The following is a 111,594-nucleotide window of genomic DNA, read 5'->3' as shown; positions in this document are numbered from 1 at the left end:
AAAAGCAAAGGGAAAGTGCAGCATCTTAGTTCATCAAGCACTTTTGCCATCTGATCCTGGCAACCATACTGTGGAAAGCAGTAATAAAAGAAAGACACATGCAGATCTGCATCAACCCAAAGGAAATTGTCCCTGCCTAATGAGGGTTGATTTGGCTTTATGTGCCTCATCACAATAACAGTCACCAAATACACCAAGGCAGCTGCTAGTGTCAAAGCTGAGGTTGGATAGTTACAAGAGAATATGAAGCATCATTTGTTTTCCCTGAGCAAATGAGAACGCCATATATTATATACCAACATTGTAGGCAGCGGATGTTCTTCCTTCGCTTAGTGGTTTTTAATTCTCAGGGAGTGTTTACATGAAAGATAAGCGTACATTGCTTGATTTATTTGTCTGTAGGAGTATTCAAGAGGTGATGCACAGTTACTTCTGTACAGTGTAGGAGTCAATGATCCTGCTCTCCCCACCCCCTTGGAAGATAATGTTTTCTGACACAATGTGAACACATCCCAGATTCTTAGCTGCGCTTCCTAGAGTGGAAGCCACTATATTCTGCGCTGTAGATCCAAATGCCTGGGTTAGAGGGCTATATGGCTACAAAGTTCTGGTGAATTTACTCTTTGGAAATAAGACTGTTTCTTTGCTTTAAAAACTAAATTGCTCCTCACTTTCAAACATCTCTCAGAACCACTGATGACACCCACATTACAAAACTCTCCCACGTGACTTCACCACCACAGAAAGGATATGAGTGGCTTCTTGTTTAGAAGGCCCCATGCGCTGTGATTCAATCTCCCCAAAATGTGAAGCTCACAAATCAAACATAAGGTGATATTATGGCAGTGAAGTTTTTTTAATTAAAAACAAGGTAAGATGTTCCAGTATCCCGGTGCATTTCAGTTGGTTATCAGTGAGAAGAGCACAATAATTCAAGAGTGTTAAGGAGTTGGAATCCATAAACTATTTGGAAATGTTTGATTCTGGCTGTCTTTGAGTGGGACCCAGCCTAAATGAAACACTTTCAGGTACCATTGATTTAAATGAGCGATGGGAAAAGAAATGCTTTCCTGTGATTGGATTACATCCTTAAGGCATTTGTGCAACTGAATTGTGTCTGGTTATGTGAACATGGCCAGAGATGTGATCATGGGAGAAACACGTGGATACAGAAAGTTGCACTTTTCTGATCATTGAAGATCTGCAAGGGCCATACTGTCTAGGGCTACTGAGGGGCGGAGTCCAACAAGAGCTGGAGGGTTTCTCATTCTTGATATAAAACAATTAACAGAATTAATTCATTGCCACAGGACATCATAATTGTATTCAATGCTGTTTCCCAAGGACATGTTCTACGGGAAGCTGGCTTCCAGCACCAGGCCAGTTGGCAGGCCAACACTGTGTTACAAAGACAATGACATGAAGGCTGCCAACATGAACCCCGCCATGTGGGAATTCCTTGTAGATGACCCCAGTGCCTGGAGACAGGCAGTCAAGTCATGTATCCATAGCAGTGACCAGAGCAGAAATGGCCGCTAAGAGGAGCACAGAGAGAAGAAACACCATAGTGTATTTGCAGCAGCACAACTAGATGCCTTCACATGCCCCAGCTGCAACAAAACATGTCTCTCCCACATCTATATCTATAGCCACAGCAGGCGCTGCAACCGTCCAACAGTTTGACCTCACCCCCCAAAGGCACACTCCTCCATTGTCTCTCAAGACAGATGGATGCCAGCATCTAATGCTGTGCCACCAGAGTACTGCTGGTGCAATGAGGCTGTCATTCACTCTGCTTACCCTGCGCAAACCCCAAAAATTTGCTCTGGAGAGCACCCCAACCCTCCAAAAGGTTGGGAGACTGAAAGAAAAAGGAGAAAAAGGGAAAGTTCCATTGCACACAGAGAAATCCCTTGCACCAATAGAGCTACAGTGGTGGATGCAGCCCATCAGTAGTTTTTTGAAAAACGATGAGACAAATTCACAGGGATGTTGTTTACCAGCAACTATTAACTAAGGTGGCTCAAAGTGGAACATCCAGACTTCCGGGTTGGCGCCCCCGGCAATGGCGGAGCTCCTCTGATCGGGAGGAACTTGCTCCGTGGAAAGTTGGGTCTGAACCGCCACGGCGAAGGCGGAGACCCATTGAAATCACAGGCGGAAGAAGCTTGTGAACCTGGGATTCGGCTGACACCTTTTGCGCCTCCCCTACTCGCGGGGAAACCCTGTTTTGGGGATCCAGAGCGACGTGGGGTGAGCGGCGCGGTGCTTTGAATCGACCGCTTCTTTCACGGAGTGAAGCTGCATTGCTGTTGCCGGAGAGCGCTGACTTTTTCTTGTGGACAATTGGATTTTAAACAACAACCCTTGAGTGAAACGGAAAACTGGATCTTTAAATATCTTAATTTGGCATCGAACGGGGAAGGTTCAAAACAGGAAGTCTGCCTTCCCCTTTTGTAAATAGACTGAAGCAAAGAGCTTACAAGTTAAGGTCTCGGAAAGCCTTATGTAAAGGATTAAACTTCAATCGATTGAAATTATTAGACCCCCCTTGGAAGCAGGAGAAGAGGGGGGAAATTTTGGACTGTGTTTCCTGCAGGAGAGAGTGATTAAAATTAAATTACCACTGCTCTGAACCTGGGAACGGGCTCCCAGTGATTGACGTTTCGGGAGAGTTCATTGACAGTGAAGAAAACGGATGTTGACAGTCAGTTAAATAAGAGAAATATATTGTTTCCATTGTCTGCTTCTGCGTTTAAAAGGGAGGGAAAGTATCTGAAAATTGAAACTATCTTTACTTTTTGATCTGTGTTGGAAAAGATTGATACAAGTGGGGACTGTTCCCCTCTAGAGGGAGCTTTTGAAACTGTTACAAGAGTGGAGCTGGGAAATCTCCAGCTGCTTGATAAGAACTGTGAGAACTAGAGATTGACCTTGGATATTCAAGAATGTCGACAGGAGAAGCCTTATGGACTGCATTTTCTAAGATAAGCCACTTGTTGGAACAGCTTCATAAAAAGATGGATGCTATGACTACTAAAATTGACATTTTGGAACCAAAAGTGAGCACCAATACAGAAATTATTAGGATTTGGCACAGGAATCTATTTCAACAGGACAAATTGCTGAAAAGGAGAAGGAGAAAGTTGCTGTTGTTGAACCTAAAGTAATACAAGGGGGAGCCTTAGCTTTGCAGAGGCAAATTGAGGACTACAAGTTGAGGCCCTTTATGATTGAGACTAGAAAAAGTCAGATTTTGAAGATCGGAGCCTGGCCTGGACTAGAAAAGGAAAGTTGGAAAGATCCCTCTATGCAGGGATTAACTGACTTTTGGAATATGGACTTGGGTCAGGAGGAGATTGGAGTTCTGGGGGCCTTTGGATTTGGAGGAATTTTGAAACATGCCCGGAAATACTTTATGGATCCTAGTTTTAATTATGGAAATCTGGCTGACCTGTTGAGAAGGAATAAAAGTATCGTTGGATTGGAGTTTCCCTGAGATCTGCTCTTCAGCATCAAAGAATATGAAGAAGACTGGCAGAAGGGACGTGGAAAAGAGTTAAGAGCCTCGGACATAAGATCTCCAGGTTGATGGACTGTATGGAGTTGACGGAAGTGGCTGGTAGAGTCCGAGACTGGGGAGAGGAGATGGTGGAAGAAGATTGGAAATTTAAAGTCTATATATAGAAATATTGTAAAATTAATGAGTGATAGAAAAATGTTGGAAGGTAATTTTATGGCTTTAGCTGAAATGCTATAAGGAGTTAAGTTTAAATAAGTATACTAATTTTAATGGAAATAAGATTAAAAATATTTTAAGACATTTTTATGATAGAAAATAGAGAAAGATGGAAAGGAATTGCTGAAACAATTAATGGAAGTGGAATACAAAGAGGGAGGTGAGAGGAGGTCAATGATACAAGGGAATGAAAGATAGAATATGGAAAAGGTATGATGTATGTTTTTAAATTGTTTTTGTTTTATTTGGTTTAGTTTATTGTGTTAGTTTAATGTGTTAAGGTTGTGTTTTGTATTGTTTATGTATTGTATTTTTTTTCTCTTTTTTGTTCTTTTTTTCTTTTGTCTTCTTTCTTCCTTTACTTTTTTGTAAGCTTTAAAAGTAATAAATATTATTATTTTTTAAAAAAACAAAGTGGAACATCCATGTGCAGAAGCAGTGCACCTTAGAATTACTAAAGCCTAGGGGACCGGGGGGGAAATGGTTCTCCCCATAATGTCCTTTTTATGAGCATTCTGAGATGCACTATTGTTGAAGGTAGAGCAGTGAACCAAATGTATCTTTGATCTGATCCAACAAGGCAATTCTTACATTTTTATGTTCTCCAAATGAATGAGCAGCTAGTTCATGTGGCATGCCTCCAACAAAACAAACAAACAAACAAACAAACAAACAGGGAGGGAGGGAGGAAGCTACCTAGGAGTAAAAGTAGTTACAGAATGCATTGCAGTCATCAAAAATCCTCATTCTTCTCTTCATCTGAAAACATGAGCAGAAATGCTTATCTTTCTTGCAAATCAGACATAAATAAGACCGAGAAATTGCTCTTAGAGCACACCGGGGAGTCTAAAAAGGAAGCACGTGAACCTGCTTGGAAAATGGGATGGGAAAGCATCAACACAAAACAAGATGAATCTTTTCCCATGTTGCTACTGCTAGAGACTGAGCATGGGAGTCCCAGTACAACTTGTAAGGGATGAAAATCAGGAGGGAAAATGCCACACACCAGTCCACATTTGTTGTGGCCTAATTCTAATGTAAAGACTGAAATCAGTTTCTTTCTCATTTTTTGGACTTTCTAGTTTTTAGACTCTTATAGCAATTTAAGCATGCCATTTCAGAAAAGAAAAGGTCAAGACACTTGCCTAGTCTGATTAACCCAGAAATCAAAATCCCTATCACAGGGTGGGGAACCTGTGGCCCCTTTCCATCAATATTGCCAGTGGTCAGGAAGGGTTGATGTTCCTTGTCAAAGTCGACAACTTCCTTGATAACTTCCTCGTCAAGGTTGCCTGGAAATAACTAAGAACTCCATCCAAGCTTGAATTAATCACGAGGATAAATTTATATGAGGGACAATGTGCTATAAATGTGCTCAAGCATTCCGGAACAAATTCCATTTCAAAAGAAAGTGTGCCATACACACAAACCTTAAAATCAACCCCCTTGTAGCCACTTCTCAGGAGCATCTGAGGAACGACTCCTTGTTTATCTCTTTTTCTGGAGAAGTCTGCATTGATTATGACAATGATATGACATTGTGTGAGCAGAGAAAACCTCTCATGACCTTTTGGAGAGGCTCCCTTTGCTTTGTTAACATTCATCATATTACAGATGTCTGACTTTGCGAATCCATATTGGATGACATCTGCCTACAAAACCCCAGGAAACCTGTTGTTTGCAACACTGCGGGGAAGTATCAGTACACCACCTCCTCATAAATATTTTTGAGCTCGCATGAGTCACAGGAGAAGCGAGCTCGTTTTTGTAAATAGCTCCAGCGCTGTGGCAACTCTCCTCCATTCATGTGCACTATAACTAGCAGCCTCCAAGGTTATTACTATTTCCATTAAGTTAGATATCCATGTGGAACTAAATTACCTGAGATACCTGTAGGTACAGGACGGAAAGCAGGAGAAAGATGAAACTCCCCAAGGGCACATAGAAATAAAGAAGTTATTGGCCAAGGTGGTTTGAATTAAAATTCTTCTTCAGGAGAAATGCAAAAAAGAGCAATGAACACTGGGATGCCACAAAAGGTGCTTTAAACCAGCACAGGCTTCTGTCAATGGAAGGAGTGGGGAGACCATTTTTTGCAAATTCCCCTTTTCACCTGCAGCCATCCCCCCCCCCCCGGTGCCTCCCATGCTATTCCAAAGGGGGCCCCCAACCCTCTGGAGCAGATGTTGAGAGGGGTGTGAGCAAGGATTTTTTAAGCCAGAATTCGCCAGAACTCAGTTCTTGCACCTAGTGGGCTCCATGCCATTCTAAGAGAATGAGAGAGGTGTTTATGGTGAGTTCCGGCACCTCTTTTTCTAGAAATATAGTTCTGGGTATGTGGGAAAGGGAGCACCAAGGCGAATTTCCTTCCAGGCTTTCCCGTACTGACTCCTCCACTGGATTAAAGAGCCTCCTGGTGAATGGAAGGAAGCACAATTGAATAAGACCTTTGTACAAAGTATAATAACGTACTTTGTGCAGAGTATTTATACCTCACAATATAAGGGTAAAGTGAATGTCAATAAAAAAGATAGAAGATGATAAAGCTCTTACATAACAATTGTAACACAGATGTTAAAAACATATAAATGCTCCTCAATACAAATAGGAGTGGAACAAAATGAAGGTCAGAACTGCCAGATGCCAAAAGCCTTGAAAAGCAGCCCCCAATGTTCTCTAGGGAGTTTTGTCAGCAAATGGATTTGAGGTCCAGCTGCAAGTACCACCTTTAGGCATCAAGCAGCGTACACATCACACTTGCACAGAACTGCAAAGGAAAAATCAATCATTTAATTACATTTCCAGGTCTCTACCAAATGGGGAAAGTATGTAATCACGAAAAATGGATGTAAATCTGAGAGAAATCAAAAAGTGTTAGGGGGAGAAACCAAAACAGTTATCAGACACACCTGTAAAAGCTAACGATCCCCGCACCAGCAGAAAAATAACTATCCAGAAAAAGGGAATGAGGAAATCAATAACAATAAATAACAGAAGCAGTGCAAATCTTCTTACTGTAGGTACTAAGCTATGTACAGTAAGTATACAGTCCTTTTTTGCAGCAGGAATGTAGCCTATTTTACAAAGGAAAGAGCCATGCAGATTGCCTTGCCCACCTTTTGCCTCTTATCCCTTGCCTAACGCTGGCATATTATTATTATTATTATTATTATTATTATTATTATTATTATTATTATTATTATTAGACTCTGGAAGGTGACACATAAGGATATGCAGTCCTTGAGTTGCAAAGGATTCCAGTATTAGATAAATATGTTGATAAATGAAACATTGTGGCCCGATGCATGTGAATAAACAGGTTTTCTTTTGATGGTAGGGTCTTCATAATTGACATTATTATTATTATTATACATTTTAAAATGTCATGCTGACCTAAAATGTTTTAGTTTTAGATGTGACTGTAAGAAAATCATGCTCTGACGTTCACTTCTAAACTGGAAATCTTTTGGACGGTGATTTATTTTTTTTAAGGGATCATTAGATGCCTTCTTCCCTATCCATGAAATCTTCTTTTGTCACCAAGCATTGCATTATGTCACATTTTGTTATATGGCACCACATCATAAGGCTTTGCATTCCCTTGTTGTAACATGTGTCAAAAATAGCAAGGGTACTTTTTAAAAGACCATTATGTCTGCCTTCCAAAGTTCGGGCAACTGTGGAGTAAGAATAGAAAGCACACATGCACAAAAGAATAATTAACCATTTGAATTGTAATAGTAAAACATAAAATGTATAAATATATTATAGTGGATAGAACATTTTGGTAAATACTAAAACTTAAAATTGTTAACTATTCCCAATTAATTCCTGTGGAAGTTAGCATTCACTAATTTCTTATTTCTTCAGTTGGACATGCATGAGTGAAAGTTGCCACTCTTATTTAGGTAAAAATGTCCAGCATTCACTAGTGTATCTCCGAATTTTTCAACATTCAAATGGTCTGGGATTGTCAATATTCATATTCACCACATTTTAGACATTCCCTGTTGATAGATAATATAACTGGTGTTCTTTTTCTCCTGATCTCCATCATGCAGCAGTATATGTTGACGTTTACCACAATAGCCTTGTGACTCAAAGATTTATGACATTCTCAGAATCTCACATTCTAAAAAAGTATCTACATAGATAGTCTCCCTCTCCCTTTAAACATTGCTTGAAATCCACTCACCCTATAAGACATAGGGCAGTATTGAGTCCTACTCACAGTAGACCCATTAAAATTAATGGACATTACTAATTTGGTTTCAGTGGGCCTACTCTGAGTAGGACTTGGCTGAATATCACTTTTTGGGTTTAAACCACTAGTCTTCATCCCCCACAGAAATTCCACCTAAATACGTATTGTTTGCACACAATCCCCCACAATTTTACCCCTTTTCCCATCTCCCACCTCCCACCAGCAGATCTGCCTCAGTATCCTGAAGACTGAGAAGATGAATAAAAAGAACAGTAAACAACTTCTATTGAATAATGAAACTTTTTAAATACTTTTCTAATTTTGAGGCTCAGCCTGTTACATTTTTTAGCAGGTAATAAAGTGTTGTAATATTTGTAGGGCAGCATAAACAATCTCATGCATCATGAGAAGAAATTGGTTCAGTCCACATTTTAATGCAAACTTAACTGATTCATAGTTCCCAAAATAATATGCAAACCAAAATGCAGTTGCCCTTCTGAATTAACACTTATTGGAAATTTGCAATGCAGTTCTCCAGCTGAAAAAAAAGTTTATAAGAGTGCATTTTTGAGGGCAGTCTGTGTATAACAATGCATATATTGATGAAAGTGACACATAAAACCACATACCATTAGGTAAAATTACTTGTAAAAATATGTATATTAGGCAAAACTGCATACAAAAATATGCATCTCAGGAGAAAAGCAATGTGAAATGCTGATGAATTTTCATGAGGTCTGAAAAAAAGATCTCAAGGTGATGTGGAAATGTGACAACTGAATACTGAAAAATGAGAAAATAAGAGAAACCAAAATTGACATTTCTGTCCATTTCTAATCATTACCATGCTGTCCCAAACATTAAATCCTTCCTGGCATGCTATTCCTTTGCTTCATGCTTGTCTGCCTTCTTCTCCTAAAGTGGTTATTATTATTATTTTTTCCTGAAGTGTGGCTGGAAGGATATTGTGTCCTTGAAAATCCTGCCAGCTGGTTGGGGTTTTTCTTTCTTTCTTTCTTTCTTTCTTTCTTTCTTTCTTTCTTTCCTTCCTTCCTTCCTTCCTTCCTTCCTTCCTTCCTTCCTTCCTTCCTTCCTTCCTTCTGATGTTTTTAGCCGTGTGACACATTGTGCCTGCTTAAGTCACTGCACAATCTGACAGATGTGACTAGGCAGAGCTATCATAGCAATGACTAGCTAGCCTGGGAATATAAAGAGCAAACAACAATGCCACTTCTGGCTGAAACTCAATAGAGCTGGACTGCAGAGTTGAAAATTATAAAGACCTCAAGCCCTCTCTTTCAGGCCATCATTGTCTCATTAAGCTTATGCTAGTTTCTTTCGTGCAGCGGGTTACATGAAATGGGAGAGGATGTTGGGAATTCCATTCCTCCCTTGCTGCAGATGTGTGGGGAACATTGGGGAACATTGCTAGGATTTTTGCCTCACAAATTCTGGATTTCCCCTGCCTGAACCTCCTCACTGCCCACGGAGGGCAGCAAAGAGCTACCACCAATAACTTGTGATCTAGCCAGAAACCAGCAGAGAAAGGGTCTTGATCCCATGGCTGCTACTCTGCTTGGTTTTCTATGAATGGGAAAGTTATAGAAACAGAATCATAATTCCCTGTCCAATGAGATATCCATACAATTCACTTTGAAATGTGTGTAAGAGTAGAGACAATAAATTTTAGGACTAATCCACCTCCCATCATGTATCTACTGATCCATTGTTGTCGTATTAAATTGGGTTCAGTAATTCATTTTAAAAGAGGGAGACCATTCTCCTGAAACCACTTAGTCGTGACTTGTGGCACTGAAATGAAAATAATCACTGAACATTGCTAAATGGGACCTATCAGGATTCAGTGATTTAAAGATTCTGTCCATGTCTGAAATTAAGGTGGTTGTGTGTCTGTCTTTATAGCGAAGCTGAACATTCATATGACATCTTGACATACCAGTTTCCCATATCAACTATCTTTTTCTCCTAATATTAGTTCCATTCTTCTTCCACCATCATCTAACAATGATGTTAAGTAGCTGCATTCTGTCCATATAAAGTCAAGAATAAATTATTCACACATCAGGAATGAATTCTTCACAAATTTGTGGATAGAATAATTCAACCACCCTGGTAAATTGCTCAAAGAGCAGAGTATGAAAGGAATTCACTGTTATGCTCTTCAGATCATTCAGCTAGCACAAGCATTTCTGCTTGTCAGATGAAATGGTACCCCCGCTCCTCCCCACATGCACTGTTCTGGGAATTCTTTCAAATTTGGGGGAGGGGGGAGGAGACTGGGGAAAACCCCATTGTGCTAGTGGAAGTCCTGGAGCATGATGGATTAGCTAAATCCATCCCTACAAATCTTAATAAACAAATTAATAAACCATACTAGATAGGAATTTTATGGAGACAAATTGTGATAGTGTCACAATAATATGCTCACTCTTGTGTTTTTCATTGTTCTTGTAAACACTGGGCTGGGCCCATTCAAATCAACAGATCTTAGATGTATCAGAGTGTATACTGGAGTGAAAGCATTATCTATCATTTAATTACTTCCTATCCAGCCTAAAAATCTCCAAAAGCAGGGGAGGAAGAAACTGAGCAATTACAATTGGAAGATATGGCCTCAGGAGCAACTGCTTCTATTTTAGAGAAAATTTATGAAAAATTGGAATCTCTGGATAAGAGAGTGGAATCTCTGGATAAGAAAGCTGATGAGCAAACAGCTAAAATTGATCAAAACACAGAATGTCTAAATAGACTAACTGGACAAGTATCACAGAACGTACAAGCAATTGGAGAATTGACGGGGGCCACAGCAGAAAATCGGAAACTGGCTGAGGATACTAGTCAAAGACTTGGAATTTTGGAACAAGAGGTAAGACCACTCTGTAAACAAGTAGATGAACACCAGACCTATCTTTCTATGATAGAACTGCGGAATCAGGAGAGTAATTTAAGGATAAGGTCGATACCAGAAGTGGAAGAAGGCAACTTAGCTGAGTTTTTGACTAAAGAATTTTCCAAGTTTTGGAACTTAGAGGAAAAGGACTTTAAAATCGTATCAGCTTTTAGGCTTGGAAGACTTATAAAGAAAGAGAAACCCAGAGACTGTTTGATAACATTGAGATCAAAGGTGGAAAGGGATAAGATTTTGGGCCTACATTACGGAAAGTCACTGGACATTTCGGACAAAAGAATTGAAATTTACAAGGATATTCCTAAACAACTGCTGGACCTTAGATCTGGCTACCTCGAATTGGTTAGACTGTTGAGGAGCAATTCAATTATCTTCAGGTGGGAGTTCCCCCAAGGACTATCCTTTACTTTTAGAGGGAAGAAGGTCAAAATCAGAACATTGGAAGACAGAGATAAATTTTTGACTGCATACGGAGAGGACCTTCAAAAAGGAATTGAATCACCCTCTGGGCCTGGAGCACCAGCGGTACCTGCACCCTTGGAACCGGAAGATCCAGCGAATAAGATACCACCCCCAGGAAAATAACCAGATTTATTCAGGATGTCTCTGCAACTTTTGAGTTGGAATATAAATGGCTGTAACATCCCGGAAAAAAGGAGGAAAATTTTTCATATATTAAAAAAGGAACAATTGGATATTATTTGCCTACAAGAAACACATGTGATTAGGCTCCACAGAAAAGTGTTAATAAACAAAAGACTTGGCCAGGAATTTATATCTTCGGATAGAGTAAAGAAGAGAGGGGTGGTGATATATGCAAAAGAGAGCCTGTCACCTAAACTTTTATTTAAAGATGAACATGGAAGAATTTTAGCAATTGAGATACAACATCAAGGAGAGAAGATCTTGATATTAGGAATTTATAGATGACCTAGTTTTGACCCTGCAGGAGCCAGAATCTAGTACGAAAAGAGTATTACAATTGATTCAAGACTTTGGTCGGGTGGCGGGATTTAAATTAAACAAACAGAAAACCAAGGTATTGGAAAAAATTTTGACAGATACAGAGTCAGAACGGTTTCAGAGAGAGACAGAATTAAATGTGGTTAAAAAAGTAAAGTACCTAGGGGTAAACATAACAGCAAAAAATCTGAGTCTTTTTAAGGACAATTATGAAAAATGTTGGTCAGAAATTAAGAGAGACTTAGATAGTTGGACAAAATTGAAACTTTCTTTGTTAGGCCGAATTGCTGCTATCAAGATGAATGTATTGCCAAAAATGTTGTTTTTGTTTCAAACACTACAGATTGTGGACAAGACGGAGTGCTTCTGGAAGTGGCAGAGAGACATTTCTAAGTTTGTCTGGCAGGGCAAAAAGCCCAGAATTAAGTTTAAGATATTAACTGATGCGAAAGAAAGAGGGGGCTTTGCCCTGCCAGTTGTACTATGAGGCTGCAGCTTTCTGCTGGCTAAAAGATTGGCTACTTCTCGAAGACACTGATGTATTGGATCTGGAAGGTTTTAACAATGCTTTTGGTTGGCATGCATATTTATGGTATGACAAGGTTAAGATCAATAAGGCCTTTAAGAACCATATTGTCAGAAAAGCAGTGTTTAATGTCTGGACAAAATATAAAGACTTATTGGAAAATAAAACTCCAAGGTGGCTTTCACCGCTGGAAGCTAAGGCCCCAAAAAGACCCAATATGGAGGCCAAATGGCCAAAATATTGGGAAATATTAGAAAAAGATGGAGACAATTGGAAATTGCAGAGTTTGGAGAAAATGAAGGATAAAGTGTGAGACTGGTTACACTACGCTCAGATTAAAGAAGTTTTTAAAAATGACAAAAAGTTAGGGTTCCAGGTGGAGAAATCGAAATTGGAAACCGAACTGTTAGAACCTAAGACTAAGGTACTTTCAAGAATGTATAACTTGCTGTTAAAATGGAATACACAAGATGAAATGGTTAAATCGGCTATGATAAAGTGGGCACAGGACATAGGGCATAATATCATGTTTGAGGATTGGGAAAGGTTGTGGACCAACGGGCTGAACTTCACTGCATGTAATGCTTTGAAGGAAAATGTAATGAAAATGATATATAGATGGTACATGACCCCAGTTAAACTTGCCAAAATATACCATTTGTCTGATAACAAATGTTGGAAATGTAAAGAAAATGATGGAACATTCTTCCACCTCTGGTGGACTTGCCCTAGAGTGAAGGCCTTCTGGGAAATGATATATAATGAGCTGAAAAAGGTATTTAAGTATACCTTCACTAAGAAACCAGAGGCCTTCCTTTTGGGTATTGTCGACCAGAAGGTGTTAAAGAAGGACCAAACATTTTTTATGTATGCAACAACGGCAGCAAGGATACTCATCGCTAAGTACTGGAAAACTCAAGATCTACCCACACTGGAAGAGTGGCAGATGCAACTGATAGACTATATGGAACTAGCCGAGATGACCGGCAGAATCCGAGACCTGGGAGAAGAGAAGGTTGAAGAAGATTGGAAGAAATTTAAGATTTATTTAAAAAAGCATTGTAATTTGGTTGAATGTTAAGATGGAGGCTAGATCATAAACAATTGACCACCACTAAATTAGATGCAATTAGGATGATAAGTGAGATTGAGGAAAAATCATAAACCTTTGGGAGAACTATTAGATTATATTCTAAATGAACGGGACATAAGAATGTAAACAAGATGATAAATTGCGGGCAAGAATTGACAATGATGCAAGTGGGAGCGGAAGACGTGAGGGAGTCCAAAGAAGTTAAGAAATTATGTTATGATATATGTTACATTGTTTATTATATTAGCATTTATGTTTAAAAAATCTTAATAAAAATTTATTTTTTAAAAAAAATAAAAATCTCCAAAAGCATTCACATTAAAAAAATAATAATACAGTTACTGATGGGATTATCTTTAAGGCTCTGACTTTGTGCAAATAGCACTTAACTTCTGGATATACATTTTAAAAGAATATTTTGTGGAACTAAAACATTTCAAAGAATCATTTCAACACTGCTGTTGGCAAGAAATTAAATTCTATATTCATCAGATCATCATGCTAATTGCATCATTAAGAAGGGAACAGAGAACAATGAGTAGCATTTTTAACACAGCACTCTTCCAAAGAATGCCTACGGGCAGATGTATATGGATTCCTCTTGGATATAGATGGTTTGCCATATTTTTCCTAGTAGGGCTTCTGTGACCTGTTTGATGGGTAGTAAGTCAGCAGGACTAGTTTCTACTGGTATGGAGATAAAGAGATTGGAGAAAGTTTGATCCATTGTATTCTTGCTAGCTGTTGTAGCAAATGCATTAGTGCCAAAATTCAAAATATGCTGAACTGTGGATTCCCATGAATATAAGGAGATCTGGAGAGTGTTCTATAGGAAATACAGTGGTGCCTCGCAAGACGAAATTAATCTGTTCTGCGAGTCTCTTCGTCTTGCGGTTTCTTCGTCTTGTGAAGCACGGCTATTAGCGGCTTAGCGGCTTTAAGAAAAAGGAAACAAACTCGCAAGAACTCACAAGACGTTTCATCTTGCGAAGCAAACCCATAGGGAAATTCGTCTTGTGGAACGACTCAAAAAACGGAAAACTCTTTCGTCTAGCGAGTTTTTCGTCTTGCAAGGCATTCGTCTTGCGGGGCACCACTGTACACTGTTTGACATGGGAAATGTAAAATTCTAAATCCAGATGTTAGAAAAGCACCTCAATTAACACAAAAATCCAGTGCTGGTTCTAGCAACGAGAGACAAATGTGTGTCTCAGTGCTACTGCCCTGATGTGACTTTTTGTGGTATTGTATAGTTTGATGCAATGTGTGACATGACTTTACTGTGTAGCTCAGTATCAGTGATGAAGTAGAGCAGCAAAATGCAGAGTCTGATGATGTTATATTTGGTGTGGAAAACCCCCCAACATTTTTAGAAAATGGGGAAAGAGACATGAAGTAGCAGGTCATATTTATACATCTCTTATTTCATACAAACATGTTCAAACGCAATCATTTCAAGTATCATCTTTACCTTACTACTTCACAAATTCCTTTGAGGCTTAGAATAACATTCAGTGTGGTGATTCAAAAGCTTTTTGAGCTTCTCCTTCATAACAGTCCTCCTTAATGGATTCCAAAAACAGCATTGAATAATCAATTAATGATGAGAGTTTACTTCTGGGAGTATGGCCTAAAGTTTCCTGAATAACTATTATCTGCAGCCATCAAGAACTCAATTAAAACAGACTTCCTTTTATGCATTTTAGTGCCCGGTGGATGGGGTGGAAAGGCATTCCACAGGGCCAGTTATGCCCTGAACCACAATTTGCCCTGATCAGATGTGATCCCTCCCCTCAGTCAATAGGAAAGAGAAATGATATCTTACCTTGGGGCAAGGCAGAAGCTAACACCAGCAAGTGCTGCTTAGCTGAACAGTGGATGTGTCAGAATGGGCAAATCTGGGACCTCAAAATGGAAGCATGTCCAATCTCTGCTTGTGGAGGTAAACTGGGAACAAGTTCTGAGCTCAAGAACTGTCCACCATATGATACTATCTCATTTGTTCCCTGTTCCTTTTATTCTGTCAAGTCACAAGCTAGACCTACTGAAATTTCCTCCTCTACACAGCTCTTAAAGGCACAAGAGCCTTCACCCCTTTTTTCTAAGTGGCCGTTCTAGCTTTGGTGGGATATACATTTTTCCTTGTTTCAATAAGCAGGTACAAAAAGGGGAAAGAGTAAAAGATTTTGCCCCTTTATTACAAATTGCAACATCCTAGTTCTGGATTCACAATGAACATTAGCCTTTTCTTTTCTTTTCTTTTCTTTTCTTTTCTTTTCTTTTCTTTTCTTTTCTTAAAACCCCCTTCTCTCAGCAATAAACCAGCAATTAGTGGAGGGAGAATTGTAGGAATGTCATCACCCTACTTGGGCAGGACCTGACAATGGAGACTTGTGGTCCAGAGGTAGAACCAGAGCACAGGTGTGGTGGCAGAGGCCAGCACTGGATTGGTTTAGGAACAGATCTAGTATTTTTCTGTGGGTCTCAGAGCAAATCCCAGACAAAACTTGTCTGTTTCACTTAAGATACATATGTAAAATAATAACAAACCACTGGGGTAAGAGGAAACTAGAATTACCTCTTGCTTTTCTAGCAACTGTGCAGGTTTTGCACTTTGCACAAGGTCTCATACTTTAAAGCTTAAGAGAAATCAGGATCTAATTAATGCAGCTCACTTAAATCTGAGACTGTATACATAGTTGGTCACAGGTGTTGGGAATTGTAGCTCTGTGAGGGACAAACTGCAATTCCCATGATTCTTGCAGGGGAGGATAGAATATGCTTTAAATGTATGGTGTTTTGCATTGCAGTGGCATTTTGGATTGCTGGCTACAGTCTTTGGTTTGGGAAACAAAATAAGCCACAGTGAAGCCTCTGACTAAAAAATAAATAAAGTTAAAAAGCATTCCTAGTGTTTCATGTGTTTAAATACTTCTCAGCACCATGATTTGATAAGCATTAAAATCACTTGAATGTGGGAACGTTTTCTGTGTAGCAGTGGTTAGGACACAGAGTGCAAGCATTTACCAGCTCTGTCAAAAGCCACTCGCAGAACATGGAGCCAGAAGAGCAGAGAGCAATGGGTTTTTGCAATCAGTGCACATTTCATCCTTTGTGTAACTGCTAGGTGGTTTGTTGTGCAAAAGGTTAACAGGTTTTTTTCAACCTAAGCTTTCACTGAACCATTAATGGCAACAGTGCTTTTGCTTTAGCCTTCAGAAGAATGTGTGCTGCATTTCAGCAGCATGTGAAGTGTGCCTAAACTTGCTGCAGCACATCACAAGCCATCATTTATTCATTCATTCATTCCATTCATTCATTCATTCATTCATTCATTCATTTATTGCATTGCACTTCTATTCCGCCTTTTCTCCAAGCAGCTCAAGGTGGTGTACATGATTCTCTTCCTCCTCATGTAATCCCCACAACAATGCTTTGAGGTAGGTTAAGCTGAGAGGTGGTGACTGGCCCAAAGTCACCCAGTGAGCTTCATGACCGAGTAAGGATTTGAACTCCGGTCTCACCGGTCCTAGTCTGACACTAGAGTCTGACACTCTCATCACCAGACCACACTGGCTCTTAGCCTCATGAAGTGATTTGAAGCAGCCTTTTTCGGTAGCAGATTCCGGAAAGAACACCCTTCTCCATCCTCTAAGTCCTGTTTATTATTTTGATGCCACTAACAGCAACTTCCCCTGAGGAGTGATTCCCGTAACAACAGTTATGCTTCAGTTTCTGTGGGAGTTACTTCCAAAATTGGCCTTAAGATCATAGCCTAGGCCAGTGTTTCTCAACCTTGGGTCCTCAGCTATGATTGGACTACAACTCCAATCATTCCTAGCTAGAAGGACCATTGGTTAGGGATGATGGGAGTTGTAGTCCAACAACAGCTGGGGACCCAAGGTTAAGAAACCCTGGCCTAGGCTACAATGCCCATCTTGATTTGGGTGCTACGCTGGGCCTAGCTAGTACAAACAACAGGGGCCAACTGACATGTGGTTTTATGTCTTGGCTACATAATACTCTTCTTCTTTTCCAGATAATTAAAGAGGGAGGATGTGTTTACCCGATTCTAATGTTCATGGGTATATGCATTATTGCTTAATTAATGGTGTTAAGTGTCTGTACAGATGAAATTGCTCCCCCAGTACAAAGTAAACAGGGCTTTTAGAGTGTAGTAAATTAGGAAATTGAAAACACTCAAGCAGAATGAGTGAAGGGTTTTAGGGGCTGCTGTGAAGAAAATTCAACCGTGAAATAGATTCATCCTTACTGGAGATGTGTGAGAAAAAAACGTGTTCTGTTGTGAACATGCTTGTTAAGGGGTGGCCTTCTATTCTACCTGGCAACAAGGGGGGCTCTCAGTCACTAGGCACTGTAGCATTCTTGCTGTCTCAAGTGCTCCCATATGAATAAGGTATCATGAACTACTCGGTTCTGTAACAAGTCACACACACACCTCGAGATAATTCAGACATTCAGTACCCAGAATACTAACATGCCGAGATTCATCAATTAGAAAACAGCAGGTGTTTGTCCCATTAGATGCTAACAGATGCAAAGATATGAGCTTTTTACTGCTCCCATAAAATGAAACAAGCTCAGTCAAAAGGGAAGGAACTCTATAGAAAATCAGTCCATTAAGTTTGTCTTCACTTATTAAGGATGATTTCTGAGGACAGTCTGGGGATAACTCCTTTAACTCAGATCAAAGAGGCAATTTGATCCTTTAAATTTATCTTTTTATTTAAAAAAAAAAAAACAATTTATGTCCAGCCAAGCATATATGCAATGCAATAACAACATATTTCTGCTGCTTAAGAGATGTAAAATGTGACAGATAATATCCTAGCCCCCCAGGCAGAAAAGAGAGTCACAGGTGTCTGAAATCTTTTTGTCAGACCAAAAGAATGATAATTTGAAGTGTTTTTTTGGGGGGGAGGGGAGAGGCATGGGAAGGGTGCTCTCAGCTAGACCATCTCTCTAAGTTCACCCACCTCTCCCTGGCATAGCTGAGGCTTCCTGTATTCATGCCTCTCCTTCCAAGATCAATCCAAGAGAGATGATGGCAAGAGGGCAGAAGTTTCCACCCCTTCTCACTGCTGCCCACTCACTCAGAAGGATTAGGTGAATATGTTGCAAGTGTAAGAAAGGGCGGCAGCAGACTCCATGGATTCTTTGGGTACCCCCACAAGGGCATGGCCCTGATCATGGGCAGCTTGACAATGCAGGAACCTGACACTACACATATACCAAGGTCCAGCTCACCAAGCATCTCGCTTCCCATAGCAGCCAGCCTGGTGCTTCTGGGAAGCCCACAAGAAACACCTGGAGGCATTAACCCTTCCCCCTTGCAAGTGGTATTCAGCAGCTTCTGAAAATGGAAGGCCCTTACAGCCATTATGAGTAGTGGTCCCATTCTCCAAGCATCTGTCCAATTCCCTTCTATGTCCCTCTAAGCTTGTAGCAACTCTCGATTCTATGCAGTTGTATCCAACACTGGCCTTCTTCCTTTTCCTCTCTCTTGCATCCTTTTTCATGTCGCATCTGAAGTCTGGAATTGCTTTCCCTACTTGACCTACTAAGCCAAATTACTTGCATCCTTTGATATCGGCCAGATGAACGTTTTCCATGAGACTTCCCGTTGAATCTGTTACTTAACATTCTACCGCCCTGTCCTTGCTCCTCCTTCACTGAGCTCTGCTAGGTCCTGTTAGCTTTGTCTTCTCAATTTTAACTTCAGTTGTCTTCCTTTGAGGAAGAATTGTGTCCCATCTCCATTCCTCCTAACATATCTTTGGTGCTAAATTAAGGTTTGAATCACTATTGCAGTATTCCCAGTGGGTCCAGTAGGTCTGCTTGAGGGCAGAGGCAGAAATAAGTGAGTCATACTATATATCCATTAAGAAATATGGTGCCCCCATAGCTCTGAATTATCTAAACCAGGGGCAGAGAACCTTCTTTAGTCTGAAGGCTGCATTCCCTTCTGGAGACCACATGTTAGTGCTGGGCAGGCCCAGGGACAAAAGTGGGCAAAGCAATGAATGCCAATTTTACATTTTTACAATAGGGTAGTTTCTATACTCACACACTCCTCTGTATCCTCCATCTTGACAAGCAAGAGAAGGCAAAAAATGATCACAATGTGGAGTAGGGTCAGTGGAAGGTATGGCTTGGAGAGACCTCTGAGAGCCAAGGATCCAGAGGGTCACATTTGGACCCTGGGCCTGAGGTTCCCCCATCCCTAGTTGACAACCAATGCTTTACAAGCTGTTTCACAAAGAGCATTGCAACAAAAATGTGCATGCAGGACTAATGCAATCCTAGCTGTGAATGGCTAAAGAAAAATCACATCAATCACACCATTCAGGTTAAGCCAGGCCTGCTAGCCTGCATTTTGTGGCAGTTATGTTTTTATTGTAAAGCAGTAATTTTCTCACCGAGAACACAGCAGGAATTAGATCTAAAACTCTCTGGGTGATTTCTTGGTATTTCTTAAGGCAGCACCTGAATACAGGCAATTTTCTGTGGCTTCCTCAGTGGGACCAAGTCTATCACTTAGCAACGTTTGCTAAGGAGCGGGTTTGCAAAGGTAGCTGTAGTTTCTCCCTCTCCTCCTAGGAATGACATCATTCACTTGTGGGAAATGTAACAAGCTAGCCTGTCATTGCCAGGTTTACAAGCAAGGCTTAAAAACCACTCAAGCTAGCAAACTGCTAGCTAGCTAGAGTCAGACTGCTAGCATAAATTATCTGTTTATGTGACTAAACACATACTTCTGAGAGACGAAATGGTGGTTTTAAACAATGGCAGAGGTTTGAGTAAGTAAGGGATAGAGAATCACCAAGATGAAAATGGTGGTTTTAAACGGCAGAGGTTTGAATAAAGTGGAAATGGTGATTCACTGAGAGGAAAAAAAGTGGTGATTTTAAATAAAGGTAGAGGTTTAAGTAGGGTCAGCAGGAGATGACATGGCTGGGGGCAGAGTGGCAGTTTAAAACAAGTACAGTGGTACCTTGGGTTACATACTGTCAGGGAACTGACATCGGAGCCAGAGGTGGAGGCAAGGCTCTCAAGCGATGCTGGAGAGGGGCCCGGCAGGGAGAGAGGGAGCTCATTGGCTGGGGAAGGAAATCAGCGTAACACCAGGGATAGAGGAGGGCAGATGGGAGAATCGGCGAGGGGGCTCCAAGACTCTTCGCTGGAGACCAGCGGGGAGAGCACGGGTCCTCCGCTACCCACACCCACCCTGCGCAGAAGACTAACACGCAGGGAAAGTAGGCGTAAACTTGGCGTCAAAGAACTTCTTTGCTGGAAGAAGTTCAAGAAACGCCCACTGACAGATTCTGCTAGCGACTGAACAGCCACGGAGTGAAGGGCTGTCCAGCCAGGACAGGTTTAACCAGGCTACCTAGCCAGGAGTGGCGGCAACCTACGCACGAGCAACCCCTTATAATCATTACACATACGCTTCAGGTTACATACGCTTCAAGTTACAGACTCCACTAACCCAGAAATAGTACCTCAGGTTAAGAACTTTGCTTCAGGATGAGAACAGAAATCGTGCTCCGGCGGCACAGCGGCAGCAGGAGGCCCCATTAGCTAACGTGGTGCTTCAGGTTAAGAATAGTTTCATGTTAAGAATTGACCTCTGGAACGAATTAAGTACTTAACCCAAGGTACCACTGTACAGCAAAAAGGGATTTTGGAAAAACTCTGTGTTATGTTAGCTTTTTGGTGTTGGCTGCAGTGTTGTACTAATCATTGCTATTTCTCTTTGTTAAAAACGGTTCGTTCTTTTAAAAATTAACAGTGAGGCAAAAGTGGGTGGAGAAATAAATGCAAATTTTAGTGTTGTACACTAGGCTAGTTTCTATATGCACTTGTACACCACTCTCCATTGTCCATCCAGGGAAACAAGAAGCATAATCAGATATCAGGGACAAATTCCAGCCAGGCAAAAACACTTGAGGTGTAAAGGCAAGGGCCAGAGAATGGTGTGGCCTGGAAATAAGGTGTGTGGCCTGAGAAGGGTGCTGAGAGCCAGATAGGCCTGGAGGGCTGCATTAAGCCCTTGGGCCTCTACTTCCCCAACCCTGCTTTAGACCTTGGACATAATGGCCTTACACCCATTCTTTAGATGACTTTGTGTGTTACTTCAGCTGTGAAACATACAACTGCCACTTCACTTCCACACTCAACACCATCTCATGCTTTACACATGCTTCAACATTTCTGATACATTAGAGCAAAAAGCAAGAAAACAAAATAAGGTTTTCTACCCTGATTGGGGGGGGCGGGGAATTATCCAAGTATGGGAAGTTCTGCTTTTAAATTCATTTGAATCATAGTACCATCACAATTACAGGAATAATGTGGCATTATTAATGTAACCAATGTTTTAGCAACATATTTTTACATGCCACTTCAATCTCCAAGTAGTGTGAGATTGCCAGGATACCAGGTACACTTACCAGGGTCTGAGTTTCTTTTTGGACAATGATGCACAGTGCAGACTGCAGTGTCTTTATGATATATGGTTTCTTTATATATATACATATACAACCTGAGTACAGAGCATTCACATTCCAAGAGGGTCCTGCTCCTTCCCTTGCTGCAGCCTCAGATTCCAAGAAACCCCAAATTTCATGTCTGACCCTCTCTGCAGCATAAAACAGACCACCCACCTCGTGTTCTGCCCCACCCTCCAGCTTCCAAAACCGACACATTTTATTGTCTGCTTACCTCAATGCCCAGCGCAATTCTATCTATCTGTCTCCTCAGGCAGGGGCTTCCCCCATTTGCTGCCCTGACCAGAAAGTATCTGTTAATGGCCTTCTTAATCGGACATCACCCATTTCTTTGTACTCTTTTAATGATCCATTTACTACAGGCGATTACTTCTACAGGAAGTCAGCCTGGCTTATACTTTAAGATGATTTACATCTTTAACATTCTAAGTTGAAAGTTGGGCACCCTGGAATTCGAGGAGGGGTCCAGGCACCCCCAAATTTATAACAATATTGTTGTAGAAAACAATCACAGAACTAGTTTGGACCCAAGTCTCATTGTAAATAACCAGCTGATGGGTGGGAATGTTGAATGGTGGGTGGAAATGTTGAACGGTATTGTCACAGAAAGGAATCAGTAAAGCTAAAAGATCAATGTTAGGTGGACTTTTAAAATATTCTGCATCTGTCACTTTCTGAGCTTCGTACTACTAAGATGGTGTGCTTTGTTGACACTGCTTTGAAGCTTCCGACAAAAATCTCCTCCTTTGCCTTGACTCCTCTCAACCTTTCCTATGATCTGCTCACCTGCATCTATCTTTTACACTAAAATCCAGCAGCCAGCAGTGCCACCTTGATGCAAGATGTCTATCTTTTATGAGATCTCTCATCTCTGTGATAAACAACTAGTAGTATATTTTCTACCTAGAAGAGGAGAAGGGGGGGGGGAGAACCACTCCTATTACGAGGCTTAGAGGCAGCTAAAACAATCGTTACAATTAATAAAAATGTGTATTTTTCCAGCTCATTAAGAAATCTTGCTTCCATCATGTTAAACAGAATGTTTTCAAAAGCTCCATCTAATTGAGAGGCCTGCAAGAGAGCAATTAAAAACAATTACCACTCTCCAAAGCGTCAAAAGAATCAAGCAACTAGTCTCTCACATCCTAGGGAGGGTTAGACTAATTCCTTGTATGGGACATATGGAAAACTACTTTGGAACCTTATACTCAGAGATTTGTGAATTCATTGGAACTCACTTCCAGGTAAAAAGCCTACACAGAAATATAGTTTTTCATGATACTTAGCAAGAAAAAATAAGAAAAAATATGGGAGCAGCTCCAATGCCTAGAATTGCTAAGACTGAGTTCCATTTCAAATTAGTCATTAATGAGGAATTCTAGAAAAGATGTTTTTGAATGATTAAGGAAAGAAATTTGGCCACAACAATTATTGGGCTAATGGAAAGCCTGAAGTGGAAATAATGCATGAAAATAGAATAACCAGCTTTCTCAGGTGTTCAGAATTCTGTTCAATGATTCTCTCCCTATCCACCTTATGCTTTTGTGTCTGGCTTTATCTAATTCAGTTGTTTAAAGTGACTTACAAATCTCATAAATATATAAAATCAGAATAAAAAATAAAGGATTCCAGAAAACAACAACAACAAAACAAAACAAAAAGTGCACCCAGTGAATTTTTAAAACCAACCAAATAGCATCTGTAAAATGTATAATGGACCCTTTTTTTAGCCCTTCATTGCTTTCTAAAAACCAGCAAACTGAGGCTGAGATGGAAATTACAAAAGGACACAGACCTAAAATGAAAGCAGTTGTTCTGACCCTGAATAGATCTGACTTATGGATTCTGCATGAATGGGCTGCAAGAAGGATCTGTCAATTTTGGTTCTCTCCATTCCACATTTTCCCAGGCTTAAATTGAGTTCACCAAATTCTCATAGAAACTCATCAGCATTTTAGTGTGAATTTCTCATGATAAATACATTTTTATACGCATGTCTTTATTTCAATTACACCATTTTAAAGCAATTTCCCTTAATTTAATGCATTTTCACCTACACATTATTGCTGTCCGGAAGTGCTATAGGGCAACAAGACAAAAATTAACCAGAACATGTGTGGTATAAAAGGCTAAGGCATTTCAGCAGGAGGGTATGAGATATGCATTGCTTGTAAATAAAACAGTGTGACACCCCAAAACCTTTGCAAGTGCAAACAGTATTAAAAGCGGAGATGGGTATGACCATTCCAACAGCATCATGAGCACAAATAATCAGGAATGTACAATAAAAGAATGCCTGGAGGAGAGCTTAAGCTGAGAAAAAAGCAACTTGCCTGCCAGACTTGCCAAGTGAGTTGACTCCAGAACTGGATTCTGGTTTCAAGTCCAGCATTTTCTACACTGTTTCACACTGGCTGTTATGTCAGAAGTCTCCTCTAATCAAAGGCCAGCCGTGTTGATTGAAGCTATATAATAATTGGACCTCTTAAAAACAAACAAAAAACAGGCAGAGGAGAACAGAGACTGATTAAATTGAAATGACAAGGGAAATTCTAATTTGGCAAAGACTGAATACCTGAGACTGAATCTTAGCCAAGATACCTACAGCTTCAGGGAGGAAGCCAAATCTGTCATCAACATTTACACAACATTTGGAAGGGAGAGAGGGACAGAATATTGTGACCAACAATACTTCATGCCTCTGTTTTCTCCCTCTGAGCATAGTTCTGAGGGGGTAATTTTTGGAGGGGTCCTTGAAAAATATGGTTTAAGGGGCTGGATTCAACTAACTTGGTGCACTAATAGATGTCACCACAAGGACTTCTGCCAGTGCAGTGGGACTCCCCCCCCCCCCATGCAGAACAATCCTATTAGCATGATGCTGGATCCCACCCAGGACTTTTTTTCAGGCAGAACACTTGGGAACAGCATTCTAGCACTTCTCAGGTAGCTCCCGGAAGTGTGGAGAAAGACCTGACCAGCTTCAGCAAAGCCCTGCTGCACCTCTGGCTCATGAGGCGATCCTCCCCAGAACCTGAAGGGGACATCTTCTAGAGGTTCTACAGAGGGTTCCCCCATGAGCTGCAGGTGTAACAGGGCTTTGCCAAGGCTCTTCAACGTCCCAGATAATGGCAGATGTGCAGGAAAGCAGTGCCTCAGCTGAGCAAGTCACTGTGCTGCTCCAGCTCATGTGAGACAGGGAGGTGTGTGAGCTGATGCAATGAAGGCCTCTGGCTGGTGAGGAGACATGCCCACCCTTACCCCCCTGGAGCTCTGGAGAAGGTCTGCATTCTGGCACCTTTTCTTCTTGAAAAAAGAAAAAAGCGCTGATTCTACCCGTTGTCCTAAATGCTGAATATTTTAAGTCCGGCTTCCTGAAATTGGGCTCCCCAGATGTTCAAGTATAGCTCCCATCACCCCTAGCCTGGGATCCATAATCCATTAATGGCTGGGTACTTGAGGTTGGTTTACACTCCCTAATAAAGCTGAAACTCAATAAATGATCTTTAATTGATGGTTGCTTCGCCTCTGAATTGTGTTTTCAAAGTTAGGTTCAGATTGGAATGAGTCATCTGTTGGCATCTGGTTGCAAAAGGAGCATTGGAAGTAATGCTAAATTCTATTACATATAGGGAATAGAAGTCAGTTGTGACGCTGCCGTTTCTCCTGGAATCTAATGCTGTGAAGACCCAGTCCTGGAGGCTGCACTTACATGATGGGGGAGATCAATGAACAATATCTCTTTCATACCGTTCAAAGTGAGGAGCTGTGATGGCTTAAGGGTTTTTGTGGTGGTCCCGGCCTTTTGGGCAGTTGGAGGCTATGCTTCTGCATTTTAAAAAGTGTTAGTTAGAAAGGAGGGTTTGGATCTCTGGACTCTGGCAGCGGGGAACAGCTTTTAAAATCATTCCCCCTTGATGTTTCTCCAGTAACACCCGCCAAGCTACTGTTTACCCTGCAGACTGAAATATACTGGTAAGAACAGTGTGATACCTGTGTTTTGTCCTGTGGTGCAACTAGTAGCTGTGGAAAGAGGTTGGGAAACTGTGACCTTCCATTTGTTGCTGGAACACAGTTCCCCTCATCCTTGACCATTGGCCATGTTGGTTCCCCAACCTTTTCAGAGACCCCTGGAAAAGCCAAGTCAAACTAGGATCCAGCTGAGGATTTTGGATAATGCTAATATGAACTAATTCTAGTGAGTAAGATGCTCACAAGGTGATTATTCTAAAGCACAGGTTGTTTTAAAGAGAACATTGTATTCACTTCCCAGAAAATATACTTTAGTACATGCATCTCTCCCCCCCCCCATTACTATTCATATGATACTTCAAGGTTGACTACTCTGTTGCGTCTCTGCTTATAGTGACTGCAGTGGAAGCTGGTTGCTGCTGGTTGCTGCTGTTTTTACTGAAGAGGGTGGAATGATTTCAGCTCTGACCTTGAGAAACATGTTTGCATGACTTTTATTTATTTATCCTACAAAGATATCCTCTGATTTCTCCCCTCTCCCTAAAACCTTGCTAATCTTTAATCTATTTATTGTTTAAACAGGGCAGTTGGTAGGTCTGAAGCTGTGCAGAATGAATGAATAAATAAATCATATCCCAAGATGATGTCAGCATAAGAGATGCTAGTATTAATTCATCGTACGCTTTCCCCTGCTACTGTCGAGGCTTGTGTGCCAGAGCAATCCTTGGATCCCTCTGCTTTAATGAGAAGGACTGCTGACATTTCATTGGCCCAATTCTAGAAGGAAAGCCAGTTTCATTGTGGCGTTGAGCAGCAGTCTACAACTTCCATTATGAATCCTAAAACCTCTAACATACAGCATGTTTGGTATTGCTATTTCATCCATAAAATAAAGGCTAGTAACATGCTTAGAAGCATGCAGGCACAAGCCACTTCTACATTAAGAGCACCAAAGGAGAGAATGATGACTACTAATGGCTCTTTTGATATTTTTCATATTATTTTCATATTTATACATTATATATTAATGGAGAGTCTGCATACTGATGGACTTGCAATTAGCTCCACACAGACACACTAGTGCTTCAACCATCTTTTTGTTCTCCACCTAAATTGCATCACAAGTGACCTTGTAAATCCTAGTTTAAAAAGCATACTGCATTGCAGTACTGGGGTAGGATTCATGAAAGAAAGCCACTGTCCATCTAGAGCTTGCTGCATTTTTCTTTAAGTGAGTGCCAATGTATTAATGGGGTGTTTGAAACATGATGCTACTCTTCCGGAAATAGCTTTTGCCTACCCTTGATATATGCATCTTTATCATTTAGCCCTCTCACAGATGATGGCTGAATGCTAGTCATATTTTTTTAAGGCTATACTGTACACTTCTATATTACAGTGGTACCTCGGGTTAAGAACTTAATTCGTTCCAGAGGTCTCTTCTTAACATAAAACGGTTCTTAACCTGAGGCGTGCTTTCACCAAAGCATCTGTAACCCGAAGCATCTGTAACCCGAGGTACCACTGTACAGTTCCATACCCTTCCCAATTTTCCAGGGGCAGTACCGAAACGATGCAAGTTATCCCAGCTTCTAATTTGATCCTGGAATGTCCCTATTTCCCTCGCCAGTGCTGCTGCTGCTAGGCTGATAGAGGAGGAGGAGCCAGTGGCTGCAGGGGAGCATCTTGTTGCCTCTCCATGGCCACTGCTGCTGGATTCCTCCCATGAGCAGCTCATGGCAGCTGCTGGGGAGTGGGAGCAAGGAAGAGGAGAGGCTGCCATCACCGAGGCCCAGCCCCATGTGACACACTGGCTCTGAGGTGTACGAAGATGACAGGGTTCCCTGGGCAAGAAGAAAGGGGTGGGGGCAGAGTGGAGCACAAGCAGTCTTGATATTTTATTTTATTTTATTTTATTTTATTTTATTTTATTTTATTTTATTTTATTTTATTATTTTATTTTATTTTATTTTATTTTATTTTATTTATTTTATTTTATTTTATTTTATTTTATTTTAACTATCAATTCTTTATTGATTAAAAGATTTGCATGTCTATACAAACATTATGTATTATCTCTTAACAGGTAAAAAAGAAAAGAAAAAAATTATATAGAATAGAAAATTTATAAAGAAATAAAGAAGTAACAAAGATAAGAAACAAAGAAATCAAATCTTAAAAAAAGAGAGACAAAGTTATTTACAAAGTAAAAGGAGTCTTGATTTTTTAAATTTAAAAAATGCTTTGTGCATCTGCCTCTAATCTTACCCCTTTCTAAAATTTATTTATTGGTGTGTGTTTTTCATTCTACCAAAGAATAGAATAAAATTGGGGTTAAGGGGTTTTCTCATGATGGTAAAGTGTGTGTGTGCCATGCCCCATTGGTGTGGTGATGGTGGAACTTGCCCTTCTTCTGATAGGAAATGTCCTGCGGGGGGTGGATTGGGGTGTCGAGGAGGGTTAGTTGGGGGTGAGAAATGTCCATGTTTTCACCTGAATCCAATCCACCGCAAGTCAGGAATCTTTTACCATCATGGGGCTTGAACCCCTGACCCTGACTTAAAGAGTCTCATGCTCTACTGACTCATATATTCTACAACATGCAAGGATCAGGTGGGCATGATGCTAAAGTTGACTGAATAAGCATCAGCACCTATAATTTCACTCAAACTTTATTTCAATTTAAAACCACCAATGGGATAAAATGACTCACCATAAATAAATGTAGAACAATATAAATTCCATTGTGATTAACTTGAGTGTATTTCCACTGATCCATCAGGTTATAATGAACTGCACACATTGTTCCAAGTAAGCTCACAAAAAATATAAGTTTTTGTATTTTAAAATGAAGCACAGGAACCAGTGATATTGTGAAGGCAAAGAATTTGAATATTGTTGCATGCCACCGCAATCTCTGAGCGGTGGAAGATTCCAGACATTCCAGACATTTACCTAGGGCACATGCTTCCTTTGGAATGAGGTACAGAGGAGACTGTGATGTCTTTATGATATATGGTTTATTTACACATATATACAACCTGAGCCTACAATGAGGGAGGTCACAGCATAAACACCCAAGAAGGTCTTGCTTCTCCCATAGCCAAAGCCTTGGATTCTGACAGAAATCAGGCATGGCTCTGACTCCCAGCTGCTCAGCCTGCAGCCTGCCAGCTTCCAGCTTCTAGCTCACACAACTCAGCTCTCAACTCTGGCCTTTGTCTTCCTAACTACCAGCGAGTTGAGGGAGTGGGGCTCACCCATTTGCCGTCTGGCACTTGTTAAACCCATACTTAGACCATTACTTCACCAGAAAACTAGCCTGGCTATTTCAGGAATTTGAATCCTTGCTGGATCCAGGAATTCGAAGGGTCTCGGCATACAGCTCCCCCCCACTCCAACTCATAACCATATAGGTTGTTTTACTTGTCAGATGGAAGTTACTTGGTTTCCATCCACTATGCATGGACCAGAATCTCCAGTCTTGTCATAGCAGTTTGTTGCTTGTCAAGCAATATGACAAGTACTTTTGCTTGGTTCGTAAACAGTTAAGAACAATGAGAAAAGTGTTTTGCATTCTACATCATTCTTATTTTTAATCCATACATACATGCTACAAATGCTTAACTGGAGGGGACAAATGCTGTTGCTCAGCAACAAAGAATTGGCAAGAGCTCAGAGCAAGCTCCACATTACTAACAGATAATGACTCGTGCAGCTCAACAATCAATAGCACTTGATTTAAAGGCAATGTCCAGTATATCATACTTCCCAAATAATAACACACAGTTGTATTAGTGGTCAACATATTCAAGACATCAGCCTTGCTAAGTACTCTTATGTTGCCCTATATTCTGCCCAAACCAACCCAGTTGCTGTGAATGATTTTCTAATTTGTATGGATTTATTAAAAAAACAATGAATAGTCTTGTTGGCCCCTTGAACACTAACAAATGCATTGTGCTGTAAGATTTCATGGGCCAGAACCATCGTCATTAGATATTTGAACTGAGTACCTAAGTACAGTGGTACCTCGGGTTAAGAACTTAGTAATTCGTTCCAGAGGTCCTTTCTTAACCTGAAACTGTTCTTAACCTGAGGTACCACTTTAGCTAATGGGGCCTCCCGCTGCCACCGTGCCGCTGCCACACGGTTTCTGTTCTCATCCTGAAGCAAAGTTCTTAACCCGAGGTACTATTTTGGGGTTAGCGGAGTCTGTAACCTGAAGCGTCTGTAACCCGAGGTACCACTGTATAATCTGAGTACAGAGAGGAGGAAGATGATTCCCCCCTCAAGAAAAGCACAATGTAGAGTCAGTTGTTAGAACAGAGATAAAACTAGGTGTGTCACAATATTGACTAGTGGTCATTGTTCTTGTCTAGACTGAAAATAGCCAACAGTAAAGCTGAAGAGAGACAGATACTCTCCCTAATGCAGGGAAAGGCAACACGGTGCCCTCTAGATACTACAGCTCCCATCAGCCCTAGCCAGCATGGCCCGACAATGATGGGATATGTCATCCACAACATCTGGAGGGCACCGGGTTGGCTACCCTTGTTCTAATGAGCTAGTTGTTCCCATGATTTGTCAAGGCCAAGTTACACATTACCAGTGCTTTTTTTCTGGGGGGACGCAGGGGTATGCATACCCCTAAACATTTTGTGAATCTAAGCTTGGCCTCATTGAGGGGCAGTATTTCAATGGGAGTAGGAAAATGAGAGTACCCCTAAACATTTTTTAAGAAAAAAAAGCACTGCACATTACTAACTGCTAATGAACTCAGATTTGGCAGAGTCATGCTAGAGCACGAGTTGGGCATATTGGACCCTGTCAGAGGTGTCATCTTGTCCTCAGGATTGGGGGGGCAGGCAGTGCATTTTGCACACGTGTGGTATCATGTGCATAGTGCGCAGGTGACGTTGTGTCGTTGGGAGGAGGCCGAGTGGGGAGCCCAGTGCTGTGGCTTCTTCTCCCATGGCTCAGGAGCCAGCAATTGAATCATGCTGTGCTCAGCCTCCTCCACTCCCTCCACCCCAGGGGGCCTGGCCTCATGCCAGCAAATACTGAGTGGGGCGGAAGCCCCCTCTGCCCTAGGAGTTGGTGCACCTGGGCCTAGGGCTGAATGCAGCCCTCCAGGACTCTGATTCTGATCCTTGCAACTCTTCCCAGACCACATTCCTCACCAGCTATGCTTCAGACCCTCCTTGAGTTCTTTTGCTTGGCTAGAATGTGTCCTTGAACTAAAGTAATGTCTCTTCCTTGCCTGGATAGACATACGTGTGCAGGGTGTGTAGAAACCTATGGGTTTTACATGGCTGGAATGCAGCCTATTGTACAGAGTCACATCCTTTGCCCTGCCCACTTTTGCCTTTGGCCCTGGGTCTTCATGAGCCCTTTCATGAGGAAACTCAGCCCTTCAGCTGAAAAATGTTGCACTAGGTTGCCAACCTTTTTGATCCACAAGCTAAGGATGAAATGGTCTGCAGGAGGCCAGTTTTTAAAAACTACTGTAGCCCCAAGTGGACAATGCGTGGTTTCATCTGAAAGTCAGCTGGTTCCAACAGGATTGTGTGAGGAGATTGTCAATAAACTCTGTTCATTCTAGCCATTATGATGGCATCACACATTCCTGGTCTCATGAGGCACATCAACTGCTGTTCTTTTCTGATTTCCTTCCATACAAGACTGTGACCTCACTTTCACTCACCCAGTCTTTCGGCTCTGATTGAGAAAGCTCCGTGTAACCTGTACACTCCCTGGCTGGAACCATTTGTTTATTCCCAGGTTGTAGATTGCAGTAGGATCAGATATTTGGTGACTGCCAGCATTTGTTTTGGTCACCTCTTGGGGAAACAGCTTGTCTGAATCCTCCTTTGGTCCTCTGCCACTAACTCTCCCTGGCACAGATCCTTGGTCCCAGCTCTGTTTGCAACATTACTTTCTGTGGGAAGAAAAGAGAGAGGGGATTTGCATGCAGATGATCTTCAGATCAATCCCTGATATCTCCAGTTTTAAAGAAGGAAGAAGGATCAAGCAGAGGTCCTGGGAGCTGTAGTTTGCTAAGGGTGCTGTATCCCAGGGACCTCATCCTACAAAAACAAAAAAGGAGCCATCATTCTGAGGCACTTCCTTGCTATAATTACTTTACAAGCTCTTATCCTCGTCAGCTTGTGATTATGTCTCTCTGTGTTGATTCCACAATCGCCATTTCAACTGGCACCATTATCTGACATGAGCAAAATTGGAGGCACACAGGGTCAGTATAGTTAGATTTATCTTGCATGCATCAGATAGTGAGGGAATATCTGATGCAACAACAATCAATGGGAGTTGGACATTCTGTCCAATGCAATGTGGGTTTGCATTGCTTCCAGCCCAGCAACATATCTGAAGGGGAGGACAAGTAAGGAGAGTGCTGTTGTCCTAATGTCCTGCTTGCAGCCTGTAGGCCTCTGTTTCACCATTGTGAGAACAGGATATTGGACTATATGGGCCTTTGGCATGATCCAGTAGGGTTCGTCTTATGTTAATCATACTAATTGACCATTGTTCATGGCCTTTAGATTCTCAGTTAGAATTCCCTCTGGTATGTACACCTGCACCACAACTGATTAATTTATAAACCTTCCTACGTACCTGCCTATCAGAGAAGGAGAAAGTTATATGCCCAAGGACTGCAGTAGCAAATCCCTGTATGAATCCTATCCACTGAACAATTGCCATTATATTTCTTTTGTCAAGCTCTCTATAATTTTCTTACATTCTTTTTGCTAATCTTAAAAAAAAAACTCTTATCCAAAGACATCACAACCAGCAGAACTTTAAGAAAATTGCAGAAATGATCTTCCTCCCTAGCAACAGAGAATACAATAGTGCAACCCCAATAGCTCTTTATTTCACTTAGTCTGTCGTTTTCTTTTGATAAGACTCCCCACCCCCACCCCCCCTTGGAGGAAGTTCATATACACTAGAGAGTTCAAAATACAAATTATGACTCTAAAAGTCTGTTCCTAAATAGGAGCAATAGTTCTTGTAGGTAAAACACTGCCTGTTTTTATTTAACAATTAATTTACCTGATTTGTTCAACTGATTAAAGCCTTTGGATAAAACTGTTCCTAGTTGCTTGTCATATTTCTTTCAGTATCTCCATCATTGTTCCAAAATTCATTGCTATGACCTTCCTCTTTATACTTAGTGTGTTAGATTCAAATGCTCCTTTCTGTTCATGGAAGAAAACCTTTAGATCTTACCCACTGCTTCTTGCTCTTAAGACTATGGGTTGTGTCCAATTGGTGCCCTAACACAAGCCTTTAAAATCCAGAGGAATGCATCCACTAATGGGAGGGGGAGGGGAGGGGAATTCCTATTTTCCCTCCGCTCTTCAGCCTCCCTGAAAATACATTCTGGAGGATCTGCTGCCTCTCTAGAACAGATCAAAGGGGAGGCACTGAGGCCTATGTGAAGAGGGGAATGGGGGGAGGGGAAATCACCTCTCTCTTGTATTAGCAGACTCTTTCTGCTGGTAGAAGGACCAATACATTCACCTCTACGAACCTGTTTTATTTTATTTTAAAATCACTTAATTTATAGTTATTTTCACAGTTATATCTGCTTGCAGGAAGTGTTGTGTATTATTTATGAGTCGTTTATTTTTGTATTAGCTTCTTCTTCTTCTTCTCCAAAGAGCTCAAAGCAGTGTTCATGGTAGTCCCCATTGAGCTTCATGGATGAGTGGGGATTTGAACCCTGGTCTCCCAGGTTCTAGTCTGACACTCTAACCACTATACCACCTGCTTCGAAAGGAGGTTTTTTTGCTACAAAACTCTGAACTAGAAAAGCAATCGGATTAACTTTTCCCTCAAAGTCATATCCGCAAAGTGCTCTATGGTATACATTTCTGTTTTTTGTCAAATGGCCCAGAAGTAGGTTGGACCATGAACAACTCTTTCCTCATTGCTACGCAGATTACAGTGGTACCTCGGGTTAAGTACTTAATTTGTTCCAGAGGCCCGTACTTAACCTGAAACTGTTCTTAACCTGAGGTACCACTTTAGCTAATGGGGCCTCCTCCTGCTGCTGCTGTGCCGCCGGAGCACAATTTCTGTTCTCATCCTGAAGCAAAGTTCTTAACCTGAAGCACTATTTCTGGGTTAGCGGAGTCTATAACCTGAAGCGTATGTAACCTGAAGAGTATGTAACCCGAGGTACCACTGTATTATGTTCTCACTCAGAAACAAGGCTCCATGTTTGCTTGCAGCAGAAGTGATAAACCTTTTCCTTACTCCCCAGTCAGAGGGAAGGTGACTTCTGAAGGTGAGGTTTGGTGGGTTGTTTTTTTGGCCACCACAGGTTTATGAAATTCCCAAACCAGTAGAAGAGCGTTCTGCTTGCAGTCAGTTGAAGATGGAACCATTACAAACCAGTGATTACAAATGAATCATCTGGAGTCCTCTTGTTCTGAAGGCTAAGATGTTCATATCTTCTTCAGGGTAATGGTTTAGGGTTTGCTGCATCACATCAGTGCCACCAATATTTCTTCCCATTTGTTGTTGAGTACTCTGAAAATGTACACTTTCCCACAGCTCTTTCAGAATAAGTACCATCATTCTGAATAATGTCTGAAAATTCTGCTTGAGCGGACATCAAATATAACAAGGAAAGAAACGTAGTCATTATGTTGGACAGTGTATCATTCTGCTCCTCAGGAGGGGCCAAACTTTGCCTGAACGTCATTCCATATATACTGAAAATAATGAAATCACTTTTCTACAGAGCTGGTAAGGTTTGGTTGGAAAAGGAGATTCTCTATTAAAAGACAACCATGCTATTATACCATTAGTTACTGCTGCTTCTATTTTGGGAAATATGCCGATATGATAGCAGTGTGTCAGCAGGGGCATTCTCACTGAGAAATGGTCGTTTTATTTGCAGGTTGGAATATTAAAACGAGACAAGAACAGTTTGTCACTTCGTGGGTTCACGCTTTATTTCTGACACAACATCAGTGTGGAAAAAAATAAAATAAAAATAATTTTCGATCAAAGAGGGAAATGAACTCAAAAGTGCAAACGGGCAGATAAAACATTGTTCCTGTCCATAATCACTTTTATGGAACTTTTATTTTGCTGTCACACATAAAAAATGATTAAATAACTAATTTTTCAATTAGCAGTGGAAAATACTAGTAAATCATTCTGGGGTGGGGAAGATAGGCTACATTTCGGACAAATGAACTCAAATTCAGCAGAGGATCATGGCAGAAATAGAGGGGTGTGTTTTTTCTGATTCCTCTTCCCCCTTGAAGCTCAGTTCTCTTTGAATATCTGCTCCAGGTGCCAATAAAAATGAAGGCTATAATCCCAACCTCATTTACCGGGGAGTAAGCTATATTAAATTCAATAGGACTCACTTCTCAGTAGGCATGATTAGGGATTACACTGTAGGCCATTACTCAGATGTTTAGTCCTACTGAGTTCAACGGGATTTATGCCTGGGCAACTGTGTACAGGATTGCTGCCTCAAGGACCTAAAACTGAAATTTCTGATTGATAAATGCTTTCCTGAGCAATGCTTTAAAATGTATTTCTTTCCCCTAAGATTGTAAGCTCTTGAAATCACACCAGGTCTTCAAATAGCACCAGATCTTTTTAACTATGATTTTATCTGTTCTATTGAGCGATCATGCACCCATGTATTCTTGATGCTGAATTTCAGCTCCATGCCGCCACCCAGTGGGGTTTCAATGATAAGGGAGAAAAACCAAAAGCTTCTGAAAAGCAATTATGCTGCATTTAAAGCAGGAACAAGCAAGCTGAAATAGTTTCACTTCCTCCCTAAAACAGGACAGGCACATTTTAAAGTTTTATTGCAGTAGACAATCTTTGCAAGGAGCTATTGTAACTGTGAAAATCTATTTAAATAAATTAGTAAATTGTTGCTTGTTGCAGCTAGGTAAAGGTAAAGGGACCCCTGACCATTAGGACCAGTTGTGGCCGACTCTGGGGTTGCAATGCTCATCTCGCTTTATTGGCCCAGGGAGCCAGCATACAGCTTCCGGGTCATGTGGCCAGCAAGACTAAGTTGCTTCTGGCAAACCAGAGAAGCACAGAAATGCCGTTTACCTTCCTGCCAGAGCGGGACCTATTTATCTACTTGCACTTTGACGTGCTTTCGAACTGCTAGGTTGGCAGGAGCAGGAACCGAGCAACGGGAGCTCACCCCGTCGTGGGGATTTGAACCACCGACTTTCTGATCGGCAAGTCCTAGGCTCTGTGGTTTAACCCACAGCACCACCTGTGTACCTATTACTCAGAAGTAAATCCCGCTGAATTGCATAAGAGTTGTGTGCCTAACTAAGGGTGCAAAGAATTGCAGCCTCTTCCTGCTCACCCACCATAGGCAGGTATGTTGGGACCACCAATGTCCACACCATCCCCTTTAAAGCACATTTAACCCACATTTCAAGCACATCGTTTTGCAGCTAGGGATGGACAAATCTGGGAATTTCTCTTTCTCCATTTCTCATTTTTCCTGTTTCACTTTTTTTAAAAAAAGTCCTGATGCATTTTAGTATGCAATTTTTCCTAATATAAACTTTTGAAAAAGTAACTTTCCCTTAGCCCCCAGTGGGACAAGGGGTCAGTGAGTCTGCCTGTTAGTCAGAAGATTTTTGGTTTGAGCTCATCCATGGATGGCTATGGGCAGGATTCCTGCACTGCAGGGCATGGGCATAGTCAGGAGTTATGTTAGGGCAGGTGGGACTTTTGTTGGGGGTGGGCAGAACCAAGTTATCTGCGACTCGATTGGTCAGTTAGGTAGTTTTATTTGTTTAGTTGGTGGGGGCAGCTGCTCCCCTGGCTGTGCCCGTGTTGCAGAGGTTGAATTAAATGACCCTTGGGATTCGTTCCAACTCTACAATTCTAAAGGAAGGCTGTGTGAATTTTGCAACACGGTACACCTAACACACCACTCAAATGGTATTTAAAAATCTATATTCATAGCTAGAATTACTATTACTGTATCGGATAAATCTGCCATTAGGTGTCATACAAGTTATCATACAATTAATTTCACAGTTGACCAACAACAACGGATGCAAGAGAAATACAATGTATCAGTTCATTCAAGTTTTAAGCATATATCCTCTACATACAGCAAGGCACAGAGGCAAATCCCCAGCTCACTTCTCCTTCTTTTCACCATACAAGCCTTGTAATAATAATAATAATGTTGTTGTTATTTTATATATCAGTGCTTTTTTCTAAAAAAAATGTTTAGAGGTACTCTCATTTTGACTCAAGAAAATCACCACTTTATAGATCAAATAGGGAAAAATAAATACAGTAAATGGACAAAAGTACAAAGATTAACAAAGTGTTTCGGAGTATGCGTACTCCTGGATACCCCCAGAAAAAAGCACTATTATTATTATTACTACTTATACCCTGCCCATCTGGCTGGGCCTCTCCAGCCACTCTGGGCGGCTTCCACAGAATGTTAAAAACACAATAAAACATCAAACATTAAAAGCTTCCCTAAACAGGGCTGCCTTCAGATGTCTTCTAAATATCAGATAGTTGTTTATTTCTTTGACATCTGACGGGAGGGCGTTCCACAGGGTGGGCGCCACCACAGAAAAGGCCCTCTGCCTGGTTCCCTGTAACCTCATTTCTCACAGAGAGGGAGCAACCAGAAGGTCCTCAGCGCTGGACTTCAGTGTCTGGGCTGAACACTGGGGGTGGAGATGCTCCTTCAGGTATTCAGGGCCGAAGCTGTTTAGGGCTTTAAAGGTCCACACCAACACTTTGAATTGTGCTCAGAAACGTACTGGGAGCCAATGTAGGTCTTTCAGGACCGGTGTTATGTGGCCACTCCCAGTCACCAGTCTAGCTGCCGCATTCTGGATTAATTGTAGTTTCTGGGTCACCTTCAAAGGTAACCCCGCATAGAGCGCATTGCAGTAGTCCAAGCGGTAGATAACCAGGGTATGCACCACTCTGGCGAGACAGTCTGATTACAAGGTGTGTGTGTGTGGTTGTGTCCCGCCTACAATCCATGGGTAAAACTTAAAACACATGAAATTTAACACTCCAGGACTGTGTTAGCCAAATGGAAGCAAAAAGGCAGAAACATACCATTTTCATTTTTAAAAAAAAAACGTATTTTAATCTCCCCAATATAAGGGCTGCTTCATATTGCTTTTTATTGCATTGACAACAGTGAGCTTCAGTGATCAAACTTGGCATTAGAGACCTGTATCTGCATATGTGTCATCTATCATTGCACAAGCAAAGTGTTGCAGGGCCCACGACTGACTTGGAAGGAGGATACACAGGATTAAGATGTTACATTTGTGTAAGAGCATCATACAGCAAAAGAAGAAAAATCATTCCATGGATTGACTCTGCTTATGTACCTATCTTCTTTGATTCTGCTATTGACAGAACTACTTTTCATTATCTTAAAATCAATACATATTGCTTTGCTTCCAAATAAAACTTGTGTCAACCAGGCTTTTCGTTATGAGTTAGTGCTTGACAGCAGTGCAGCTATTCATTAATGTAATAAAATATCAGTAGCCTCCGTCCATGAATCACACTTCCAACAATTATATACTAAGTGAGATTGAATCAGGAATAGTCTCGTGTTTGTTGTGGTAAACGGTGTGATGTCCATTCTAAGAACACAAATGAAGTAACAACTGGATGGGGAAAAAACCAAGACCACAAGAATTCAGAGATTTAGCTAAAATTAGACCACTGCTAGTCTAATGCAGATACATGTATTTATTTTAAAATACTAGTAGAAAAATATGATACCCAGATTTGCAAGTTCAGATAGTTTGAAAACAGATTTTATTCTGATACCCTCAAAATACTTTCATCATAATTTTGTACCCTTTCCCAAGAGCCAATTCTCTAATATCAGGTTTTCCAATACTGAGGAGGGATAACAAGTTTTATAATCTTAAAGGATCATTTTTGTTTGCACTGGTAATAAAAAAACAAGAGTTTATGGGTTTTTCTGTATTTTCTGAAGGAGGTACTCCATTTGTAGGTTTAGATTTGGCTGTCCTTTTCTTGTCTTTTTACTTAAAATTTTATAAGCTTCCATTTTCTTCTGTTTGTAGAGCTTTTGAGCTTTTTCTATTTCTTCCCTTCTTTTTATGGCTGCCTGAAATAATAAAAAAATACCCAAGTAATTAAAAGAAGTATGACTTTCATACTTTTTAAGAAATTGTTTTATATATATATATATAAATGCAAGTTGCAAATATCTTTTTACAGGTATATATGCTAGGAAAATAATCAACACAGTTACATATCTAATGATAAAGTGCAAGTCTGTCTTTCCATTGTCTTTCTGATACCGGCCGGGGGGGGGGGAGCACATTTGTTTATGTTATTGCATTGTTCTTCATGGTTAGGACTACAGTGCAGCTGTTTGAGAAGACATCAGACTGGTAGATCTCTTTGGCATGACTGATGTGAGCAATAATCGGGGGGAGGGGGGAGAAAGACATAACATCTTACAAGGACAGGAAGAAACACCGTGGACAGAATAATTGCCACACAAGAAGAACAAGGATAGAGTTTGAGTTCCTCATTTACAGTTTTATAAATCACTTAATGTTTCAACACAAACAGAAGCTATTAATATTGCAGTTGTTGTATAAGAGATTATGATTATGACCGGAATGTAATTGAAACTAGTAAGATTTTGGAATGCAGAAATAAAGAAAGTCATGAAACCATCAAATATAGCATGCAGGGGGCCACTTTAACTAAATTATATAATTCGGTATTTGAAAGATTTGTATTAATAAATGTATTCTAAAAAAACCAGACTGGTGGACCCCTTTCTAACAATATATAGAGTGAGTTACATAAAATTATTATGAGCTGTAAGACAAAAGAAGTTGCCAGCATCAACGTCAGTGCCAGGGAATAAAACAAAACCCTTGTTGATTAACTCTCACCTCTTCCCACTCTCTAAAGTGCTAACTTTCTGTGAGAAACTTAAGACTTTAAGACTTACCTCTTTTTTCTTCTCTCGTTCGGCTTTTATTTTCTCATATTCTTCTTTCGCTTTCTGGTTTGAGGTTTTCGTTTTAAATTTTCGATGAACCATGTTGCACCTGCATTAGACAAACAAACCAGTGAGTAAAATTTTCGATTAATGCAATTATACTATTTGTGTAAAGTTTGCAATTCTGATCCAGTGCTTTTAATGGTCCTCTCAATACAATCTGGAAAAGTGCAGCAACAACAACAGGGCTGTGCTGGGGAAAGGAGTCTATTGCTCATCTGACCTACAGAACTGCTTTTGCGAACACCAACTTTCAGATAGGCAGCATTGTCTGCTATTCTGCATCTATCATGTTCAGAGCAATTATCATCTACCTATAAATCTGATTTAACTATTTTGAGCTGCTTGAGATCTATTATGTTTGAAAAGTGGTTTGCAACTATTAAGAAAAATGCATATGTAATCATGTAACTTCCTTATATGTACCGTAACTTTATTCCCCACATTTATTCTATATAGCCAATGTGGTACCTTACATTTCCTATCAACCTCAGCAAACGTGGTCAGGGACTCTGGTGATGCGGCACTCATCTTGTTTTACAGGCCAAGGGAGTTGGTGTTTGTCCGCTTCCACAGACAGTTTTTCTGCAGACATGTGGCCAGCATGACTAAGCCGCTTCTGGGGGAACCAGAGCAGCGCACGGAAATGCCGTTTACCTTCCTGCCAGGAAGGTATCTACTTGCACTTTGTGCTTTTGAACTGCTAGGTTGGCAGGAGCTGGGACTGAGCAATGGGAGCTCACCCCGTCGTGGGGATTCGAACCACTGACCTTTCGATCGGCAAGCCCAAGTGGCACAGTGGTTTAGCCCACAGCGCCACCCGCATCCCTTAGGACAATTTACTATAATTTGACCCAAATCCTAAAATAGCTGAACTATTTTATATGCTGTCACTGCTAGTTGCTACCTTTTTCACTGAACTAAGCTTGGAAAATGAAAGATTACCCTGAATGGAACTAAAATGCTGTGAAAACACCTGCTAGAAGAATAACCTAGGCTCACCTTTAAAAAGGAATTATAGGATAAAAGCAGTTCCCAAAAGGTTTCTTACTTTGTGGTTGCAATTTCCTCTTCTTTTGGTATAGAAGGGCGAACATTCCTAGGCTTCCATTGTTTCTTAAGCATTTCCTCTTCAGCTAAGTAAAGATGCTTCAGGTGTTCTGGGTAATCTTCTTTGTACCCAATGTTCTTCTGAGAATTGGCATTGCTTTCCTTTTTAAGCAATTTCTTGTAGTCACGTTGGATCTTTTGCTTTCTCCAAAAAGCAAAACCCTGTCCTACAGACACCAAAAAAAGATGTGGAATAAGAAAAAAGTGTGATTAAAACTACAAATGTTATAACATAACACACTCTTTTACTAATGTTTCTTCCAGATGATCTTTGAAATAATGCTCCATCTTCTCTTGAAGAACTGTAGTTAACAGTGTCAACTCGAATGTTGAGCAAGCTGACTTGCTCATGTAAAAGAACTTAACCTTGCTCTCCACCCTTTCTGCAAACTCCTCTCTGGGAGCCCTTGTTTTCACATGGTCTTATTAAGTCACAGCTGGGTTCCTGTGATGTGTGAATGTGATCACTGTCTCTTCCTCTGCAAACTGATGGAAGACCTTGTTGGACAGGTAGGTTAGCAACCCTTACTAAGCCTGAGGTCCTAACCATGTCTACCCAGAATCAAGTCCAACTGAACTCCAAGGTGAGTAGGGTTAGGACTGCAGGCTAAGCTACGAGCCCCGCAAAGCTCACTTCTAAGTGAACAATATTTAAATAAAATGTTTTGCCAGGATGTAACGTTTTGTGGTTAATCTTATTATTATTTATTAAATTTGTATACCATCCTTCATCCAAAGATTGCAGGGTGGTTCACACAAACCCATTTTAAAGACGACAGAATATTAATTAGCCCAAGGCCTGGTTATACAAAAACGTTTTTGCCTGGCACCTAAAGATACATAATGAACACACCAAGTGAGGCTCCCTGGGACAGCACTCCACAAATGGAGAGCCACTGCAGAAAAGGCCCAGTTGGTATTGGCACCTTCCAGACCTCTTGTGGAGAAGGCACACAAAGATGTTTGCAGGGTCTGGACCGGTTCATATGGGGAAAGGCAGTGCTTGAGATCATTACAGCCCTGGGCAGTTTAAGGCTTTATAGGTCAAGACCAGCACTTTGAATTGGGCCCAGAAGCAAATCTGCAGTCAGGGCAGTCAGGCCAGGAATGGTTGTAATATGCTTAAACTGTCTAGCGCCAGTAAGCAACCCGGACGCCAAACTTTGCACCAGTGGAAGTTTCTGAACTGTTTTCAGCGGCAGCCCTATGTAGAACGTGTTGCAAGAGTCTAAGCTAGAGGATACCAGAGCATAGACAGCAGTAGTGAGGCTCTCCTTGTCCGGGATGGGCCACCAGCAGAAGCTGAGGGAAGGCACTCTGCGCCACCAAAGCCACTTAAGTCTCAGGCAACAGCAGTAGTTCCAGAAGTACCACATACCCCTAACTCAAGACAGCCAGAATGATATCACAGTCAATGGTATCGAAAGCTGCCAAGGGAGATCGAGGAGAACGAACAAGGACGCATTTCCTGCCTCTCGTGACAACCAAATGCATGGCAACCAAAGCAGCTTCTGCGCCAAAGCTGGGCCTAAACCCTGACCGAAATGGATATCCAAACATAGCCACATTCTTCTGACTTTTAGAAGACATCTGAAGACAGCCCTGTTTAGGGACGTTTTTAATATTTGAGGTTTTATTGTGTTTTTAATATTCTGTTGGCAGCCGCCCAGAGTGGCTGGGGAAACCCAGCCAGATGGGCGGGGTATAAATAATAATAATAATAATAATAATAATAATAATAATAATAATACAAAGTGCACCATTGATTCCAATGGGTCTATTCAGAGTACGACTTAGCTGGTTATCGCCCAGTGTTTATAAATTAAAGTTTAAAGGCAACGGAAGGGGGCCAGTATAGGAGGAACGACCGCCCCCCTCCCCCCGCCTTCAGCTCCTTCCTGGCTGCCCTTACCCTCCCGGACGCTCCCTCGCACCAGACGCGGGTCTTTCCTCCACTGCCGTTTCCGACCAGGGCGAACCTGCGACTTCTTCTCCGCCCCAGCATTGTTCTCGGCGCCCGGCACCTCTCTCTTCCTCGCTACAGGCGCCATCTGCCAATTTCTGCTCGGCTTCGTCGCGTGTCGATGACGTAACCCAACCGGCGACCCGCTTCTCATCGGCCGCGGGAGTCGCCGCCTTATCCCTGATGAAGAGAAATCGCGGGCCTTTCTATCGGTGCTCGATTCGCTTAGCCTGGGCAGGGTAGGCGAGAGCGAACGGGCGTCCTTGGAGACGGACAGGCTCTCCCAATAGAGCGCCGAGCCCTTCCTTTTACGCCTGAGCAGCTCGGTTCTATCCGTTCCCCCGCCGGCGATGTCGCGGCGCGTCCGCGGGGCTTCCGCGCCGGTCCCCGGGCCGAACCGCCCTCTTCCCCCGGAGCTGCCGGCGGAGACGGTGGTGGCGCGGCTGCGGGCGGTGGCGCGGTTCCTGGGACGGATGCTTTCGCTGTGCCGGGCCCACACGGTGGACTTCTACACTCGCGGCCTGTGGGAGAAGATGGTGGCGCTTCCCCCGGAGGCGGTGCTGGAAGCGCTGAGCGGAGAGAGGCTTCAGCAGCTCCTGGAGGAGCCGCCTCTGCAGCGCCCCCTGGAGGAGGCCGCCGGTAAGCGCCTCCACTCGACTTAGAAGGCGGCCCGCAGCGCACGTGGCCGAGGGGGGGGGGTCTCCACTGGCTATTAACAAAAGCGTTTGCCATTATTTTATTGCAGTGGTACCTTGGTTCTCAAACTTAGCCCTTTCCGGAAGTCCGTTCCAAATCCAAAGCGTTCCAAAACCGAGGCGCAGTTGCTTTCCCATAGAAAGTAATGCAAAATTGTTTAATCTGTTCCAGACTTTTAAAAACAACCCCTTAACTTGAATTTTACTATCTAACGAGACCATTGATCCATAAAATGAAAGCAAGAAACAATGTACTGCAGTCACACAATCAATCTGTCAGTAGGTGAACTGGGCTCCACACAGTCCCAGAAACAAAACCAGAAAGCCACAAAAACGCAATATAAATAGCAAAGACAGACAGACCTTGGCATAACACTCAAAACAGAAGTATAGCACTCAAAACAGAGCACGTTCGCAAACCGGAACACTTACTCCCAGGTTTGCAGTGTTTAGGTACATGATATATTTGTGCAATGAGTGGCATTGCTTGCAATGAGACATTTGAATTTATTTAGGCACATTGCTTCCCAAACTCCCCACCTCCGTGGACAACTTGAAGTTGTAGGGTTGCCATAGACTGAAGACCAAAGAAGCGGACACATTTGCCGACTTCTGTTTCTAACCGTGGATTGCTATGATGGCTCTCATTTTACATACCCATGAAAAGGAGGACGTGTCCTGGAAATAGAGGACATATGGCGAAAAAGAGGATATAAGGCAACACTACATTATCGTCTTGTCACACCACTTAATAGTTTTCTGCCCATTTGTATAATGTGGCAGATGCTGTATAATTTTTAAATGGTATATTTATTGCTTCTTTTGTTTCTTGCATTTTTATTGTGTTACAGTTTGAATTCTGTAGAACACAGTTAAAAATCAATATAAAAGAAGCAATAAAGATACAGTTTAAAAATCAGTTAAAGATACAGTTTAAAAATCAATATGAATGTTGATTTTTCTCATCTTCAACCACAAATCCACAGAGATGTTGCAAACCCCTTGAGTAAAGCTCTCAGATCACAGTTTGGGAACCCCTGTGAGACTATATAACATATGTATTTATTATAATTGAAATTAACTATTTGAAATAATATTTTTAAATGTTTTTTCCAATGGTAACATTTTAAACAATGTAACAACATAATAAAATATAACCACAAAGGGAACAGTATTGGGAGGGGGAAGTTAACCAGAACAATAATATTAGTATTGGAAACATTGTTTTAACCAATAATCTAAAAAAGCATAGTGTTGGGGCATGGTAAGCTGTAAGCAGTGGAGCCATGAAATGTAAAATGTACCCAGATATTTCTTGATAAAACTGGTGATCTTTCACAATTGCAGTAGTTGCCAGTAATCCTAGCTTTGCTATGCTACATTTTACTTAGGGCAGGAAAGAAATTCTGGATTCTGATTTGCAGTCTTAAACTAATGGAATCAAATTTGCAGACTAATCACATATTTCTTGCGTCCAGAGGAGATTAAATTATTTTATGACATTTATATCTCTACTTTATTTCCATTAATGGAACTCAAGAGTTCCCATGCAACCTTCCATTCAGTCAATGACTACTAAACTCCTTCCTGAGCATGCATATAGATTTACAGTGTATAAAAATTTTGATATCCGGCTGCAGATAAAGTAGCATTGGGTTTCTAGATAACTGATTTGACAGCCAGACATTGGCATTTTCCTCAGCATGTGCTATTTAGTGTGCTACTACTGCTTTAGCATTGTGCGGTCCATCCTAATTCTGCCAGATTATAAATTTAGATAAATCTTATACTCGTTTTCTCAGATAGCGGTAGGTGGAGAAACGTCAACTTTAGCCACTTACTCTCTTTTGCGGCAGCACCATAAGCTGCTTTACCTGAAGACAGGAAAGTTCTCAAGTGGGAGAAGCCAGCTTTGTGTATTTCCAAACAAAAAAAATGGGTGTGAAGTCATTATATGCACATCTGGTTAGTGCCAGGACCAACTGCCATTTGGCTCCTCTCCCAGGAGCTTCTTTTTCTCTCCCCTGCCCATTCATATTTTTTTTTTCTTTTGCACCAGACCTATTTCTGAGCTTGTTGGCAGGCACTGTTTTATTATTTAAAGTCTGTACCGTGCTTATATATTTTAGGTACTTTTAAAATGAAAGTACAGTACTTGAAAATCTCATTTAAGCCATTCTGAGGTTTCTAAAGGATGAGCTGGATAGAACTGCCGTAAATAAATGCAGATTATTTTTACTTTCCCTCCAAGCTGCTGAACATTTCTGCCATGGGTGAAAGAAGTCTGCTTTTGTTTTTGAGCAGAGATTGCCCACTCCCATATCCCCCCGCTCGCCCGCTCTTCAGTTTTCAAATTTTTGCTTGCAAAAGGAAAGGAACAAGATGCTGACCCTGAAAAGACTAGAAATCAGCAATCCTTAACAGTTTATTGACACTGCTGATTTCTGTTTTGTTCCAGCTGGTATTGTAGGAGCTCCTGCCATAACTGTAAATTGAAACTACAGATTAACTCAGTGTGAACTGGATGTAGCTGGTTTTTAACCCGCTACCCCCCCCCAAACGCAGAAACAAATATATATGCATTTTCATCACAAAGGACATTTTATGTGTTAAGGTTACATAATGGCTAGTTAGGCATATGCCATATATATATATATATATATATATATATATATATATATATATACACACACACATATATATATTCTAGCAGTCTCAATGTGACTCTTGTCTCCAGTTATCAGAATCCATAGTGTGATGTGCGAAAGGTGAGGTGACAATATTTATTTGTGGGTATCCAGTTTTTGTTGGATTGCATTAAGATTTGGAGTAAAGCAGTTACCCTCTACAGTTACTGTATTTTTCACTCTATAAGATGCACCAGACCACAAGACGCACCTAGTGTTTGGAGAAGGAAAACAAGAAAAAAAATATTCTGAATCCCAGAAGCCAGAACAGCGAGAGGGATCGCTGTGCAGCAAAATCAGCGATCCCTCTTTCTGTTCTGGCTTCTGGGATAGCTGCGCAGCCTGCATTTGCTCCATAAGACGCACACACATTTCCCCTTACTCTTTAGGAGGGAAAAAGTGTGTCTTATAGAGCAAAAAATACAGTAATTACAAAATTAATTGTATTTCCTTCTTTTTTTTACAGATAGCTGTGAGTTTTACAACATTTTCTGTGAAAATTCTCAGAGGCTGATCAACGTGCAGGCTTTTGCTCTCGCTGCTAAATATTACTCCATGCCAAACCTTGGGGTGTGTATCTCCTTAGAACAGATGCTAGAAGCACTAGAAAGGACACAGCAGCCAAGGTCAGGTAAGTTATAATCTTGGAATCTATTTTTTATATTTCCTTAAAGCTTTCTCCCTCCTATTCACCTGTTCTTGTTTACATGCGTTATGACATTCTGGATTCCTTTTCTAAGCAATTCAGAAATCTTTAAAACTTACATGTAGCACAATCCTATATATATGTCTACTCGCTGTCCCTCTGTGTTATGTGAGGCTAGGCTTTCTCCCAGGTAGAGCTGGGCTAAAGTTCTGTTAGAAACTTCTTCTGGCACGTTTAGGAGGCTTGATGAAGGGAGAACATCTTCCAAAGTTGGAGAGAAGGGACAAGCATCTGGTTTGGTGGAGGAGGAACAAGTAGGGAGTACACACAACACAACATACGAGGTGATCCAAAGGCAAGTTAATAAAGAGGCAAAAGCACTTGATTCACCACAGGGTGGATGTGATTGAAATCGAATCGAATGAAATCATGATCAAAATCATGATTGAAATCACTAGTCATTACGACTTGATTTAAATCACGATTGAAATCATGGTCAAAATCATGATTGAAATCACTAGTCATTACGACTTGATTTAAATTATTTTTTTACAGAAAGGCTCATTCTTGCGGATATAATCTTAATATTTACAACCAGATGAAGGTTTTATTTTTGAAATAATAAATTTTCAGAGTAGTTTTTACAGTTATATAAAAAAATTACATTGCATATAAAGCCTCATGCTACATAATTAAAAACAAATCCTTATTTCCCGATGAATAGCCTTTGGACTATAATGTAACTTAAATAGAAAACTATCTTTAGAAAGATTTTTCCTCCAAAAGCATTTTTTAAAAAATATATATCCGATTTTTTGTTTTGTTTTAAAAATCATTGATTTTTCTCCACCCAGATTCACCATAACTAAGTTTACACACACACACACACACACACACACACACACGTTGATAAGGAAAGTAAGTGCATACAAATGCAATCCTAGTCATCTCTTCAAACATCATTACTGGGGCATCCTACTTTTTTTTCTTTTCTTTTTTTGCAACAATAGTGTTCAAATTTTTGTTTATTAGTCATACGCTTGACCGTGTGTGATTTCTTATATATTCCCATCAGAACATCTTTTTTCTTTTCTCTGAAGAGTTCTCTCTGAATTTCACATATCAAATGGCTTTTGGAAATCCTGTAAGTTTCAAAACTTAAGTTTCAAAACTGGGAGCTACTGCTCAAAAAAATGAAAGAAATCATAGTCACACTGAGCCAGCATAGTTAGTCACATGGTCCAGGAGGGCAGCCATAGTAATATCACATTTAGTGCTTCTTACGTCTAGGTCCCTCATTTTCAACTTCACACTCAAATTTTAGCTGCCACTTGGCAATTGGGACCACTTTACCTTGCTTTACGTTTTACAACTGCTGACTTTCTTCCTATCTCGATGTGCTAAAACTTGCATAGTAGATACAAAACTCACAACCATTATAAATGGGGCACATAATTGTAAAATAATCTGAAACCGTAACAACAGAACAAAACTGAATCCAGAATAAGTTCCTTGTATTTAACATTAAAAGAAACCTATTAAGTTGAATGGAATTGCTTGGCAGTCACCTGGTGAGGCCAAATACCCAACTTCAGGGTTGTAATATGGTCTTTTTGTATGATCACTGGGACCTTTAAATGTAGAATGTTTTCCAGACATTCCTAGATTCATTTCTGTATTTCAGAAAAGAGGCACATCTGTTAACTGTTGAGAAATGTTCTTGAACAAATTGCATTTTTCGACAAAGAAATGTGCACAAAGAGAGGAATGTTATAACATTCAAACATATTGTTCCCGAAATTCTTTCATCTGGTTTTTATGATTTTCCTTATCAACATAAAAAGAAAAATATGTCAGAGATACTGCTTTGAAGAGCTACACAGTCTGCTTCAGAAATAACCAAAATAACTTGGAAACATGCTACCCACTTCTGGCATTACATTTACAAAAGTGTCTTTTTCCCTCTTAAAATTAAATTGCAGCTGTTTGTATATCTCAGAAGAGCATTGGCCTCATGAAACATCAATGGTGCTATGGAGTGCTTAAGCCTTTGAGAGGCTTCTGCTACCAAAGCATCTTTAAACTGTTTCCTTCAAGTATCCATTATTTGTATTTTAAATTAGGAGTCAGGATTTCCCTGTACTGAAGGAACTCATATTTGAGCATGATATTTGGTGTTACTATTTCACCTTACAGACATAACATTATTGGCTGCTTTCCGATCAAAAGTTCAGTGCTCTTTAGAGGTCCCAACCAAAGAAGAGTGGCAACTCAAGTTGACAGAATATGCACAGCTTACAGACTTAACATATAGAATAAGAGAACAAGAAGAACATACGTTTAAAGAAGATTGGAAAAAGTTTATTGAATACAGTCAAACCTCTTCTTGCGTCCGCTTTCACTCGCGTCCATTTCGCCCAACGTCTGCGGCAAACTGGTGGGTTTGCTGTCATTTGTGCATGCGCAGAAGCGGGCAATCACTGGCTGCGCTCAACAGCGCCTCTCCCAGCGACCCGTTTTGACTTCCGGACGGGCCTCCGGAACGGATTGTGGTCATGAGTAGAGGTTCCACTGTATATGGAAAATAATGGTGTAGAGCTGAAAACGCTGGCAGCATTAAGATAAATTCAACAGTGCAAATAAGTTTTGATGAATGCAATAATGGAAAACGGATTAGTATAGTTTTTTGGTAAAATATGCAGGGATTTAAGATATATAAAATGAACCATGGAAAGAGAGGAAGGGAAGTCATTGATATCTTAAGGATGTAAAATGAGTATTTGCAGTTGTAAAACAGCAAATTTAATAAAAATTATAAAAAAAGGAGTTTGGTGCTCTTTCAGACTTTGTGAAATCAGCTAGGTGAGCAATAATTAATTTTAAAGCATCTGGTAAGTGCCTTTAATCTAAAAAACAATGAACTTGAGGAGGAGCATTTCAGCGTATTACTGTTACTAACGTAATTATGTAAGTGACTGTAGTGTGCCTTGCCACTATGGATGAATGCACATACAATTATTTGGGGGTATTGCAGTGGTTAGCAGTGCATTTAATGCAAATATAATATTTGCTGTCCTATTGTATGTGATTTCTTTAAATGAAAGATCTTCAGTAATACTAGCCTTCAAAAATTATTCCAGCTGAACAGCCAGGATTGAAAAAGCCTGTTGTGCCAACAGGAGATCCTTCTGCATGCATTTTGTGTAGGGATTTCCCAACAGCAGCCTTTGAATCCAGCTTTGATAATGTTCCCTAAGCAGCTTTTGAGAAAATTCAGGGGCCTCTTTCTGCATGCATCTTGTTGGATCCCAGCCAACGTTTATGGGAAACCTAAATTTTAATCAATCTTTTCTTTTGACTACATCAAAATTTGATAGCAGAACACAAAAATGACATGGCTGGCTTCTGCCTTCTTTGAATTTTGTTTGTCAGTATTAATTTTTTGTGAGCTGATAAAATCTGCTGTATGATGACAGCTCTTGACCATACTTCCACATGTTTAAAAGCACAGCCCTTTTGGCAAGTCTCAAGATGGATTACTAGTATCGTTGGGAAACAATGATGTTAACTCTTCATTCCTTCATTCTTTAATTTTTAATTTAGCAAGTCTGCATGAGAATTCCTTAGTAACTGTTTTGTTTTCTCCTGCTGGTTTTCATTGCATAGGATCTTAATGCTTTTTTGTTATTTTCTCCTGTTTGTATTGGAAATTTCCCCTCTCTTGTTATAATAAAAATAATTTGAAAAAAGGGACAAATCAACATGGTGAACACTTTCCAACAAAATGGCCCGATGTGGGGTGTCACTGACATTAGTTTTTATTAACAAGTTTTACCGTATTTTTCGCTCTATTGGATGCAGTTTTTCCCCTCCAAAAATTGAGGGGAAATGTGTGTGCGTCCTATGGAGCGAATGCAGGCTTCTGCCATAGCCGCGCGCAACCCCTCAGGTAGGGAGAGGCTGCACGGGGCTATGGCTTCTTTAGCTCTGCGCAGCGCCTCCCGGCACGGAGAGCCTACACGGAGCTAAAGGGGAGGCCAAAGCAGCGAGCGGGATCCATCCCCCTCTCTGCCTTGCCTTCTTCCATAGCTGCGCGCAACCTCTCCGGCAAGGAGAGGCTGCACGGGGCTATGGATTCTTTAGCCCTGCGCAGCGCCTCCCGGCAAGTAGAGACTGCACGGGGCTAAAGGGGAAACCAAAGCAGCAAGCGGGATCCATCCCGCGCCTTGGCTTGCTCCATAGCTGCGCGCAACCCCTCCGGCAAGGAGAGGCTGCACGGGGCTAAAGGGGAAGCCAAAGCAGCGAGCGGGATCCATCCCCCTCGCTGCCTTGCCTTCTTCCATAGCTGCGCGCAACCCCTCCACAAGGAGAGGCTGCATGGGGCTATGGATTCTTTAGCCCCACGCAGCCTCTCCCAGGAGGGAGAGGCTGCACAGGGCTAAAGGGGAAGCCAAAACAGCGAGCGGGATCCATCCCGCTCGCTGCCTTGCCTTCTTCCATAGCTGCGTGCAACCCCTCTGGCAGGGAGAGGTTGTGTGCAGCCTGTACACTGCTCTTTGGGGCTGGGGGAAAATATTTTTTTTCTTGATTTCCCCCCTAAAAACTGGGTGCGCCCTATGGTCCGGTGCGCCCTATGGTGCGAAAAATACGGTAGTTCTTATTATTTTGAATTATCTAATTTATTTGATGACAATCAATTTGTCCTAAGCAAAACTGTTATTTACTGATAAGAATCAGTAAAATCAGCTATTCAGAATTGGTGTATAATTGGTTGTGCATTTTCTTTTAAAAAATCAAACCCTTCTCATTTAATTGCATTTTGTGTCGATCAGAAGTAGAGATAAAAACGGATGACTTCATGAACAATAAGAAGTCACATGAAGTGCAGCTGATGTCGGAGTTAGTAGACGGCATTGCAAAGTATTACGGCCTAAACCAGGTAAGAATTCTTATGATTTCATATTGTGTACTTATTTTAAAAAGTAAAGTCATACTTGTTCCAGTTTTGGACTTCAAAGCAAAGACCCATGGACTAACTCCAGTCCCTTAGGGATAATAAATACGATCAAGAAACCATTGATTTTAGATTCAGTTCTCTGCAGGTTTGATCAAACACTTCAACAAGAGTCAGAAGCCAGAAATGTGGATGTAAAAACTAGACATCAGGACCATGGACAGAGTACAGTAGTCCAGCTAGAAAACAGGTACGCTTAGGTATAGTTCTTGCGCTTTCAGGAGCCTGTTGAATATTTGGGGACTGTTAAAGGGAAGGGACTTTGGACTCAACATGCACTCCCACAGGCAGAAGAACCGTAGGCAATACTGCTACTCCCATGACTGTCCACTGGTGTACAGGGGACTTCCAAGTCAGGAATAGGCTGTGCGGGCTCAGACCCTGGGATGTTTCCTATGGCAATTGAAAATGGACCTGTTTCCCCAATCATTTCCCTGACCATCAATACCAGTTCCTGGCATTCCTGGTTATCGTAATTGATATTTTAACTTGGTTTTATTGCGTTGTTCTGTTGCGATATTTTGTTTCAGCGCAACCCTAGGTACGTCTGCTCTGAAGTGAGTATAGCATGGCACTGTAAGGTTAGATAACTGCCTGTGCGGTTTGACATCTGATTGCAGTAATTGCAGAGTTGGAAAAGGTTCAGAAAAGGGCAACCAAAATGTTCAGGGGGTTGAAGAGACTCCCCTATGAAAACAGGATGCAGTGTTTGGGACTTTTTGGTTTAGAGCAGGCATCCCCAAACTCGGCCCTCCAGCTGTTTTGGGACTACAGTTCCCATCATCCCTGACCACTGGTCCTGTTAGCTAGGGATGATGGGAGTTGTAGTCCCAAAACAGCTGGAGGGTCGAGTTTGGGGGTGCCTGGTTTAGAGAATAGGCAGGTAAGAGGTGAAGTTTATAAAATTATGCCTGGCCTGGAGAAAGTGGGTAGAGAAATTTTTTTCTCCCTCTTTCATAAAACTAGAATTTGTGGGCAATCCCTTGAAGCAGAACGTTGGAAGAAGCACTTTTTCACACAGCACATAGTCATAGCTGTCAACTTTTCCCTTTTCTTGCGAGGAATCCTGTTCGGAATAAGCGAATTTCCCTTTAGAAAAGGGAAATGTTGACAGCTATGCACATAGTTAAACTCTGGAAGTCACTCCTACAAGAGGCAGTGATGGCCACCAGCCTACATGGCTTGAGGAGCATTAGATAAATGCATGGAGGAGAGGGCTTTTGATGGCTACCATCCATAACTTCTATTCTCTCCCTTCACAGATAGAGGCAGTAATGCTTCTGAATACCAGTTTCTGGAAACCACAGAAGGGGAGAGCGCTCTTGTGCTTGGGTCCTGCTTTCAGGTTTCCCACAGGCATCTGATTGGCCACTGTGAGAACAGGATGCTGGATTAGATGGGCCATTGGCCTGATCCAGAAGGCTGTTCTTACAGTCTTAATTGTAACCCAGACTTTCCACAATTTGCACAGAATATTAAATAGAGACTTGGAATGCCAGTAAAGGTATTTGTATTGTATTGTAAAATAGAGGCTGTTTATGATTAAGCGTTTTAGTCAATCAATGCATTGTAATATTGCATTGTTTGCTCAGAATTGCAAATCCCTAATACCCCCAAATGGCCTTTTGGTTACACTGGAATTAATATGGGGTGTGGGGTGGATAAAAGCACTCCCTGGTTTTAGTTAATGGAAAAAATGCAAGACTTTAGGAGAGATTTTTCATATTGGATTCTTTTCAGCCCTTCTCATAAAAGTATGCCAAATATAATTAAAGTGTAGCGCTGTGAAAAACACAAACACATGGTTTACAACAGTACATATCTTTTTAAGAGGGTTCTTTTTAAGAGACTCCAGTCTCTGCCCTTAGTTTCAACTTTTTACCTGCAATGTTCAATGGGTGGTAGAAGATACTGTGATGGTATGGTGGTTGGTTGTATAGCAAAATTAAAGTGCAAAGTGGTATACTTATTTTTGAAAACTATTACTTTCGAAGTCAATCAACAGGTTTTTACAAAAAATAAATAAATAAATCAAGTTCATTGTCTATTTTATGAATGGCTGCATTTTGGATGCCTTGAGATTAAAAAAAGGGATCCTGTGGTCCTCCGGATGTTGTTGGCTTCCAACTCCCATCACTCGTAGTCAGTGTTCAGAGATCATGGAATTACAGTCTTCACAACATCTGGAGGGCCACAGGTTCTTCATCCCTGTTTTAGATGAAGAAAATCATTGTAATAGTATTTAATATTACACAGAGGCATAATCTAAAAGAAATATAAAACCTTTTCTCTACAATAGCATTGAATTGTGTTGGGACCAAGTCAAGTTATTGTTTTACATGTAGCTTGAAGTATCTTGGAAAGGACCTCCTGGCTTAGTTAGTGCAGATGCAAGCTAATAAACAAGAGGCAAGAATAGTATCAGGACCCATAAATGGATATCTTTAAGCCCATTTCATTAGTTAATCAAAGCCGCCTGGTTGCCACAATCCCCTGGTTACTCCCACACTGCTCCCAGTGATATACAGGGTTGGGGGGATTGTGTGACTATGCACCACACTAGCAATGCACCCTGTAATGCAATAGGTTTTGCTAGTATGGTTTGTAATTGCACGGTCCACCAACAATAGTCCTACCCAGTTCTCCATGTGGAGAAGGAGTTTGTGGGACTGTGTTGCTAGCCCCATCCCCAATATCATGCATGGCACTGACTCTGATGCCTGGATAGTTTAATGAGACGCGGGTGGCGCTGTGGGTCTAAACCACTGAGCTTCTGGGACTTGCCGATCGGAAGGTCAGCAGTTCAAATCACCGTGACGGAGTGAGCTCCTGTTGCCCTGTCTGCGGACAAACGACAGAGCGATAGCCATTCATGATGCTGAGGGCAGGGCCAGCAGTGCAGTTCTTTGGCTCCCTTCTCTACTCATAGTGCCGGATTCAACCAAGGAGGTCCACTGTGGAAGCCTGCACAAGGAATTCTGCTAGTGCAATAGAGAAGGAGTGGAAGGAAGCTGAAATGCTTGTGCTCATTGAATCTCTCCCAAAGCTTATACATATGGAGAGCATCTAGTTAGGTCTTATTTGGGCAGAAGATGCAATCTCATAATGGTAGTAGCCTTGCTCTGTGCAAATAGAACCTTACTTGAACCGTTAAGACTTGAAGTGTCTTTAAGAATCAGTTGTCCTGCTGTGGCAAGTGATTGTCTTTTCTGGCTCCTGTCCGGGAACAATCTTTTTCGTGAATGAGAAACTGCAACTTGTTGAATGATAAAGACTTTCCCCCCCAACCTGGTTTTCTTATGGTACATTTCAAAGACAAAATCGTGTATACCGTATGCTTGTGTTTGTAAATGTTCTTTGGAATTTACCAACACTTCCAGAACATACGGATAGCCTGCTAGGTTTTAAAAGCAAGCCAGTGATAAATTATACCTTTTCAAATACTGGCGACTCCCTGTTTGAGTGTTCTGGGCCATTGTGTTCATCAGTGGTCGGGCATAACCCGTTGCGCCACCACCCCATTCCACCTTCTTCTGGGGTTGAAAGTGATGCATGTGTTGGTGATCGTGAATCAATCAGATGTGTGCAGAATGGTTACCGCCTGTAAACAAATGTTAATTAGAAAAGACCGAAATGTACCACTGATACATGGCAAAAGGCTAAAGATCCAGAGAACAGACTAGGGGGATAGAGTCCATTCGCCAGGCTCAGCCCCAAGGCCAGCAGTGAGGGGCCCACTGGGGGGGGGGGAGGAAAAGGCCTATCCCAGCTGCCAGCTTAATTGCATTCCCTGTCTCACATGCTATGTAAACCCAGCTTATGTAATTTAAAAAAATAATTCACTTCTAAAATGTTTCCCTTGCTAACTAAGTTGCAGGGAATTTTGTAGCTTATAATGAGATAAAAACAAAACAAATATAAACTATAATAGCATGAAAAACTATTAGAATAGAACATAGCCCTTGATAAAGCTTTTTAAGTTTGGTCCTTTTAATATCTGTTGAATAGTACACATGCAGCCAGCTTTTGGGCTGAAACATTACTTCTGACTTGCCATTAAAATGTTTTGCCTTGTTGCATTAAAGTTTTTGCCTTGTTGCTTACAAGGACTGTATTTGGACATAGTATTTAACCCAATAAAGATTTCATTATGTCTTGGAACTTTCACTTTTAATAGTTTATTCTTGGCATTGCCTTTCCAAGTTGAGTCAGTGGTATTTCAGTGGGGATTAGCTTTTTCCAGTGTGCTTTATTTCAATGTGCTTAGCATAACTTTCATTGCACTTTTCAAAGGCAACACAAATGTTCATTAAAAATGTATAGTGTTGACGTACATATGTGATTTCCTTGATTAAAAAGTTGAGTAGAAATGGCTTGCTGAGGTAGCACTGGCAATTTGACAGACACTAGAGGTCAGTAAAGGACAATCCATTATTGTTTTAAGCCTAAGCCTCAAGTTCCTGTTAAAGAAAGGTTGAACTGCATATCGAAACCACAGCAAAGGTGTTGAAGGATCAAAGAGATTGTAAATTACATTAATATAGAGTGTTACGTTTTCACCAGTTGTTGGGAAATCATTTCATAAATTCCTTTTGTCATAGTTGCAGATGAGAATATTTGGTGTAAATTTCACATGCTTGAGAAGGAAAGAGAGAATGTTCCCTCTTCTCTCAGACCTTTGTCTATATAAAATGAAAGATGTATGAGATGTATTTTTGTATATGGAAGCATCAATCAGTTCCCCCCTTTGTAAGTTCTGTCCATTTCAAATACTTGCATTTTGTAATATTGATAACCATTCTTTCTATAGTCTGAGACAAAATTTTAAGTTTGATCTTCATATTTGAGGGAGAGCTTTTTTGGATTCAAAAGCACTTCCATAAAAAGAGTGGGATATTCATTTTAAAATTAATAATTGGAGGCTCTTTACCTGTCCATGTGACTTTTTGTATATTCTTAATGAAAGCTAAACTGAACATTAATTCAAATAAGAACTTATTTAGCAGAGTGAAAGTTACTTTAATTGACCGTGTTTTCTAATGTCAACAAGGTATGGTAGAAGTATACGATAAAAGCAGATTATAAGCACACACTTCTCAATAATAGCAGGAATGAGCCTGGGGAAATCCACTTCCTGGAAGTCTGGGAGCAGCTCTTTCATGGAGACGAAAAGCTCAAAATGAATTCCTCTGGGCTCATTCAAGTGATATTTTCCTCCCAGAATCTAACCTAACTTGGGACCAGGATTTGTTCTCCATTCATTCTGAGGATAGGTGAATGAATGAACCAGCCAGGACAAGAGAGCTGGTGTGTAAGAAGGGAAGAATATGTATACAACCTAACCTTAGCTGTGAGTTCACTAGAGGGTCTTGGGCAAGCCACTGCTCTCTTAGCCTCAGCTCACCAGCTTCGATACTGGGCCTGCGTTCTAGTTCTGTTCTCTAAAGGTTTATGAGATCTCTCTCTCTCTCTCTCTCTCTCTCTCTCTCTCACACACACACACACACACACACACACACCAGTTGGAACAACTGAAATATGATATTGAAATGCTGTTGTTAAACATCATACTGTGCTTGAACGTAATGTTTTCCCCCAATGCATACACCCACTTCTCCTAAACAAAATAAAAAAAATTCTTCCAGTAGCACCTTAAAGACCAACTGAGTTAATTCTAGGTATGAGCTTTCATGTGCATGCACACTTCTTCAGATGTGTATCTGAAGAAGTGTGCATGCACACGAAAGCTCATACCTAGAACTAACTCAGTTGGTCTTTAAGGTGCTACTGGAAGAATTTTTTTTATTTTGTTTTGACCATGGCAGACCAACACGGCTACCTATCTGTAACCCACTTCTCCTGAAATTGAAGAGGTTTAGGGAGGGAGCACCTGAGCTCAAGGCCTTCTCTTTGTCATTCCTAAGGTCCTAGTAAATTACCCTTTTGGGGGAGAAATTTGCAGACCAAATACGAATTCTTAAAGACCTGTTTCCGAGTCTAGGACATTTGAATTTTAAATTACTGCATTTTGACATTATCAGGTAGTATAGTTTTACCTTGTGCTAACCTCGAGGGAGATATAAACGCTAACAGAACTATTTAAATCACAGGACCTACACTCCTCCCCCCCCATTAATTTTATGGTTTATAGTTGCTGCCTGCAAATATGAGTATCTGCTACTTTTAAAAAGTTATTTTTGTTATGTGTGTTCTAGGTTATTGACCTGGGATCTGGAAAAGGCTACCTGAGCTCCTTCTTGTCATTGCAGTATAATCTGAAGGTTTACGGAATTGATTCCTCAAACACAAACACCCACGGAGCTAATGAAAGGAACAGGAAATTGAAGAAACACTGGAAAGCCTATCAAAGACGGGGAAGAGCAAATGTCAAAGAGCAAGTGTTGGAAGAGGCAAATGAAAGGCCACAGCAAGATAAAGGGAAATGCAAAGCAAATATCAGTGAAAAGCTCTTAAGTACTAATAACAGTCTTCAAAGTCAGGCCCAGGTGGCTGCTCCAGATTCCATTCTTTTTGAAACAGCTGATGTTTTCACAGACTCTGATAAGTGTATTACTAACAAACAGTATGAACTTCACTCGGGGGCTCAGCTGCAGCCCGAAGAGAGTAACATTCCGGAAAATGTATTCCTAAGTATTCTGCCTGCTGACGCTGTGGAAACTGACTGCTCAACCAGAAGTAATTGTAGGGAGCTCTGTGAAGAGGAGAAAGAACGAAGGAAGATGACTTCCCTTAAAGAGAAAGCAAGCCGGTCAAAAGAAGCCAACGTATATTCTCCATTAACGTCATATGTCACTGCAGAAACGGAGCTGCGAGACATTGTTGAAGATCTGGAGGTTATTTTGCTTGTTGTTATAATCCAGGTTGCTTGTGAATAAACCCATTCTGCTACTACTTTTACAGTCCTGCTAAGAGACAAGCAGCCTGTGTTTCCTTGCTGGTGCCACAGAGCAAAGTCTATCCTCTGTGGCCAATGTGGAGACGTATGCTACTAGCCTCTCAGCTGGCTATTAGAAAGAAAGTTCCTTTTACCAAGTCAACTGGAATAGGAGTGGTCTTTCCCTCCTATGTTCCCTCCTACATAGAATTCCTGGTCTGGTCATCACTGTAAGGCAAATTGTGAAGTAGAACTCTGGGCTACTTAACCTCATTTTTAAAATATTTTCTGCTACATCTTTATAACATTTTTTTTAACAGCACAGAGGAAATAGAGCATGGGATCTGTTTTATAACGACACAATTGCTATTATTTAGAAGTGCCACACTAAATATTTCATAAGTACAGGCTTAGCTAAGTGGAGGTTTGGTTCATAAATGGAAGTTCCTTGCCATTCACATTTTTTTGATCCGTTGTTCCCTATATCTAAACATGTTCATATAAAGTCACTTTCCTTAAACTTCAGGAACATACTTTGACTAAAAATTCCCTTTATTTAAATTTTTTTTGGCTAATTTTACAATGTCCCTGGATTATCATCTCACTTTATTAACTCATTTTATTAATTTTGAAGCTTGAAATATTTCACGTCGAGAACAGTGGCAGACAGGGGGCTGGTGTGCTGGAGCTCACCCGACCTCCCGAGAGCTAAGTGGCTGCTTTTTACAGCATACTGCCTGGGTGTAAATATATTCAGTGTGGAAACTTCTTCCCAAGAGACCTTAATAAATCCAAGAGGCCTTAATTTCTCCATTCTCTTCCACCTATAGGTAGGAGAGAGCTGGAGGAATAATGCAAATGATCTTTGCCTCGTCACATACATTGTGGGCTTAAAGATTTGCGGTGTATGACAACTCACTAATGGTGAGCTCAATTCTGAACGTGTATTATTTCTATTCTGTTCCAGGACTGTGTAATGGTGGGTCTACATACCTGTGGTGATCTTGCTCCGAGCACCCTGCGACTTTTTACTGCTAAACCTGAAATCAAGGCAGTTTGCAGTGTCGGCTGCTGTTACCATCTTCTGTCAGAGGAGCATGAAACTCAGGAAGGTACAGCAAGCCTTTTCTACCTGAGTCCTTTTTTAAGAAACTGTTTAATTAATAATGTCTTTGGTTTCTTTTATTGACTCATTTCTTACTGCTTTTCATTATGACTTGTGGAAGACTCAGTTCTGCAGGCCCTGTGGCTTTCCTGTTTTGCCACTCTCTTTTATATTTGTAATATTTGGTCATAGGCTTATTAATACAGAATGCTTTAATGTGGTTATAAAGACAGCTGTTTTTACTTGGCTTCACTTAAAAATATGTGTTTTTGTTCATCATTATATTTCCATCCACATAACGTTTGTATCAGATTTTGCCGTTAGCAGTGTACCCAGAACACCACACTGATTCATTATACAGTGAGTTGTGCATTTATGCCTTTGGAAATACTGTGGCTGTTTACAATCATAAGCCAAGTTGGGAGGAAAGCGTTGGAAGATTATGATGTCAATGTGCTTGCCACTTAAACTGGTTTAACCTCCTTAAGTATGTAAAGGCACAAACAGAGAAGTTTAATGGGTTTGTAGATAACAGCACACTTGTATAATTAGAGAGCAAATAGTTTGAGAAAATTTCATTATGGGAACAGAATGATTTTATATATGTATATACCTTTCCTTAAACATGATCTGAAATAGGAAATGTAAAACTTACCCAGAATTATCTTGCAGATTACTAAAAAAAAAATAATGCTTCAGTATTACAGTAAAGAACAACCTTTGGCTTTAGGTTTCAGACACGTTTGCATTAGTTTAGTTCACAAGACCCATTAGTTTACCACAATGTGCATGAGTCATAGTGAGCTTAGAGTTTATGTATTCCCCATCTCCAGTCTTCCCCTCCTGTGTGACCGGGACGAGTTTCGAAGCTTTCGCAGCTTATCATATCATCTGGATCCAGAACTGTTGCTATGTAATCTTAACTATGGTTAGTTTCAGCCTGCCAGTTTGTGAAGTTGACTTGCTTCAAGCACAAATGTGAATACTAGAAGGGTAGTTGTGTTAGCTTCCTGTAGCAAAAGATTACGAACTTTAGCATTTCAATTTATTGTGCCATAAGCTTTTATGTCCTAGGATTGCTTCCGTTGCTGATTGTACTCAGAGTAGAACCACTGATGTTTATGGACAAGACTAACTTAGTCACATTAACCCTCCAACATCCTACATGCCCTCAAAAAAAATTCTGGAGGGTTGGGGGACCCTCTGGAACAGATTTTTGGGGCACACAGGGTTGGAGAGGAAATGGGAGACAGTGCACATGTAGGAAGGGGTGATATGTCACACACCAAGATCCCAAACCATGGAGGGCTTTAAAAAGAAAAACCAGCACATTGCATTGGGATTGGAGAAGATAAAATATTGGGCTCATAATACACAGTTCTAGCTAATACTTTAGCAGCCATATTTTGTACCAGCTAAAGTTTTGGGCTCATTCTCAAAGGCAGCTCCACATCCAAGGCATTGCAGTCATCCAAACAAAGGTGACATGTCACTAGAGCCAGGTTATCTCTTATAACACAGAGGTGACTTCAGCCTCTGGTGCCACGGACAGACCATTGAGCCACCCTTAAACAACAGGCCTCCACTTTTAACCTGCTCTTGAATCGCTAGAGTTTCACATTAGATTCTAAATGCGTGGCATGTTGAAAGATTATTTGGTTATGATCCAGAGGACAGACACACACAAGCGCATTGAAATCAATTGAGCTATACATGCTCAGATTTAGATTGTGTTCCTCGTTTGGAAATTCAGTTCCGTTGACATGTAAAGGAACAGCACATTCTTTTAGAAGCATTGTTTGATATAGAACTTGAGGTTTTTTATGTCTGACCCTCTTGAAATGATGAAAGAATCTACTTCTGTCTTCCGCAATATCAATCTAAAAGCAAGAGACTTTGATACCATGGCAACTCATGAAGTGCTCCAAAGGAAAGATCAAAGCACTTGATTTCATTTCCATACCATCTCTAAATATTGCTGTATGGCACATGTTTGCATTGTTTGAATCAATTTGTGAGATATCTGAAACATGACTGTAAAGGAAATAACAGATGTTTTTAACTAATATGTATACTGAAACATTTAAAAATCATTATCTTATTAAATTTCACTATAGCTCTCTGACAGTCCGCCCCCCTCAAGTGACCAATTCAAAATACAGAGGGGTTTTATTGAAGAAACAGTACAGAAGAAATTCAAAATTCCGGTTTCAGTCTTTTTTTTCTTTTTTCTTTTGCCCCTTGAAGCATACATTAAAATAAAGGTGTTTCTTCACTGAATACATGAACTCCAGTATTTCTTATTGTGTCTTGAAAGAGTACATAGATGCTCCAACTGGAACTATCGTTGGGTGGGCTCTCTGCAATGATTTTTTTTTTTATTCATGTACTGAAAAATATCCAATGCAAATTACACTATTCTCTGGAAAACCCATATCCGTGTTTGTGGATTGTGTATAGCTATATTTGTCATCTTTATACGTGAGAGTTTTGCAAAAAGAAAAGAGAGCTTTATAGCCATCCAAAGCAAGCAGATGATTGAGGCAGCGATAAGCAGAGGAAGAGTTTGTGTTAATTGGCTAGACGTACTTTAGCTTTTAGACGTACTTTTCCCAGTAGTGATGTATGGAAGTGAGAGCTGGACCATAAAGAAGGCTGATCGCCGAAGAATTGATGCTTTTGAATTATGGTGCTGGAGGAGACTCTTGAGAGTCCCATGGACTGCAAGAAGATCAAACCTCTCCATTCTGAAGGAAATCACTGGAAGGACAGATCCTGAAACTGAGACTTTGGCCACCTCATGAGAAGAGAAGACTCCCTGGAAAAGACCCTGATGTTGGGAAAGATGGAGGGCACAAGGAGAAGGGGACGACAGAGGATGAGATGGTTGGACAGTGTTCTTGAAGCTACAAACATGAGTCTGACCAAACTGTGGGAGGCAGTGGAAGACAGGAGTGCCTGGCGTGCTCTGATCCATGGGGTCACGAAGAGTCGGACACGACTAAACAACAACAACACTTTAGCTTACTTTACAACAGCTTCCTGGAATAAGTGTGTTTTGAGGAGTGACCTGAACAAAGTAAGGGAGTTGGTCACACTGAGTTGTCCTGAAGGACAGTTTCAAGCAGTTTTGAAGTGGGTGTGGTGGCGTATATGAAGGAGCAGGAGACCTTTGGGCAACTGAAGCATGATGCAGCTGGATGTGTGAAGGGAACAGTTCTGCTGGAACATAAAAGTAGGGAGATGGGGATGAGGCTGTGAACCATTTTGAATGAAAGAAGCTTGTGCAGGGTGTCCAAGAAGCCAGTGTGTGGATTAGAGGAGGGATGTCAACATGATCAGAACAATGCTAGAGGTGGATAATGTTGGTAACAAGAGTGCTTGATGGATGTGTGTTGGTGGAAGGTGGATTGTAGTCATAGTTATTTACCGGGGGTGGGGCGGGGACATTAAGGGTGAAGGGCGAATAATGGAATATGTGACTCATTTTCTAACAAAAAGGCTGAAATCCACCTACGAGTATGGCGTCAAAACAGTTGCATTTCTGTTCTTCTGTAGGTATTTAATTAAATCTTAAAAGTACTACAAGATTTGTATAGACTTTCACCTCAGCTAAAAAATGAAATACATATGAAGGCTTGTATAGTTTGGTGTCTTTATAGCTCCCAACACCATCCTTTAAAAGGATATTGCATTAGTTTTAATGCAGAACGCAATACACAAATGGTTGTAGAACATCTTTTAAAAGTGATTTTTCTATAATCTCGGAATGAATGCGGACAAATATTTCTGTGCTTCTTGGTTTTCACCCAAGTGTGATATTTAGTGCTGGTTGGTTGTGATCCCATCTTCTTGTTAGTAAAACCTGTTCAAATGCACAGACCAAAAAAAATGCCACTGATGTAATCTTCCCAGTTCTTGTTCCATTTTGAGTGACGTTCTCAGTGGTATGGTTTCACAACAGCATCCTTGACAACTCTGGACAGGGCTCAGATTGGAGAATCCTCTAGAGCAGGGTGAATCTGTCAATAAAACAACAAAACGATCTCATAACGAAATAATATAATCTGCCTCCCAAGTCCTGTAATGGTGGCTGCTCTCTGAGTATGAAATATACCCAGAGCCAAATAAAATAAAGATCTAGAGAAACCTGCTTCTAATACTTTAGAAGTAGATGTGCATAATGTTGCCATTTGGGAGCCCCAATGAAAGCGGGGTTTCACTTTCAGTACAACTTCTGTGCTGCTCAGCCATCTGTTTTATGCCTAGACTGAAGTGTTTTTAAACAACTTAAAGAAAACTAGTCCATTAACACTTGTCATGGTATTGTTTTTAATATATTTCTGTATAGGATGTGTGTGCCATAGTGTCCCAATCCCAGTTCTCATAACTTAAATACTTAATATTTCAGCGATAAGAAGTCACCTTTTCTGTCTGAATGCATAATTACAGTGATTAATTGCTTACACTTAGTATGCAAGATCTTCTAACAGACCTGTCATATTACTTACCCATTCATCTTTTTCATAGAAAACATTTTGTGTCTTCCAAGCATCATTTCAAAATCTCTTTCCTTTCCCATAACTTCTCTTTATATTTGTGTATAAAGCAGCTTATTTAATGTATACATGTGTGTGTGTGTGTGTGTGTGTGTGTGTGTATGTATGTATCAGTGCAATAAACAGAAGAAGGATGGCTAATGGCTCTTTCCTATAGGAAGGCCTGTTATAACTTTTTGTGTGGCGTGGTCTTAGCCTATGGGTTTTGAGAATCTGTGTTTGCAGACCAAAGTGTCCTTCTTGGGGTGTAAGCCTGGGCAATGCATATGGAGGTCCTGGGCTGCCCAGACGACAAGACCCCCCCCCCTCTTGGCATCAATGATGTGGTCCAAAGGAAAGCAGAACAATACGTTTGGCACCAGCTTGGCTCCCAGAGTTGCTGGAAGGAGATGTACAAGGAACTATTGTACCATCTTAGGGACTCCACTCCAGATTTGTGTAGGGTTTTACTCCTTAGCCTTTACTTTTCCCGAAGATGTCCCACAAGGCAGCAAGTACAGATTGTTGCCTAGGGTTTACTCCTGAAGCCTGTCTCACCAATGAGTATAGCTGCAAGACCGCAGAGGTTTAGCACCAGAGCTTTCCTTCTCTTAGATGGGCTACCTTCCCAGATTGATGAAACAGGGTGGTAACAGAAAGACTCATGAACAGTGCATGTCATATGTTCTTCTATGGCTTTCTTGACCCAATCACTGGAATTCAAATAGCCCTAAAGCTAGTCCGTGTATCTTTAGGACTTCTCTAATGTTATGTCATGAAGGTACTGTGCCGTCTGGGAAGTGATGCATGCCACTCATTTGTGTTTGAGGCTGAGGTGGTGGTTGAATTTTATTAGGCCATTCTTCTTTTTCTGTAATATTTCAACAGGGATAAACTTGCCTTATTTATTTTCAAATCAAAGTCAGCAGATTATTAGGACTTCTGTCCTCCTCATGCTGTACCACATTTTACAATTATTCTTGTTTCCTTGTTTGTTTTTTTAAAATCTTTCGGAGCATAATTAAAGGCCATGATTTAGATGCAGTTAATCTCATAGATTTAATTTTTTAGTTTTCCTATTTTATCTGTAAGCCAGCTTCTTCTTGTTGTTTTTCTTGATGGTGATGGTGATGATGATGATGATGATGATGATGATAATACTAATACTAATACTAATCATCATCATCATCATCATCATACTAGCTTTCACACATATCTAACTTGGTGTTGGATTGTCACCAAAGTTCTATGTGTTTATTTTTAAACTTTTGCAGGGTTAATACTTGTTACAGTAATGACACACTAGCACTTAACTCATAATTGGTGTGCTTTATTGTCCAACATAGAATCTACTTCTAAGTAAACAATAAAAAGGCAGTAAGTTCTTCTTTCTCTGTTATCCATAAGCTACCTTGAGTCCCTATCAGAGAGAAAGTTGGGGTATAAATAAATATGGAAGAAAACAATGACATTTTTTTAAAAAAGCATAGTTGTACACTATAAACAAGCCAAGCATGAACACAATTTTGGGTGACTATCTCCGAGGTAGTAATCTTTATAATTAAATAGCTGACATGCTGTTGGTGCCAGCCTTGTGAATTCCACTGCATATGAGTATTAGGTTCCATATCAAGTCACTCTTCACTGTTTATCTTAGGCAAAAATTATGGAGCAATCCCTGTGAATAAGTGTGTGATAAATACAGAGATTTTTCAGTGTGTTTAGCAAGCCCTGGGTAATTACCTTACACTGACAGCTGTTTCAGATTCTCAGTCAGTTATATCTCTTGGCAGGTTTGCCACCTTTTTTAGGCCTTGCCCTTAGGGTGTATTCCATTGCTTCCCTATAGTGGTTAGAAATGAAGCCTAAACATTTTGATTTTTCTTTATTCACACACATGTGATGAAAATTAAAATTGTAAATGTTTATGGATTATGGAACTTCAATATACAAGAAAAGCAAGCGGGATGCAACCGATCAGGAATCCTGTGCTTTTCTTGATACAATTAATATCCTATAACACCTTTATCCTCAGATTCCACCCTTGTGCTGCTTAATACTACAAACTGCAAGATGCTTTCAATCAGAATTTTTTGTTGCTCTTTCATTTATGTAAAAAGGTGGGGGTTTCTTAATTAAAATATTTATAACCCACTCTATATCAAATGGATCTCAGGTTGGGCACAACAATACATTGAAAGCAATTGTTCAATTATTGAAATGACAGCTAAACAACAAAGAACAATTTTAAAACACAGAGCAGAATTAACAATCCATAAATGCCTGAAAAAATAGCCAGGTGTTAACAAAGAAAATCAAAACTGCTGCAGTATACTGGCTCTAGTTCTGAATCCATTTTGGCTTCAGAAAGGCCGGTTCTGAATAGCTGCCTGTCAGTCTTCTGCTAAGTGGTTTAGTATCCCTATATATACTTCTAGGGTCAAGGTAAGTTGTATGCATTTATTGCCAAGTAGTTTTGTAGATGGGAAAGTTGTACTTCTTTAGCCACTTACCTCAAAATATCTCCACTGGAGTGTGGCAGTTCCAAAGTAAATGCTTATCTTTGTTAATAATCTTTTTTTCTAAAAAAAGTCTCAGTCTCTCTCTCTCTCTCTCTCTCTCTCTCTCTCACACACACACACACACACACACTTTCCTCTGATGAAATACAGAATAAAAAAGCCTCTGGAAAATCCACTCTCTGCAGCAGGCAAAAAAACCCCTCCCTTTCCAACTTTGGAGTGGGAAGATAGGAGAAACCACATCACACTGAGCAGTTCAAGCGTGACACTTAACCATGATTTAGGCTGTGTTCACATTAGCAGTTTGAAACACTGTGAGGTCATTTCCTCCCCTCTGCATTTCCAAGTCGCTTTCTCCCACTGCTGTTCACATCAGAGAGGGGGGCAGGGATGTCTTTGCTCCGTGATTTGTTTCCCCATGTGGAACTCCCAAGTCAGTGAAGCTTTCATCCGCACACGTGCAAAACCTGCCTGAACGGCTCGCACCACAATGGAAGTGACAGTTTCCATTTTCAAAGCTAGCTGGAGGAAAAAAGCTCATCAAAGAGGAGCATTTCTCTGAAAGCAACTGGATACCGATGGATTGTGCTAATGTCATGTGAATCCGGCTTAAAAAAAAAGCAGTGATGGAAGCCTGCCGAAGCCACAGGAAACAGGAGTGTGAACACACCCTTAATGTTGCACCCACAAACCTCAGGGCTTGCACACTCCCCTTTCCTGCAAGGAGATTGGAAGCAGTTACGTCTTGTGTCTAAACTGTCCATAACATGCCCTGGGGCCCCCACGGTCCCCAGTATGAGACAAACCTCTCTGGACATTGTCCGGTGTTACTCTCCCCTGGGATAGATATCAATCTTCATCCTGGAGCACTCAGCGACACAGGTCAGATGATCCTGTGCATGTTATTAATCAGCAGAGTCTGCAATGACGACTGGAAGCGTGAATGTGAGCATTTTTAGATTTATTTTGCCATATTTACAGGACAAATCATAATGGCTCCTTCTCTCTTCTTCAGCAACAGACAGAGAGAGAAGAACACAGTGCAACAGCACAACGTAACAGAATAGATAAGATGTAACTTCCGTCCTCAGACTTTCCCAGCTCAGGAAAGTAAACAGTGACATGTGACTTTCCAGCCGCGTATCAGCAACGGAGGAGTGATTTGCTAACATAAACATGGACAAACTAATTGATCCTGGTTTCAGGAACAAAGCAAATTTCAAAATATAGTTTGCAATTCTGGCCTGTTTCCTAAGGTAGGAGTGGCTAGCCTTTTGTGGTCAGCCGCCCCTCTTAAGAGCAGCTTCCTACACTGGGCATGGTTAGTGTATAAATGTATGTGCATGCGCACACAAACCACACATCACCATATGCTTACTATACATGCACAGTTGCATTTATACTACACATATGCCAGACATTCTGGCACACAGTGCTCTCTCGCTCTCTTTCTCACATACACACACATGCATGTGGTTTCACATACACGCAGTCAGCATTTCCCACTCCTGAGCCAGGGTGAGGTATCTGAAAACAGTGCCTTGTCTTTATGAAAGAGCAGGCAGAGGGCTTTATCTGTGATCTCAGTGCTGTGGGGTTTAGAGCCAAGATCTGTTTGCTTGCTTTCAACTGGGAAATAGAGCTTGGTGGCCCAGATGCATCCCCTGAGCGGCAGATTAGACATCCCCACCCTAAACAATAATAGCAAAGGAGCTGTGCTCTAATGGCATTGTTAGTAAGTAGTTAAGTGCACCTGAGCATATATCTTTTTGAATTTTCTTCTAAATGTTCCATTAAAAATCTTTTATTTTCTTGAATGTGTACGCATCAATATATATTGAGCCAGCGCTTAGACGCTTGCCTCGTTTTCCTCCCTTCTGTGGCCAACTTATTGATTTGTCTCCAGCAGTCCCTCTCTCGCATCTGTTTATCATGAACACTCCTGTTTCTTACCCAGTCTTGCTCAGCTGCCCAATTTTTTTTCCATTTTGTGGGCCCACAAGACTCTCGCACCATGCAGTTGTACAGATAAATGTCTCATGTGAGAACCAGAGGTGATGGTGTTTAACCTTATGTAAACGGCTAATTATTAAGTTAAAAGTGGAACAGTGCCAGTTGGAGATGAAGGCTTTTGTTTTCACCAGGGCTGAAGAAGACCAAACAGAAACTCATGCCTGTGTTAGTTGTTGGCAAATGATCAGATAGATAATCACGTGTTAGCAGACATCTGGGGTTTTCAAACTCCTTGATCTCATGCACATAAGTAATAGTTTCTCAATGAGGACGGCTAGTCTCCACCAAGGCTTCCTTTTTCTGTGCATGTGCAGTGAGTATGTGCTCATTGCTTAATCACCAGCAGCGCAAAGCAAATCACATAGTTCGGAGACGATGTGGAGAATACCAGCTGAAATGAGATTCTTGGCAATGCACCTAATATATTAAAACAACAACCATCATTCTAGGTTAGTATGCTGAAATCTTATTATAAATTGTCTGTGCTGCACAATGTAAATGATGCACCAGGGTTGTTGTGTTTTTTTAGAGGATCCTATTACATGAGGGATTTAATTTAGAATGGAAATAATAGCTTACCTTGAGAAAATACAAGGATTTTTAGATGTAGGCCCTTAGGCTAATGGTATTCACCAGGTAAGATATCTCTCTCAAACTGCTGTTTTGCGTTGTTAAACTAGGTAGCTTTTAAAAATCCCTTTCAATGCTCTAGTGTATTCTCAACAGCCTATTTACACTGTTTCTGTATTGTTTCTCTTTCTTTTGCAGATGTCCTTCATGGAACACTGGGTTTTCCCATGAGCCGGTATTTAAAGGAAGAGGGCTGGTTCTGTGGTCGCAATGCCAGAATGGCAGCCTGTTTGGTACAGTTTCTTTCCCCACCCCCCAAAATGTATCTACATGCAGACCTGGATTTGTCTCTTAAATATCAGGCAGTGCAGAATAACACCATTAGTGGTGTATTCATGGTCAGTTAGTGGGCCCATATGAAAATCTGGGCACAGCTTGGTTGCTTTGAGCTCAGATGAGATGTGGCACAGAGCAGAAGGTCCTGACAATTGTCTAAAGGGCAGAAATCCATGGCAGCCCCATTGCTGATTTCACTAGTCTTTGTTAGATATCACAACTAAGCATAGAAATAATGTCTGCCTGGCTACAAAGTCAGAGGTAGACTCAATCCCTTTTTAACAAGATAGCTTTACGTGCAATGTTTCTTCAGTTCAAATGCACCGTCTCATGACATGGTGAGATGGCATAACATGCATTCGGATTTCTAGGGACATTATCTTGGATGACCACTGTGTTGTGTCTTCAATCTCCCCACCATCTCCTCCTTTCTTAACCTACTAAAATTTTAATTTACGTGCTTTTGATATTCTCACAGATGCTAGCTATGAATTAAACTGGGTTAGCAGAGTCTGCCATGTGCTAAGCAGGTCTGAATATTAGAACTGCCCCCTGCTTCTGACTGCAGTGCTAGTCCAATCCCAAGCAACATATCTTGACTTTGAACCAAATGTGCATTTGATCCTTGTGTGATCTTCTTATGAACCTCAGTCTTTGTCCCTTTCGACTTGCTAAGCCTCTGTCTCAGTTTGCATAATCCCTTTAAACATATTCAGACAGATTTAGCTTCCCCTGCATCTTAGCCCGCTTTTCTCCAACAGGCTGAGGATGGTCTGCATCCCTTTTCTCCTCCTATCACTTTGCCCCACATTCTCCTCCCCCACCTTGCTACTTATCTTATTTACTGGGTGCCTAATCAGGGAAGCTATGTTTACTTCTGTTTTTCCTGTGCGCAGTGGAAAAATAATATGACAACCATGTGTAAGCAGCATGGCTGTTTTGCTTAGGCTTGTTCCTGCTTGTGAATGTAGCACTAAACCATGGTTTATCATTACGTGTGAACCAGCCCTTTGCATTTAAAGTTTTTATTCAGTGTACGTGTTTATAGAAGGGATATTTCTAATTTTTTTGTAGAATTGAATTTGTATCCCAACAGTTCTTTAAAGTCTTCTCCATTTCCATTTCATAGTTTTCAGGCATACCTGATAATCCATTACCATTTTAGGTGCATTGTAGACTAAAATGAAGTGTCCATCGAATTCAGCTTTTTAATTAAAAATGTACAGCCAAGTATCATCTCAGATATTTGCAGAAATATATTTATACGTTTCATTGTAACTGTGAATCCTGTGATTACATTCTTAAATAACATGTGATAGATGCAAGCACACACATTTCTGTCATATATTCTGTTATTCCCCCACCCCTTTAATGAAGTATGTTTATGATATGTTCAGATTGAAGAATAAACACATCAGTATTTTTCTATTTTTCTCTTTGAAGGCTCTGGAACGAGTTGCTGTTGGCCAAGTGGTGAGTAATGTTGTGTATTTAACCCTTCCAATGACAAAGCTGTTTTCTTACTTTGAATACTTTGAATACATGACCTTGTGCTGAACTTCTCGTTTGCTGGAATTGGAGAGTTAGCAAACAGCAAAGCTTGAATTGGAGGCAGATTGATATTCTGCATCAGCACCATGAAATTGCACTTTTATTGCCTGGTCTTCATGGAGCAATGATAAAACATAATTTTCTCTAGTTAATTAAGAGTGATTTAAATAGCAAGAGCATACATTAAAAGTACTCTGAATGTCTTGTGTTTCATTCCTCTATCAGCCTCTTTCATTGTAGTAGCCTCACTTGAAGTCCACAGACTACTGAATAACCGGGTTGAGGATTACAGTCTCATTGTAAACTGGTTTCTTTTCTGCCTCATGCAAATTTAAAATAAAATCTCTTTTTCCGAGTCCAAAGGTGTATCCATGGAAAATATGAAGTTAAATTGATCCTTTGATAAGCAAGAGTTCTTTCTTATCCAGCAAAAGCTTTTGACCTAATTGCAACCCGTTCTGCATTCAGTCCTCTCTTTCCAAAAGTTCATTTGGGTTAGAGTTGCATCTGATGATGCCCTTTATGAGCTTCTTCCCTCTGCGTCAGTCTTGTCCCTGCTTGCTCATTGTTGCCGGCAGTGGAGCTCTTCCCAAGTAAAGCCTTCTGTTTTGTGGAACTGACTTAATCTTCGTCTGCTTAAAAACACGGCATGCTTTCTTAAAGAATGCATGGTAAGACAGGACAGGCCAAAAACACTTTTAAGATTTACAGATGGCTGAAAGTGCACTCTCCATGGAACGCATTTTGTGACTCACATTTCATTATTGCGATGCGACTTATTATGGAATAGGTGTCAGTTGAGGTTGGTTTACACTGCCAGATTCTTCTATTTGCTTATATATTTGACCGTTTGGAAGTAGTAAACACAATACAGCTTGAACTCCTGGCTGCTAACTCTGATTACAGCTGCTTGGAAAAATCCCCTATCCATCATCACCACCACCTCTGCAACCTTTTGCCATGTGACTATGTATTCTTTATTGTTATCATTTATTACATATGTATCTTGCCTTCTCTCAAGGTGGTAGACAATAATACAAATGCAATAAAACAGCAATAGCATACACGTACATACAGAGAGAGTAAGTTAAACATCAATAAAAGCAACCATTTAAAACCCACCACAGCATATTTACATATCAATTTATGGGCCAAATGTCTGTCTAAATAAAAATGTCTTTGCTGCCGGCAGAAGGTCATCAGAGACTGAGCTCGCCAGGCCTCTCTTGATAAAGAGTTCCAGAGCCGGGGAGCAGCCAATTTTGATGTTGGCAGGCTAGAAAGAAAGGCCTTTCTCAAGGATCTTAAAACCTGGGTGGGCTTGTATGGGAGATGCTGCCTTTCAGATAACCTGGTCCCAAGTCATATAAGGCTTTGAAGGTCATAACCAGCACTTTGAACTGTGCCCAGAAAACACGTGCTTGTGTACATTGGTGGGGGAAAATTTGGCAATTTAAGCTGGCTCATTGCGTTTACGGAACAATGGAGACCTGCTTAGTGAAGAAATTCTATTTAGCTGGGCATCTCACAGTGTTCTTTTCTTTCAGAATCTTGCACCAGTATCTTTTCTAGTAATGTAGTCAGTGTTCATAAACCTTTTTAAAAAGAGACTAGCATAGCTTTCCACTTTTTACAGTTGGGTAGCTGCCTTTTTTTTCTTTCAATGTATTGCTGCAAGTCCAGATTCTTCCGTAAGAATTATATATTACTGAAATCTTAGTTTATGGGCAAATATTAGAGTAACATAAAGCCAGATTGTACATCATGCAATTAATTTTCTGACATTTAACTAGAAACACAGCGGTCAGATTGAAATGGCTTCCTAACGTGGGCCAGTGAACCATCAGTGAATTTTCTCTTCAATATTAGTTATATACAACTAGAGATATAAACATGGGAAAGTATTGGGAGGATTTGCTTTGATTTATTACAAATTTTTGGTTCTGGCAAGGCACTCAATATTCTTTGTTTTCAAATCTCCATCTAAATTCCTTTTGTGGATACTTTAAATCATTACAGCACCATTTATCATCCCTTTTGGTATATGTACACAAGCCGCATGACTGTTCAGCACACCAGATTTACAGACCAGTGTGTCCCTGCTGCAAAGCCGTTAGCCCAGTGGAGTTTACACAGGGGATAAATTTGGCCATGCTTTTTAAAGAGGTGCAAGTATTGCCTCTTCTTATGTAAACACATAGTTCATTCTTAAAGGTATGAAGCTCTTCAACACATTGCACTGTTTGTAGAAGCACAGGAGTTTCTGTGTGTATCGGGGAAAGAAGATGAAGTTGTTAGGGGGTAGAAAGCGCATTGAAAACTTGCGAAATGTTTTCCCTCTGACTTTAGAGAACCAGATTAATCCTAAATGGGTACATTTCTGCAGTAAAACCAACATAACAAATAGCATAATTTGGCCTGTGGGGCTTACTGTTTTCCTCTAGACTGCTCCTCAGCCCCATTCAGTGCTTGCTGTTTCCTGTGTTTATTTTTTCCAACAATTATGGTTACATCGTTACATTTCTAAAGAACAACACTTTAACTTGGGAACAAGAGACATACTAGTAACACTAGGTGGAATGAACAGAAACCAGTAATTAGTTGAAGACAGCCAACTGTTTTCGTTGTTCTAGTTGCGGTGTCTGGTTCCAACTTAATGCCCTGCTGTTCTTTGATTCCTTGCAGCTGCCTACAGAATCCTTGTTTTATCGAGCTGTCCTCCAGGTTATTGTAGAAGAATTTTATGGAGTCAAAAGAAGGTAGTATGCTATAATTTCATATCGTTAAGGACAACTTTTGCCTCCTTTTTTTACTCACGGTGGTGGCAAAATCTGACAAAAATGCATGTATTGAAAGAGCAACAACTCTTTTCATAGATAGCTGACAGTATCTCTTTGTCTGTGGGTCTGTAAATCTGAATAAAGGTAAATGGGCCCCTGATCATTCGGTCCAGTTGCAGATGACTCTGGGGTTATGGTGCTCATCTCGCTTTACTGGCTGAGGGAGCCGATGTACAACTTCCGGGTCATGTGGCCAGCATGAGTAAGCTGCTTCTGGCGAACCAGAGCAGCGCACGGAAACTCCGTTTGCCTTCCCGCCGGAGCGGTACCTATCTATCTACTTGCACTTTGACGTGCTTTCGAATGGCTAGGTTGGCAGGAGCTGGGACCGAACAACGGGAGCTCACCCTGTCGTGGGGATTTGAACCTCCAACCTTCTGATCGGCAAGCCCTAGGCTCCCACAGTGCCACCCGCACTGAATAGGACTCCACAAAGTTCTACCGCGAGCAAGTTGAACCTGTAAATTCTTTATGTTTTAATTAAGTTGATCATTCAGAAGGAACTGGTGAATTATGTGGTGTCTTGATTTTTAACAAAGCTTGGCAAACGTAGCCAAATTATTCTTGAAAATGGTTTATGTAACCGTGCTTGAAAAGCAGCTGAAGTCAAACAAAAGAGTGAATAATGATGCCTACCATAAGCCATTATTAATCATTCATACAGTGTTTCAACTGTAGTAAATGCTTAATATTTACTGTTCAGCTTCTCAGTTGTAAGGCAAGTCATTATCATTACAAAGTGTTGAGTTTGAGAGAATGAGACTTCCCCAAGACTTTTTGTGGTTGACATAGGCATCAAACATAGGTCTTCACTTCCACCTGTTGATTCAAACATTTCTTGCTGGAGATACTCTGTTTAAAGCTAGTGTGGTGTAGTGGTTAAGAGCGGTAGTCTCGTAATCTGGGGAACCGGGTTCGTATCTCTGCTCCTCCACATGCAGCTGCTGGGTGACCTTGGGCTAGTCACACTTCTCTGAAGTCTCTCAGGCCCACTCACCTCAGAGAGTGTTTGTTGTGGGGGAGGAAGGGAAAGGAGAATGTTAGCCGCTTTGAGACTCCTTAAAGGGAGTTGTAGGAATGAAAATCACGACAGACGAGCAGTGGGTGTCATGAGAGGCGTCTGCCGGGAAGTCCCGGGAACTCTCCTTTATTGAATATTACAAACATTGCCACAGGTGTGCTTGTGGCTGATTGGTTGATACAAACACAAAGAAACTCGTTGCTTATTGGTTAATGCAAATGCAAGGCGGGAATTACATGTGAGGGGTGGGAATTACATGTGAACATTAATCACTGGTAGATTAAAGGCTGGGAGACGAGGTTGGGACTAGACAAGCATGAAACCTCCTAATTAATAATAACTAAAGATTAATATGGCATAAAACAATTACTAATGATTGATCATAACATGAAAGAATACAATAATCAAGTTCTATAGATGTGGTCAGTTATGCATGGAGAACGAGTCACCATGAACTTAAGGTGAACTGAGCGATGAGGGAATGTCTTGGTGTTTGGAACAGGTTCGTACAGTGTGTGCAGAAACAGAGAAAAGATTATAAGCAAGACTTCCCAGAATGCAAGAGAAAAGAAGCAATGCTTCCCATAAGGCCACAGTTATGTGCAGAGGGAAAACATATGTGCAGAAGGAAAACTTCCCTTTATCTCCCCCTTTCTTTTCTTATTTGCGAGGCATACTGGGTAAGGCAAAAATGTTTCGGGATTAGTGGTGTGCCAGCAAATGCCCGAAATAAGTTCGCCAGGGAGGATGGGACAGAAGATACCACGAGATACGTGGTTTGCCAGCGCATGCTCGAGATAACTCTGCCCATTTCTCCCCTTTGGTTTACTGTTGGTGTTGCCATTTCGCAAGATAAGCAGCAAGGATTTTATTGGGTGGCTGAGGGGGAGAGAGAAGCCGAGAGAAAAGACTTATGAGGCCAGGAATGCATTGGAGGAAGCAGCAAAACAAAATTAATATACATATAATAACAATGGCATATTGAAAAAGACTACGAAGCCAAGTAAAATTTGGTAACCAAGCAGTAAGCAGAAAACCAACATCCTGTTTGATGTGATGTGTGAGATTTTGCAAATGAGAGATTTGTTTTTGGATAGCCTTAGAATTGTCAGTGATATTAAAGCAGCACATGTTTTCCACTTGTTCGCATCCGTAATGATGGAGCATCAATAGATAATCGACAGCAGCGCGATTCTGCAGGAGGCCATGCCGGAGTTCACTCTGCTCCTTATTCAAAAGATGAAGGGCTTGTGAAGTAAAATTCAAAGCTTTTGCTGCGGAGCAAGCTAAAGAGTTAATATTTCTGCTATTCCGGACAGCCAATCCAGGGACTCCTAAGAGAGAGACAGCTAAAGAAATATATTCAGTTCTGCTAGGGAGAAAAACAAAATCGTTATAATCATTAGTCAATTGCACAGTGCGTCAATATCGAGAGCGGGACAAATGATGCTTTTTTGGTAAAATAATAGACATACCGCTTAAGCAGCAAGGTGTGCCATGGCTGATGTTTGCAGGAATGTAATTAAATGTAAAGCCTGGACACGACCAAAACCAGCCTTCAGGCAGCTCTGTGTATTTATATACATAGGAAATATTTGCATAATCAGAGCAATTAAAATTATCCTTGCCCATTTTCACACAGTTGGTTTTTGTGCAATTCACCATACGGGCACAAGTAACATTAAAGGAAGCCACGTATGGGGTCATGGAATTGGCTGCGTGGAGGAATGATGCAAAACTTTAACAGCAGCTGCCAGCTCAGAATGCTGGGCAAACTTCTGTGGAAGAATGTAGAGGCTGTGCCATTTATCATTTTGTTGCCATGCAACGACCCCCCTGGAGGGGGCTCCATTAGTAAACACAGTAAGGGCATCCAACGGGATAGGGCTACTGCACTATGCTTAAATTCACTTTCAAAAACTACATATTGAACAGCAAATAAAAGCATTTGGTTGGCTGCCAAATTTGGATTGGCTCCGGCAAGCAAGGACATGGCATGGCTCTGGTTGCCAATTTCCGCACAAGATTGATCGGTGTTTGCATTTTCAAAAGCCAATTTTTTCATCAATTCATTCTGGGCTGTAGTATTATCAACCTGCCTGGTCACTGCTTCTTTCAATCTATCTATAAATTGGTGGTAGGGCTCTGAATTAAGTTGTTTAATATTAACAAAAGAGCTCAGCGGCTGCCCTGAGACAGGGACTTTTCGAAAGGCGCGCTGTACGCAAGTCGCGGTGCGGCTAAAATGTGCAGGCGTCAGCGTCGCCTGGGCTGTTATATTATCAAAAAGACCGGCACCATAAAGTTCATTAGCTGTATGCTGGGCATCAGACAGGGCTGAAGCACTAAGCCGAAATTCACTATCAAAGACAACATACTGGGCTGGTGAGAGCAACATGCGCATTAAATCCTTCCAATCTTGGGGCAGCATGGTATAACCAGACGCAATCCCCTCCAGCATCCCTGTGACATAGGAGGATTTTAAGCCAGAATCAGCAATGGCCCTCCTCAATTCTCTCAATACAGAATAAGGAAGGGTTTCATAAAACACCTGTTGTTGAGCATTTCCTGCGTTTGCATAGGTGATAGGGAAGGCAGATGGCATTTCCCCCGCCCACTCAGATTCTTCCTGCAAGGACAAAAGCCCCTTCTGTCTTGCCTGAGAAAGTGCAGCACGCACGGCTCCAGTAGGAGCAGGCAAAGAAGGAGGGGGGGGAAGGGGGATGGGGGGGTGGAAGCAGGTTGAGATGGAGGAGAAGCAGGGGGGGGTTTGCCGGGCTGCGAAGGAGAAGGAGGCAGAATCAGTGGAGAAGTGGGGTAAGGGGGGGGATTGTCTGCTGCAGGCAGGAGAGCAGGGGCCGAAGGAGACGCCTGGGGGACCTGGGGTCCAAATTTTGCAACGGCCTCTGCACATTTCTGCCAGGTAAGCAGACAATGAATCGGAGCCCTCGGTTCTGCAAAGAGGGTCTTTCCGATCTTTTGCCAAGTCTCCACGTCGAGAGAGCCAGTCTCAGGATAGAAAAGACATTGGCGATTAATTTCACAAATGAGGTGTTCAATTTCTTTTAAGGAAACATGAGCACCCACAACCCGCTGTCTAACTAAAGAGAACAATTCCCTAGCATGTCGTTTCTGCAATTTAGTTAAATCGCCGCCCATACTCACGAAGTAGCGCGCTTTGACTTTTCCAGTCGAGTGAAGTACAGGGGCTGGGCTGCGTAAGGGATCTGGCACGTCCGGGGTCACCAGATGTAGGAATGAAAATCACGACAGACGAGCAGTGGGTGTCATGAGAGGCGTCTGCCGGGAAGTCCCGGGAACTCTCCTTTATTGAATATTACAAACATTGCCACAGGTGTGCTTGTGGCTGATTGGTTGATACAAACACAAAGAAACTCGTTGCTTATTGGTTAATGCAAATGCAAGGCGGGAATTACATGTGAGGGGTGGGAATTACATGTGAACATTAATCACTGGTAGATTAAAGGCTGGGAGACGAGGTTGGGACTAGACAAGCATGAAACCTCCTAATTAATAATAACTAAAGATTAATATGGCATAAAACAATTACTAATGATTGATCATAACATGAAAGAATACAATAATCAAGTTCTATAGATGTGGTCAGTTATGCATGGAGAACGAGTCACCATGAACTTAAGGTGAACTGAGCGATGAGGGAATGTCTTGGTGTTTGGAACAGGTTCGTACAGTGTGTGCAGAAACAGAGAAAAGATTATAAGCAAGACTTCCCAGAATGCAAGAGAAAAGAAGCAATGCTTCCCATAAGGCCACAGTTATGTGCAGAGGGAAAACATATGTGCAGAAGGAAAACTTCCCTTTATCTCCCCCTTTCTTTTCTTATTTGCGAGGCATACTGGGTAAGGCAAAAATGTTTCGGGATTAGTGGTGTGCCAGCAAATGCCCGAAATAAGTTCGCCAGGGAGGATGGGACAGAAGATACCACGAGATACGTGGTTTGCCAGCGCATGCTCGAGATAACTCTGCCCATTTCGGGATATCAAATCCAAACTCTTCAAATCCAAAGCTATCCACCCCCTACCTGTGCACCTTATATATTGTCTACATTGGTATTCTTCAACCTTGGGTCATCAGATATTGTTGGACTGCAATTTATATCTCTGACCACTGACTAAGCTGGATGGGGATGATGGGCCTTGTAGTCCAAGAACATCTGGTGAACCCAAGGTTGAAGGAACACTGGTCTACATGATACAACTATGGACTGTATAATACAGTCGTACCTTGGATCCCAAATGCCTTGCAGTCAAACGTTTTGGCTCCTGAATGTCCCAAATCTGGAAGTCAGTGTTCCGGTTTGCGAACATTCTTTGGAACCCAAACGTCCGATGCAGCTTCTGTAGTTTCCAATTGACTGCAGGAGCTTCCTTTAGCCAATCGGAAGCCACACCTTGGTTTTGGAAGTCGTACAGACTTCTGGAACGGATTCCGTTCAACTTCCAAGGTACCACTGTATTTGTTTAGTTGCTTAGTCGTGTCCGACTCTTCGTGACCCCATGGACCAGAGCACGCCAGGCACTCCTATATAGGGCTGTATAATATCTTCTTTCTTTAACATGCAAGAATAAGTATTTTAGTTAATACAAATGCATTTGGAATCATCGCTCAGTTGGTAGAACACAAGACACTGAATCTCAGGGTTGTGGGTTCGAGCCCTATATTGGGCAAAATATCCCTACATGGCAGGGGGTTGGAGTGGATGACCCTTGTGGTCCCTTCCAGCTCTACAATTCTATTATCTATGATCTACTGGCATCCCCAGTCTTCTTTGATCTATGATCTGTATTCCCGATGAAGTTGAAAAGGAAACTTAAATATAAAACAGTATTTTATGTATTTCATTATTTTGTTAGGTCATTCATGCTTTCTGTTAATGCTCTCTGTGGAATGACAATATATAGCCTTCTAATGCAAGAAGAACAAAAATATGTCCTATTTATCATTTCAGTGATCGTAATATTGGGAAAGTATATTCTAAATCATCTTCCTTCTTGGATTATGCTCGAAAAGCTTTTAAAAAGCTTGAACTCGATGAGTCAGAGGTAAGTAGCTGATTACTCAATACATGCAATTCACCTTCATAGATGACAGTTTATTTTAGTGGGTTGTTTGCTGGTGGAAGTTCTGCTGAAATCTGAAAGCTTATGTTGTCTTGACAGTTGCTGAAATGCATATCTACTGTAGATTTGTCTTAAGTTACACATACCTATCAGTTCCAAATTGTTGCAAGTGGAATATTTGGAAGATTTTATTCCACTCTTCCAATTTAATTTCCTGTAATTGATAAAAAGCAAAAAATTACAAATCAGTGATAGTGAAATAGCAGGAATTGCATATGCCAAGAGCGGTTGTTATTTATTATTATTATTATTATTATTATTATCTTCCCCACCCATCTGGCTCAGTTTCCCCAGCCAATCTGGGCGGCTTTCAACAGAACATTTAAAACAGAATAAAACTTCAAACATTTAAAAACTTCTCTAAACAGAGAAGGATTCCTTCTCCCTCTTCGGACACAACATCCTCACTGTAAATATTAAATAGTGCTAAAGAGAATTATTTGGATTTTTTTTTCTGAAATAGGGCCTTGCGTAATATACTAAGGGATTTTTCTGTATGTGTAATAAATAATATATATATGAATTCATGTATATATGGTAGAAATTCCATTTATGTCTCTATTCCCAGGGAAATGGAGACCGCAGTCCTGTGCACACTTGCTAGTGAATAAGTCCCATTGAAATAAATGGGGATAGTGTCCAAATGAACATGTGTTGGATTGCACAGCACATGTTCAATAGATATGCTTTGAGTAGGGGTTTTTTTAAATTAAAAATATATATCACTAAATTAGCAATATTGGTTTTGTCAGTAAAATTTGATGTTCCCCAGAACATTTTATATTGAGAAGTTTTTTTCTCCCCGCATATGCGGGAAGACTCACAGATTATTCTGTTTACTGAATTGCATTTTCAGTTTCTTGCCCTTTTTTGACATCATCTGGAACTTATTGCTACATTTATTGGATATAATGTGTGTTTGTTATTTCTGGTGTTTTCTTTTTAACAAGCTTATATTTCTAAAGAAAACCTGCAAGAGCCCTTGTTCTAATGCGTTGACATTGGTTTTACTTCAGGCAGAAATCAAGTGCCTGTGATCTAAAGATCTCTTCAGACTAAGCAATTTGGATTGAAGCCCATTTAATTTCAATAGAGGAAGTTACTTTAAAAATTGAGAATTAGTTAAAAAAGAAACTTAACACACACAACTATGAGGTTATTAGAAAAACGCTGTAAGCAAGGCTCAAATGGATCCTGGGTCACAAATTACAAACTGTACAGCATTTCCCAGGATATGTGGACATGGTTACATAGCAAATTAACAGAAAGTAACCTTTGGAAAAAAGTGGATAAGATTAGTACCTAATGATTTGCTACTTTTACATTTCTCAATAAGGAATGTCATATCTTGTCACCACTATTTTCTTCTGTCCTTCAGCCTCTCTTTTTGAGAAGTTCAGACATGGATACCTATCTTACATTTTCTGTAGAAAATACAGGTGCAAAGAATTAATTCAGTTTCTGTGTAGCCTCTTACCCCTCCCCCTTTAACACACCTTCTCATTCAACAGTCCAAGCTCCTCCTTATCCTGTTTCTCTCTTCTCCTTTAGCTCAAACAGGAGTGCAGGCGCTGTCTTAAACCCTTTCCTAAAGCCTCTTTGAAGTAGCTCTCACACGTGAGCTGCTTCAAGTAACACTTTTGCACATGGCTTTAATACCCACTCAGCTGATGTGCTGGGATTAAATCTTGCTGCCTTGGCTGTGCAATCTTGTTCCCTGCACAGCCAAGGCAGAATTACTGTATTTTTCACCCTATAGGACACACTTTTTCCCCTCCAAAAGTGAAGGGGAAATGTGTGTGCGTCCTATGGGGCAAATGCAGGCTTTCGCTGAAGCCTGGAGAGCGAGAGGGGTCGGTGCGCACCGACCCCTCTCGCTCTCCAGGCTTCAGGAAGCTGGAGCGGAGCGCGCCCCGTGGGGCGCGGAGCGCGCTTCAGGAAGCTGGAGCTGAAGCTGCAGCGGAGCGCGCCCCGGGCTTCGGGCAGATATCCGCAAGCCTTGGGAGCCCGGCGCGACTTCCCACCGGGCTCCCTAGGCTTGCGGATAGCAGCCTGCTTCCCAAAGCCTGGGGCGCGCTGAGCAGCACTCCCCGGGCTTTGGGCAGATATCCGCAAGCCTGGGGAGACCGGTGGCAGTTCCCGCAAGCTCCCAAGGCTTGCAGATAGCAGCCTGTTCTGGGGGCTGGGGGGGGAAATAATTTTTTCTTTTCTTTATTTCCCCTTCCAAAAAACCTAGGTGCGCCCTATGGGCCGGTGCGCCCTATAGGGCGAAAAATACGGTAAACCTTGTCTTCCCACCCATCAGCTGATTATCACTAGTGACATTGGCTGATGAGCATGGTTTGGAGAAAGTGGCCTCACAGACCACATCAGAGCCTCTGGCAGGGTTAGTCTTTGGTCTATGTTCTCCTTTAAGGTCAAGCACTTCGGCTCAGTTGTCTTGGTTCAGAGACTCTAGTTTTAGCATACAAACACATCCACTCTGAGTATAATCCCACCTGGAAGCACCAGGGGATTTAAACTGGGACCTACTACAGGAACCTTCTACCCCTGGGACCTTCTGCTCCTGGGTTGTGACTCTTCCCAAAGGCCCAACATTATGGTTCTCTCCTTGGGCTCTCTCCCATTATGGAAACCATGTCGTACTGTACGCTCATTTCCCAGTTCTACCTTGTCCCTTTTTGGGTGATCAGAAATATATTCACCCTCATTCACTCGAGATAATTTGTCCTGATGAACTGGATGCTTTCCAACTTCAAACAGCTGCAACCCAAGGGTTAATTTTAAAAGCTGCTCTGCAACCTTTTTGATGTTAAGTACCATCAGTGCCAACCTAGCAGTTCAAAAGCACAGCAAAGTGCAAGTAGATAAATAGGTACCACTCCGGCAGGAAGGTAAATGGCGTTCCTGTGTGCTGCTCTGGTTTCGCCAGAAGCGGCTTAGTCATGCGGGCCATATGACCCGGAAAAACTGTCTGCGGAAGCGGACGAATGCTGGCTCCCTCGGCCTGTAAAGTGAGATGAGCGCCGCAACCCCAGAGTCGTTTGCGAATGGACTTAATTGTCAGGGGTCCCTTTACCATCAGTGTGGTTCTGCCCTGGTTTGAGGAGAGCTTATCGCTATTTGAAGAGCTGACTTGTCACGAAACACCCCCCAGGGACTAAGAATCCACATCCCTTATCTGCGTACCTCTGTATAAACCACGCATGAGACCTCTCAACTCAGCCTACCTAGCTGGCCCCACTTGTGAAACAGAGAGCATCTCACCAAAAGCTGGCTTGCGGGTCCTGGTTTTCCTATGTAGAAAACTACATTCTGTTTCCAGGAATTTCACCACTGTTGTTTACTCATCCTACCAGGCTGTCTAGTCAAAGCATTGGCAACCTTCACACCAGGCAGGCTAGTTAGCATGCAGCCCAGACACCTGTCAAACATCTCTTTGCGCTTCTAAGGAGTGAATCACGCACTACTAAGACACACACCCCCAATCCCTGGAGGTGTGTCCTCAGTGTGAGAGGATATCAGTTAGTCCCCCAAGGAATGAGTCAGCCCTTAAGGCATCACTTTTCTTTTTCTTGGAGTGACACCCTCTTTCCTTGAGAACCTCATTCTTCATGACAGCAAAGAAGCTGTCAAGTGAGCCACAGAAGCTCTTGGGACATTAAATTACAAGCCTGAGCACGCAAGCAAGGCAAGGAATGTGGGGGAATTGCCTTTCTCCCATTATCTCCTTGCTTGGAGAAGTAGCAGGTGCCTTCATTAGGCACATTGTGTTGATCTAGTTGTTCATCCCAACCAGAGGTTGTCTCGTTTACTTCAGTGTCAAGGAATTCAGAGTTCTTTGTTCATGTATCCAGAACTGAACAACCAGAAAGAAGCTTTGTAGATTTGATAGGTGCCATTTGTTTTGGTGAGATCTCTCTTTGGTACATGCAATTTCAATCTTCCGCATTATTTATTCAGGAGTCTCACCAAGTTCAGTGGAACCTATTCTCAAGTAAACGTACCACCTTAGTGTGTGGGTGTGTTTAGTTTCGAAGCTGTTGAGGGGTTTGGTTTGCCATTCCTTATTAACTTGATTTATAATGCAAATAGGTCATCCGAATCTTAAGTTGTAACGAGCATTTCAGCAAGAACATTTACCAGCCAATTGTGGAAAGGAAGATATAGTCCTGCTGTCAAAACGGGATTATGAAAGGTTGCTGTTAAAACTGTATAAAGCACATATATTAATGCAGTATTTCAAGGATGGCTGTCGTTTAAATATAAACCAACATATAATCTGTGTACTGCCAGTGCCAAATTCCAGTTTAATCTGATAAGGAGTTTTAACAGCTGTAGTATTTACAAGAATCAGCTGGCAAACTACAGACTTCACTTTAAAATATGCAAACCGAAAATCCCCAGCGCCAACAAGGTGTTGGAGAAGAAGGAACCAGTCTGTCATTTGAGGCATTCCACTGCTGTCATAGTGAGCTGATCTCTCCTTTTATGTGAGCATTTGCGTAGCAGGATGCAAGGTAATTTTTAGTTTGTACCTCCTGTTTTTATTCTAAAGATGCTGTAATTTAGGGATCTGCATAGAATAGTCTTCTTTTGACTCATTTAGATCTCTTCATATCTCCTTCACATGTAGGGCATGAGAAGCTTTCTTGGATTTCCTATGAGTCAGTTCAGACATAAGCAAATTGTGGTTTGGCCATCAATAATAGGATTCGAATTGCTGCACTTCTTTTCTCCATCCCTGGTTTAAACAGATGTCTCATTTAGGCATTATGGATTGTGAAAACTATGGTTTGTTTCAACATCAGCATTGAAAGCCCAGTTTACAGTTTTGGTTTGGGGACAAAATAGTTTTTGCAAACTAAGGGGAGGCAGAAAAAGTAAGGCATAAACCTCTAGCCTGTTCATAACAGCCAAGCATACTTTAGCTGCTACATCTTAGTGGGGATAGTATACATCAGTCTTCTGGGTTGAACCCCTGCCCACTTTTTACTCTAAGTTCCCTTATGATGAAATACATTTCTGCACTTAAAACGAGATTTTAAATTGGGCTGCAAATACAGTAACTTCATGCACCTTCACCCCCTTTCTCCAAGGCCTTCATGGGCAGCTTATCTTCTCCCACCCCCACCCCCCTGAAAATATGCTCTAGAGACATTTTGGACCTTCCAAAGTGTGTGAGAAGTGAAATAAGATCGGCAGGGGGCAGGGGGAATTGGAAAAAAAATGACCTACAGACACTTCTGCCAGATCCAAGCCCCTTTCACAAAGCGTTACTTACGTTCATAGAAGTGCACTCTTGGCTTGAACTCAGAGTTCTCAACCTTCTTCCAAGCTTTTAATCTTCCTCTTGTGGAATAACATAATTCAATAAAAGCAAGTTTTGAATCAGTTTATTTGATTTGTTTGCAGTAGAAGATGCCTGAGAAGTTTAACAATGGGCTACAACCTATGTATTCCCTTTTACCCATAATGTTGCTAAAATTTCTAGAAGCTGCTCTCGGTGGTATTTATCCTTCCCCTTCTCCTCTATTCACTCTCTTACATACAGAAGCTATATTCTCTGACTTACCTAAGCTGTTTGTTTCCCTGGCTTTTGTTGGTGTCTTGTAGCATATTTGGGCTGAAACCATACATGCAATTACGGACATGGTTGGAACCAGAATGTGAATGCAGATCATTGGCTGTGGAATCTGAGGACCAAGTCTTGGACAACCTTCCCTGTATAGTTGCTGTTTGTGTGGTTGCACCACACACTGCTCTGATATTTAAAATACAGAGACCAAGTAGAAAAGAAGGATGATGTGCTTACTCCCTATGGTTGCATAGCACAAAGGGCATCCATATGATGCACCCATGCCAGATGATTTTCCTGTTTCAAAGTATTTTAGCTACTTTGAAACATTCTAGAATGTTGCCTCTTTTACCAAAATGCCCTACATTTCAAGGAGCCTAGCCTTGTTTTTAAGAGATTCAGTATTTCATATTCTGATGCCTGTTTTAAGAATGCTTCCCCAAATGTAGAATGGCTACCCCATATTGTATGCAAAGGATCTAGGAACGTTGTCTCCACTTCCAGTAGAGAGCACCAGCCTTACAATGCAATACCAAACATGTTAACTCTGAATTTATGTCCCACTTAATTCAACAGGTCTTTCTTTCTAGTATAAATGTGCTTAGGGTGGCATGCGTAGAGTGATTTTATCCCCCCCCCCTCTTTTTATAAAAAAAGTATAATTTCGCTGTAGAGCAATAACACAGGTAAGAGACATAAACAATTTCGGGAGTGAAAAATTAGTCCTGCAAAGTCATTATAGTAAGTTGGGAAATTATTGATTGTAAAATGAAATTTCTGTTGGGTTTCAAGTATTTTTAATTAGAGAAAATAATTTTAGTATCTGCCTCAGGTAGGTTTTAATTGCCATCATCAATTTTCCTGTTATTGCAGATTTCAGACAGCCTCATAATGGAGTACTTTGAAAAATACAAGCACAGAATGAATGAGCTGGAAGCTTTTAATATGGTAAAATCACAGTTTCGGAAAAGTTGTTTTGTATGTTTATGTTAGGCCACAGTTGGGTTGTGTTAAACTTTTACGATGGGGTGGATCAGTTTATATTGTGATATACTCTCTACAGGAAGAAAAAACCAACCCTTAACTGGGAGCATATTCTCTTCCAAAATTATATTAGGTGTCAGTAGAATAATGAGAACATATGGAGATTCTTTTTCAAGTATAATAAATGTAAAAAAAAAAGTTGGGCTCCTTTTGAACCCATATTGGTCTCTGTTCGTTCCTTTTAATACATTTCATTGTTGGTTCCCTTTTAACAAGATTTCTGCCACTTGCAATGTGCTTTGCATGCTGAGTTATACCTCAAAGCTACTTGATAATAGATGCCATGCCTATTGCATTTCACAGACTTTGATCTTTATTGCACTGATTTTCTGAAGATGCCCAATAGGGTAGACTTGGCAAGGTTGCAGTTGTACTGTTTCTTTGGCAGTGCCCACCTTCCTTAACTGTTTTGATGGGAAAGAGTTGAAGAGTCTGGTAGTACAGGATCAATGCCAAGGGCCATTTTGGTAACCTATCATGAGAAAAAAGATTGTAGCTAATTATATATATGTAACTAACATAATTTGTATAACAAATTATTGAATGATTAGCCCCCTGTCATGGACAAATTCTGTCTTACTAAAGGTACCTCCTTGTCAGCCTAAGTGAAAAACTACTGGCCCAGTACCTTTGAAGTTCATAATTAAGCCCTGTAAAATAATGAGATGAAATATATAATAATTTCATGAAATGCAGCACCAAACAACAAAACAACATGGAAACTGTATTGGAGGGACATTGCTTGTTTGCGGTAATGGAATTATATTTCTCTCCTGTGGCTAAATGTTTCTTTCAGTTGAAAGTTGTTCTGGGACCTTGTATTGAGGTGCTGATTCTTCTAGATCGTCTCTGCTACCTCAAAGAACAGGTAATTCTTAGCAACGTGACACAGCAGAATAATACTTTTTCGTATTAAGAGAACAACAGCAGCATGCATGATTTTCACAGATTTGGAAAAGTTTTAAGTGTCCAATCCATCACTCCCAATGTTGTGCCGCAGATGTTTTTACTTTGGGAAATCTGTTGCAGTAAAGTTTTTATGTTCTTTTAATTGCATGGTAAATTACCAGTAATAAAGAAACAACATTGCCTAAACAGATATTTTGACGGTTAGTAGTTGAAGTGCTCAAACCATTTTGACTTTGCATATCCTGCTGTTTTCTGCATGATCTTAATATTAAGGTAACACCTTTATTTAATATGCAACCAGTGCTGTTTCCAACAGGTATGTGTTTGTGGTGCATGGTACCTTCAGCAACATGGTTCATCCCTAGCTGTTCAAGTAACATGTTAACTAATCCAGAATCAAGTTATTGATATGGACTACCAGCAATTTCAATGACTGTTTGTAGCAGTGTTGTTTGGTTCATGGGAATTTTTCTGTCCATAAACACTTCACATTTTGCTACCTAAGAAAGCTGGAGTCTGTAACCTTGGACAAAAACGTCCTCTAATCAGCTGTAATCTTGGTAAAGGATATGTTTTAAGCTTACTACTTACAGACCATTTCACATATTCATCCGCTCTCATGCAAGCGCTGGAATCACCACACTCACATGATCTCACTTGCGTACTATTCCAGAGATTGCCAAATGTATGAAATGGACCGTTGTGTCAGTACTAGAAATAAAGGGGGTGATTTTCATCATCTTGGGAATGAGAAATCACTTCTTAGAAAGGCTGGTGGTGAACAAGCTGCGCTTAAATTTGTACATAGTGATTTAAGTAGGAGAGTTGTCTTATGTTTTTTCCATCCTTTCACCCAAGGAGCAAACTGCATGCATGTGAGTGGGGCTGGCACTGATAACGTGCAGTGAAATTTCTGCAGAATATCTGACCTTTCACAAATAATGAATCATTGAATCGATACCTAACTTTTCTTCTTCTTTGCTTTTACAAGCACATCCATTGAGCTGCTCTGCTTTTCCTCCACAATTTTAAGTCCTTTAGAGAATCACAGAATCATAGAAAAGATTTATCCTAAGGGAGTTTTATTTTGTCTGCAGTGCAGCACTCGAGCAATTGATTTATAATAAATGTGTGCTTTTGTTCTTACCGGTTATTTTTAGAGGAACTGTTGAAATATTTAAATAACTATGTAACTTTTTTTTTCTTTTTACAAATGCCAGCTAGTTTTAAATTATGAAAGCTTCAGTTCCACGAGCCCCCCTTCAGCAGGTGCACATAAAACAGCACTCCTTCTTCCCCTGGATTTCAAAAACCAAAATATGGATTTCAAAAGCACTGCGCAAGTGGGGCTGGAAGTCAGAAACTTCACATGATGTGAGGTTATTACTTCATAGACCTCTAGTGATCTGCACAGTAGTATTCTGAATTCACAAGAAAAAAGGGAAATCAGTTCAGTAGCATTCATCACTGACTTAACTTGGCTAAATTTACTGTTGAATGAGATTTATGCCCATGCTGCTAGCATATCTAGCATTGCTTTTCTGTGCCGTTCTGCTAGTGTTAGTTATTATTGTACTTATGCCAGTGGCAGCACAAGAGATTTTGGTGCCTGAGGCTGCAAAGCCAAATGATGCCTCCTGAGCATAATACATATAAAAAATAAAACAAATAATTGACAAATGTGCTGCCCTTTAAGGATACCTCCCCAATCTGCCTTTGGCCAGCCCTGCCATACAGCTGACATAGCAAAAGTTGGTATAAGATATTTTGACTTTGTGTCGGAAGAAAATCAACCCAAAGTGATGAAGGCACGTTAATGAAGACACTTCTTGTCTCACCTGCCTACCTTGTTTAGATAAGAAGTTCTATTAACTTATACTGTTGCCACAGTGCAGTCTCCTGCACATGTTGACAGAGGGCAGCTCATAATATCAGCTTGAAGGAGCTCGTGTGAGGCGGAGCATGGGGAAAGAGTTCTGCCTCCGCTTCTTAAGACAGCTGCTGGGCTCTTGGGCTAGTGGATAGAATCCGATGAACTAAGAGCTCCGTGTAGTTTTAGTAGCAAATTCACAAGAAAATAACTAAGAGCAATAAAACAGCCTCCTTTCAAAACCATAGCTTTTGAAATTGTAATTGGCAGCAGTGAAACTTCAAGCAAACAACACTGGAGGATGAATGTTAGACACACTTTGTGTGTGTTACAGAATTTGTTAGGTAATTTTTATTTTTTTAGGGAAAAAACATATTGCCGTATCTGAGCTTTCAAGTCAAATGCCTTTCTGATGTACTCTGATCAAGTATTATTTTACAGGACAACATTGCCTGGTCTGGACTGGTAAAATTATTCGATCCCATAAAATCCCCCAGATGCTATGCAGTTGTGGCTCTGAAGAAACAGACTTTCACATGCAAGTAAATTGATCTAAGTCTGGGAAGTGATACTGCTATTGTACTTTAAACACAAAAGTTTCTTTTTACACTTACTCTTCTGTTATCAACTGTTCTGTTAATGGCTTATTTTTAAAGTTTTAATGTTTTATAAATCAGGAAATATGTACAAGAAAAACAAAAATAAACTATCCTTTGTATACCATCAAGTACCTGCAACATGAAGTGTGAAATTTTACCTTTGCCTTACGTGGATAGTACAACAGGATTGTAAAATTTTCATGAAAAATAAGCCGAGCGAGGGGTAGAAGAGAGAGGTCCATGATCATATATCCCACTGTAAAACTTTTTAGATCATTTATCCGCTAATCCCTTTATACTTCCATCCTGATTTTTTGTTCTGAAGATAGACAATGTGAAAGAATTTGAGCAGTTTGGACTCTGCAGGCTTAAAGACTTCATTCCTGATGCTCCCCCACTGGCCAAACACATGTGGAAAAATTAGTTCAGGGACTCAAAGGTCGCCTGTCTAGCCTGGCATCAGGTTGGTAACTTTATCTGGCAACTGCATGTTAAGGAACAGGCCTTGTGAGATCAGAATCTTTTGAATTTCTCTTAACATTCTGGATGGTGATCGCAAGAGTTTGGTATCCAAAATTCACAAGTTGCTTATTAATAAGGATATGAGCACAGTGGATGGATGGGGGTGGGGCGTGGAAACTAGATTGTAACATCAGTATTGACAATGACTGTTGGAACTCTACGTGGGGGAAATTCCCTTTTAAATCCATCTCTGCTTCCACAAGAGAACTGGTGTTGAAATATTAACAGAAATGGTACATCACATCTCTCTGACACACATCAGCTTTCCCTATTCCACCCTTTGTTGGGGAAGGGAGGTGCAAGGATACAAGAACCTTCTGACATATGTGGTGGACCTGCAGCAAGGTTAACAAATTTTGGGACCGTGTTTCCTCCAAAATAGATAAAATAACTGTAGAGCGAGCACATTTGTTAAATCCTCTGATCTGACACTTTTGAATCTCTTCCAAGATGAGAATGCTGACTTGCACTTTGAACCTTTAATTGCCTTTCTGGTAATGACAGCCATATCAGTAACGGCCAGAGTCTGGAAGCACCCAGAAGGAGCAACCCTGGACAGTTGAGTTAGCCAAGCTTGGCAGATTGCACTCATTGAAAATGAAACACAGAAACTTTTTTTTGGTGGACTGGTTCTGTTTTATTGGTTATACGAGTGAGAGCAATAATAATAGAGGGGTCCCTGCAGCATTTAAAACCTTCTCAACAGTGTAATTTTCTTTGTCTTTTCTGTGTTTGCATACCTGGAACTCCCCTCCCCCCCCCCCATCATTGAGTTTGGTCTATGTAATGCCCTGTATCTCTGCTGCGTATTGTAGGGCAGTTATTCAATTAAATAAATAAATTTGATAAAGACTAAATGTATGAAAAATGAGATCTAAATCGCCTCCTGCCCCCTCTTATTATTTGCATCTTCATATGGGGGATTTTAGTTCGTTTGTTTTTTAAGCCGGTAAGAAACAAATGCCTCCTCCCACAGTGCCACTGCCCCCAATTTATTTTAGATCCCCCTGCGACTGCTTTTAATTTTTTAATCAAAACGTAAAGCTCTCCAGTCCCAGATTTCCTGTATCTTAGCTGTCCTCTTGAACATCTTCAGTGTCCTTTTGCCCTTACGGGGAGGAAGGTTCTGCCCATCTCATCTGTCTTACCACGGCAGAACTGACCGTGACTAACCTCATTCAGCTTAGCCTGCTGTGAAAATATTTGGGAGAAGAAGCAGGAAGGAACTTGTGGCTGTCTCTTCTATTGCCTACATCTAAAGGCATAGTGCAATAGCTGCTGGACCATAAAGGACTGTGGATACAGCAGTGGATATTGGAAACAAGAAAGATGATGAGTGAATTCCCCTAAGAGCTCACCCGTAGAAGGCTCAGGAAGTACCCATTGCTGTGATATGCTGCACCATTATCTCACAGAAGCATTTCCCAGCTGCTCATTGCTGTTTTGGCTCATCTGACACAAGTGATATAAATGTGACCAACAACATCCACTTCTCCCATTACACGGCAAGGCAGGGAGGTATGACCCGCTGGCTCATGCAGTGATGAATATATATTTGCCTATTTTGGAGTACACATGAAATAGGGAGGCATTCAGTAGTGTACCCTCCTCTAACACAAGGCAACCATCAGCAAAACAGGTAGAGGAGGCATTCTCAGTGATTGCTGCTTCTCCTTATGCACACCCCATCTGCTGCAGAAGGTTCCTTAACCTCCCAGAGCAGATTTTTGGGGGCAAGGGACTGAGGAAAAGGAGGAATTGCCAAAAAATGACCTCCTTTACCATTTGGAGGATAGATACATCAGTGGAGGAGACACCATCACATATGATTCATAATGCATAAAGGGGCCCTAAGATTCTTCTCATTGAGAAAATTCATATCTATATTTTAAAGTACATTATTCAATGTCAAAAGTTGTTTTTTTAAAAAAAATATTTGAAATTATCAAGATAACACAAATTAAAACTAATTAATTACCCCTTCTGGATTTCCCCCTATACCCCCCCCCCCCCAGTTTCCAATGTCTCCCCTTTGTTTCCTTGCACACCTTATATTTTTCATTCAATCTCAAGTCCATTAATAACCGTGATACATGGTACTTCATAGATGCACTCAATGTCAAAAGGTTTTTGAAACGATAGCACAGTATTTCTTTTTAATTTTTTCATTATAAGTATATGTTCACAAAGAACTGGGGAATAACTTATATCAGTGTGGAATAAGTTCTTTCCTTCCTCTTCTTGTGTTTTTATTACACTTTTATATAACCTTTTAAAAAATTTGCTTCCTTTATAATATGTCACCAAACTTGATGAGATTTTAAATGGATTACATTTCCAACTGGTTTGTAGTAATCTTGAATTATGATAGAATTATCCTTACACTAGTGAGTGATGTTGGGAATCTTTCCATTCTGCGGTATCCATTGCTGCTGGTACAAAATTACCGTATTTTTTGCTCTATAAGACTCACTTTTTCCCTCCTAAAAAGTAAAGGGAAATGTGTGTGCGTCTTATGGAGTGAATGCAGGCTGCACAGCTATCTCAGAAGCCAGAACAGCAAGAGGGATTGCTGCTTTCACTGTGTAGCGATCCCCCTCGCTGTTCTGGCTTCTGAGATTCAGAATATTTTTTTTCTTGTTTTCCTCCTCCAAAAACTAAGTGCGTCTTATAGAGCGAAAAATACGGTAGTTGTCATTTTTCAGGTTGGGCAACAGTCCATCAAAAAAAAAAAAAAAAGCATTTTAGAATTTGAGTAGGAATCATCTATAAAATATTATGAGAGAGAGAAATATAATATTGTAAAATGTGATTATGCACCTGCATTACTCTACCGACAACTTTTACAGCCAACCCCTACTGAAATTGTAATTACACAAGAGCTTCCTTTCTAACAAGAGCTTCATGCTGATGGCTGTAGGCTGGTCCATATACTCCAAAAACCTCTGCTTGCATACACTACCATATGAACCAGTCTAACTTTGCCTCTTGCTGTTGAATTAAACATGAAAGAGCAGCATTTGCTGACATGGTGGCATCATGCTGCAATTAATTCTTCTGTGTGGTTGTGTCCACATAGTTCCTTACTGGAGATAATTTTTGGCTCTATGAAGTGACCCTGTGGCCTTTTGCAAGTGACATATTGCAAATTCAAGTTTTTCAGGGCATGAGCTCTGCACATTCTGCAGCTAACTGAAAATGTCCTCGGACTCTGTAGGTAGCATGGATTTAGTTACTGGTGCTACTGGCTACATGAAGACATATTTATTTGTTGATGTTTTCATCCTTATGAGTAGCCTCATTAAACCTGCAGATGTTCTGTCAGTGGGAAGTAAATGAGAGATTGTTATTTTAAGTCACAGCACTTTTTAATAACAGTTTTACAGCGTATAATGTAGATGAGAAACCTTCTGTTCCCATGCATAAAACTTAGTTTATTTAATTACCTCCAAATTAACAGCATACGTATTAGAATCATGTATAATTAGTAAAACAAACATTTAATATGAATTGTTTTGAAAGATTGCACAGAAAGCAAATGATTACTCACTAGAAGTCAGTAGTTGTTGTGTGACAGGGTTAAAGAGTCCCAAACGTTGCAATCATAACCCCACTTACCTGCAGCTGAACTCAGTAGGACTTACTTATGAGTAAAAATAGGATTGCACTATAGTTATTTAATATTGCTTTCTACCATTCCGAAAAAGGAAAATCAATTTCTCCTAATGCTGGCATAACACTGTTATTGTAAAATTGCTAAGAAATATGTTCAGGATTATTATACTGTGCATTAGTGGTGTGTATGTGTGTGGTTGAAATTTTTCATATTGAAAAAGAATTCCCATTGGATTAAAGCTATTGTGATTCTTATAAATTAAAAAATTTGCCTGCCTTTCATGAGGTCCCGCCATGACTTAATGCAGCCACCACAAAAGAATGTGCCATCTATTGTCCCTGCTTAAGAAGTAACTGGGCAAGAATAGAAATCTCTGGCAGCACTAAGAGCTAAAGGCAGACCCTTTTCTTTCCTCAACTCTTGTTTCTTATGTCAGGATGTGTGTCATGGTATCAGCAGCCATACCCAAGAATCAGGCTGTGAGCACCACAGCAGGAGCCCAGGAAGAAGTATGAAATGAGATGGCAGGTGTTACTGTTGGATAAGATAGTGGAAATTGTATTCTCTGTTTTGCTTGGGCCATGTCACTTGAGCAAGAGCAAGAAATCTCTGCCTTTGGAACCTTCACAAGAGATGGGGTGTCAGCAGGAGCCTGTTTCTCAAGGACTAGGCTTGACCTGTGGCAGGTTTGCGGCACAATCCTAACTCTTCCTAATTAAATCGGGCTTTCTCCCAGGTGAGGGGATAGGATCACAGCCTTCCTTTTAAGGATTGCTGTCAGGCTTCGGGGAATCGGTTTCCTCCCCCGTGGCCGTAGATAAGAAGATCAAACGAAAGGAACGTCTCACCAGTTAAATTCTTTAATAATTACAGTGAAAGAAAGAAAAAAAATCTCCTAGAATGGCGGTGCTCCCAATTAAGGCTCATTCCCCCCCCCCATGTTAATCTACGTCACTTCTATGTTTTGTAATCTGAGTTTATACCCTCTGCACTTTCTGTTCTAACACTTTCTGAGCTCTCCATGTCTTTGGAGAAGGCGGGGGGGGGGGGAATGCTGTCCAGAGACTGTGAATCGGTTAACTCTCTCCTAGTGTTTCTTCTGCTAGCTGTTCCCCATCCAGTATTTCCCAGCTTCTGCCTTCTGAACTGTGCCCCTCTGCAAATCACTGTTCCAAATCTATACTGTCCCACTGCTCCTGGGAAGATTCAGGATTGGGGGAAAGGTGTGGCTCCCACCATTCTTCCTCAGTGCAGCCCTCCTCAGCACGGTCCCTGACAATTGCATTAAGAAGTGCAGTTCAAGCCAACTAAAGCACTCTTCAGAGACTCTGTACGCCAGACACAGCTGACATGGGCTTCTCCACATACCCCCCCCCACAGGAGGTAGCAGTGGTACATAAAGAATCCATCAAAGTGTTAGGGATATATAAGTATTCCATAAGACCCAACATTGCTCTCAAGGACCCTAGCCAGTGAAAATGGTCTTTGTGTTGGAGTCTACCATCTCATATAACCCATAGTTCCACTGAACTCAAAGGACATGCGTATACATGCATAAGAATGTGTTGTAAAACTGTAAATCGTAATAATGAAAAAAACGAGTTATTTCATCAATGGAATGAACCCTAGATGAAAGGAGAAACATATATTTTGTGTGTCAAATCATAACGGCCTGTGCATTCATTTTATTGACTTAACTTGTAGCACGCTCCAAGGTTAGAATTCTCCCAGAAATTTGATTTTGTATCCTGGGATCTCCCACCTGCAGTCTGAATTTTTGCCGTGTGGGTATGGCTCATCTGCTGTTTGTGAGAACCAGGCCATAGAATGCATTCTGAGTAAAGAAGGAAGGCACAGCGGGACAATAAATTAATGTAATGCTGCACAATTTGGAAGTTACAAGAGCTCTATTTTCCCAGATACACAGGAAATGGTGCACAAAGAAAAGAACTAATCCCTCCCTTAAAAAGGGGGCTTTGACTCCAAGCCAGTGACAGTTAGTATTCATGTTGACAAAGGTGTTGTGTAAGAACAGCTGCTTTTGAGCTCTACATGGGATTTATCAAGGAAAACAAGACACGGTAAATCCAGTCTGCTACAACCCAGACCATTAGTCAGATGCTCAAACTGCCTTAATTCACAAACTGTCAACTGCTTCACAGGCCGAAGATGAAAAGAGCAAAGTCACCTGCTTAGAGAATAATAGGTCGGTGGTGTCAAAACATCCTGGAAGGAAATTCCAGATCAGCAAACGCTACACTTATGTCTTCTGGGTTTTTCTGCTTTTTTCAATAAGTGCAGAACAAAACTATAAACATATATGTTAAAGCTAAATTGTCCAGGACCTTGCCTGTTCTTGGAATCATGAATTAAAGTTGACAGTACACTGCCTCACCACAGGATCTTTTCTCAACCATAAATCATGAATTCACTTGTCCTGGATTGAAAGACTTAAGTCATCAATAAGATGCACAGATGGTAAAAAGACATCAGATACATACAGATCTGAAGTTACTCCTAGCAAACTGGGTTCTGCGAGGGTATCCGTTATAGTAAGTAAACCCTAAAATATGCTTTTCAGAAGATTATCTGCTGGTCTTTATCCTGTTCATCTCAATGAATATGTAGTAAATTAAGAGCAACATTCCTTGGACCAGTAAAACTTATTGTGGGTTACAACAAGAAAGCACAATTTTGAAAGGCAAGTTTTGCTAAGCAACGTAATAAATCTTTGCTTTTTGTCAGTCTCCTTTTCATATGTGTGCAGCAGGCAAATTGTCAAACATAATAAAACAGAACTGAGTTCCAGTTTAAATCAATGCTGTGCATTCCACCACTAGTAACCACCTCTGTCAGCAAGTCAGAACACAATATAATCCCATATTTTATTTATGTTATATTATTGTTAAAAAGAAAAATACATTAAATGATACTTTACTTTATGCACTGTTCAACAATTCAGCCCAGCACTCATAAATGTAGAATATGAACCATAAATTTTGATTGATTTTTAAATTCCATTTTGGATGGTATTGCTCAGAAGAGAGTGCCATGGAAAATATTTCTAAAAGATTGTTTCAGTGAAAATTGTTTCCAGTGGGAGTGGAAAGTTACGAACTACAGGCAGGTCTTCAGGAAAGTGCTTGAACAATTAAAATAATATTTCAGGTTGTCAAAATAAGGAAAATGGTTTCCTTTGGTATGCTGATGTATTTTTGTATGCAATAATAAATTACCTTCAGCATGTGCTCAAAGATATCCTCTTTGTCTAATATATCTTTTGCCCAATGCTGATCCTTCGCAGTGACCATTTTTGTATTTGGCAAAACTTAGCTTGGGGCATGAGAGCATTCAGTCTGGCTGAAGAATCCTTGTGCTATGCCATCCCTGTTAAATAACTTAAAAGAGATGCATATTAAAAAATTAAAGAAACTGCCTGTGCATAGAAGCATTGTTTGTGCTCAGCAGCTGTTCCATTTCTATGCCAACCTAATTGTGGGACATAGGTACCCATCTTTTAGGAAAGGAGTCCTAGAAGAGTCAACCTTATTCAAGTCAAAGAAGGCAGTTCAGGTTGCATCAAAAGAGCTCCAGTGTAAATTGTCCTTTGAACGTTGGTCAGGCGCCTTTAATTTGTTTAGTTTTATTATAAATTTTATTATAAGTGTCCAAATACATGTGTATGAACACACAGTTTTTGAAAGCAACAGCAAACCAGTCGTTTAAAAATTCAAATGGAATCACACACACAAACTCAATTTGTACCAGCTATACAATTATAAATATACCTTATGTATAATATCTGTTTTAAGTTTTGCAGTAGTCAAGGGACTTTGATATCTATATAGGCAAATACAAACTACCCTTTCTAAGTATTGTTTGATTGAATTTATATACCACCCTATACCCAGAGGTCTCAGGGCGGTTCACAGAAAACATCACAATATATAAAATAAAAATAAGAACAATAACCCAATAACACCCCTCAAAAAAGAGCCACATTTTAAAAGGGTGTAGGATGCCCATCAGGTCAACCAAAGGCCTGGTTAAAAAGGAATGTTTTTGCCTGCGGCCTAAAGGTATACAGTGGTACCTCAAGTTACAAACACCTCAGGTTACAAACTCTGCTAACCTGGAAGAGTTACCTCAAGTTGAGAACTTTGCCCCAGGATGAGAACGGAAATTGTGTGCCGGCGCCACAGCGGCAGCAAGAGGCCCCATTAGCGAAAGCACCCCTCTAATTAGGAACAGCTTCAGGTTAAGAACGGACCTCCGGAACGAATTAAGTTCGTAACTAGAGGTACCACTGTATAATGAAGGTGCCTAGTGAACTTCCCTGGGGAGAGCATTCCACAGACGGGGAGCAACTGCAGAAAATGCCCGTTCTCGTGTTACCACCCTGACCTCTCAAGGAGGAGGCACATGAACGAGGGCCTCAGAAGATTATCTCAGGGCTTGGGTAGGTCCATACGGAAAGAGGTGGTCCTTGAGGTATTTAATACTGTTTTAATTAATTCCTATGTACTTTGGTCTCCTTTCAGTAAAATGGTGATGTCTATAAATAAAGATGCTCAAGCTTAGGAACATGGAAGCTTCCTTAAACAGACTTAGACCATTGATCACTGACAATTTCACTGTCAATCTTCCTCAATTTCACTGTCAGGGATCAATCTTCCACAAACACATTGTTACCAGTAGATGCCAGAGACCTTTTGCAGGCAAAGCATTTGCTCCACCCCTGATCTGCAACTCTTTACTCCTGCTTTACTCTTTATTTGTTTTGGGTCTGTTTGTTTGCATTGCTTCATACAATGTTGGATTGGTTGATATTTTTGTTATATATTTACTCAATGACGCCACAGTTATTTCTCATACTTACCTTTGCGACTTTAAAAAAAAATATGTTGTTTTTATTGCCCTTCCTTTGATGTCGTGATCAGCTCTTGTAGAAGAGTGGCATACAAATAAGCAGATGGTGATTTTATCTCATGGCAGTGGGGTGGTAGGATAAATTCACTCCCTATTTTAGTGTCATCATCCATAATGATTCAGAAAACTACTGCAGAATCCTGCCTTGAAAAACTACACTGAGAACCAGCAAGGACTATTTTCAATCCCCAGTCAATTCATCAGGGACCCCTAGACAAGCTACTATCTCTCCAGCCTCATCTAGGAGGATGGATAGTAGCTAACAGATTGAGGTTGAATTCTGACAAGACAGAAGTACTGTTTTGGGGGGACGGGGTGAGCAGGTGTGGGGGACTCCCTGGTCCTGAATGGAATAACACTGCCCCTGAAGGAGTCATTTTGGACTCACAGCTGTCCATGGAGGCCCAGGTCAATTCTGTGTTCAGGGCAGCTGTCTACCAGCTCCATTTGGTACGCAGGCTGAGACCCTACGTGCCCGCAGACTGCCTCGCCAGTGCATGCTCTAGTTATCTCTCACTTGGACTACTGCAATGCACTCTACATGGTACTACCTTAGGAGGTGACCCGGAAACTACAACTAATCCAGAATGCGGCAACTAGACTGGTGACTGGGAGCGGCCACTGAGACCATATAACACCGGTCTTGAAAGACCTACACTGGCTCCCAGTATGTTTCCGAGCACAATTCAAAGTGTTGGTGCTGACCTTTAAAGCCCTAAATGGCCTTGGCCCAAGATACCTGAAGGAGCGTCTCCACCCCTATTGTTCTTCCAGACACAGGTCCAGTGCCAAGGGCCTTCTGGTGGTTCCCTCACTGTGAGAAGCAAAGTTACAGGGAACCAGGCAGAGGGCCTTCTCGGTGGTGGTGCCCACCCTGTGGAACGCCCTCCCATCAGATGTCAAATATATAAACAACTATCTGACTTTTAGAAGACATCTGAAGGCAGCCCTGTTTAGGGAAGCTTTTAATATTTGATGTATTTTAATATTTTGCTGGAAGGCACCCAGAGTGGCTGGGGAAGCCCAGCCAGATGGGCGGGGTATAAATGATGGTGGTGGTGGTGGCTGGTCAGATGGAAACGTTTGCATGATAACTTACACCAGCTGTAACTTCTACACAATCAGCAATGCAGGAGCCCTGGTCACACCTTCCAGCAAGTCAGTGATAATACCAACATACTTGCAAGGTAAGGATTTCTGAGATCATGTGTATCATTCTGAATACTATAAAGTGTTTTATACACATGGAGTATCTTTAGATAGCCGTTTAATTGGATGGCAAAACCAGGTTAGCTTATTAGATTCATTCATTTTTATTTAAATGATTTCTATATCATTTCACATTTCCAAAGGTACATCTAAGCAGTTTACAAGCTCTCTTAAATGACGAAAGTGAACCTTTCAAAATACCACAATAAAACTTAAGCAGACAGCTTAAAGCGAGAAACAGCTACAAGTACAGTAATGATCCACGTTTAAAGCAGGGCAATTAAGAGAAAAACCAAAATACTCTGAAAATACATGAAAAAAGGGAAAGATTGCAAATAAAAATGAAATGCAAAAATACAACAAAACAAAATTCTGGGAGCTGTAGTTTATGGGTGCTGGGCAATAGAGAACTCGGAACTGTAGCTCTGTGAGGGGAATAGTGGCTTCCTAGCAACTCTCAGCACACTTAAATTGCAGCTCTCAGAATCCTTGAGGGGAAAGCAGTGACTGTTTAAAATGGTATCATAGTGCTTTAAATGTGTGGTGTTAATGTGGCCTAAATCAGCACAGGAGGATTAGCGGGCTATGACAAAGTACATTGTACAAAGCCCAGAAATATATCTGTCTGTTTAGGGGAAACTATGGGGAAAGTTTGTGTCTTCACTTCATCAGTATTCTGGTATGATACTTCACAATGTTTAGTAATGTACTTCAGAAGATCTTATGGGCAATAAATCCTAATGATTTCCTCATGATAGCTTCCCAGCTACATCAAAAAGGTTAGCTATTATTCTTCATGTTTAATTTGCGTAGCCCTTTCCTGTCTTTAGTAAACAATGCTCTGGAGGTCTCTTGATAATAGATCCATGCGGATGTGTGGTGCAGCTTATGATTCCAGTTTACAGTTTGATAGGAGGATCTGCCGTCATAGAAAGGAACCTATATGCTAGTGACTTAGCACCATTGCGAATGCTTTGTATCATCTCTGCTTTGCGCTGATTATAACAAACAAAACAGTACTCCAAATGTGAGCTTCAGTGGTTAGCCATAAAGTCCCAGAATTTAAAAGAAATGACTTAGGCAGAGCACTGTCTGGTGCTTTGTGTTTTGTTTTTTTAAAGGACAAACCCACACAAAACTGTTCTGATGCTCAGAATTATCCAGTACTGAATATAGTTCCTCTCCTCTCTATATCCCCAAGTGACCTTGCCAGCTTGTTTCACATGTGGGTGCTGCATGCCTACTAAAGCCCTAGGACATCTCTTCCAAGCTCAGCCCATCGTCATTCTCCAGACTTCTGCTGCCTCTCCATCATTCCATTACAACTCCCCAGACCAATCTAATTTGGCAGATACTGAGCATCATTCATTTTAATTGGTGAGAAGCATTCAGAAAGCATTCCAAAACCGAATGTCTTTTTCTTAATAATAATAATAATAATAATAATAATAATAATTTTATTTTTGAGCTTTGTGTCTTGATGCACATGGTTCTCATGACTGATCAGAGTCTGCAGTCATTTCCATACAGTGGCTTCATCTGCTTACGCAACGGGATACACCAGTTAATCAGCTCTCTCCGCAAACTTCTTTCCCATTGCAGCAGAACTCTTGAATCTGAGCAAATTGAGCTAGGGTGGCTCATTGTTAAAAGCCACACCATTACAAGTATCCCACAAGCCCAGGAGAATGTTTGACATTTAAATCATGGTTATTTGGTTTGGTTTTCCCAAAAGCATATAGTGAAGCTGCCAACATATACCCCAAATCAGGTGTACGGTATACACATACCTGCATACTGCTGCTTTCAGAACTAAGGCTGCAGTCCCATACACACTTAACCAGGGAGTAGGTCCGATTGAAGTTAATGGGACTTACTCCTAAGAAAACATGCACAGGGTGATGTTAAGAGCACAAGAAGAGCCTGCTAGATCAGGCCAATGGCACATCTGGTCCAGCATCCTGTTCTCACAGTGGCCAACCAGGTGCCTGTAGAACACCAACAAGTGGGACCTGAACACAACAGCACTCTTCCCCTGTGGCTTCTAGCAATTGGTATTCAGAAGCAGGTGGTGCTGTGATCTAAACCACTGAGCCTCTTGGGCTTGCCAATCAGAAGGTCAGTGGTTCAAATCCACATGACGGGGTGAGGTCCCGTTGCTCTGTCCCAGCTTCTACCAACCTAGTCATTCGAAGGCATACCAATGCAAGTAGATAGATAGGTACTGCTGTGGCCACCAGAAGCAGTTTAGTCATGCTGGCCACATGACCCGGAAAGCTGTCTGTGGACAAATGCCGGCTCCCTTGGCCAGAAGCGAGATGAGTGCCACACCCCATAGTCACCTTTGACTAGACTTAACTGTCCAGGGGTCCTTTCTCTTATTCAGAAGTGTTGTTGCCTCAAACCATGGAAGCAGGCAGAGCCATCACGGCTCATAGTCCCTGATAGTCTTTTCCTCATGAATGTGTCCGATCCTCTTTTAAAGCCATAAGAGTTGGTGCTGTAAGGCATAAGCTTATATGTTATGAAGAGAGTGTGACGTAAATGCAGAAAATAGTTGCCAATGATGCATAAATATTCCCACATACATGAGCAATAGCCAAAACCATAATGGATTTGATGTACTGAAGGATGTTTTGGAAACACAACAACAGCACTCGGTTTAACAAGCACAGAAAACAATAGTATGGCTGATATAATTAATTAATGAAAACCAGGTGTCAGTGACTGGGAGGGAAATGCCAGCACTGACCACACCAACCGATTGTTGGAGGGAGAATAGAAATGATAATCACTACCAGTTATTTAATGAATCTGCTTGTTAGAAATCTTACATATGCACTGTGTTTTGTACGCTGTTCTTCTCTAATGGAAAAAACCTCATTCCCTCTCCAGAGGTACTAGAGGTTTACATTACTTGTTCGCTACAACTCTTCCTTATATAGAGTTTTCTTCTGACATTCTATACACTGTGCGTTTAATTGCTGGTTATTTTTAGCAGCATAGATATTATATTCTATTTCTACTAGAGCAGAAGTGTTTTCAGATGAGAGCAATACTGTGCTGAGGTATACACTGATCAAAGTTGTGGGCTTTTCTTCTGAGATTGTATCACTGGTAGTCAGAACACAGAATTGTCAAACACAGCCATAGTAGGCTCCCATAGCTCCCCACAATAGTGGCCCTGGTGGTCACTAAAAACCATCTGTTTGGACTCTGGACTCTTGTTCAACTGCGCAAACACAGGCAGGGTGAAGAAAGGACATCTGGCCTAAGAAGAGACCTACTGGATCACATCAAAGTCCTATCCTGTTTTCTACAGTGGCCAACCAGATGTCTTGGGGGAAACCCACATGCAGGGTGTGAGGGGAAAACCCTTTCACAATGGTTCCTCAAAACTGGCATGGTGCCTCTGATCCTATAACTATCATGATTAGTAGCTATTGCCCTCTGTAATGCAAACTTATTTGGGTCCCTTGGGTTCATAACTTTGCACATTAGAATAAAATTGGCAACATCCAATTAACCTGTTTGACATACTGGCTCATATCTCCAGCTCACACCTCAAACTTGCATAAACAGTTAAATCTGCATTGCCCTTAAGGCAACTGGTTTGCATCTGCAATGCCTTTGAGCCAACTGGTACAATAACCCTAATGATGAAGGGGGAGTTTGCTTTCACCCCTACAATCTGATTTCCTCACATCCAGACACCAAGTCACAGTCTGTAAGATTACCTAAGACTTAATTGTCTGTCTGTCTGTTGGAGCTGGGCTGGAGGATGGAGACTTTAAAGTCTTACTGGAAGAGGACTGGATGTTATAATCCCATTGGAAAAGGGTTCTGTGAATTATGAACTTTTTAACTGGACTTATTTTTGCCTTTGTGGTTTATTTCAACTAGATTTCTGTAATCCATGATATCTTTTTGACTTGCCTCCAGTTTAAATAACTTCCCTAATGCTGTGGCCTTTAAATAATCTGCCATTTGCTCTTGGTGCAGCTTATTGGTTCACAATGGTTCTGTGATTGGTTCATAAATCCTATGTCCTGTGTAGAGTTTTGTCACTGCAAAATGATTACAACACCATTAGGCTCCAGAAAGCTTCAATTATTCTGTGTAATGCCTTGTGTGTAGAGGGTCCTACATCTGATTGCATGAGCAATATTGAACTAACCATTTTGCAAAGTAAGTTCAGGATTGTTCTGCCAGTTTAGATCCTCTATATTGGAATGTAATCACCTGTGAGCATTACAATATGGGAGAAGTCATGGTCTTGCTGCTACTGCTGTCCCACTTAAAAAAATTAAAAGCTTCTCAGCATGTGGAGGTGTTCCATTATCACAGGACAGGGAACCAGTAGCTGTGGCCCAGGTTGAATTAAAAGCTAAATCACTGCTCTACCCACTCTGAGGAGCAGAATGAAATCTATTGTCCCTGCTGCTGTGCAAAAATTATTAGCAACTAGTCAGGAGGAGAGTCGCTATTAAAAGACACCTTCAAAAAACAGCTATATACTGCTAGGCTAATGAAACTAAATATAGATATTGATGCAATAGTAGTAGTGATAATTTTGCACCCCTCAGCTCAGCACCCTGTGGGGTGGGGAACCACCCTAAATCCAGTGCTAAGGATCCAGTGCTAAGGATCCAGTAGCTTCTGCATGACACCGAACCTGCAGTAGGGCACTGGACTAGATCAGTGGTTCCCAACCTTTTTTTGACTATGCCCCACCTAAGCATCTCTAAAATCCTGATGCCTCCTCCTTGACATACAATTCTTATTATTCAAAAAGTGAGCTCCTATTCATGTGGAGGAAGCCTAAAAGGCAATTCACTGTTAATAACTCATTCTCAAATTGGCCCCCCATAAAATTCAAATTGCCCCCCTGTGGGGCATGTGCCCCATGTTGGGAACCATGGGACTAGATGATCATCAAGTTCTCTTCCAGCTCTGTCATTCACTGTGGATGGCATTGGTTGTCATCTGGGTAATACAAAATTGCAGTTTCTGTTACACCAAAGTTTTGGTTATATAGACTCCATGTGTCTCTTCCAGTGAACAAACATACGTAGGACCCTGCCACCAACAGCCATCCAGCTCAATGGTAGTGATAAAGCTGGAATTAACTAAAAGATAGAATCCCATACCATATGAATATATGGCCTAAATAATCCATCTATTAAGGGTGCGGCTCTTAATGACTCTAATTTCCCAGCATTTTGTAGTTTGAGTGAACGTGGAAGACCCTTAACAGAAAATGTTAAACTAAAATGTTTTGGGTTATTTTGTTAATTGAATAAATAAAATATCTATGCTTCCCAAAGTTGTCTTGAGATACTGCTACATAGTAAATTATGCATTAGCACTCAGAATTACTGCAGTTCTGGTGGTTTAAATGGCACAGTGTTCTGTGCTCAGATAAATCTTTTCATATTTCTTAATTATTGTATTTGTGTCAGAAATCAGGCTAGGCTTAACGAGAAATTAGTGGCTAATAAAAGCTCCCCTTGGAAACAGAGTAAGTTTGGGGTTTTCTGTTTGCTGATGAGCTGTTATGTTGTACACACCAGTACCTGATTTGTGAGCACAAAATACATGGTTCATTAGTCCTTTTCACAAGCTAAGTACCCACTGCTCCTAATGCAAATGCAAATCACTTTTTAACGGTCAAGCTGACGAGATAGGGAGTGCTTTTGTTAGAGCTATGACTTGTAGTTAATTAAGCCAATTAGCATTTGATGTAGGCACCTTTTCCAGGCTCTCAAGAGATGGTGAGACACTAGGCAGAAATGTGACAGCAGGAAACAGAAAGTAGGTCAGAAATGGTTTCAAATCTATTCCGCACCCCTCTACTAAAGTTCTTGCTAGAATATTATAATGGGCTTCTTTTTCCAGGAAAAGGACATGAAATCTTTGTCACCAGCTGCGCTCTACCTTTCAAGCAGTATCATACCACTTTAAAAAAAAAATCATGGCTTTTCCCAAAGATTCCTGGGATTTGTAGTTTGCTATGAGTGCTGAGCATTGTTAGGATCCCTAATTCCCCTCACAGAATTACAGTCAATCCATCTTCCCAAGGAACTCTGGGAATTGTAGTTCTGTGAGGGGACTAGTGTCACCTAGTGGCTCCATCTCCACCATCACAACAACACTGGGAGGTACCGGTATATTAGGTTGAGTGACAGATCGTGACTGGCCCAAAGTCACTCTGTGCATCTCATAGAGGACTAGGGAGCTGAATCCAGGTTTCACTTCCTGCTCCTAGTACAGTGCATTACACCAAACTGGCTCTCACATTGTAGACTTATATATACATTTTCAACAATACTTTAAATTGCTTTCCAAAAAGGATTTTTGGCTACGAATTAGGAAGTTAGGAAATCAGCTTGGCCCTTCTAAACTGCTGCTTACACATGGTTTGGAGGGAGTTTAGAACTGCGTTCTCACAGAAGAGCAAAACAATGAGCAAAATGGAAATGCAAGAAATCTAGTCATAAGATGTAGCCTTTGAGGTAAAATTCATAACACATACCCCCATGTAAAACCCCAAGTATAATGTCTATGATGTGCCAAACCATAACTTGTTCCAGTTTTCCACACATTCAACTGAATTTAATTATTTCAGTATCAGACCTACATAATGAAACATGATGTATCTGTTAGAATACTTAGGTTTTCTTTAGTGAACAGGATATATGGCTTCTTTTTGGTAGGGAGTTTTTCACAATGTTTTATACAGGTGAAACAATAAATTACCCTTTCAGTCAGTCTTAATGTATTTGAACTTTAGCACTCGTTTGCTGTATATATATTATTCTGACTTGGTTTTTTTAAAAAAAATAAAATAAATCACGATGTGGAAAATGATCCTATCTGACCCAAATAAAGCAGGATTAAATTAGTATTTCGAAGACTGTCTCTCTTTGTAATGAATCATTTTCTTTCTTTCTTTCTTTCTTTCTTTCTTTCTTTCTTTTAAAATGGGAAAATATAATGAGGCAAAAGTAAAGGGAAGAGGACATTTTTTCCATAGTTATTCATTTCATATAATTGTATTCATAGTGGAAGTTAATGATCTGTGGATGAGGAGAAATGCAATCCTGGAACTAACAGCATTTCCAAAGGTCTTTTTTCCTCCCATCTCCATAATTTTCTTACACTTCTTTATTGAAAATAATAATGCTTAAAGTGACATTGAACGTCACAGTACTAGGGTTCTACTGATGCAATGGGAAACCCTCTTCTCTGCTCTCCATGCCATCCCCAAACCTGCTCTGGATCACACATCATCATCATCATCATCATCATCATATGGATGGTTTCCCCAGCCACTCTGGGCAGCTTACAGAATATACAAAACATAATAAAACATCAAACATTAAAAACTTCCCAATACAGGGCTGCCTTCAGATGTCTTCTAAAAGTTGTATAGTTCTTTATCTCATTGACGTTGTTGTTGTTTTCTATGCATCTTTCACCCTAAGGTCTCAGGGTTGGTTGCAAACAATAAAAATGTTTGCAACCAACCAATGTTAAAAATAGTTTAAAGCAACTTACAATCCTAGAAGTAAAGCGGGTATGAACAATAGTACATCTCAGGAGTTAAATGCCAAGGTAAAGTGGTGCATCTTCGGCAGTTCACTCCAGTTTAGTGATTTCCCTGCATCAAAGCTGACACATAAAATTCAGGCAATAGTGTGGTTACTTGGCCCATACCTTTGAAGCAGCAATCCATCTCGGTCTGTCTCCCCATAACCTTATTCCCATCTCTTGATAATGATCTTCTCAATGATGGCACACTGGTTGTGGATTAGTCTCCTTCCCAGGAAGGCTCACCTGATACTATCTTTATGGCTTTCTCAAAACCTGATGAAGAGCTTTTCATTCATCCAGACATTAAAAAGCTAGCATTTTAAACATATGTATGAGTCCCTATTTGGATGTTCCACTTTATGTGTAGGCATCTGGGGCAGGGACACTGGGGTGCAGCATGGACTCATTCACAAGCTGTGCTTTACCTATGGGGGCTGCTCATTGGCCACTGAACCATCTGGACTGCTTCAATCTGTGGAACTTGTGCTCTTGCATTTTTCATACAACGTTTGTTCCACATCTGCAAAGAGTTGAGTTTTCCTGGTGGCACCAGCTGCTGCCTATTAACCTTAAGCCGGCACCCTTGTTTTGCTGTTTTAGACACCCACTATTTTTATTTATTTATTTCAACAAGCCTATCCTGTGAAAAAGGTAACATTAATCTGTTTTTAAATCTTTCCCATATTTGTTTGTACATTGATAATTATTTTACATCATTCTATGTACCCTGCTTAGGGATTCTTAAGTTATGTGGTTTTATAAATTCTTAAAAATGCAGATAAACAAACAGTGGCCTTACCTCCCACATCCCCATAGCCCTCATCCATTGTATGGGAACTTGGTTATGACTTGATTTGGCTTGCGTTGGAAGTGCTAAGTGAAAGGAGCATTACTCTCATGAGAGAGGACCTTTGTCTGAAAGGTTCTTACTCTAGAAATGAACAGAACATCATTAGGGAAGTTCTGCACTAATTGTGGGTTACTAATAAGCATCCAGAATAGCTTGTTCTTGCAATTCTTATTAGAGAAACAAAACGCTGCACCTCCAAGGTATTGTCTAAAAAAATGACCCTATTTGGTGAAACCTCTCATTTAACATACATGCTGAAGTTGTTATGGCTCAGTCAGTAGAGCATGAGACTCTTTATGTCGGTTTGAGCCCAAATTGGGTGAAATATTCCTGCATTGCAAGGGGTTGGACCAGATTACCTTCGTCATATGATTCTATGATATAAACCGCTACACACACACACACACACACACACACACTACCAGTTTATGAATTGGTGGTGCATGAATAAATTAGCAGAAGTCTCTTAAATCCCCAAATAATTAACACTATTAAATTTGTCAAATATCCCTGTATAAGTGTAATCCTTAACTATAATTATATCTGCATTTATTTCATCTATATCTGCATAGCCACACACATACGAATACTGCGTTAAATAGGACTCGTGACCATCTCTTTAAAAACAACATTATGAATTAATTGGAGTCTGACATAGAGTTTCCTTTCATAAAGTGTTTTTTACAAACATGCAAAGGTTAAATGTTGGACCAGATATTTGCTGCTGCTGTTGTTACTGTTGAAGTATTCTGGGCCGTGCTATAAAATTATGTTCCAATATAATTTTTAAAAAATATGATTGAAAGTTTGTATGTTGCTGCATTTTTTTCCTGTTTACCTTGGTATTAATTATAAATGGTTTACTGATTTTCATTTCTATGGCAGTTGTTAAATGAGCAAAGCAGCTAACAGTACATGTTTTATAAAGCTTTACAACAAACCTGCAAAATAGACTACTGTCAGGAATCGGCAAACTCCTCTTACTGAATGAATTCACAAACTTTCTGGCAAATGCTTCTTTTGGGGTGGGGGAATTATCTTTTTTTAAAAAAGTGGTCTCTCCTGGCTCCTTTGGAAAAGGCAGCTTTGCAAATGCTGCCTACTCATTTTCACATTGCTCCCCTAGGAATGATAGTTCTTTCCCATCACCCAAATCCCATGGCAACTGTCTTGACCGAGAGAAAAAATCAACTGCCCCCTTTCCGCAAATAAACACACTTGCAATAAGAGACTCCTTTAGATCTGGATAGTGGACTGCACCCACATAAAAGATTTGCAAGGAACAATCAAGAGCACTGATTGAGCCACTTAGAAATGATACTTACCAAACAAATGGTTGGGTGGTCTGGTCAGAAGAGGTTACTGTAGCAATCCATGAGAGTTGCATGAACAGAAAGCAATCAGCAACAATGAGGTCTGTTCCCACAACTACAAAAGCAGCAACAGAGGAGCAACAAAAGCTACCTTGTTCTCCCCATATTGACTCAGAAGGGCTCAAGGGGGATCTTCCACGTGTTCAGCTAAACACACTTGGAACTGATATTTTAAGATAGCCATCTTTAAATATTTGAAAGGTTTTTATGTGGAAGATCGAAGAAGCTTGATCCGGAGGGTAGCAATGGGTTCAAATTGCAAGAAAGGATATTCTGACTAAAGATCAGGATAAACTTTCTGATGGTATGAGGCTGCTTGACACTGGAATGGACTACCTTAAAAGGGGATGGACTCTCCTTCATTGGAGATTTAAAAATTGTGGTTGGCTGGCCATTTGTTAGCTGTGATTCCTGCATTGCAGGGGGTCGGACCGGATGAATTCTCTCAATGATCAAGTGTCCTGATTGCACATGATTCTCTGTTGCAGTGAGTTCTGTGAGCCAGTTCAACTGAATGTGCAAAGAATCTCCTGTCAGATCTTCCCAAGCATCATGAGGTTGGAGTTGAGCCGGCACTAATGGGAATTGAGCCAAAATGAGCACACATGACCTCCGTGCTTGATCTCCCAACCCTTTGGGTTATTTAAATCCTATTCAGGAGATAGATTTTCAAGGCAATCAATAGGAGTTTTATTGAATAAGACGTTAAGGCCATTCTGTTTATGCACCCATGAAGCCACTGTCTCTGGGCCTCTGGCCTGTTGAATGCCATCTGCGTCTGAGCA

The 111,594-nt window shown here is 40.9% G+C and overlaps 2 protein-coding genes across 3 annotated transcripts; one reads left to right on the top strand and one right to left on the bottom strand.

Annotated features, from left to right (window-relative positions):
- Positions 1-38,795: 38,795 nt before the first annotated feature.
- On the bottom strand, positions 38,796-43,273 carry CCDC59 (coiled-coil domain containing 59; the record flags this gene model as incomplete). The annotated part of the gene is made up of 4 exons (XM_081878596.1): positions 38,796-39,131; positions 39,996-40,095; positions 41,098-41,323; positions 43,069-43,273. 4 exons carry the CDS (start codon positions 43,271-43,273, stop codon positions 38,970-38,972), a joined length of 693 nt encoding a protein of 230 aa, XP_081734722.1. The 3' UTR covers positions 38,796-38,969.
- A 196-nt stretch (positions 43,274-43,469) lies between these two features.
- METTL25 (methyltransferase like 25) lies at positions 43,470-90,842 on the top strand (the record flags this gene model as incomplete). Of its 2 annotated transcripts, XM_081878585.1 has the most annotated exons (12): positions 43,470-43,758; positions 46,968-47,132; positions 51,980-52,086; positions 58,377-59,015; positions 60,024-60,168; positions 70,003-70,097; positions 71,584-71,613; positions 74,377-74,450; positions 80,543-80,636; positions 87,166-87,240; positions 88,133-88,204; positions 90,557-90,842. In XM_081878585.1, the coding sequence occupies 12 exons, from the start codon at positions 43,470-43,472 to the stop codon at positions 90,659-90,661; spliced, it is 1,890 nt and encodes a 629-aa protein (XP_081734711.1). In that variant the 3' UTR covers positions 90,662-90,842. The 2 variants fall into 2 exon arrangements, with proteins under 2 accessions (XP_081734711.1, XP_081734712.1); XM_081878586.1 differs by lacking the exon at positions 58,377-59,015.
- Positions 90,843-111,594: the final 20,752 nt, after the last annotated feature.

Source organism: Podarcis erhardii, assembly GCF_964252035.2.
Source record: "Podarcis erhardii genome assembly, chromosome: 10".
In the NCBI taxonomy this organism is placed as follows: Eukaryota; Metazoa; Chordata; class Lepidosauria; order Squamata; family Lacertidae; genus Podarcis; species Podarcis erhardii.
Note: the sequence above shows the minus strand (reverse complement) of the source record. Positions and strands in the feature narration are given on the sequence as shown.